At 42.1% G+C, this 127,215-nt stretch overlaps 3 protein-coding genes across 11 annotated transcripts; 2 read left to right on the top strand and 1 right to left on the bottom strand.

Moving 5' to 3' along the window:
* Positions 1-8,080: 8,080 nt before the first annotated feature.
* ZFAND6 (zinc finger AN1-type containing 6) lies at positions 8,081-47,200 on the top strand. Of its 8 annotated transcripts, none has more exons than XM_030013550.2 (8): positions 8,121-8,187; positions 10,009-10,051; positions 11,216-11,309; positions 34,566-34,735; positions 35,979-36,090; positions 38,263-38,363; positions 45,544-45,657; positions 46,241-47,200. In XM_030013550.2, exons 4-8 carry the CDS (start codon positions 34,585-34,587, stop codon positions 46,387-46,389), a joined length of 627 nt encoding a protein of 208 aa, XP_029869410.1. In that variant the 5' UTR covers positions 8,121-8,187; positions 10,009-10,051; positions 11,216-11,309; positions 34,566-34,584; the 3' UTR covers positions 46,390-47,200. The 8 variants fall into 8 exon arrangements, with proteins under 8 accessions (XP_029869411.1, XP_029869410.1, XP_029869415.1 ...); XM_041123305.1 differs by lacking the exon at positions 8,121-8,187 and adding an exon at positions 8,980-9,153; XM_030013551.2 differs by lacking the exon at positions 10,009-10,051 and having other exon boundaries at positions 8,081-8,187.
* A 3,106-nt stretch (positions 47,201-50,306) lies between these two features.
* Positions 50,307-67,595, top strand: FAH (fumarylacetoacetate hydrolase). The gene is made up of 14 exons (XM_030013548.2): positions 50,307-50,510; positions 52,992-53,102; positions 53,750-53,871; positions 55,003-55,052; positions 56,567-56,657; positions 57,193-57,290; positions 57,566-57,618; positions 59,022-59,121; positions 59,817-59,947; positions 60,714-60,789; positions 61,389-61,435; positions 62,424-62,525; positions 63,525-63,642; positions 67,373-67,595. The coding sequence occupies exons 1-14, from the start codon at positions 50,430-50,432 to the stop codon at positions 67,450-67,452; spliced, it is 1,260 nt and encodes a 419-aa protein (XP_029869408.1). The 5' UTR covers positions 50,307-50,429; the 3' UTR covers positions 67,453-67,595.
* Positions 67,596-77,383: 9,788 nt separating this feature from the next.
* On the bottom strand, positions 77,384-113,280 carry CTXND1 (cortexin domain containing 1). 2 transcript variants are annotated; one of them, XM_030015276.2, is made up of 3 exons: positions 113,157-113,280; positions 83,607-83,784; positions 77,384-78,832 (listed from the first exon to the last, which is right to left on the bottom strand). In XM_030015276.2, exon 3 carries the CDS (start codon positions 78,776-78,778, stop codon positions 78,599-78,601), a length of 180 nt encoding a protein of 59 aa, XP_029871136.1. In that variant the 5' UTR covers positions 78,779-78,832; positions 83,607-83,784; positions 113,157-113,280; the 3' UTR covers positions 77,384-78,598. The 2 variants fall into 2 exon arrangements, with proteins under 2 accessions (XP_029871136.1, XP_029871137.1); XM_030015277.2 differs by lacking the exon at positions 113,157-113,280 and having other exon boundaries at positions 83,607-83,953.
* Positions 113,281-127,215: the final 13,935 nt, after the last annotated feature.

The following is a 127,215-nucleotide window of genomic DNA, read 5'->3' as shown; positions in this document are numbered from 1 at the left end:
CTATGCTGGTAGCAGTGCCTGAGCTTCGTTTTAAGGTGGTTTGAGTATGTCTATATTACATAACTTAATGTTGACATATTCAACTATATAATTAGGTATGTCAGCAAATTGACAGCAGTATATTAAGCACAATTCTTTGCGAGAGCTAGTGAGCTTGGTGTGGGGTAAGGTGTTCAGTAAGGACAAGAAATTAGGTAAAATGAATATTCCCAAGCAGATTCTAGAGAATGCTACATAAAAGAGCAAAGCACAGTGTAAAGTAGATTTTATAAGGCAGTGTTTATGAAGAACTTGAATTACTTATACACCCCAACTTTCTCATGGCTGAAGTGCACAGGAATCCATCATATCTTCACACGTGGGACACTATATTCTAGGAGGTGTGACTTTCAGAAATACCAGGGTTTTGCTAAGCAAAAAAAAAAAAAAAGATCAACTGCAGTCTGGACCGCTGTACTGTTGTGTGCTGCTCTTTTTCTACAGAACTTGTTGTTTATTGTGGCAACTCTGATAATTAGCAATTTCCCAAAGGACGGAAAATTTTGCAAGCCTGTAAGATGTCAGAATATTGTTAAATGGCTTCTACTGTGGAAATAAAATATCATGCATTCATTTTGGAGATTGAAGGGGCATAAATTTATTATCGCAAATTCTAGAGATGTTTAAACAAAAGGATAAAATCACCACAGCCAAGAGGGCTGATTGGGAGGAGAGAGCTTGGGAGAAGATTCTTCTTTCTAATATCACAATTTTCCTCTTTCTTTTAGGAGAGGAGAAGTAGAAAAGGAAGAAAGAAGCAGAGAGAAGAAAGCTGGGAGGGAGATGTGATTTATTGCTTTGATGTCATAATCTCCCAGTTTATCAACTGTGTCATAATCCCACTACTCAGTAGTAAGCACTTCGTAGTACAGCAGAAGAGAGGAATGTGAAGAGCAGAGAGGGAGAAAGACGAAGAGGGGAAAGGATCATGGGGAAGAAAGGAGGAATCAGAAACCTCTGAAGTTCTAAGTCAACTGTTGTGCATTAAGAAACATTAGCTAAGCCATTTACAGCAGGATCACAAATGTGCCTGTGCGTGTGATGTTAAGACAAAACCTCTCTTCAGCCATAGACCTGTCAATGATCCAAATCCTCAGCCTTGTTCTGCATGTACTTTTGCTCAGGAAGTCCACCGGGCATTGTGTGTAACTCTGGTAAGTTACTAGTATGTGTTTTTAATATCTCCTGTGCAGTGCATGAGATGTTATAGGCAATCGAGCACCAGACTTTCTTCAGATTAAATGAAATTAAACAGTATGTGAGATGGACCAGGTCTGGCTTTATAAAATGTAGCAGGGATAGGGTGGGAGTGAGGATGGACAGGCCTCTGCTGTTCCCTGATTCTCTACATCATTGTGGTCCTCACATATGCATAGGAGCTGCTCCCATGTGATGGTGCCCAAGGGATTTCCATCTATTACAGGAGAACAGGAACATGATAGCTCTCTTTCTCTGGCCTTTCCTTCTCCCTGTGTAGAGAGTGCAGGGAGCATGGTCTGTAACCTATGTTCACTAGCAATACCCTGGGAAGCTGCCAGCACAGAGGTGAGAGATGGATAGACTCTGTCCCTCCTGATGCAATACAACAATGAGTAAAGTACACTTCAGAAAAGCAGTAAGGCTGTGTCATATTTCTGGCTAGGAAGACTTTGGGATTTCTGTGATTGCTCTAGGATCCTTGAATGAAAGGTACGACCCAAAAGCAAACACAGCTATCAATCTTCCAGTAGGCTTCTTTCCTAAGGTAGAATACCAGGACAGCAGTCATCCCGTTTCAGCTCGATGTCCCCTGCCAAAGTTTATGAGAGAAGTCAAAGCTGATCGTGACAAAATACTTCGATATTATGGGACAAAAATATGTGCTCTAGGTATATTAAAAGTCTCAGCTTCAAATTTCCTAAAGAAAGCATACAGAATCTCAAATGCATTATGAACATCTGTGAAGCTATAGAGATGTCCTGTTTTATTACTTTCTCCAGTAAAACATTTTATTGTTTTTTAAATCCACCAAAATCTGATGACATTTTGACAGAGAAGATTAATTGTCTCACTTAAGGAAACACTGATCAGATCTGCTTTGCTGTAAAACTTTTTATTGACTGCAAATTTCAAGTCATTCCAGTATCTAAGACTGCTTTAGAAAAAGACTTCAGGCATTATGATTTTACAAGAAGTGAATAACTGCTAGGAGATTTTTGCAAAACAAATGTCTTGCTTCTAAGCAATCAAAGCGACGTTTTAGCTTCTCTAATGAGGTAGTTCCCTCAAGGAGCTGGAGAATACTGACACCAGATATTCCCTCTGCTGTTGCAGCAGATTTCTGTGGCATTGACAAATAGCCTATCTGAAACAGCAAGGTCAGATGGACAGTAACAGAACAAACAAGAGCGTCAAACCCGTAGTACTCTGGTGCTCTCAGCATTCCTAAGCAGGCAGGTAGATGGATGAACAGACATTTTTGTCATTTGGAACATTTGTATCTAGATCCTTGACAGACGCTTGGAGCGCACTGTTTGCTTTCTAGACACAAGGATGTGCCCAGGCACCAAGATTATTTACACAGAACAGCCCTCTCAATCCAAGAATCCAGCGACACAGTATGAGCCAAGAGCTCTGCTACATGCAGTAGAGGCAACAGAAAGTTGCAAAAGCAAAAATTGGCCCAGAGCACCCTCAGGGATGCACTAAATTTTGCTGGCTTTTAAAGGCCTTGGAAGGAACGCTGCTATTAAGGGATCACCAAGCAGTGCTGCCCTGATGCTACCCTTAAATTGCAAGGACTAGAGCAGAGTCAGATAGGGTGAGATTTCTTGTGTGCGTGGTGACTTTCCAGTGGCCAAAGGGATATTGCTATCCTGTTAGAGCATCTCTGGTCCCTTTATACGCACAATTTAGCACCTGGTCGCCACAGCAGTTAGTAGCCTCTGGGCTTTCTGTACAGTGACCTGTTTGTGCAAGGGTTTATGCAAGCACAGTATATGTATACTTCAATGTTAGAGAATTTAGGACTCCAGACTTTAAATAGTAATTAATACTAAAACCCTGCTTCTACAGTAGGGTGAAAAGCAAGCGTATACAGAGGCTGACGTGTTAAGATGCTACTGTTACAGGTAGGACTGAGGGGCACGGGGGGGCTCTCAGTGAGACTGGAGTTGGCTGTGTTGATGACTAGCCGTGCATAGTGTGAGCCACTCCTTTCCTGAAAGACTTTACTATCTACGTAGACAAAGCAGATGCAGGAGAAGAAAAAGCACAGAGGTACAAAATAATGTCTTTGCCTGAAGTTACTCATTGGCCAACAATGGCACACTGTTCTCCTGAATACCAGGCCATGCTCAATGAACTATTCAACACGGATATTAAAAGCTTAAGTAGGGAGTTGTTAAGGCTTTAAAAGGCCCCAGCCCAGATTTCTAAACAAGGCTATCTAGAAGGAAGCTCGCAGATTTGTAACCGTGTGGCAAAACAGTCTGCCTCATTTTGAAGGATACTGAGCAGCCCAGTAGCTCCGACTAGAACCAGACTGGAGCTCTGCTCTGTGGAGGACCTCCATCCTGCGCTGCTCCCTGCTCCAGAAAGACACTGAGCAGCTAGTTTGCTCTCAGGTTCTTTTTGCTTCTCCGAAAGTATCCATGAGCTGCTGGCTCTGAAGCAGGTGCCATCACTCTGGGCAGGGTAGCACTGACCTGGCTCCACTGACTGCTTGGATGCTTTCAGGCAGCAGTGGGCTCTGCCTGGCATCCCGCTTACCTGTTTTTACAGTTTTGATCCATTCATTCTCAACCTTTTTCTGTGTTTTTATCTGTTGTCCTTGGTGATCAGTCAGCTTTCCCCAGATCTCCTTCTCTTCTCCCAGCCCTTGAAAGGCAGAAAAATGTTAATTATTTTTGGAGGTGGATTCATGTCTCTGCCTAGGAAACCAGTATCCAGAAAATAAAAGCAGAGTATTGAACTTTTTGTACATTATGAGGCTTTTTTTATTCTGACCATTTTCACAACAGACTTGGTGAGTAAGACTCCAGGATGCCATACATAAATGCCAAGAAATGGGATTTTCATTTGTGCATTTTTTTGATAAGAAATAGTCCCAGGGTTGTTTTGGAAAATGAATGCTGAAAGCTGGAAATCCTAATGGTGATTAGTGTTTTTTCATTTCCATATGTGCATCTTTCTTGCAAATTATGTAGCATCGGCACAGCAAATATCCTTTATGTAATTTAAAAGTGAAATGCGTCATGAAGCATGCTGTTAGTTCTTGATGGTAACATCATATAACCAGAAGCATGAGGGAATCTGGGGCCAATTTCTGCTCTTGGCTAAAATCCTACAACCCCCTTGAAGTCAGTGGCGTTCTGGGCTTGCAAATACAGGCAGAATTTGCAGATTCTACAGATCTCTGAATGTGAGCATTGCAATAGAGAGCTGGCATTGCTGCTCTTGAAAGGCCACTGCCAAATGACTGCTGGGCCCAATTTCCAGTAGGTCTGGGTAGCTGAAACTCCAGCCTGTCCTGTTAAGATAAGACATAGAACAGAGGTCAAAGTGGCTGTAGAAAAAAAATCCAGTGAGATTCAGAATCAAATCAAATAAAATTTAAGACTCAGTTCTTCAAGAAAGTCTTGTGCTTATTTCTTTTGGATTTTTATAGGCTATCTCTCAGGAAGTAGGGGCTGATTCTGCTCTCATTAAAGCCTATGGTGAATATCTCAGCAGTCCCAGAGGCTGCATGCTGTGCCCCAAACAACTAGATTAGAAGAACTGAAATGATGTTAGCACTAAACACCTGATCCAAAGCCCAGTGAAGTGAAGAAGAGACTGTCTATTTACCAGCTCTGAAGATAAACCTACCTCAAAATGAATACATTACTAAGATTTCTCAAGTGATTTCTAAAGCTTTAGCAAAAGAAAAAACAAGCTACTATAGCAGAAGCAAACATAAAAGGAACCAAAGAAAAAGGTCCTCTGTGTTAGCAGATATATTAAATGGATTTGGGAGAAGGGAGTAAAAATTAGAAGAAACTCCTTTCAGAAAATTTGTGCCAATGTTTTCTAAAGAGGTGTATGAACAGATGGCCCTTAAAAACACGGAAATAAATTGTGCTGAGATATCAAGGTGATGGGAGCTTTAAAATATGACAGGCAGATCTAAATAATGCAGGTCAAGGAGATTAAACACTGTTTCAGTTGTGACGTTATTTATAAATGAGGAAGTAATGTTCACTGGTTTTCCCATTTCGCCATACATCATCAAATCACTGGCATAGCTGGGAAACCTTTCACCTCCCTCCTGGGTGTTTCAGGTTGTACCAGGATCCCCTACTTAATCGTCTGGAGCTTCTTTTTGACTGGTCTGTTGAAGCAAAATCACGCCTGGTAGAATGAAGTTGCTCCGTGAAGATCAACATCCCATTACCTATCAAGCTCCACATGCTTCTGGCTGTCCTATGTCCTGCTGAACATTTGTGTACTCTTAAAAATCAAAACTATTCCTATCAACTTAAGGTGGATGAATAGCCTCTAACTCCTTTGCAGTGGTCTACAGAAAACAGTCTTCTGTTTTCATCTGCTGGCTCAGGGTCACTTTTGACTTCCCATGTTCTTTAGCTGACTTCTGACCCTTTCTCAGAGTCAAGGACGCCCTTCTCTGGGTGGTTAAGAGCTTAGTAATTTCTCTGATTATGCACTTCCCTCTTTCCTTACCCTACTTGGGTTCAGCAAGGTTTTTTAGCCCATCAGTCTTGAGGTCCTCAAATGAGAAAAATGAACGCTATTTCTTCAATATTATGTCTTCCATTCACAGTGGATCAAGATGTTAATTTAATTTTTAACTACATCCTTTATTCTACCCCAGGAATAAGCCTGGCCATCTTGTTCATGAATTTTCTCCCTCAGGGACAGTTTGACTACTAGCTCTTTTTCTGCAGATAACATAAACCTTTGTGTTCCTTATTTCCCAGTTGTTTGCCTCTTTTGACTTGAGTTCTGAATGCTGCAAGAAATCTACTTACTCCAGCATTACTGTAACTGAGTTTTCTCATTTCGGCACATCAGAAGACAGACAAGCTTCTTACACAACTCGAGGAAGATCACATCTGAACATCCTGCTGCCCCCCTTGACATTTGATGCCATAACTTAACATTTGTTCCACCATGTGTTGCTGGTCAGTAACTCCTGGCAGGAAGTGTCCATCTTGTTCACTGTTTGCATTTCCCTTTTTATTCCCAGTGCTGTACTGCCAGCTGTTGTGCTGGTTGCTCACAACTGCAAAAGTATCAGTTGGCCTTTTTCTAAACAGACACTGTGAATATTCCATGCTACCATTCTGCATCTGTATTTCTAATGATGAGATGAAAGCTGGCACAAAGAAAGCAATCTGAGATGAATCAAAGGGAATTTAAGGTTTAAAAAAAATGATAAAAAAAAAAAGATGGTCATGGAGAGGCTTGGAGGCATGTGATCATCACTCCCCACAGCTCCTTATGATTACTGCCAAGACCATGAAAGCGCTCCAAATAATGTTGTGGGGAATGCTGTGATACCCACATGCAATGCAGGTCATCTTCTGTTCATGCAACCTGGCATTTGGAAGACTTATTGCATCAGCAAAGACAGCCAAGAGTGAATAATCTTTACCAAAATAGCTGTAAAGCTATGTTAGCACTTCCATGCTGGTTGCACCAGCATTTTCTGTTTTTGATCCAAGCTCAGATATTTAAAAAAAAAAAATTAGGGGCCTTCTGCCCATTAAGTGCTTTCGCCAGGTTTACACATCTGCCTGCTCAGCTCACAATGGCGATAGTGAGCTCTTACCAATGGAAGATCTCTGCTAGGACTTTATCTTTGCTGAAATCTTTATGTGTCCTCTTGCAATGCCTTCCTTAGGATAGTCTCAAGTTCCTCTGCTCAAAAAAAGACCAAAATTTTAAAATCTGTTCAGTGTTCCCCTAGGAAATGGAACCATGTTTTACCCATCCTCAGCTTCTCTGGCTCCCCTTGAGCTTCACAACTGCTGACTTTTTTTTCCTCCTGCAAAACTCTCTACAAACTCAGCTCTCCTCCTGGCAGCTCCTCCAGGCTTGGCCTGCTCCTCTCCGCTATCCACAGATAAAATTCCTCTTTTATTTGGCTTGTTACATCTCTGTGGATTCCCATCCTCCCTTCCTATCTGCTTCGAGCTGCCAAGCCACTCATCATCCTTAAATCTCACCTTTAAAACCTTCCTTCGTGCTATAGTTTACAGCTGCTTGTGACATTAGGCAAGACTGTGTATAGCGGGTGTGACGTAAAAATGTTCTGTATAAAAATAAGCTGTGGGGTACTGTCTCAGAGCCCCACAACGAAAAAAAAAAAAAAAACCCAACCAAAACACCCCACGAAAAGAAAACAGAAACAAGTCAGGTGACGGACGTATTGCAGATAACGAGATTCAAACCCCACAGCTGACTTTTCACAGGGCACGTAGAGCAGGCGGCCGCCGAGGGGGCCGCGGGCGGTGCACACACCTCCACAGAGCCGCCCCGAGCCCACCCAGGCGAAACCCGCTCGCTGAAAGGAAACCTTCTCTTTCACCTCTTTGAAACACCCACCCTGGGCAGAGGGGGTGGCAGTAGGCAGCTACACAGGATTTTTACAGCAAAATGAATTTATTGGGGGGGGGGGAAGGAGTGTGGACGACGACGTGCCGAGATACCGCGCGGTGTGAAGGGGCGATCTCCTCACGGGCTGCCCCAAAACGGCCGCCGCAGGCCCCCAACCCCAGACTGAGGGGAGCAGCCCCCCACCGCCGGCCGGGCCCCCCTCCCGCCCAACTTGCCCGGTGCCGGCGGCCGCTGCCCCGGTCCCACCCCTACGTTCGCCTCAGGTCACTGGCGAGGAGGGGGGGGGAAACACGGGACAGGCCGCTGTCCCTTTAAATAGCATTCTGTGGTTCACGTCGCCGCCGTCTCGTTGTAATAATTAGTCGCGGGCCGTAGCACCGCCTCCTGCTGCTCGCGGCCTCCCTTCCTCGGCTCCGCCAATCAGCGCCCGCCCGCGTCACTCCGAGGGCTACGAAACACGGAGAAAGGGAAAAAAAAGTTTGGTGAAGAGCGAGCGGGGCCAGGCGGGGCCGGGCGGGCGGCGGCGGGACGCGGCGGGCCCGGAGGCAGGTGAGGGCAGCGCGGCTAGGGCCGGGGACCGGCGGGCGGGCTGGGGGCCGGCGGCCCCTCTCTGCGCCGGGGCAGGTGGGGCGGCGGCCGCCCGCTCGCCCCTGGGTAGCGGCGGGGGGGCTGAGGGGAGGGTGTCCGTACCCCCCCCCCCCCGCCGCCTCTTCCTCCGACACCCCCCCCCCTCCCCGACCCCCGCAGCCGGCGGGCCCGGGGCTGCGGAGCGGCGGCGGGCCCCGGCCGGGCCCAGGGCCCCGGGGCTCTTTTCCTCCCTTTTTTGGTCGTTCCTTCCTCCTCCCCTCACCCCCCCCCCCCCCCCCCTCCTGCCGGGCAGCTCCTCGCTGCGTGCGCAGGAGCCATCCCAGGGCAGAGGTGTTTGTACTCGTGTCCTTGGGTGGAAGGGGAGAGGCAGCCGCCCGGCCCGCCGCCAGCCCAGCGCCGGGCGGGCGCCCGGCCCCCGCTGCCCTCCCTCCCCGCCCCCGGAGTTATTTTAGTTGGGGTGGGAGAGGCCGGGGGGGAAGAGTCGGCGGTGCGGCGGGGTCGGCCTCCCCGGCCGGCGGGTCTCCCAGCTGCGGGGGGGGATCGGACTTGAAGTGGTAGTGGTGGTGGTAGTAGTGGTGGTGGCGGGGGGGGGGGGGGGGGCTTCTCCTTCGCCTCCGTGCCGGGGCCTGCCCCCGGGCCGGGGCTGTTGGTGACTGCCGCGGTCAGCGTGCGTACCTGCCCCTTGGATAAGTTCAGTGCAGCGGTTTTGAATGGTTTGGGGGACAGGAGTATTTAGGAAGCAACGTGCAGTTGGTGTTGCGGCACCCTTCCAGTTAAACCAAGGGTTTAAGTCTGCACGGTCTGTCATCCTTTTGCGTTTTGTTGTACAAAAAGTTCTTCTTGTTGCTCTCGTGTTCACCGAGGAGCCCTGTGAAGTTTAACCAGACTTACCTCATTCTAGGCTCTGCAGAAAGCCTGGAGTGATAGGTAAGGGGTGCGAACATCCACTCGTGTTTCCACAGGATGGTAGGATGGGGGAATCTTAAAAAATAAAAAGTGCTAATTATTGTACTGATAGTAACAACGGCAACAACAATGAAATACAGAAGCTTCCACCAAATGTGCTGATGTAATGTGGAGGCATTTGGCAAAACCAAAGGTAGTTACTTCTCCCCCTGCGTGGACTGACTTAAAGTGCACCGTTGTGTTCTGAAGTCCATTCCCTGGATGTTTGTCCAGGCTTGTCTTGTAATAGATGTCATTGCATAAGAGTTACAGGGAGTAAAGAGCGTGCTGAGTTTCTTTCAGTCTTCTAAGGATCTATACTTCCATCTTAACTGTGCCAAACTGTCTGTGTACACTGAAGAGAGAAGGGCACAGCTTCGTAAGCTGCCCTATGAACTTTAGGGGGGGGGGGAAGAAGAAACTATTCTCTTCCTCCTCCTGCTTCCAAGCAAATGACTTTGTTTGTCTGATGTCATCTTAAATAATTTCTTTCACAGAGTGCTAATCCTCTTCTGAACTGTGGATGATGGTAACTTAACAATTGAGGAAGCAAATATGCCAATTTCTTCCTTAGTCTCTTTCCTGTCTCTCATTTAACTTATATAGCTTTGATCTTTGAATTCTGCCTCATTTGTTTATCTAGTGCTGAGGTACCTATACCTGTTCTTTATATTATCACCTAACCTGGAGCAAGGGGACTGGCTTTTTTCTGATCTGTCATATATTTGTTCAGGCAAAAGAAAGTGTGTTTTAGGAGGATTTTTGTTCCTTATGATACTGAATATCAAAGTCTGTGACATATCAGTGGCATAATTCCTTGTGTTTACTACTTTCCAGATAGAGGAGAAGAAATTCTTCACTGCTGAAGAAGCTATCTCCTGTATGTATTTCATAGGATACCTCTTAAAATATTTTTTTGTCTTGCAAAACTATGAATCATGTTAAAATAATAACAGATTAAAATAAATTTACTTCTTGACTAATGATGAATTTATGGCAAAAATGCACAACATTGTATGTTACATAATATGCTTTTAAGAGTGTGATCTAAGAATGTTAAGTTTACATTTCAACTTCTTGTTACTTTATGGTCTCAGATGGCACATTCAAAACCTTATACAAATAGCTTGAAAGAGATAGTGGCAGGTTATTGGAAGCAGAGTAGCATTAACACAAACTACTGAAAAGTTGCTATGGTTACAGATAAAGGTAATCCCTGTTTCTGTGAAAGTGTGTCCTTTTGTAACAGCTATATTAATCAGTCTGATTTCTGAGAGAATTGTAAGTATACAAACTTCTGGCTCCATTTTCTTGGCAGCTAATAGCTATGCAGCTATTTTTATTTATTTTTTTTTTTAATACTGAATGGGCTATGACTTGCATTCAAGATACTTGATTTAAGCTACAAAGAGTATTATAGATTACATATAAATGTACTTGGAGCATGCTGAATTCAATGGAAACTGTAGTATACTCATTTCTTTTCACCCAAGAGATCTCTGATGTCAAGGAAAAGTCTTCTAAAATGTCTAGATCCTTTCTCAAGGACTCTGACTGAAGTGAGTGATGTGGCCATCTATCACTGGAGGCCTCGGTGGTGCAGCTGTACAAGATATAATTCTGTGTCCTGAATTAAAAAAACAAGCAAACCAATCCCCCCCCCCCCCCCAAAAAAAAAAAACCCAAACAACAAAACCAAAACCCCAACAACACCCCCTGCCACCTCCAAACCAAACCAACACAGCAACTGCTGAGAGTGGGTGAGACGTGTTACAGGTGTGCAGCTTTATAGAGATAACAGGGGAGGCAGGGAGTGATTCTCTTAACGGCTTATTCCCTACACAGAAGGAAGCAGTTGGAATTTAACATGTGGATGAACTTCAATAAGTTCTCAGGGTGGCTAAGCTTTGGGTGGTTTGAGATGGCTGCTAAAACTTAACAAGGGAATGTGTTTCTGTCTGGTACATCTGTACTGCTGTCCAGACAACTCACCAGTCCTGTGAAGACCCAGTATTTACCACATGCACCTCTTTGTTGTTTCCAGATTTGATTATTGCTGTGCAGTAGTACATCTTGGATTGAAAGCAGCAAGAGAAATCTCAAAAGTTCTTCAAGATTACTGAAATCTCATCAGTCTGGTATGTTGTTCTCTCTAGGCTCCTGGAATAGCAAGTTGAATTCTTTGTATGCGAGGGCCTCCATAGTTACTCCTAAGGATAATGAAGTTTCTAGGATCTTGGCTTTTCATCAGCAACTTCATTCTTGGGAAGTAATACGCTACTAAGAACTATGGAACTATGTATCGCTGGGGTTGTATAGAAGATTGTTTTTGGTAGTGGTGTTTGTAGCAGGACAATGAACCTGTGCTCCAGGACCTTCAGTCAACATACACTCTGAACTTGTTTTCATCTTGCTTATTCAGCCTGGAAATTCCAGGTACTTTTGCAGACTTTTAAAACTAAAGTCAGGTTGGAAAGGAGCTATTGCTAATTGACTTCCTAGAGACTGCACACTGATGTACTGAAGAATGTATAAGAATATGAAAAGGAATGTTTTTCATCACACAGAGAATTTTTTCCCCCCCTGTCCTTATGTAGACATGATCCTCATGAAGTTTTTGCTGTTTAGGTGTGATAAAAAATGATTACTAATGTCTCAAAATAATTTCTCAAATGCCAAAGTTCTGAACTTCCTATACTAATGTGCTTTTGAAATTAATATATTTCCAAAAATATCTTATACAGCAAGTTTTTGAGAATTATTGTGTATAAACAGGATTGCAGCGTCTGAAGGGAATGGGAAGCTAAATGCTATTTTTAAAGCTGTCTCTAATAATAAAAAAGCTAAAAGTCAGAGCTATAATTGCTTAAAAATAATAAATAAAAAATTCAGCACATGCTGTAGTGCTGACATAATTGACAAGCAGAGGGTAGGGTAAAGTCCTTTGCTACAATGCAAGTTCAGTATGCGTATGCAGCAGTTCAGTTGCTTTGCTACTTATTAACGTGTACAGAATCCAGGAGGTATAATGTATTCAAGACTGTGAAAAACAGGTGCAAAATTGTGAAGAAAGCTCTTGATTCGCACTGATCTGTTGGGAACTGGACAGCGAGTAACCATCTCTTCATCTAATCCCTGAACAGCCATCACATGTAGCTTTTGATCGCTACTATTCTGGTCTCTGTTTGAACTGGTGACTTAAAGATGAAAGGCTCTGTTCTTGATCTCTTGAGCTGTCAAGTCCTCCAAACTTGCTGTCTTCTATATGTGTAAGATTACAGAACAAATAGGCTTTTAGCTGTTCCATGATTACAATAGCCAAATGAGTCAGGTGCTCTCTCTTGTTACTGTCCTCAGTGCAAAGTTCAGTGGCAGCAAACTCAATCTTTTTTACACTGCTGTCAAAGCTTCCCTGCTTAATGTACTTGCAGCTGCAGTCTGCTATTTTTGTTTTTTCTGCATTGCCACAGATATTGTAAGAGTAGCAAAGGCATAACTTCAGCCTGGACCTTAAAATGGTGCCTCTGCATTTTCTCTAAAATGTATGTGTGTTTACAGGGAAAATAGGTGGCTTATGTGCAGAAACTGAGCTTGTAAGTTAGGTTTTTTAATGTCTGGTTTCACTAGGTCTCCTTCAGCATGGGATAATAACTTGAGTAGCAATTTTTTTATGTCTGGATTCCCAACATCTAGATACAGATGTGTTTACCCGTGATTTCTAGTCCAGTGATGTAGGGTCAACTGTGAACCATGACATTTGGATACCCCATTTCACAGATTTTTGGGGGGATCTTTCCTTCTGGGAGGATAGCAAGTTACTTTTGGGGCATTCTTGGTGTGATAGTTTTGTGTTGTGTGGGGTTTTTGGTTTTAAGTGAGGTGACGTAAGCAAATCTAGGAGGTCAGTGCTGAATGGAGGAGAATCTACTTTGCCATTCCTCTTATGCTCTGGGTAGGCCATGCTCTTGCTTATCAGAAGCTGACCAAGCTTCTGCCAGATCAGTGACTTGGAGGCGGATGGAAGGGTCTGATGAGCACCAGAGCTGGGCTGAGGGAGTCAGCCAGACTGCATGACTGGGAGGGGAAAGGTGGGGAGGGAAAGGGATGAAACTTCTCCCTTGTAGTGATAAGGAGCTGCTAGTTGCCTGTGTAACAGGAGCGTGAGCTGAAGCGTGGGATGTTTGACGATAAAAATTATTTTTCATCGCTGTTGCAGTTGTGAGGTGGCTAGACTTCTGTAGTAGCATATAGAGCCGGAGAGTTTTGGGGTAATGTGTTTGGTTTTTCTTTTTTCTCCCCTTTTGAAAGCACCCAAAACCTGACTTCAGGGTTGTAGTGTCCTCTTCTAGCACTAGGCAGTTTGGTTGATAAGATTTGTGACTTCTGCTCTTGTTTTTATGGGCCTAAAGTTAATATGCTCTAAACTGAAGCTTTCCAAGATTGGTTACTGAGATACTTGGAGGACAATTTACTGGTATGTTTTACTTGCATGAACTATGTTCTTGGTTTTGATTGCTTAGATAACGTTTGGTCAAAAAAAGTATCATGGAAGTATGGCCTCACAGTTATACTCAGGGGACCTGATTAACTTCTAGCAGTACTGACTTTTGTGGGGCACTGAATTCAGGTGCAAGGGTTAAGGTCTGGTTCTTTCAGCTTATATTTTAGGTTCTGTAGGGGAAGTTATGTAAATCTTGTTAATTCCGTTCTTGTAGTGTTTCATACTTACTAACTTACAACTGTATGAATTGCTGCTTTCCAGTCCTATTTGGATTTGTAGTGTGATAGATTGCTCTAACATAGAAGGTAACACAAAACGTGCTATTTGACCATTTTAGAGGAACTAAATGTCCTTCCTGAAGGTGTGTTTTATGGCCTTTTGATGTAAGTATCACAGCTCAAGGGAATACTTAGCTGTAAATATTTTCCTGATGTTGGGTGGTATTTGCAGTAAAGCAGTATGCTAAACTGTCTTGGACTTGATTAATCTGCATTAGGGAAGTTAAAACAGATACCCGTTTTGGGGTATAGGCGGTCAGTGAAGTTAGGGAAGGCAGGTTGCTCCAGTGCTGGCTAGAGGAAAAGGTGGCAAGAACCAGAAACAAGGAGGAGTTTTTCCTCTCTGCCCCTGCGCAGTACAAAACTGACCCAAATGTGCTTACGCTGACAGGTGCTTTATCTTCTTCTAGTTTAATATTTTTAGTTGTTATACACTAAACATGTGAAAACCTTTTGTGTAAGGCAACCTTGCTAACCAGGTAAGTCTTGCATTAACTATGACGATAACTTTGTGGGTGCAGGAGGGAACGCTGACCGTGTTCTGGCTCTTCCCTGTGTTGCTTGTTTGGAATGGGGCAAGGTTTTTCTCAAACAAGTTTCATATCTGCACTTGTGAAATATTTATTAAACCTTGTTTTGTTTCTCCTCCTCTTGCACATTCCAGGCTTTTCACTTGATAGATGGGTAGGGAACCGCATCAGTGTTTGCATTGAGGAAAAAGAAACACTTTTAATCCAAGCGACAGGTTTTTGTCTAGTGTTAAGAGGAGTTGGTGCTGTGAGAAACGCTGTTGATTGTCAGAACATGAACAGCATCTTGCAAATTCGCTCAGTCAAGTGAAGCCTGAATAAGCACAAAAAGTTTCTGGCAGAAGCCATGGTACCTTGTGAGATGGAGACGGGCACTTCCTGCGGAGCTCCTCTTCTGCTGAGTCATGCTTCAAATGGGGAGAAGGGTCTTTGGAACTGGCAACCCAACGTATTTTCAGCCGGGGTTACTCGTTTAGATAGTGTGCCCGGCTTCCCAGGCTAACTCCAGTCACTCTTTAGGCGCGGATGGGCTCAAAACCCCCATCATCTAGTTTTATCCGGCAAGCAGAGCAAGCGGCGGTTGTGTAATTGCAGCGGGAGAAGCGCTTCCAGCCCGCTCGGGTGCCCTCCTCTCTCCTCCAGCCTCAGCCCATCCGGCGGGAGAGCAGGGTGCTGGGCCGGGGTAGGTGCCCCGCCGGGACCGGTGCTGCCAGGAGGCTCGGCGGGAGGCGCAGAGGGGCCGCCGGGGGATGTGTGTGGGGGGGTCGGCCGCCCGCTGCCGCTCGCCGGGGCGCTCGCTGGAGCTCGCTCGGGGCGACGCGTCGCCAGAGGTTGTAGTTTGTCACAGCCGGGAGCGGGGCCCTGTCCCTTTAAGAAGCAGCTCGCCCAGGGTGCTCTAACCTGCCCAGCCTAACCTGCTAGCAAGGAAAAGTTCTTTAAATAATGGATACGCCGCTCCGCCAATCGCGGAGCGCAGCCTGTCTGGCGGGGCGGGGCTCCCTCGCCTCGACCACTAGGGGCGGAGGAGGCGGGGCTCCGCGTCCAGGCTAGGTTGCGCCGAAGTACAGCTTCAAGTGAAGTTAATCTGGGGTGAAGCAAACAGAAAATTGTGGAGATTTTGTTGGTAGGAATTTTCCGGTTCTAATCGCGTCGTGTGGCGTTATTTTGCCCTCTGGGGCAGTGAAGTTCATGTGCGTGGGGCTTTTTTTCATTGTTTCGTTTTCTAATGATGGCAGAATATTAACATTTATGCAGGGAAGCAGAACAAAAGGGCTCTTTAGACAGGAAATAAGGTGTTGAGAGGCTCAAACTTGACCGAGTTTCTTTTGTCATCTGTTGGCTTGCACCGGGTTTTTTTTCGTGGAAGGATCGAGTCGTTCCACCTTACCTTTTGGAGAAATGTTAATTCTAAAATAGTGAGGATAATGCTGCTGTTTTGGAGTTACACAATGTTACAGGAAGAGAGCTCGATTTTAACTCTTAACTTCTCTGATTCTGATGAGATTTGAGGTAACTAATTATGACAGCTGCTATGGGATTATTCAGTGATAGCATTTGCTCCAAGTCATTTGTCTTAAATTGTCTTTTGTTGTATCACTGAAGACTGCTGTGCTGTTGTCTGTGTATTTGTTCTTGATGAGATGAATGTCTCGCAGGTCTTTAGCATTTAGAACAAAGATATGTAAAAATTATGTAAAACATTGCAATTTTTCTCTTCTTTTTTTAATCAGTTTTGCAGGGTATCTGGGTCTGTCGGAGCTCTGATTACAAACACAGGCAGGAAAATTAAGTGTTATTGCCCTGTGTTGCAGCTACTACCCTTCCAGGAAAAAAAAAGGGGGGGGGGGGATTTTTTTTTTTCTTTGGGATTGGTCAGAATCTCTTTTCAATCCTGTATTGCCTGATGACAGCAGGTGTTTTCTTTTGAGGGATGATTATTTTCAGTTTCTGTACGAGGTTTATCATATATGGTATTTTTAGTGACAGTTTCTGCATCTGAAAGGTCTTCAGGAACAGGAAAAGTATGATTTGCCATGGGTGGCTTGGGATAGGGTGAGAGGGAGGAGAGCAGGAAGTGGTGAGTCAGGAAGCAGGGGGTTTCTAATGAGAACGAAGACTTTCTTTTAATTGTCATCCTTTCTGTATCTTTGACAAGTATGTTAGATACATACAGATCAATGCTTTCAGAATGGTGAATATTATTTGCTTACTTCCCTAAATATATCCTGTTTTTTATGAAAACACTTGTGTCTATATACAGCTGCTCCTGGGAATTGGAAAGAGACAGTCATGGCCCTAATACTTGTTGAATCGAAGGAGTTTGATGGGGTTTGTATGATTAGTCAAGAAGATAAAAAATGGATGTGAAAATTGAGCAACAATCTTCCACATGACAGTGGAAGGCAATTACTTAGACCTTTACTAAATGTAAATAAGTGTGATTATTAAAGTATACCTCATTCTTTCAGTTTTACGTTGAGCCATGTTTTCTCCCCAAATGCTGGGTATGGATTACTTTATATATGTCAGAGTGTCTTGACACTGGCATCTTGCCATGCTCCAGTGGCTTATAGGTCTGAATTACTAATTCACTCTTGCTATCTGTTTTTGTCTGTTTATAGTGTTTTTTAATGTTCTAGACTGTATTTAAACCCTGGAAATACTACTTTAGAATGAGCAGTGACTATATATGGTCTTTTAGCTGAGAGGTGGGCCAGGTCTCATTTATCAGGGGAGATATTTAAGACTGGGATATGTAAGTGTTTAAATACTTGGATTTTGATTCATTCCTGAACTTACACGTGATGCTAGGCCTTGACTGAGTGGCTAGGTCAGATGTCTGAGGTGAGGGCAGGAAGAATAGTATAGTTTGCTATAATTTCTGTAAACTTATATTGTGACTATGGGTATTAGACTTGCTTAAACAAAAGGAAGCAAACTTAAGTATTTGTGCACTATTAAATACTGTGTTTAGCCAAAGGCTGGTTTTGCTTAGAACAAGAAAAAAGCTGAATACATGAGGCAATGTGGTTTATATTGCTTGATGACTGAGTAGCCATTCTTGTTGGGTCCCCTCTGCCCCACAACTTAGTTAGTAAAGATGTATTATCTGGGACCAATTTTCCTGATTTATTCGACACAGAAGTGAAATGCTCAACTCTCTCACCACATGTATACAATTCTAATGCAGGCTGTTTGTAGAAAGCAAATCTGCCCTAAAGGATAAACATACCACTTTGCTGGCACAGCTGTACAACTTCTGTATTCAGGCTACAGCAAATGTTTCTTGCCTGCATTCAAAGCCGTCGCTGGCAGGACCCGTGTTGTCCCTGCATGACGATTGGTTGTTCCGGCACTAGTTGTTCATAAAACCTTCTCCTGCACATGCTCCATCTGCAGATCTTAAAACACTGTGAATGTGTTGTGTGCTGTGGGATTTATGTGTCTGCTTCTTGTGCCAGGATGGAATATACATCTCTGATGTGAATAAGAGATTCTTAAAAGTGATTGTAAACCTGTGTACAAAATGCAGGACCAAATTTTATCTCCACTGTTTGAGGCAAAGGGGATCTATGCCCTATGGTCCACCAACTGCTGGTGGCACTTCCCAGTGTCGTGAAGTGGGTAGCCCACCATGTGCTGGGATGGTAACCCCGCGCTCTGGTTCTGTTTAATACTACTTAGAGAAGGCTGCATGGCTGCCATGGGATGATCTCTGTAAAACATGCTGGGAGCCTTAGGGAGGGCAGACATCCATCCTGCAAACAGTGACATGGGCTTCAGATCCCTGCTTGTTGAGTGCCCTCTGCTACGCGCAGGGACCTCCTGCCACTCTTCCAGCAGAGTGGGTCGTGTGAGCAAAGTGGGGGCAAAGTCAACTAGGCTAGCTTAAATTGTTTTAAATTAGTGGCTCGAGCCAACCCAACTGGCTCTTTGCCCTCCTCTTCCTCCCCCTATTTCCCAAGTGGTTTAGTGATCATTTCTGCTAATTGCCGTGTGCCCAAGGCAGAAGGGAGTTGGGAAGAGGAATAACGTCATCTTGGAGAGTTTCAGCTCTATCCAAAAAGGGACATCTGCCCATAGTTTTAGGGTTAGGCCTGTTAACTGGTTTGCTTGCAGTTTCTTGGAAAGACATGGTGAAGGGGTGAGCTCAGGAGCTGTTGATCATTACAGCCATGGTGTTGCAGGGGAGATTGGTACTGGAGGGACAGCCCTCTCATGCAGGTGCAAGGACTCCTCACAGAGATAGTTGGCCTCCTGTGGTGTGGAGCTCAGTCTGGGTGGGGCAGATGATCTGGCCAGTGATGTTTACACTGTAATAAGGTTTTGTGAAAACAAGCAGTTAATTACACATGACCTACAAAGGAATAAAAATAGCTTGGATCTGTTCTTGCTTTAAAATCCATTTAACAGAGGCATGAAAGGTTTGGGATTTTTAAACTTGCTTATTTTTTTTTTTACCTTTAGAAATATCAGGAACATTAAGTCCTTCTTCCCTGTTCTTGTTGGATGTCTCAGATGTGTCATAAGCTTCTCAGCCCTTAATTGAAGGGGTGGGGTGATATATTTTTAACAGATCCCTTCTTCCAACTGTGTTTACAGGGCTTTTGAGCTAAATAGAGATTAACAAAAGCAAAGCTTTGATAGTGCAAAAATTTTCTCCTCAATCAAGTTGTCTTTTCTTGTTCATTCTCCAGTTGTTGACAGAAACTGAGGACTTTTCGTTTGAAAAGTAACTTTATTGGCTATTAAATTATGCATTAAGAGATAAACCGAGTGAAATCCTAACTTGATCCATCTTCTCTCCATTTAGATCAACTTAAGACAATCTTTTGAGTATTACTTAGACAAATGAACACTCGTGTTTGAGTATTTCCTAAAAATAGTTCCTTTTTAAGCAGCAGTTTTATTAAACACACAGCTCTTCCTTTAACTTAATGGTTCAGCAGTCTTGCAGAAGCTGAAACTGTCTCTGTGCTGAAGACCACCCCTGCTCAGCCATTCTGCACTGTCAGGATGTGTTTGTATCACAGGACTTTAACCTTCAGGATATGGTATTTGTCAGTCTGAAACATAATAATCCTGTATCTGGAGAACTAAACTATAAACAGTGTGGCTGACTTGGCAGGCCCTGGCAACCACCTGAACAGTTTAAGTAGCCCAGGGTTTAAGACAACACTGCAGTGGTGTGTCCTATGATTCATGATGCGAATGCATTTTTATCTATGTGAAGGATTAGGGAAACAAATATAAACTTAATAATCAAATTGGAGTGGGAGCTTAATACAGTATTTTTGAGAACAGAAGTGAGGTGCTTTCAGTTGTTTAAACGTTTTGCATTGGATGTGGTTTGTTTTTTTTTTTTAAAAACAAGGACTGAAGTTTTCACCATTAGCTTGAACAAGGCAGGAGGCTAGACAATTTTAGTGTGTGTGCTGTTGAATATAATTGGGTTGATGAAAGCAGACTATTGCATGGGAAGGCAGGTATTTTCCACTTAAGGTTTTAAATTATATTTGGAGGTGAGAGGCAAGAGAGAGAACCACTGATTCTGCAGGCAAAAATGTAGAATTTCTGTACCTAAATTGGACATATTCATGTCTTTTTATACAAAAGACTATCTTTGAGTTAGATTGTCAGAAGAAAACGTTTAACGAGTTGTTGATCATGCTGATTTTGAGGATGAGGTGGTAGGGGAGATACGAGACTGCAAAGAAGGATAAAATTGTTTCTCTACTACCCCCTGTATGAATTTAAGATGTTTTTTCTAAAATCACGTATAGAATCAAGGCCTTGATGCAATATAATGTTATCATGTAGCAGAATAGTTTTTGTGCAACAGAATGACCTTGCATTGGAATCTACAACATTATCAAGGTTGGGGCAAAAGAAGTGGCTGTGGTTTTGAGTGTTCAACTGAAACATTTGGAGGTTGTTCTTCCTGCCTAGTTCCTTCAGAATCAGGTAAGAAGCTTACAAGGTAGCTTTTGTTGCTGATACAGGAGAGTTTTCTAAGTGAACTTCACCAGACTTATGCTGGGATTATGCTATCCAGATATCATGCTAGTATGACGTACTGTTGGATATTGGTGTTAAGTCCTTGAATAAAGTGATTTTGTAGGTATTAATTAGAATTAGTTATCAAACAAATGTTATTGTCCTGGTGAAAAGTAACTAGAAAAGTAATTATTTCAGTGTTTTATGATATCAAAAACATTTTATTACTAACTTGCAAAAAAGAAAAAAAGTAATTGTGGCAATATGGAAGGACTTACCTGGAACATCTTTTAGGGAACAGATTTTAGAATTGCTCAATAGGATTGTTTTGAATATCAGTGTATTTTCATGGGGTTTGTTTAAAGTATCCTGGGAGAGGAGGAAGGCAGCATTAGTAACAATAGGTCAAGGTAAATGTATTATTAGTTGCATAACAAACAAATTGTTAGCTGAGTGTGACAAACCATGCAGGGGCTGAGACTAGTGCTGAGATCAAGGAGTATTTGATTTGTTGTGGACTGGCCTGGCTGCTGTGCATTAATTTTTTGCCTTCCTAATAAGTCTAGTCAAACTTGACTTAGTGCTTTGATTGCAATTTAAAACCCCTATGCATAGCAGTGGAGTAATTCACTGGCTTTAAAAATTTTTTTTGGAAAGCAATAACAAAAAAATCTAATTTCACACTCTGGTCACTTAGTTCATTGTGTTGTCTTCCTGCATTTGCTTTTCTCTAACTTGGTGTCTGTGAAGCTTTTGACTGTTACCTATGGTCTCACTAACTGCAAGAGTTAGCTTGTTATTCTGCAAAGTCATAATGTGGCTGTGACCCATGGTCTTAAGTTTATACCTAGTCATTCTGTATATAAATAAATCCCTGATTAGTTGCTACTTACTTATCCTTCTATCTTCTACCTCAGATCCCCCACTGCACAATCAGAATGCTTGAAATATCAGTCTGCTCTGTTAAGCAATACCTCTGTCCTTGCTTCAGCTCTGATACCTTAATTTCTCAGACTGTCAAGGTCTGAGATGAAGAATTTATTGAAATGTCTTTGTATGGCCTGATAGCTCTATCTGGTGAACTTGCACAGGGTGGCACATTACAGTGTAAAATGCATGTTGCAGTGTTACTGGTTTAACTTAAGCAGCATCAAGTTAGTTGTTAAAATGGGAAAGTCTTCTTTTGAAACCCAGGGTTATGGGTTAAAATTGGTGATTTTTACTGTAAGGGATACAAATATTCTTCAACGGTAGTGTGGTGGTTTTTGTCTTGAGAAAAGGAGTGTGAGACAGAAGACGTTTCTGGGAGACAGTGTCAGGGCATTGGGCTTTTGTTTTTCAAGCCATAGCAAGGATGTGATACTTGTGGAATTAGCCTAGTGTAATGCAGTGGCTGAAGCTGCAGTGCCTGTGAATGCATCTTTAGGCCAAGCTGAAGGGCACTGGTCTTGCTGATCTCCCTCTTGTTTCTGACCTTATACCATAATAAAAGGGAATATATTGTGCTCTTTTTCTAATGTTTCCTGGTAAAAGCCCTGTTGGCTGGTGTTTGTGAATGGAAGGGAACAAATATCGTTATAGAAAGCCGCACCTTGCTGCCAGTTGAGGCTCAGTATCTTGTGAGCAGAGTTTGTTCCCTCTTTCTCCATTCTAAAGTGTGACAGAGGCTTTAATATGCCAAGCAAAATAATTGGAGAGATCTGGCTTGCATTTTCTATGTTTGTGTACTTCTTTATATCATGAATTTTCCTTTCTCTAAAAAGTGCTGTTACTCTGTTGTGTCGATATGTTCTCTGGCAGAATACAATCATTATGGCAAGAGGATAAAAAGAGAAGTCAGATGTACTTAAAGAGTTATTGTACAAAATGCTTCTAAAAATGCAAACTTCTGTTCATGTGGCTTGAGGAAAAAGGGGGAATCCCATGGCACTACTTAACAACTTGGCCCTTTTGGATGCAAGTCCCTCCCTTAAAGCCATTTATGGCTGTATTTTTCTATGCAGAACTGTAGAAAGAACTCTGTACAAAGGTATCATCGTAATAAATAGGGAGACAGTGGCATCCAGCCATGCTATTTTTAGGCTATTGTGCTCTTAACTTGCTGATGTAAGTGTTTGGGACAGTAAGTGGGGGAGACATTGTACTAGAAATGCATGTTCACATAGCTGAATCTTGTCTGAAAACAGAATGAATAGCAAACTTGGTTATCAGAAAGGCAGTTTACAGAGTGGTACCTGGGGTATTAGTAGGTAAAAAGGATGCCCTGGTGATTAAAACACAATGTTGCAATACAGACTTTTACTCAAAAGCTGTTGGCTGGCTTTCTTGTCAGCTGAGAAACTGAAATATGTGCAGTCTGTTCTGTATGGGCTTAGGAAAGAAGTATAAAAGCCCCTATTTTCTGTTCTGTGATGGCAGTGGGAAGAAACACCATTGTTCTCAATCAAGTTCTTCCAATAGTTTTTAAGCTTTTCCTAAACAGTGTAATGACCTCTCCCTCAGAGCAAATGGTGTAATTTTGGAAACCTTCAGAGAGGAGAGTGTCTCACTCTGCAAATTTCTGATCATTCCTTAGCCCCTGTCATGGTTTAACCCCAGCCAGCTACTAAGCACCACGCAGCTGCTCACTCACTCCTCCCCCCACCCTGGGTGGGATGAGGAGGAGGAGAATCAAAAACAGGTAAAACTTGTGGGTTGAGATAAGAACAGTTTAATAATTGAAACAAACAAACAAAAATATAATTATAATGAAAAGGAAGAAAATGAGAGTGAAATATAACCCAAGACAAGTGATGCACAGTGCAATTGCTTACCACCTACTGACCGATGCCCAGCCAGGCCCTGAGCAGTGATCCACCCCTTTCCAACCAACTCCCCTAGGTTGTATACTGAGCATGACGTCCTATGGTATGGAATATTCCTTTGGCCAGTTTGGGTCAGCTGTCCTGGCTGTGTCCCCTCCCAACTTTTTGTGCCCCTCCAGCCACTAGGAAGAAAATTAACTCTATCCCAGCCAAAACCAGGACAGCCCCATATCTATTAATCTGACACTATCTTGGATAGTCAAGGCTGACACAAGGCAACTCTTACTTAATTTTCTCTCTGACCTCTTGGTGATGTGTGCATTTTTCCTTGGCTTTTACTATGAGTAAGGCTATGCCTTAGAGTTCAGTTCTGATACTAACTAGGTAGTTTCACCTTCCTCCTGATGCATTGTTAACCTTGACTCTTCAGGCACAGAGCTGTAGAGCTGCACCATAAACCAGATACAAGAACCAATCCAAGCTTTTGAAGAATTAAGTCTTCAAGGTAGATATGTTTCTGGCCCAGCAACACTGTGGCAGAAGTATCTAAAGCCCCAAATTACCTATATCGTGAAACCATTGCATTGGTTGCATATAAATATATATTGGATGCATGTATATTGGTTGCACTTAAACATTTATACATTACAGTGTTTCAGGCAGTGTAAGGTGAAGGTTGAGAGGAAACTTAAGGAAAGATGGAAAACTTCATAGTGTGACCAGTTGGTATATTTGTATCTTCAGTGAAACTTGACAGTATATTAAAGTGGTGGATAAATATCAGTTGTCCAGCATGGTGGCTGCTGATCAACTGTATAGTATTTTCCTATGCATTGTGCAGGGTGATAGGTTTTAGTATTTGGACTTCAGTAACTTGTTTGGGTTCATGTAACCTGGCTTCCCCAGTGATTGAAATAATTAAGCAAAAAACCAAAAAAAACCCCCCCAAAACCCCCCAAACAACCAAAAAACCCACCCCAACAACGAAAACCCCTAGAAAAGCATTAGGGTTAAAACAAAGTAGCACCTTTGAGTCCATTGGCTGAATTTAAGCGCATTGCAAAAGATGAGGAATGCAGCTTTGCCACAGGAAACGTCATACTTATACCTCTTCTGCCGAAAACTTGTCCTTAAATACCCTCTTTGTTTGGTCAGGCTTCAGCTTTAGGTTGAGTTCCCCGTCAAACCACAGTAAGGGTATTGTATAATTTTGAACACTTAAATTAGGCATAGTGCATAATTCTAAATAGAGCAACACATCATGCATGATAATCACAATGTTCTTGGAAGTTAAGTTGAATTCAAGATGCCCTAGCCAGAAATGATGATGATAGTTTTATTTATTAATAGCTAGGAACCCTGATATTAGAGCAGGACCTCCCTTAGCATTAGGCACATGTAGAACTGTAGCATTATAAGCTAATTAAAATTCTACATAGTGCTGTTTACAAAAACAAATTATAATGTGTTTTGTGCTTACTGTCAGTTCTAGGCAACAGGTGTTTTGTTAACAAGAAGCTGTCTATTTTGGGAACTCGTGTTAAAGCAGCTTTTATCTCTTCTGGGTTTGATATGCTTAAAATAAGTGAAACTTATGCTGTATTGAGAGAAGATTACTTATTCACTGAAGCTCAAAAGACAGGATTACTGAATCTATATCTATACTTTCAGTAATTATATGGGTAATCTTGTAAGCATTTGAATCCTTAAAGATTATTTTTCATCAGTTTGTAAACCCAAACCTGTTTTAAAATGCCGCATCAAAGATAGTTTATGGAGTTACCCTCCTTCTGCATCCCTTAAACTTTGGTCTGGTATCTTAAGGGAATATAGAGAATTTTAGAATCTCCTGATTCTAATTTTACACAACCTCTGATTTCTGAAATGGCCAACTTCAATATATGATGCCAAAGAAAAGCAGAATGTAGCCTCGTCTTGTCTGTTTCAGAGTAGGCATTTCTGTAGTATGACAGATTTCAAGTAAACTCTAAATTTATAGGGCTGTGTAGAAATATGGAGAGCAACTTGAGGAGTCCTGCAGTCTTTGGCTTAGGCACCTCAATGCCAAAGTACAGCTATGAGATAGTACAAACTCCAGAGGAAAGAAAAGGGCTCCTCAAGCTGTATCTGCGACTAGTGCAGCTCGACACTGGTTCAGCTACACATGATGGAAACTGTGGTTTGTGTGAGTTGATGTAGCAGACTGCTGACAAGCAATTACTGAGATGGTTTGATTTTTCTAATGAGTGTAACTCCTGAATTTTCTCTTGAGCAGAGACGCCAGAGCAAACACTACCTAAAAGTATGCTCTTTTATTAGTAGTTGCATGTTCTATCACAAGTGTAACTTCATCTAAGGTTTCTGTGGCAGTCTTGTCATAGAGACAGCAGTCTTCCAAAAATGGACCTGCTCAGCCTGTCTGCCTCTAGCCTTAAATCTTGGGTGATCTGCGTAGGCTAAACTGAGTAAGTACAACCTCATGTTTTGGGAGAAAAATGCTTTGGTCTCTCTTCTGGCTTGTGTATGGACGTACAGTGCTTTGGGTAGGACAACATGACCAGTGGGGTGGCTGGCCAGTGTCCTCTCTGCATGCCTCAGATATGCCTCTTGGACTTCTCTCACCATGACTGTCCCAGAGATACCAGTAGAAAAACAGCTCCCTGAAACATGTGACTTGCTCTTTTCTCATATTCACTTTTCTTGGTCTATAATTCACTCAGAAATTGTCTTTACTTTGTACAGAACAACTATAGTTACTATATTGCTCTTGGTGCTTTTAATGTTTAACTAGTTATCTTTATTGAAGGTCCCTGTTGTGTCTTGCTGTAAACAAATGTGTCCAGCTCCAAGGGTTATTTGCTGTTTTTTCTCTTGAACCCAAGAAGTGACTTTGGTGCGTGTGGGTTTTGTTTTGTTTTTTCACTTGCATTCAGGTTGACCTCTCCAAAAAGGCAGCTTTGTCAGCTTAGATTTTCTGATAGTCGTCACTGATGAGACAGAAACTTAGAACATGCTAGTGGTGCTCTTTCTGAAAGCATCTCTGTACTTGTCTGGGCTGGATTAACTGGGGTTGCCTACAAATGTATTGTGCTGCTGGGGGATAAGAAGTAAATAAGAGGCTATTAAGTTTTCTAAGTCAGAGGAAAAAATGATGTTTCTTTGAATTTCACAAAGTTTGGATACTGTCATATGCAAGGGTCTAATTCTAGTGGTGCTGCAGTGTTAGTCTTGTACGTCTGACTTCTTAGTTGTTCATGTTTAAATGTACTTAAAATGATAATCCTTGGCATCTTGATTTGTATTTTGCTGCTTTAGGCTCAGGTTGAAATACATGATAAATAGGAGGAAAATTCTTGAAGGCTTTATACAGAGTGCTGCAGCAGTTACCAGATGCTCCAGCATAAAGTAGTGGTCATTCCCACAAAAGCCCCACCGTCATGTAGTGAAAGCCAGTAGCTCTGTGTGGCAGCTTTCTGGAATTGCAACACTTTCATGAAAAACTCCTTTTGTCTGTACTCTGCCTCTTTGAAATCCCATGTAAACAAAATGTGATTCTTCCTACTAGTGAATAAAATGTCCTGTTGCCTTGCTTGTTATTTTTTTTAGGATTAATCTTCAGTAGAGTACTGAACTTCATGAAATTGCCCCTTTATTTGGTATGGTGACTATACTAAAAATTTTGGAAATTAAAAAAGGAAAACATGCTTATACTTCTGGTTTTAGTTTGTACGCTTGAAGCGGTCACTGCAGGTAATTTGATGTGTTTGCATGAGGTGAATGAGAGTTTCTGAGGGACCCTGTTTTACAGCAGTTAATCTTTGGTTCTAGTAATCCGTACTTTGCAAGGGTTGAGCGTGGCCACAAGTAGTAATTACAGTTTCAAAGTAACTTCTATTAATAGAGTATGCAGACAAGCGTAGAAAGCTGAATCCTTATTATCAGTGATCTTCTTGATACCAATATAGAATCTGTGTGTCTTTGTTCTTGCCTAGTAAGAGTGAAGAGGTTGTAGTGAAATGTTCTCTTGTTCCTCGTGTAACCTTGAGTACAAGAGCAGACAGCTGTAGTTGGCAGTATACATGCTTTAACACTAGAGGCTTTGTCTATACCAAGTGTTCCTGGGTTGTATAATGATGTAACATTGGTAGTATGATATTCTGGCTCAGATTAGTTGGGAAATTTGCTAATGTTCCTTCCCTTCCTAAGACCTGAACTCTCTGTTTTCTGTCCATCTGCCACTTCTGAGATTGCACTTTATTTCATATGTGTGGCTCTTTTTTCCACCAGTGTGATTCTTTCACAGTCTTTCTACCATCTTAAATCTGGGATTTACACTGTACAGGGAATGTAGCTTTCAGGGGTCCAAATTTTATTTATATATTTATTCTTGTACTGAGGGATTTAAACCTGCTGACTACTTAGAATTAGAAGTGAAGAAAAGACTTCTGTAACTCTTTCTTTTTGTAAAGTTTCTGCTAGGAGTGTCTAATATAAGTGCTTGATTTTTAGCCTAAAATAAGTCTATGTGTGAAACAAAAATAAGAAGCTGTTCAACAGGAAAAGACTGGAACATAACTAGATATTGGATGACTGGTCAAGTGAGCTGAGAGAGCATCTTATGTAAGTCTTTGGTCACTAGTTTGAATATTTTGTTTTCAATATTAAGTCATTATATAAATTCTACTTCAGTAGTTCAAATTGCAACTGAAAACTGTATTTAGCTGTGAGCAGGAAGAAAACTGGAGGCCTACTGGAATGAATTGAAAGCTTTAAAATGCATGGATTCTTTTGGTGCTGAGGAAGTTGGATAACTCCTGTGCTTTGAAAAATGCAGCAGCTGTGTGTTCTGCTGCTACAGGAACAAAGAGGTCACTGCCCTTACAGATCTGCTTGCATAGTTGGTCCTTAACCGTATTCACTTTTTTAACTCAAAGCATTCTGATGAAACTGGGTCAGAGTGTAACTACACATGTAGCTATGCTGGCAAATCTGAACCAGCTGTAGTGTTTTAGCCAGGGTGAGCTGTAGATGAAATGACATGTCTGACTGCAACAGCAAGCTGGGCCGAACTGTAATGACTGAGGCCCCTATTCAAATCTGCTAGTTCTTGGCTCCATAGCAAGTTGCTGGTACATGGTAATGCCTTAAAGCAGCTACAAATGACTGCTCACTGAATGTAAATTCGGGCCTTTTGAGAGAAAGCAATGGAGTAAAAAGAAAACAGGACCATTCTGTAACTTGCTATTAATTTGTGAGTCTAGTGCTTTATACCCTGAGTAGTGTCCTGCTTGCAGCAGGATACCTGAGCAGCTGTGGCTCTGCAAATTCCACTATGAAGCGGTATCCTTGAACGCAGCCAGTGCTTTGGTAGTGTCTGCAGCAAGATTCAAGAGAGCTCTGCTCGTAGGCCTTTATTTGCCATTTGTTTTGATAAGCCTGTAGAGGAATGCATTTCCTATTTAGTTTTTTGTACCAACATGCCTTTTCATACAGTGATACAGGTGGTATCGGATATCTGTACCAGTACATGCCTAAAATGAAACATATTTTTGTCTACACAACTTCATATCTTGCTTTTATTTGTGCCTGGGATGAAGCTTTGTATGTTTAAACAGCACAAACTACCGTTTTTGCAGTTTCTTCCTTGCTTCATTAGCACAAAGGGAAGACGACCATTAGCACTGGTGCTACTTAAATCAGTGCAGAGCTGCTTCATTATAAAGGTGATTATGATAGAGGAGGGAATATTTTAATCGCTTGTTAAAAATTGGATTCATCCTTTGAGGTGAGCAGCAGCTGAAATCTGTCAGTGCATTGATCTTTGACAGTGAAGAGAGTAGCTTACACTAAATGTTCTTTCTCTTTGAGAAGCATTTTCAAAGCGGGCATCAGTATGGTTCAAACTGTGTCTGGTTTGGTACTGCAGCTGAAGCAGAATGCTGTTTGGGTGGTCTCTTCTGCTTCAGTGTTAGCATTTAGGAGGGATCCTTCCCATACCAGTCATGAATTTTAGGAGAGTTTGCAGAACACAAGACTGTACTTCAGCTGGGGTAGTGGATGTGAGGATCTGCTTGCTTTCCCTACCACAGCTTGAAGTATGAGTACAACTAGAATTCAAGAGTCCTTTTTCTGTGGGGAAGACAGATGAAGAGAAGGCTGGCTTCTGTGTGGGATTTTTTTTTTTTTTCCTCGTTGAGAGGGGGGGGAAAAAGATTATTCCTAAACCTTGTGTGTTTAATCCTGCTAAATGCTGCTCTCTGATCTTACTGATTAACATTTGAAGCCTATAAAGCTAGCGTATCAGTTATTTGAAACTAGTAGCATATAAACATTTTAATTAAAAGGAAAAGAAGGCGGGGAGGGGGGGGGGGGAAGACCAGTATCACAGTGCCTGCTCTGTGGGGAAGAGATACACACAAGAATTTTGTTACTTGCTTTGCAGAATATTGTAAGAGGCAGCTCTTTTCCCAGAGAACCTGATGTCCAAAAGACTTAACCTGCTTCAGTGTTTCTACAGCTTCAGCTCTATACGTTTTATAATTGGGAATGTCCTTTATATGATTTATTGTGGTTTTTGCTTGGTACAGAAAATTATTTACTCTCTGAGGATGTGCATTGGTGAAGGGGGAAGGGTAGGACCTGTAGCAGCAGAAGTAAGCAGGCCATAGATGCATGAAGTTGTCCGTGTATGACATGAGTAACGGGAATGGGTGGATGTTAAGCACCAAATTTGTAGGAAAAGAAGGTCTTAGCCTGCAGAGCTGTGTGCTACTATGCTTCTAGTGCAATAAATTTTTTTGCGAAGGAAATTATCAGAGGTAATTTTGGCTTAAGCTTAGCAATTTTTAGCTAATACAAAATGAGGCCCTTTTTTCCATAATATTCAATGAAGTGGATGTTCTGGGGTTGCGTTGAGGGGGGTTGTTTAAGGCTCTTGCCCTTCCTTCTAGTATGCTTCCTTCTCATTAGGGCTCATACAACTGGTTATACAACTATACTGTAAAGCAAAGTGGGGAACATGCTTGAAATATTTATTGTAAAGAGTTTGGTTGCTTTTTTTCTTTAAGATGAATCAATTCTGTATTCACAGTAACAGGATGACCCTATGAATGTTGTGCAAGCACAGCTTGGGGGGATCAGACAGAGCCCACAGGTTATTTCCAGCAGTTTTACAAGCACCACGTTTGTTTTGTGGCACCTCAAACCGAGTGGGACATACATGTAGCCATGTTGATCTCAAGACCTTGCTGTCACTTTCGCTATGAAGTTGCTTCAAGTTTGTACTGAAGCCAAGCTAGGAGACCAGTTTTGAAATTATGGATACGGTATGCACTTGGGATATATTTTACAGGAGGCTTGATGCTCAGCAAGGGCTAGCTGCCCCTAAAAAGGGTTGTCCTATTTTTAGCCTTGTCACTTCCTTTGCACTGTCTGTCAGTTCTCTAGAGTTGATCTTCTGTCAGATCAGCAAGCTCTCCAGTCCACCAGAATAAATATTCCTGTTTTCCATCAGATGAATGAACTGATCTGGCTCAAGGAAGGGGCAGGGGTGCACAGCAGGGCCCAGGGCTGTGGGAGCAGGCTCAGCCCTTTCACAGCCCTTTGAGGCTGCAAGTTCAGTGACAGCCCACCATTACTGGCTTATGTGATTGTTGGACTTAGCAATACTATGGATCTTCCTGCATGAGGAATTATGGACAGTTTTGGAACAAAAATCATCTGAAGCTGAGCCGAGAACTGGAGTGAGGGGAGGTCTTCCCTCTCCCCAAAACATCTCTTCAATGATCCCTTGCTGTTCATGTTTGCTGAGATGGGGCCAGAGTCCGGCTGCTCTGCTTGCAGCTGTTTGACTTCTGCCTGAGCGGTGAGGAAGAAAAGTCCCTGAGGCACAGTGCTGTGTCATCTTGGCCTTTGCCCTCGTGCAGTAGCGGATGTGTACAGGAGAGGCATGTCTGAATTGCAGTGGCAGGAACCACCAGCACTTGGATCTCTGTTCCTTTATATTTTCAATGCCTGTTTTTGGCTAGTGGTTCTCCTAAATGCTTCAGGCTTGCTCTGCTGCTGAAACAAGTGGTTCCATACATCTTCAGCTTGACCCTCTCATGCCCAAACAGCACATGTGACAAACACAAGCTCAGAAACCAGTCTATGTTAAAACTAATTGGGAAAAGATGGAGTGGTTGGTTTTCTAAGTTTGATCACTTCCTTGATTCATTTCAGTGCATGTGAGCACTGAGAGGAGGGGAACAGCGTGGGAGAGGGAGTGAGAAGCTGGGGAGCAAGAGCTTATTATACTGGTTTGGCATTCTGTGGCTTTAGGGTTCAAATAGATCAGTTCAACCATCTAAGCAGCTTACAGGCGGCTAAAATGTGTGTTGTCCCTCCTGGTCACATGTCATCCCTCGCATCAGTTCCAGAGTTTTTCCCCTGTGTGTTCTGCTTTTTTCTTTTTGTTTTTTTGTGGGTTTTGTGTGTGTGTGTGAACTGATTGAGCTCACTGAACTGTCAGAAAGCTTTCTATGGTGGTGATGGCCCTTTTTTTTTCCTGGTGGTTTTTTTTTTGGTGGCTCAGGGGACTAATGGGGTGGATGAGGGTCCAGCTGAGCGCTGGTGTGGGCAATTGTATGTGCTTGTCCCCTTCTGAATGCAACGAGCTATTGTATTAGTTCAACTTCTTTCTCAGTTGACGTCATAACATTGCATCAGTTTGATCCTATCTCTTCTCCATTTTATTCCCCGAATATTAGCAACCAATGAAGGATCTTCTGCTTCCTGTGGCTTTTATTAAAACTCTTCAGAAGAATCCCTGGCACTTCCCCTTGGAGATTTAAGTGTTCTGGAGCCTCATGCCAGTGGCTTGTGCTTTGGCTGGTGTCAGGATCCACTGATTAATGAACTTGGGAACTGGCTTAGCTGGAACTCAGTCCAGCTTTTCTTGTTTTTCTTCTGGGCATCTTTGTGCACCTTTCACAATTTGTTTATTGAATTGGAGCAGACTCTTTTTTTTTTTTTTTTTTTTTTTTTATGTCCATGTTAGAAATTGTTATGCTGTGATTGCATTAGCACCTGGTCTCTTCAGCAACGGTTGTGTTGGGGAATAAGAAAATTAGCAGTAACTGGTGCTGTTACTGAGTTCCTCTGTGCTGCTTGAAGCTAACTGTTGAACAGAAAGGCAATCATGGTAGATTTTGAAAGTTAGTGTGGTAGGGTTCTTCTAATGTGCTGCTGTCTAAAATTGAAAGGATTGATATTTGTATTGTGACATTGAATCTCTATTAGCCCTTGAAATACTCTGTCCAAAGTGGTTTTTTTAATTGGTCTTTCAATCTTAAACATTCTGTACTGAGTGACTTGCGTAAGGATTCATCGTTAAATTGGTTTGAGTTACCAAAGCATGGAAAAATCGTGTTCACTTACACTCTCCTGAAATGGCTTCACTGATTGTTGGGCCCAGCGTAAGAATTCAATTCCCACATGCGCTACTTGCAGTTTCGTTCTAAAGGGCTGTCTGGAGAAAGGCAGGAATGAAAGTGCTCTTTCAGCTACAAGTACAGTACTTCAGCAAAATCAAATTTAGCTGTCGTTTGAGGTCAATGGGGGCTTTGTATGTCAAAAGCAAATGCTTCTATATTGGGGTGGGGGAGTGCAGTCAAACAGCTGAAATAAGCTTAATTGCAGGTTGAAGCTGAGTAAGATATTATCAGAGACTTTTTTTTTGTCTTCCTGCCTGTACATCATCTTTGTCTTATATCTTGAATACTTTCTCATCCTTAGAGTACCTTACTGCTGTGAACAGAAGACTTGACTGTCATTTCTGTGTTGCTGTTAGCTTTGCAACCTCGAGGTTTGCTTTTGAGGTATCAATTTCGTATGGTTTGGGGAAATAAAAACAAAATGCAATTGATGTGGGTGTGAGAGGAGATGAGGATATTTGTCTAAAAACAAAATAATGGGAAACTTGTTTGTATTTGGCTTCAAATATATCTTATGTAAAAGGAAATCTTTTTACCCTGGTGTACTTCTTACTGTCGTTTAATCTAGTTTTATAACTTGGCAATTGGTGAAGTATTAAATATCTTGAAACCCCTTCCCCTCTGGATTTTCTTTTCTTTGCTTTTGAAATATATGTTGATGTTACTTGGAAGATTGATCTCTTTTTTTTTTTTTTTTTTTTTTTTTTTACTAATATTGCTTATCATTGGTTTGACTTGCAAGAATTAAAATTATCCATGCTTCGACATAATTTTTAATCAAGAAGTATGAAATGGTAGACCTAAGTTGATCTTGAATGAAATAATTGATACCTTGAGATACTTAGTTTCTTATTGAGAAGGGTGGGTTTTCTTTCAAAACTGATACAAAAAAGGGTAAGAATATAAGGGGGGGGGGGGGGCAAAAAATGGAAAATTAATTTTATCTCACTGAGTGACAGACGTCAATAGCTGATTTACAAGTTAGACCATTTGAGAATAGTTAGGAGGCTCAGAACACTATTGAAAATGGTCACTTGTAATTTTCTGGTATTAAGAAGGTTTACAGATCTTTACAAGCCAGAGACAAAAAATACAAATTGTACAGTGTTTATGAAAACTTTAAGGATGTTATATGAGTTGACTTGATATTATCCCTTTACTTCTCATTTTTAGTATATTTTCACACAAAATTTATATATGGAAGGTATGTGTACCTAGTCTAGTATTTTTGACTGAAAGGGTGATTTTCTTTTTGCATGTGAAAAATCATAATATGGGTTTTGTGGTAAGTAGTTCTGTCATCCTTCACTAATGACGGAGTGACTAAACAGTAACTTGCCAATTCATGTGACTATTGTTAATTATAATTATTATGCAGTAAGTAAGCATGTGTTACCATGCTTGTCTTTCAGTTTATAGTTCTCATTCACAGTACTACTGGGTGTTCAAGTTTCAAGAAGAGTAGGTGTCCCCCTCACCTACCTCCCCTTAACTTACTTCTAGAAGCAGTAATACTTGCAATATTTTCTAAAATGACTTTCTTTGTGGGCTATATATTGACCATAAAATGGTGGGGCTGGAAGGGTCTGTATGTATGGGTCATGCAAAGCATACATATGACTGTATTTGTGTTATTGGGCAGACTTTTTAGACTTTTTAGGAATGGCTGTTGAGTTACCTGCAAGGCATCTTTTCTAGATCTTTTTGCTGTGTGTCACTGAGTTATAGGAAACTCCAGGTTTTCAGATGTCAACTGTTAAAGAAGGGTTTTCTCAGAACTCTAATTACTGGGTTATATGTATCAATTCCAGGTTTATAGAAGAAGGGAAAATGGCTCAAGAAACTAACCGTAGCCAAGTGCCTATGCTTTGTTCCACTGGTTGCGGATTTTATGGGAATCCTCGTACAAATGGCATGTGTTCAGTGTGCTACAAAGAACATCTTCAAAGGCAGAACAGTAATGGTAGAATTAGCCCTCCTGGTAAGTATGCTAACATATGTCTGTTTGAACAACTGAAAATGACACAGTAGACAGCAACTTGCTTCCTGATCATGTCCAAATACTAGAAATATAGGAGCATTAGTGTAAACTGTTTTATTCAAGTATCTTACCTTATGGAATGAGCTTGGATGAAATGCTTATAATTTAATCGTGCTGCAATTAATCTGCTCAGAAGTAGACTCTTGCTGATGCTTTTTGTATTAATCTGAGTGTTTCCAATTTGATGATATAAAAATGCAGGAAAAAAATACTATACCAACATATTTTTCCTGAAATTACTGACAGTAGAGATAACATTTAGCTTGGGGAATGTTTGTGAAAAGCATTTAAAATACAGGTATTTAATTTCTGCAGCCTGATGCTGAAGGATTAACCTGTAGACACTTTCTAAGAACAGTTTCTCCTAACTTCAGATAGAGATACTTTTTGTTCTTTTTGGCCCAGTGCCCTATGTGCTATGGTCTTTCCTACAAAGCAGATTTCCCATTGAAATAAGTGCTGTCTTCCTACATTCACTCCCTAGAAAAAGCTAGAGGGCTTTTCCCCCTTTAATGGTAGTGCCCTCAGAAAGAAGAACCCTTTTCCTGCTCTGTTCACCCCGATGTTTTCAACTTCAGCATGTTCTGCTGGGGGAAGGAGGTTTAGGGAATGCTTCCCTGGAGCTTCTAAAATGTCTCTTCTGGCTTGGCTGAATACTGACAGCAAGGAATCTCATGGTGCACTCTTGAAGACTTCTATCCTTGACTTTAATATTAAACTTGACTTTTAAAATTGAAGCAATAGCTTTCGTTGAAATCTGGGGACGTAGGTTCTACAACTTCAAAATGGATCCTAAGTTGGCATTAGGATGCTACGCTACTGTTTCTCACAGATCCATCTTGGTTTTTTTAAACAAAACCTAAGCTTACCGTGTCGGAATACTGCCGTTTATGCTGAGCAAGCTGTTTATAGATGCTTTAATTAGCAGAAAATAGTAACTATTTTAAAGCTTCAGCTTCAGAATTTTGTGTCATGCAACTTCTGGGGGCCTGGGGCTGGAATGTGATCAAAATATGGCCAAAACATAATTACTTTTCATAAATTTATGTTTCATTATGATATATGCTGAGATTCAGTTACTTTCCTGGCAGGTGTCATGGGGGTCAAAGAATAATTGCATTGTGTAACTTTTGTAATCCCAGGAAGTAGTGTAACGCATTTTACATTAGTGTCTTCCTTCCAGCAACTTCTGTCAGTAGTATAACTGAGTCCTTACCGGTTCAGTGCACAGAAGGCAGCGCCCAGGAAACTCAGTCAACTTTAGATTCTACATTGACTCCATCTATGCAGCCAAGGTAAGCTGTTTCTGTCTGTTCTGTGGTTTTATGTAAAAATCTGTATCAAGATGATTAAATGAAGTGTACTGATACTGCATAATTAAATGCTAGGACCTGGATTAGGAAAACGTGTAAGATTTAACTGCTAACTTTAAAGCATGGGATCTATCAGTAGATAGTAGCTGATCTGTTAGCTGCATCTTGCATTCAAATGCAAATTCATCTTTAGAATTTAGCCTCAATAGGAGCTTTGCCAGCTTCATGCTGTTCTGCAGAGACTTGTCTGGCTAGTCTTCTGACTCCACAACGTGCAGTTGGTTGTACATTTACCAAAGGAGAGCTCTTTCAGTCTTAGAAACTTGAGGATTTTGTAAAATGGCAGAAAGCTGTTTACTAGAGCTGTCATAAATAAATGTATGATAATGTGTGAACAAACTAGTTGTTCCACAAAAAGTGGAGCATACTACAACAGGGGAAGGATATATCTGAATCTTAGTACGAGTTGTGCTACTGAACTGATTTCTTATTAAACAAGTAATTTCCAACTGGATTATTCAAGGAGACATAATGTCCTCTTGTAAATCACTCAGACTTACTAAGTGCTCTCCATTTGTAAAAGCTAAATATTTGTTTATGTTTAGTGGCTGCATTTCAGTTTAGAATGACACAACCAAGAGTGACTTACATGCTTTGGAAATATTTTGAGTGAAAAATGTTACGTGTTACGCTGTGGAAGCTAACTTGCGGTAATGCTCATTCCAACTTTCCTTTAAAAATCAGAATGTAGTAAAACACAGGCTGAGGGTGATTTCATCAGTTATTGTTGGCTGATTCTGTTCAGACTGTGTTTTCTGCTCCTTAGCTTTTTATAGGAGGTGTTATCTCATGCTTGGATCCTGCATATGAACTGAGAGCTAGGTGTCATGCTTGATGCTATATTTGGTCTTTCCATTCTGGGATTTCTAATTGAGGTAGAAAATAGATGTCTTACCCTTATACAACTCTTCTGGTATGTGTTTAAAAAAAAAAAAAAAAAAAATCATCCAGGTCAGTGTACAGAGGTGAACCAATTACAGTGCCTTGGGTTTGTTTTCTCACACAACCTTTATAATACCATGAAAGAGAAAGAAGTATCTCTTTGATCACTAGTTTGATTACTGGTTACGGGAAAAATGAGTGGATGGTTGCTCTTAGACTTGCACTTCAAAAAAATCAGTGTCACTTGTTCTTTTTTCCAAAATAAAAGCAGGGATTCAACTTCAGTCTCTGGTAATACCTCAGAGTTATGATACTTTGAGGAAATGTCTAGTAAATTGACAATGCCCTCTTGTACGTGACCAAACCTGCAGTTCAAGACCCAAGTGCAATTCTTGGCAACTAAAATTGTGACTCCAATGCCCTGGTGGTGTCATGGACTCCTGGTAGGGCTTTGCTGGTTCATGGGCTACTGGATAATCCAATTTCTTGGACTGAGTGAATCCCTAAGTGGAAAGGGAGAAACAAATTGGGCGAATGGGGTAGTGCTATCTCTTGCTTGGGACTTCAGCTCTGTCTTGTTCCACAGTAGAGCTGCTGGATGAGCTGTTTGGCTGTGAGTGACTGTTAGTATTGAATCTCTCTCCCATAACTGTCCAAGGTATTAGTTTTCAGCCATGCTGTGATTTTAGCAGGAGGGCTGACAGGGTTGGGAAGTTTGGCGAGCACTACTTTACAGTGCCAAAATCTAAGGGGTTCTGTATACAGCTGCAGATGCCTTATTTCTGGAAACATTGACATGCTGCAATTTCCTTGTTCGTATCCCTAGAACACCAAAAGTAGCTCCTCTACAATTATCTTGCTGACTTCTGTTAAAAAAATCCCTGCATGTTGAATGTTGCATTGTTGCTTCTGTGTGGAAGGATGGTATGCCAAACTACTTCAAAATATTTTTTCCCTTTTTATAGTTGAACTGGTTTATTGCTTTCAATATGAATGTAAAAATGTTTAACTTTTTTCATCAATTCAGATTGTCTGGTATTCTTAGACACTGTGGCGTTTTTAAGTGGTTAAGAAACAACTTCAGAGTGAAAAGTTTTGGCATGCTCTTTCATCAAGATGTAGTCTAATGTATTTCTTTCAGGAATGCTCTATAGAACATGGACGTGCCTCATGAACATCATAACGTTTTTTTTTTTTAATTTTGCCCCACAGCCCTGTGTCAAGTCAGTCACTTTTAACAGAATCTGTAGCATCATCCCAACCGGATAGTACGGCTGTGGACAAAACAGTACCTGAGACAGAAGATTTGCAAGGTTGGTGCCTAGTTTTCAAAGGCAGAACTTATGAATAATGTTTTTAAAACTTGACTGTTCTTAATATACTACTGTTCAAGAGATGGCTTATTCTCAAACCCAAATATTCTGTGAAGTCAGAAGGCAAAATAAGGATAAACTTTCTTAGCTAAAAGGCAAGTCTTTAAACTGAAAACTTTTTGACTGGCAATTTCAGTATCTGCTGTAAATAGTGTGTTAATTGAAGTTGGAAGTGCACAAATCAGTCAGTCTACTGTTCTGTCTTTGTGCCACAGCTATTACATGTAAGTAGAGTTCTGAGTATCTGTTACTTCTCAGAGTAGTTATTTGCAGCAAATATCACAGTTTACAAGCATATTTGTGGTAAAGGTTGTTATGACATAGCTATTATAAGAACAGTGTTAGTATCATGTATAAACATGAAACACCTATAAAAGAACCTTTCACCTATGAACTGTAGTGGTGTAATATTTTTGACCCACTGAAATTCACTTTATCAAATACAAAAATACCAAACCACAAACTCTGGTTGCTTGAAGGAAAATGGCTGAGTGATTGGGCAATTTTAACTATATTGGCTTAAAATCCCTATTGCTGATACAGTGTAAAGTTTTTTTTCTCTTTGATTTTTTTTTTCTTTGTATGCGCAGGCTTGTAGAGCTTAAAAGAAAAGAGGCTTTTAAATAGTATTTTTTAGGAAAATGTAAAAATGCCAGATAGTATACAAAATTTGCTCAGACTTGTAATCCATAGACATTATAAGACGTATTCAAAGGTAAGTCAGTAAGTGTTCTGCCTTTTACTTCTGCTGACACAGCTAAGGTTTTAGTGGGTAGAGTTATGTTTCTGTAGACTAGTCTAAACATAGGAGTTTGGGTTTTCCACAGATACAACATGTAATTCCACTGAAAGATGCTAAATATAAGTTCTTTCATTGTATCTCTGGTATCAAAGTTCTGCTTTTCAAATACTTTTCTAAACCTGAACTCTTCCTTTTTGTAGGGTGGAGTAGAAAAGTCATTATTCAGCTACTGTGCTGAGTAAGGCCACCTCCTCGGTCACACAAACAGTAGCTGTAAAACTCAGAGAAAAGGTTTTAATGCTAGTGCCACTTTGTACTAGCCTTTGAGATGCCAATTATTAGAAACATGTTTACTCTTAAAAAGGTGTATTCTAGACATATGTTCTAATACCCGTGATTTAGGTTTTTTTTCTGGAGCAGAGAGCTCTTGTTGCCTCAGTTTTGACAATGCACATAAGGCATGCTCTTAATACCGATCAATGATGTCTGGCCTTACCTAGCTTGAGAGAAGAGCAAGTGCTGAAGAGGCTTATGCTTCTTAAGTTCTGTATATTTGCACAGCAGAGGTAGGTTTGCAAGCTAGATTTTTAGTTGATATACCTCTGAGTAATATAGATATGGCTCTACTTTCATCTGCTTTCTGCAGTATAGGGAACCTGGGATGTGCTGCGTGCCAGCTGTAACCCAGCTCCCATGCAGGTACATCCCTTTCTGGGAACCTCAGAAGCAGAACACCTCACTCAGGCACATGAATATTGCATTGTTGGTTTATGCTGATGTGGATGTGGCATATATTGGAGAATATAAAGGCGACTTCTGTAAGCTGATCTTCCTACTACCCTGTTGTGGTTTTTTTTTTTTTCCTTCTTCCTGTTAGTCTTGTAATTCTTCATCTCCATCCAGTGCCTGAATTAGTCTCTCTGTTTACATATGTATCTTACTTGCTTGGCTTAGCTGTAAATTGAAACTCTAGGTTTGCATCTGCAGTCTTTTTCTACTGTCTTTTCACTGGGAGGTGGGGGGAGTGCTTTATTTCAAAATAATCTTTGATGCTTGTACTGTGAGGTGACTTGGGCCTGTGAAAATACTTTTCCCAGCAAGTTTTCAGAGGAATGTCTCTCTTCTTACCCATTTGGAAAAATTTATGCTCCTTCTAATTCTCTACCTGTAAAGCAAATTTCCCCTGTGAGAAGATAAGATACGTTTCTCAACTAGAAGCTTTGATTTCAGGGGCATATTTGCATTTTACAGTATGTATTTCAAGGATCAACCTATATCAGGTATCTAGAGTACTTGTCTGTCTCCTTTTCTTTGTACCATAGTGATTTCTAAACTAAGAACACCACCACCATGTAATTGCAGTTCTAAATTACAATCCCTATTTATAACTCACTGTGGCAGGGTCAGCCTTGTTTCCTGAAGAGTTGCTTCTGTGCTATCCCTTAACTGAAAATCATAGGAAATGTAGTGTTTCCAGTTTTAAAGTATTTTGCTTTGAAAGTGTAAGTTTGGAAAGCAAGTAGCTTATATGGATACTAAGTGGATTTCATTGGATTGTTGTCACAACTGTGCATCCTAAAGTTTCTCCCCCCCCCCCCCCCCCCCCCCCCCCATCATTCAGAATTTTAATTTTAGGCTGCTGTCAAGAATGTAATAGAAATGTGTGAATCAAAGTTACTTAGTATTGTCTGGCTTTGTAGCATTTAAAAAAAAAAGTCACAGGAATGTGGTAGTTAGTCCCAGACTTAAGAGCTTATAATGCTATTTCTGTTGATGTAGGGGAGGAAAAAAGAAATTGTCTGCTTTGATCATTTGTTCAGTATTTATTCTGATAAAAATCTTGCTTCATTGGAATGTCTGTTCTGGAACAAATTGTTCTATGCTACTTGTATAAATTAGTCTATTGTATTTATTTGAGGTCCCCTTAACTTACCATGTAACAAAATTTACTAGGCTACAATAGCAATGAGTGAAAGATTGGGTGAATCGTTAAGCTTTCTTAGATTACTATTACTATTTTTTTAAAGCAGACAGATAAATGGGACTTGAGCTGTGTGCACACAGTCCTTGCTGTTTGCAGACAAGCTAAAACTACAGAGGGATAAGAATCCCAAAGAGCAGTTCAGATTTGTTTGTCTTCATTGGATTTATGCATTGCAAAAGAAATAGAGGAAAACTATAGAATATGTTAATAAATCTAGATTTTAAATTTAGTGATTGTGTGACAGGTGCTTGTAGGTGTGGAACACTGCAAAAAGCCCAGATGCTAGGTAGAGGCTAATAGAATTATTATTTTTTTTTTACTTTAATGTTCTTAAATATCATGAATATACCATTAAAGATGACCTAAAATGAAACTCATTAAGTTACAATTCAGCTTTTCTAGCAGCTTTCTTCTATTCTGAGCATCTCTCCAACTCATTTTAGATTGCCTCATGGGCTGTTGTACCTTTTGCTCAACATTACAGCACTGTTAGGATTAGCCAGTCAGGATTCCTTATTTGTTAGGCAGGGGATTAACAGGGCTGCCTCCCAGCAAGCCTGCAAGCAGGTAAAGAGGCGCTTTACTTCTCTAGGATTAATGAGTTTAAAACCATCCAGGTTAGGATTCATGCTTCATGTTTCAGGGAGGTTTTTAAAGGTAAATGAAACTTGTCATGGAATGCAGGAGCACTCCACCACATAGTTTGTGGAGCTCTTACAACTCAAAAACATAGGGCTAAAAGTATAATTTGTGTTAACAGGTGGGCTTTCAGCCTCCAAGAGGCTGAAAACTTCTGAAAGCCAAAACAGTCACTCTGATTTTCTAACTCACTGTGAATTGGAGAGGTCTATACATTAGCATTGCAAAATGCAACCAGTTGTGTAATATGGTGTGGTTACTATTTTGAAAAATCAAAATACAGAGATTTGAATAACTAGCTAAAAGGTATATGGCTGTTCTTCTGAATGAAGTCACCTGGTTTTATGCTCATCTAGGTTTTTAGTGAAGTAAGCCAGTTTAATAATTCAGTCATTGCTGACTAGGTTTAAAAAAACTTGATATTAAAACAGTTAAGTTGCTACAGAATTTTATGTGGTGATAACCTGGACCTAAGGTGAATGCTGTTGAACTAATGGTGTCAACTTCAGTCGAAATTATTAGGGCTAGCTCAGTAGATAGTACTGGAAAGTAATTGATGGATACCTGAGATTTTTGTGACAGTACCAGGTACTCAGAGGTGGAGTATGATTATGATACAAGTGTGGAAAATAATGTAGGATATCCTGATTTACTGGACGAATGCTCCAGGGAGAGAGGAAACATTCACGAGGGAGATTTAAAACTAAATTCTGTAGATAAGTGTGCTCTTATTTATTTAATTTGCCTCTTCCTAACATTGAAACAGTGTATTTTAGGCTGATTACTTCAGCTTAGTGTTAAAATGTTAGGAAGTAGGGATCTTCTGTTTAGGATTAACTTCACATTTTAACTTCACAATTCATTCCTCTAGAGGAGCAGGCATTCTTCCTAGGTCTGGTCAGATGCACTTAAGAGGTAAATGTAGCTGTTTATACTCTTCCTGAGGGAATGATGAATTTTTTTTTTTTTTTTTTTGAGAAGCTCTGCCTAGTAATGCAGGGGTGACAAAACATCCAGAGTAGGGAGAGAGGAGAGAACAGATGGGGTGTCAGGAATCTTGCAGCAAATACATGGAGTTGTGTGTTGTGCCTGCAAGGATGCAAGGACTGGAGTGTGCTTTATCTTGAGGGTGCCGTTTTCACAGTCAGTTGGAGTACGCTGAAGTTCAAGTAGGTTTGGCACAAGCTAAGCAGTAGCAAAAGCTTCTGCCTTTAGGAGGAAATCCAGGCTCTGCTTGTTTTGATCACCTAAGAACATGCTCTATAAAACAGGGAACTTCTAGTGGCCAGCCCAACTTGTCAGCTCCAGAAAAATGAGTGTGTGTTCATGCTTTATTCCTTTTTGGTTAGTTGGCTGCTTGTACTGGTGCTCCCAACGCTTCTGTTTTCCAGCTAAAGGCAGAGCTGGGACTGGGGGAAGGGAGAGAATAGGTTCCAGCAAAGCAGACAGCAGCATCCTGGAATCCAGACAAAGTACAGCAGCTGGGAGTGGCTGCAACATGTTTCCTGCAAGCTTCAAACTGGGTGGTATTGCATATTACCTGGCTTTTTTCTGTTGCATTCATCACAGCTAGCTTGTAGATGGAGCACTAAACACTGGCACTTTGTCATCTAAAGGTGGCTTAGTGGTTGGGATATTCATGATTATCATAGAGGATTTTGAGTCAAATGTCTGGCTTCTATGCAAAAAAAAATGGAGATCTAAAATTTATGGTCACTACAGTAGATACAAAGTGACTTGTGGCAACAGTAGAAGAATCTTCCCACTCAGTTCTACAGTGAGCAGCAGCCCTTAAATATTTTTAAACCTTTTGAATGCGAGAGCCATACCCGCAAAGAAAATGTAAGTATGTATGTATTAGAGAGCCTTGTTATGCAGGGAGCAGTGCCAGTTTTTCCTAAATTTGGCTAATAGTGACAGAAGCTTTTAGTAAAACTTATATTGAGGTAACTGGATTTTTGCTACAACAGGAAATGCAAACTTGAGCATGTTAGCTGCTAACGCTAAATCATGGCATGAAGCTTTTGTAATTAATTAATAAACACTGCAATGTCTGTTCTGTATAACACTGCAAGAGTTCATTTGAGTAAGTCTTACCACTTCTGATAATTATCTCACATCTTTTAATCCTTACTGCTTTTGATTCTTATCTTGCAAACCTTTGGATATTATCTGTGCACTCAGAAATGTGCCCTTTAACAGCCATTTAAAGCCATTGAACCTTTTCTTGCAAACTATCAATTCTTACAAATTTCAGGACAAAGAAAAGCTCTGCTTGTAACATAGTGAATTTTAAAGTATTTAATAAACCATGTATAACAGTCTATCTCTGCTAGATTAACCTTTGGAATATATTGTCTGCTTGGGCAAAGTCTTTGCTGGTGGTCAGGTATTTTTGTACCCATTGATATTGCTTGATACAGACTACAATGTTTTGATACATTGCAAAAGTGGAAAGAGCCCTTTCCTTTAAAAAAAAACAAACAAAAAAACCCCCCAAAAACCAAACAACCCCCCCCCCCCCCCCCCCCCCCAAAAAACAAAACCAAAAACCCCCATCAGAATAGCAGTACAGGAAAAAGCCCCACCAGAATTGTCATGCAGAATAGCAGTCGGCTGGTGTAGAACTAGCACAGAATTGCATCTGACAGTCTCCGCTTAACAAAAGTCCAGCTGCACAGAGATGCCTGCAGCTTTTTCCCTGACAAATGTCTGGGCTTGCTGTTGTATTCCCTTCTTTACAGCACTGGTTCTAGCTTTGCTTCCATTACCACTCTTCCCAGCTGGAGTTTGCTTTTGTTCTTTGCCTCTTTGCTGCAAATACTCCTAGCTTCTGTGTACCTTACTCATGGGATACTTGTCCTGCTGTGATCTAGCAATGGCTGGTAGGCAGAGATTGGCTCTTAGCCCTTCTCGAAATGAAGTTGGGTTTTTTTGGTTTCTATTTCTGTTTTATAATGTAAGGAATGTGCAAATACTTGGGGAAAACGAGCCAATTTCTATTTTTACCTGAGTCAGGCGAATACTACCATTACTTGTTTATATTCTCCCACACAACCTATAACCTGTCTCTTTCAGATGTGAGAGAATATTAAAGTAGGTTGAAAGTTTACCTGCTTCCTTCTTGGTTTCAGGATACTGTACTTCTTCCCTGTAAGTCTGTTTATCTTGAGCTAATGGTATCTCACCCCAGGTAGCGACTAGCCTCTGTGTAGACTTTTTCCAGGTGTGCAAGAGCAGCAGTGTCACAGTGGTAGAGATTGTTCTGAAACTCTGCATTTTGTGCGACCTCAGTATTGCAGCCTTCAGCAAAAATAATGTTGATTCAGTATTTGAAAGGGAGTGGTTTACTCAACTGATCGTAATAAATACAGTGCTTTGTACAAGCTGATTTAAAAGGAACTGGACTAGTAACACTGGTAGGGAAACACTTGGGTGTTGGATTCTCTTCCCAAATCTGACAGCACTGAATCTTACTTTTAAACCTAATTTTTAATTATTCTGTTTCTTTATGGTATTTTTGTATTGTGTACTTTGTATGAGCATTCAGTGAATTCTCCCCTTAACTTATTTTGAAGTGAATTCCAGTATCACTACTGAAAGTCCATTGCACTTCAGACATGGAAGCTGCAGCAAAATGACTAACCCCAGAACTTAAATTTACAACATGGGCTTTAGATTATAGTATGATTTTGAGGAAGGGGAGAGACACAGACATTTTTTTCCATTGTTCTTATTAACTTTTTTAATGTTAGCTTCAGTGTCAGAGAATGCAGAGCCTACACCTGAAGAGCAAGACAAGTCACTTGATAAACCAAAACAGAAGAAGAATCGTTGTTTCATGTGCAGGAAGAAGGTTGGACTTACTGGTAAGAAACACTGATTTCGCTTTTCTTAGGCTTTGGACCTTCGAAAGGGTCTCCTAAGGGGAAAATGGGTCATAGTCATTTCGATGCTGTTGATTTGAAATAAAACTTGGCCAAAGGTGCTTTCAGCTGTCTCTTACTAGATTTAGTCATTCATGTATCACTTTGTTTTTCAACTTCTTGTCTTTAAGTGAAGTTCCTAATTCCACATACTTCCCTTCGGAAGTCTGCTTAGCAGAGGAATTGGATGGTAGTTTGCTGCTGTTCACTAATGAACTTTGCAGTGGTTCAGTGAAAGGGCCCAAGAAAACTTGAGTTCTGTGGGGTGAAGATTCATAAACAAAGAAAAAGAGCTGTTTTGTGCTAGTGTTATCATGTGATAGGAAGGAATGGTCAAGTCAAATCTTACTGTAATTGCTTAAAAATATATTGTTTGTGATTCTTATGCTTTCTGCAGCAGAGGCTCTTTGGCTGATTGACACTGGTGACTGAGATTTATTGCTAGTGAGTGAACACATTCAGGATTTAAAACAAACCAGTATAATTAAGAATGTTGAAATGTCTAAGCTAATATTTCTGTCCACAGGGTTTGAATGTCGGTGTGGAAACGTTTACTGTGGTATGCACCGTTATTCAGACGTACACAGTTGCTCTTACAATTACAAAGCCGATGCTGCTGAGAAAATCAGAAAAGAGAATCCTGTAGTTGTTGGGGAAAAGATCCAGAAGATCTGAACTGCTGCTTCTGCTGGAATACAAAAATCCTCTGACCATCTGCAGATTAAATTGACTTGAGCTTTTTTCCTTAGTCATCAGGAACGTAGAGCAGTTGTATCTTGCCTAGACCTTTTAATCATGCATGTCATCAGATGAATAGATTTTTTTGTTTTTGTTTTTTGTTTTGAAAATGACTCTGAACATTTATTTTCATTGCAGTTTTCTGTGGCTGAAGACTTAAGTAAACTTTACAAGTATTATCCTTTAAGATCATTTTAATTTTAGTTGAGTGCAGAGGGCTTTTATAACAAACGTGGAGAAAATATTGGAGGGCTGTGCTTTTCCAGGATAAAACATGCATGCGTTAACTTTGCAGTTTATTTTCTTGTTGTATATAGCTTTTCTCTGCAGTACAATTTCTTTTTTTTTTTTTTGATAATGCCTTGTATGGCACAACTAGTTATCAGTAACTGAATGTATTTTAATCATTATGGCTGCTTCTGGTTTTTTTTCCCATTAACGAGAGGTTATACATGTTCGCATATTAGCTTGTTTGCACCCTCTACCTATTTATGTATGAATCATTTGTAATGAGAGTGTGTGCTGAGATTGTCTGTGTGTTTTTTTTGTTTGTTTGTTTTTTTAATTGGGTTTTGTTTTTGTGTGTGTGGGGGGAAGGCTGTATGCACTTCATTGACTGCAGGTTTCATTGGGATTACATCCATCAGTCTGTCTGTACACAAATATGAAGAATGATCTGAAGTACCTGTGCTGTATTTATGTTTATCCACGTCTTAACTTTGATTAAATAAAATTTAAAAAAATCGGAGCCCCTGTGGCTGTCACTGGCATATGTAATTTGGATTTCTCTTGCTTTATTTTCATGGGTACCGTCCATTGGTGGTTCCCTTACTTACAGTGTATTTATTCACAGAGACCCTGTATATCCTAATGCCAGCTAACTTCTGATTTTTTTTTTAACCCTTTCACCTATAACTATCAGAGAGACTACAGTTTCCAGAAGCTTTCTACCTTGTGCCATGATACATTCTGCCCAGGGAGTTCCTGTGCTTCCTGTGCAGGGTGTCACTTGTACAGGAGTTGGGGTCATTTGTGACAATGTTCTTAAGTTGGGGGCAGACCTACAAGTAAAACAGATGTGGCCAGTGACTAGGCTGTGGATCCATGCATGTGATTCTGGTTCTAGGAAATAGAGCCATGGGGTTTGTGATCCACTGTGTGATAGACAGAGAGGACTGCACAGACTTCCTTGAAGTTAGGTGAGAGAATGGTTCTTGAGAAAGTTTCTCTAGTGAGATGTCCTTACTTCTTGAGGTTTGAAAACCACAGACTTCAATGTTGAATGCTGCCACAACCACCCTCCTTAGCAGATCTACAGGTTTGTAAGTGATCCACATTTGGGGGTAGGAGGAATTGTTCTTTTATTGTCTTGTAAGGGTGCTTAGTAAGTTTCTTTTAATTAAGGCTGCCTGTCTTGTCAGATCAGATTCTGTGCCTCAACCATTCAACCATCCCGGTCATCTATGTAACTCAAAGGTTGAGTGGTTTATGTAGTACCATGGGAACTTCAGCCAGTGCTGCTTATCACCAAACTTAACAGTACACTAAAGCAGAGCTAATTCCTCTCCAGATGGTACTGATCTGCAGTTTAAATTTCGCTTGGTGACTTGCTGCTGCTTTGAAGCGTTTGTGAAATAAATGAGATTGCATGGCTTTATTTAAAACATTAAATTTTTAATCAAAGCTGGCTACATCCTTTAAAATTTGGAATGCTCTTTAAAAGCTATGGCTGGCAATTAGTAGATAAAGCACTACATTTAGCATATAAACACTATGCAGCAGAAGGAGCTTTCTCTGTCAGATAGCTATGGAAAGTAATCTGCAAGACCCAATAATAAATGAAGTATTTTGTGCTTGCAAAAATGGCTTAAGCACAATCTATGAAGCTTTTTTTTTTTATAGTAAAGAAGGGAGTAAACTCTTTCTAGCAGTTTCCATAATGGTCTGCCATTTTATGGGTCAAAGATCCTGTATTTCCTCAGAGCATTTGCTAAACTTCCTCTTGTACAGCACAGACCATGGAAGAGCAGCAGCATCTTCTCTTTCATGGGTGTTTCTCAGTTTGCTGCTACTTCCCTATTCTCTAATCCTTCTCTTAGTTTGAGTCCTCCCTCTCCCCTGTTTCTGGTTTCTCGCTTCCTTTTCCGAAAAGTGTCCTGTTCTCTCCCCTACGTGCCCTCCCCTCCAATCTGCCTTTCCTCTGACAGTGATACTTCTGGGCCAAGCAGAGAGCACACACTGTAGATTTCACAATGGGGGGAAAACTGGTTATGTTTGTATTTTCTGGTATCTGAGAGATTGAAAGGAAAAAAGGTACAAGAAAAGCGACTGCCTTTGGAATTCACATACTCCCTTTACTACCACCTGTTATGAAGCAACAACTTTTCTGGCCCTCGATTGTACAGTGGGAAATGTAACAGTGCTGAGAGCAAACTTGCCTTGCAATGCCATGGCAGTACTGACAGTGAGGCAGATCAGTATCAGGCAGGCACACGTATCATTCTCAAAGCAATCTAATACACCTCCTTTGGCCTGGCTTGTGCAGATTTCTCTAGAGTTAAGAATATTGAAAGAGTATATGGTCCTGATCTATAAGCTTGCATTTAGATTGGACATCCACCTTTCCCTCACGCTTAAGAATTGCATGTTATCTTTGTTTGCTTTGGCATTGGCTGTGTGTTATCATGGTGGTTGATCTGCTTCTCAATCTGGGTAACTAGTGAAGCTTTATATTTGGTGTCATCAGCTTGAGTTTAGCAGATGAACATTTTAATTAATACCAGCACATTCACAGCACTACAAAACACTTGAGTAAATCTGTCTTCCCAGGATGCACAGTGTGTATTTGAAACATGCTTTCAAGATGTCTTTGTTTTGGTTTTGGAATAAACAGGTTCTACCCAAGTCCTATAACCTTGGCATGAAACATCTTCACTGTGTTAAAAACATTTCCAACCATTAGTGGAATGGAGTTTTACCTTAGGTACAGGAATTTTACAGAAGTTTGTGCTGGGCATTGTATTATTTAAATAAGACCCCCTTTCAAACAGCACCATGTGAGCTTGCATCTCCACTAGTGAAGAGCCGTCACAGATGGGCTGTCATCAATGCTGTTTTGTCATCTTACACTGAATATCTGGCTGTACAGCTTGCTGCATTTCTTCTAATGAGTCTTCTCTGCCAAGAAAAAAAGAAGTCGAGCAGGAAACTCGTTCTTCGGTTTGGCAGTCACAAGCATCTAACCATTTTTACTGAAAAGGGGTGGTCTTTGTTATTTAGTTCTAATTTCAAGGCTATTCCCTTATCGGTTTCTACTTTTCCTGAATATGGGTGAATTTTTTCCTGCAGGTGGGAGAAAGCTGGGCCTACAAGCAGAAAGACAGCCTCCCTGCTCTTTACGGTTGGTTGCACATGTATCTCTGTTTTTAAGCTGCTGGAACCATCTGGAGAAAATGGAGGGACTCAGGTGCAGCATTACCAAACTGAAAAGCACACAAATTGCAGTTTCAGGTGTGAGTTGTGCAACTTCCTAAGTGTTGCTGGTGGAAGAACTGCTCAGCGTGAGCATAATCATTTCACCATCGCTCTGGCATATAAGGGACCCCTCAGAACGTAAATTAGCGGAGTTACCTCTGGTCTTAGAGCTGTCCCTGCAGCGATGTACCTGTTAAAAGAAGGTTTCAGTTTCATGTGAGGGTTTGTGGAGCAGGAAGACCCTGTTTCTGCACTGGTCCCTACCTTGCTGGGAACAGTTAACAGCTGCTGACTCATACAAACCTCTGGCACTAATTAACCGCAGGCAGAGGGGTGGGATGGAGACGGATCAGCGATTGGTTTGGGGCTGAGGACGGAGGGTGGGATTTGGTGCTTCTGTGCTCTGGGTTACAACATCTGGAGAGGATCTTCTTCTAGGAAGGCGCGTGGCAGCCTAGGGAGTGGGGGCTCTTGTCCGTAAGCAGGGACTGCTCGGTGTTAGCATGTCTTTCATCCAGGTAGACAAGGACTCGGATTTTCCTCTCCAGAATCTCCCCTATGGGGTTTTCTCCACTAAGGAGGAGGTGAGTAACAGCAAACTTTGTCCTTGGGGTGTTGTAATTGTTCCGAGGCTATGAATAAGAGCAGAAATTCCCAGCAACCTGGGGTAAAGGAAAACTTCCCAGCCTGAGACGCTTGCACGGGCTTCCTGACTCGACAGCAAAACTGTAGCTGCCGCGTTGTCTGTTTCTTAATGTGGTTATTTTGATGACAGCTTCTTTAAAATTGCACAAAAGAGATGAAAAGTGTTCATACTTATGAGAAATACTTTGGCTAATACATAGAGTAGTTTTTGTGTGGTTTTGACTGTTTTTGTGAAACCATTAAATCTGCGTTTGATCCTTTCACTCTCGAAAGAGGCACAGCACAGTTCGCGCTGACTTTTTTTTTAAACTCGATCCCTCATTTTTTTGTGACTTAGTATAGTCACACTGTCACCCTTAAGGAGCCCCATTAAATATTTATTTTAATCTACTGTTAATTCTGAAGTGTCCAGTCCCTTTTGCACGACATGAACTGACACAAGGGAAAAGTGAAGTCTGAATTGAAAACACCGTATTTGCAAGCGAGTGTTGTCTTCTGGTCTGTTAAGAGCCTGTTCTTGGTGAGTTTGTTTGGTGGCTGCAAAAACATTAAACCAGGGCACAAAATACATTTCATTTCTGTCTTTTCAGCTGACCTGTTGTGTTTTTGGCCATACATTTATGTAATGATGCATTAAAGATGTAAAAGTGTGTTACGTTTAAAGCTGTGCCCCGAGGCTACAGATTAAGCCATTTTCAGGCCTTATATTTTATAATCACATAAGAAACAACAGTTCAACCTTTCTCCCAAGGAAGTAGCTCCCAATTCCCATTTTCATGAGAACTGAGCTCAGCTAGGCTGAACCTCACACCTCCGAGTGCCTGACGGGACGGAGCCCCAGAGCCGTGTCCTCCTGGAGAAAGGGAAACAAGCCAAGAGCCACATCTCAGAAGGAAAAAGGAGAGGATTTATTTATCATTGTTCACGGAAACTTCATGATTATCTCCTGGTTGCTGCTGTCTCGGCTTATCCATGCAGGTTTAAAGAAAAAGAATTTAAACCTGAAGATTGTGTTTTCTGATGTGGTATTTTCCAAAGATAAAACCGAGATGGTTCATTTAATCTCTTCCTAGATGTGTGTGTTTTTATCTAGCAAGTTTGGATTATTTTTCTGCCTTCTCCAGTAACTGTTCTCTGACAAAAACGTCTTCACTCAAATCCTATGAAAGGACAGGCAAGGACTTGTGGAAATTATTTAGGAAAATAATGTTCTAAAAGTAGCCCAATGTTTTAATGATTTCAAGCTAAAGCAGTTGACGTCATTACTGACTATCCCAGTTACAAATTAACCTGACATGGCCTTTAGTTTTTTTCTGCAGGAATGTTTGCTGAATAAATAGTTGTTATTATCACATCTGGAATCTTGTTTAGAAATTAAAGGTTAAAAAAGAGGTTTAATAGCGTGGATTTTCATAGATGGTTATTCCCTTTGGGTAAGCTAGTTTTCGTAATGACTATAACCAGTTTGCCTTTATTTGCCTAAAGCCACCAATAATGGAAATTTGTCTTTGAACGCTGCAGCATTTTTATACCCCCCCGTACAGCTGCAGCAGAGATGCAGTGGGATCGTCCGCGCTGCTCCCCCGCCGTCGCCGCCGGCTCCGCACGCGCTTGGCGCCAGCCCTGCGAGAGCTGCGGTGGATGAACAGGGGCTTTGTGTCTTGGGTTGCATCTGTCCGGCGACTGCAGCCACAATCTACCGTACATGTGGGAAGCTGTTCCTGTAGCAAGGATCTAGACTAGGGTTTGCATGCAAGTCGTGGGCTCCTTGCGTGGCGTGAGGGTGGGTTCTGTAGGGCAGGCAGCCTCGTTCAACGTGGTACAGAACTGATGTGGCTGAGCAAGATGCACTGTGTTCCCGATATCGTCAGTGGAGTCCAGAGCACCCTTCGTCTTCTGGGGAGGAGCTGTGGTGCAGAAATGCCCGTTTCTCTCTCCAATTACATGGTCATAGGGATGAGATCAATCCTGCCCATAGCACGCCTATGCTTCAGTTCCCCACCTGTAGGAGGAATAGCATTTTCCTACTTCACAGCGTATTTCAGATGCATGGACTTACTCTGCAATGCTTGTCGTTTATGAGGGGTGGGCAAATACCTGGGGGAAATGGAGCAGGGAAAGAAACCTCTGCTTGTTGGCCTATCCTTCCTCCAAAAGATGGGGATGAGGAGAGGGCTCCCTCCCACCCCTCAAGGTCTGCAGGGAGTCTGCAATGATGCTCTGCCTCTAGGTCTTAACATTTTTCAGCAGCCAGTCTCATCGACTAGCTTTTAATGGTCAGTTGCTGTGATATCAGACCCTTGTCCCTGATGGATTAAACTCTCTGTGGTCACTGTCTTCCCCCATGACCCGTCTGGAGGATTTGTGAGTACAAGCATAAACTCTTCTTCTCTTCCCCTCCTCCTCTCGCTGCTTTGCAGCCTAGGCACAGGCTCGGGGTAGCGATTGGAGACCAGATTTTGGATCTCAGCGTCATTAAACATCTGTTCAAAGGACCAGCTCTTGCCAAACATCAGCATGTCTTTGACCAGGTATTTATCAGTCTGTTGTTCTAATTTCCATGCACATTTTAGAAATATTATTCCATAAGCGATTTTAACAACTTGTGGCGAGGTAATGCACATGAACTGGAAATGTGTCGTCAGGCGGGCTCTGCTTACAGGGGAAACTCATCACACCTGCAATAGCAAGGAGAGCAGAAGCATCGGGGGTCTGAAGAACGTTTTTGCTGAAAGTTTCATCAAACTTTGGCAACGCAGGGGTCTGACACAAAGCCTAAACTTTACTTCAATCCCTCTTGTGCTTTCAGCACTTCATGGCAAGGAATCAGATGGGTTTTTAATGACAGGCAGGTTGTGTTAGGGGTATAGTTAAGTACAAATGACCTCCGGTTACAGCTAGTTGCGATACCAAAGCCGCGAAGGTCTCAAGTAGCGCGTTAGGACGGGCATGATGCAAACACGCAGCAGGTCCTGCTTCAGAGGACTTGGGGTGGGAGGGTGGGAGTGCAGGCAGTTATGAACGGGGAGGATGGGCGATCTGGCAGCCACCGCTGCGTAACCCCGTCCCGCAGGCGTTTGACCATGGGATGAAAATGCAGGACATCTTCCGTGCGTGTGAAGGTTAAGCAAAACGCGGTCTTTCATCTGCCACCCCACCTCTCTGTGTCGCCTGTCAGCCTACCCTGAATGCCTTCATGGGGCTGGGCCGGGCGGCGTGGACGGAGGCGAGGGCTTTTCTCCAGAAGCTGCTGTCAGCCGGCGAGCCGGCCCTGAGGGACAACGCGGAGCTGCGGAGGAGGTGAGGGCGCGGAGGTGACCTTTCAGCTGTGCCCTCTGTCACCCGGATCGCTCCTTGGCACCAAAATCGAAGGTCTGGACATGGCCCCCTGCCACCTACGTGGGAATTAACGGGCATTTGAGCACGTTGAGATCTTCCCTCTCTTAATTAAGTCTCTGATTAATCCTTCAGCTGCCCGCAGATCCGGGGAGTCACCCTCCACCTGGGAACACCGAGATCTTCCCTGGGGTGTGCCCAGAGCTGCTGCCTCTCCGTGGAGGGCTGAGCTGGGCTGCCCGGGGGGCAGGCGTGGGGCCAGGCTGGCCCGCTGACCCCGTCCCCTCCGCCACGGCCTTCGGTGAAGACGCGGCTGCAAGGGTCTCCACTCCACCTCTCCCACCTCCCCCAGCACTGCCCTGCCTGTCCCGCCTGGAGCATCTTCTGGCATGGGGAGACCCGTCCAATTGCTCCTCAGAAACCGCCCGACTTCGCTAAAACCAAATCTGTTGTCGCAAATTGGCTTCAGATACGGGGCAGCGCACTGGTGTAGGAGCGGGAGGGGAGGACTGTGCTCCGCTCTGTGCCGCACCGATGGAAAATGTGTCCCCCCGTTAATCACACGCCTTCTTGTTTGTCCGGAGTGATGCTTTAAACGCTGCGAGCGCCTGCCCCGGCAGCAAGCAGGAGCTGTGCCTCCCTGTCTTGCCGGAGCGATTTAGGCACACGCGTGCGGGAGAGGGGTTGAACCGCTGCTTGACACAGGGACCTTCCCTGAGCAGGCCCAGCGGTTCAAATTGGGCACCCTGGGAGCTACATCCTGTAAAATCATCCTTTCCACGCAGCAGGGGCAGCGGTGACCTGCTCAGCTGTGTGCGTGGGCATGGGGTGTTTCTCTGTGCCTCTGGGGAAACCAGCTGGCTCACCTCAAGCATCCCTCCCTTCCCACTCACACGCTGATGGATGCTCCTTTCGGTCGTAACCATCCCAGCAACAGCAGCTTGGTTTCTGCGAGGTTTTTTTTGCTGCAAGGTTTTGCAAAATAAATTAAGGAAGGAGCTAGGAGAGAGAGTCAGCCTCTTACATGCGTATAAACCACTTACAGGCTGGAGCTGCAAGTTTTCTGAGAGCTGAAGTCGTCATTTTTCATTTCAGAGCATTTGTACCTCAAGCTTCTGCGGTGATGCACCTGCCGGCCAGCATCGGTGAGTCTGCCGCAGCTGAGGGCTGCTCAGCGCTGCCCTTTGCTCTTGCCTGGAGAAGCTGCTTTCTTCCAGCTTGCTCAGACAGACAGATCATAAGCTGTGACAGGGAATGGGTTTTGCAGAAGCCAGAAGTAGATTATTGTACGTAATGAAAGGTAGGTGCTGTCTGTGGCACAAGAATAAAAGCCTGCGGAAGCTCAATAGCAGCCAGAAAATTCCTGGATGCAACTTTCACTAAATCAGGGTTGTCTGGTGCTACCTAACTCTTGTGATCAGAGTGGTGTCACCAGAGGCCTTTGTGACTAGGGCCAGGGAAGAAACGCTTGTTCAGTTTCCAACATATTCCCCATATGCTATCAGAAAATAATTCAGATCTTCCAAAGTTTTGCAAGGCAAGTACTCCAGCATAGCCTCATAAACAAGCATGAGTGTCTGCTCCCGGACTATTACTCTGCATCCCAAATCTTACCTCCACTCCCATGAGGCCATGGACTGCTTTGGAATTAGTGTATCCAAATAGATATATAAATATTTTCCTGTTTTTAACAGAAATTTATATTAGGACCCAAACCAACTTGATCAAAAATCACTCGAGGGTTATGACCTTCACAGGAGCAGGGATGTGAACTCGCCCATTTCCCAGCCAAGCCCTGCTCCTGCTGGACTTTTGGCTCTCATGGGGCACAGCCCTGGTTTGGGACAGAGGCTAGCCTAGCCCAAAGGAACCGTAAGGAGTTTCCATAGATGTGATACCTTCCTGAAAATAGTTTCAGGTTGAATATGTCTAGTCAAAAAATTGCTGGCTCCTAGCAATTGTGAGTGCTGTGAATGAGAGCACTGCCCTGGTAGCATGACATTGGCTGTATCGCGCAGCTGCAAGTTATTTAGGTTTCCACTACACTTACGTTCAGCCCTCTCCTGTGCATGATTCGTGCTTGTCCTGAGAGCAAGCACTGGCTGTATCCTCTGCTGGGGCTGCAAGATAACTTGCTGAACTTGCAAAACAACTTAATGTAGTGTAAATGCCCCCTCCCAAGTTGAGTTTTTTCCCCTAAACCCTCTGATTTCTCTGTAATCTGAAAGGTGGGGAGCTGTTTGCCAGGGATGGCAGCAGAGGGCAGCAGATGTCCTGAGTATGAGCCGATTCTCTCCACCTGGGTACCACTGGCAAGACAAAAAGAGCAGGGGGATTTGGCTTGCCTCTGGAAAGCTGGCTGCCTGCTGCTTTACGTCCTTGCGCTTCCCCCCCCCCCCCCCTTCTCTACTGGAGGCTTCAAAAAAAAGGCCGGTTTTGTATGCAAAATTTATAGGTTAACTGCTAAACATCACCTTTATGCTATTAATTACATCCATGTGCTAATAGTATTAAATGTTGCTACATGCCTCTGCTTAGTGCTCTGACTGTCTCATTTTCTGCTCTTTTCATTGCCAGCAGCATACTCTGTGCTTTAGCCCCAGCAGATGAGGGACTTTCCTACCATTGATCACTATTTTATGGGCTTCTTTCCATGCAGGAGATTACACTGACTTCTATTCTTCACGCCAACATGCCACAAATGTTGGCATCATGTTCAGGGGGAAGGAGAACGCTTTGATGCCTAACTGGTGGGTAGTTCAGGTTTTTCTCTGGTGCAGCATTATTTTGCATGCTTATCTGTACGTATATAATTTTTTAAAGATCTGAGGAGCCTTTCAGCAAAATACTGATTTCAGTTCATAGCAGATGAGACTCTGTACTGTCAAGAGTTCAATAGCACAAGTGAAAACCACTTTTCCCAGCCTTAGCTGAATCTGCACTGCATTTCTTGCAGCAGCCGCACTGATTACAATGCATCCCTCTGGTTCAAAGACAGATGTAGCTAAGAAATTGTTTTTTGCTGAATAACAAGAGAGCAGGGTTTAAGCTCCAAGGAATTAAGTGGAGCAGTGGCACAGAAGTGCATTAACACAGCCACATGGCTTTGGATTATAGTTTGTTCATGTCTTTATCTCAGAGCAAGTAAGGTGCAAATGTCAGTGTCCATCTATGCGGAGCGCTTTCCTCGTACCTTGCACCCCCGTGGTGCTTCTACCCTGAAAAGCTGCTCTGGATGGTGATGGTTACATGGCTAACCCACACTCTGTGATGCTCTTTCACAAGGCTGCACTTACCTGTCGGTTATCATGGCCGGGCATCGTCCGTTGTGGTGTCGGGGACACCAATCCGGAGACCTGTGGGGCAAATGAGACCTGACAATGGTGAGTCCATGGTAGGCTTTTAATGTGGCGGTGGCTTTTTTTTTTTTTTTTTTTTTTTTTTTTAATTTTTCTTCCACATCACAGAATAGTGGAGACGAAGGGTGTGGGATGCCTTGTCTAAAGCCCAGCCTGGGGTCAGGGCAAGAGAAAGTCCTGAGTTAAGTCCATCTTGTATTTGCAAGCCAGGCAGCATCAGCTGCTCTGTTTCTTCTGGCTGTTACTTTTATTTCCCTACCTGCCTCCCTGTCGTAAAATACTCTTTCTTCTACCCACAGATAAACCTCCAGTGTTTGGTGCTTGTAAGCGTCTGGATATTGAGTTAGAAATGGTAAGATGGAGCTTTTTTTCCCTACCACTTGAAAAACATTAAAATAGAAACAGGTAGGTTTAGCTTCTCCTAAAATGGATGTCTCATAAGGTCCATTCCTGTGTTTCCCTCTGAGCAGTCTATGCAGCAGGCCATAAAGATTTCTAGGGGGGAAACCTTCCCTTCCAAGAAGTTGCAGGGCGCAGTAGCTCATTGAGTGGTTTGCTAATATAACTTTCAGGCTGGAAACAGCTCGTCTGGCCAAACCTGAGCACTAGTGCAGCTGTCTGGAAGCAGGCAGGCACAATTCTTTTTATCAGACACGACAGCCTGTTATCTGGTTAGCAGTTACCTCTGCACTGCAGCCAGGGTCTTTTAATGGATGCTGGGGATTTTGGAAGTACAGGCTGTCTGCGCCTTGAGTCTAGAGCAGAGGAAGTGTTCTTGGGAGTGCAATTCAAACTCCTTATTCTTCTGGCTGGAAAGTTGAAACCTGTGCTGTGGGTGTTGTAACAAAACATCCCTGTAAGCTGCACCTTCTTGTGGCTTAGTGTGGTCCAGAAGGGAGAGTTTTATAGGATTGTTCATTATGATTTATATGACTTATATAACTCTTATACAATTTATTCCCCACCTCTCCCCTTAAAAAAAAAAAGTGGAAGAAGTCTAATATTAAGGGAAATGGTACCAAAAATGGACCAAAAGCCTTTAATGCTGTATGCTTTGCAGATCAATGGTATGAAGTGGGAGGCAGTCCCATAAAGTGGGGTACACAAAGTGCTGTTATACCTCTGCTTTGCAGCCTGAGTTTTACCGCTGGCTGCTGTGAGAGCAGATTTAGACTGATGAAGGCTTTGGAAGAAAAACCTTCCATATTGTTGGCAGAAAGTGACAACTGAGATTCCCTGTAGAATTCTCTGCTACACGCTCAGGCTGTACATTTTCTAAGGGAGCAAGTGCAGGCACGCAGCTCATGACCCGTTTTACTTAGTGGGCACATTTTTCTACCTGCCTCCTCTTCCCCACTGTCATGACAGGCTCCAGCTGCATTCGGCATTCCCTTGGATGACTCTAAACTCTTTCCTGTTCACTGTCTGCAGCAGAGTCACTTCAGCGGGCAAACCTGTTCTGCATCCAGATTGTAATTAGGAGGGACCATTTTTGCTCCTGCGTTTTGACAACATCATGCCCTTGTTTAATGACTGTCTCTTAGCAACACTGTGCTCTTAAGTATTTCAAGCCTGCCAGCTTCATGGAGGGGAAGAAAGAGGGAGTAGGCCATAGGTTTTGTCTAATTGTGTACGGGAAATGATGCAAAATCCCATCCTGTCCAGCCTCTGTTGCTTGTGCGTGTAACCCTCTGTGCAGTAAAGATTTTTAGCTTCAAAAACTTCCTTAACCAACATATTGCTTTTCAATTTCAGGCGTTCTTTGTAGGTCCTGGAAACAGGCATGGGGAGCCAATTCCTATCAGCAGAGCCCAGGAGCACATCTTTGGGATGGTCCTTATGAATGACTGGAGCGGTAACCGGTGCTGCGGGAGTCTGCCTGGAGAGGGGGTTACAGTGTCACGGGAAACCTTAGCTAGGGAGAAATTATACATTTTAATAGTAGAATAGTGATCATTGAAACCACTGGGTACAGTTGAAAGGCATGAAAATGAAATGCTGTCTGCATTTCTCAGGCTCTATCTCAATCCATCTTAAATCAATCGGTAGAACCAGAAATTGCTGCCTAATGAAGATTTATTTACTTATGAAAGAGCTAATATCAGTCTAGTTTCTTCTGGGCAGAGATGGAGCAGCCCTAAGGATGGTGATTCCAACAGAGGGTTGATTTCAATGGCAGGAGTAGGAAAAGAATTTGGCAATCACAAATCCCTCAGTCTCTGCATAGATTTAACTAGTTGAAACTGGCCCTATGACTGGCATGAACCATTAGCTGGGTGTAAAAGCATTAACTAAACTGGGGATAAAAATACTGGTTATATGGGGATGGCCTGACTTGTTTTAATTATTGCTGACTTCTTCCTAATCCAGCTGGTCTAAGAAAATTGGTCTGAGAGTCTGAAAAGGATGGATTTAAATCAGGATTTAGGCACAATGGCTAGAAAAGGGTGGTGATAACGTTTCCAGTCCGTGTTGCTCTTTCACAGGTGTGATGGCTGCGCAACTCCTAGGATATGTTTAACAGCATTGCTTTGAATTTTCTCTTCCTAGCCCGCGACATCCAGAAATGGGAATACGTTCCTCTGGGTCCATTCCTGAGCAAGAGCTTTGGCACAACCATCTCTCCTTGGGTTGTTACCATGGAAGCTCTCATGCCATTTGTGTTGCCAAACCCTGTCCAGGTTAGCAAGAGAAAGGGCTGAAATAAAGGAAAAGCAGTGCTAGAAAAATCTCAGCAGAACTGGTAGGTCCCATCAGTAGAAATCACTGAGCTGTACCAAAGCCAAGCACTTTCTTCATAGAGTTTACAAGCGTGATCCTGCTTCCAAACATGTGAAGGCACCCTGGGCCCTCTGAGATTAAATGCTCATTGATTGTCACTGGTGCTGGCACATGGTGCCCTGAGCTGTCATCCTGCTTGCTTGAGCAGGGCAGAAAAATCATCTCCTTTAAAACACCTGGAAAATAAACTGATCAGAGAGCTTCTTGTTAGCATTGGGTAGCACTTAGCATCCAGCAAGCAGTGGAGAGAGAGTGGACTCAAGCCAAAACACTTTGTTCAAGTATTTCCAGTTGTCTGCATTATGTAGAGGTTTAGTTAAAATTGAAAAAGATAATAAAGAGTCTTGCAGAGAACTCACCTTCTTCTCTGTGCAGGCACAGAGCAAAGGTATGCTAGCACTGTATTTGTTTTGGATTAACGTCCGTGCCGTAATGGTGGTGCCCACATGCAGCAAACTGAATTGGATTATATGGGTATCACATCTGTTCAGAAAGATCTTTGAAAGTGCGTGCATGAGAGCAAGCAAAGCAATAATCTGAGCAGTAACAACAGTGAAGTAAATGGGGTGTGCAGCACAGGCTGGTTAAACAAAAAGTCACTGGGATGGCTTGTAGAATTTTTCCTTTCTGTTTGTTTAGATTGTGATGCCTTTTATATGCTTTTAGGATCCCAAGCCACTGCCCTACCTTCAGGATAAAGAACCCTACACTTTCGACATCAAGCTCTTTGTTGCTATTAAAGGTACAGCAATGCTGAGTGGGTTATAAAGCTGAAATTGCCAATTAAGGAATGCAGAACCACCACGTATTTCAGACAATTTGCTCTTGGCTCTGCAGTCCTCCTTTTCCATCTTTGCCCAGATTGCCTCTGTCAGAGAAAGAGGCAAAGCTCTTCATGCTCCCCGTTGGACGTGCAGCAACGTGTCAAGGAGGGAATGACTCCCAGATGATGAGCTTACAGTGAGGAGGGTCCCTGTGGGCTCTGCCTGCATGGGCAGGGGTAAGCAGGGCATGGAAAGAGCAGACGTATGTAGGATTCAGATGGTAACCCAGCTCAGACCCCCAGCTCATGGCCCTGCTGACCGGTAGGTCCAGGTGTTGCCCCTCTAGTAGAGCAGAAAGTAGGAAATGGGCAGCTTGATGCTACCCTGGTGCCATCCACACGCTTGTTTTCTATGAAATGCTGGCCTTCGTATCAATGGAAAATGTTATTTCTTGTTTCTTGCTAGGCATTACAATGATAAAAGAAGTCTCTATCCATCTGTAAATCAAAAGACTCCAACATCTTTCATCCAACACAAACAAATTTATTCCCTGTTTCTTATTATTTATTTTCTGCAGGAGAAGGAATGAACATGCCAACTACTATATGCAGATCCAATTTCAAGGTAAGACTGCAGTATCTTTTACTTGTTTGAAATCCTGCTGATGCCATCAGCTCCAGCCTTGGGCAATTTCAAACACCGGTTTTTGCATTAGCTGAAGATCAAACCTGGTGCGTGTGTGCGTAGGGGACAGAGGGAAGAGAGTGGAGGGTGGTGATGGTTTACCCTTGCTGAGAGGGAAACACCTGAATGCTCGAGCACTGAAGAAGGGGGCAGCTCTTTCTGCTGCTCCGTTTAGGGTGCTCAGCGCGCCGTAAGTTGTGCGCTCATTTAGCAGGGAGCGGTGAGAGCGCAGGAATCCCAGGCAAAGGGAATTGCCTCTTGCCCTGCTGAGGTGCAATACAGCTTCGCAGTCACGGCTGGTAATTTAGTTGCAGACTTGCTGCTGCACCACTGCTCTGAGCCTGGGTCTGCCCCGGCCCCTCTGCGGGCAGCGTGGTGGCTCTGCCTCTACAGGCTGATTGAAACCAGGAGGTATATGTCCCAGCTGCAGGATTTCTCAATCAATTTTATATTCACTGTCGGTTCTTTGCATAGTAATTACCTCAATCAGTAAATCAGTAGTCAGCAAATCAGTAATAAGGAGATTTTTCTATAAAGCCATTAAAATACTGGACTTAATCATGGATCCTGGGTCAGCAGTGCTGGCCTTAAAGAGGAAGAAGAGGAGAAATGACATCCAGCTGAAAGAAGAGAAATTTTAGGGGACTAAATTGCATGTTAAAGTACGTGTTTTATATGCACATAGCAGCTCCTAGTCGTCATTTAGAAAGCAATCAGCCAGGCCACAGTAACTACTGAGAATGCAGCACTAAGTAACTGTGGAGGTTGCTTTTAGGCTGCTGAAGGTTCCTGATTAAATAAGGAAACTTTTCTTTAGGGACAGTCTTACCAGCATCATCCCAAGAATGCAATACGTTCTGCATAGCCTAATGCACGCCAGAGAGGTTTGTCCTTCATTGCTTTAACATCCTCTTCCTCCTTCCTCCAGCACATGTACTGGACCATGAAACAGCAGCTGGCTCATCATTCGATCAATGGGTGCAACCTCAGACCTGGAGACCTCCTGGCCTCCGGCACAATCAGTGGACCCGTAAGTGTTTAAATAATGACAGTCACTGGGAACTGGTCAGCAATCAAAAACCAGCTGAGCAGGGCTTTGGGTCTAAGCCCTGTTTGATTTGACCAGCCATGAAAATATCTGCAGTTCTTTCCTAGGCACTTTGGGCTGATGCTTTGGTAGCCCCCAAATCACATTGAGAAGTGGTGGGGTTTTTGTTTTTATTGGCTTTTGGTTTTTAATCTCTCCTGTACTCCTTTCCCTAAGAACTATTTTACTACAGATGCAAATTAATTTCCATGCACAAGCATCCACATGGCCCATTTACGCTCTATGAAATGCAGCATTTCAACTTCTGAAAAGAATGTAAAAGGTGCATGGGTATAAATTTTAGTTTCTCTAATACTGCATATTTGGAGCTAGTTTCACAAGCTATTATTCCCCTTGAACTGCCATATGGACAGCTGTTGCAATATATGGGTAACTTGCACTTTCTGAAACATCACCTGTAAATCCTGTTCATGCTCTCTGAAAGACAGCCTCAGGTAAGATGTTTCCAAGTTGGGATACCTATACTTCCATTCTGAGCATTTCTGAAGTGCCTTTTGCTTCCTTCAAACTATTGTACTGCAGATTGACATTAAAGACTTATAAACATTTGCCAGTTTTGCTCTTCTGAAGAATAAAATGTAAATAAAAATCTGAAACATGACTACGTAAAAGCACTGGATTTGTAGAAGTGCCCTCGTTTTGTTTCCATTCTTGCTGTAGCAGAACAAAACTACTTTTACAGGGTTTAGCATTATGTTAAACACACCAGATGATAACAGCTGTAAGCATGACTGCTTATAGCCAGCAAGCAATTAAAATGCAAAGGCAGGAAAACAAACCAATGCATCAACGAATTAAATCAACAGCAAATCTCTGTTCTACAGAGCTAACGTACTTGTGTGTCTACTTCCAGCAGCAAGTAGCTGAACAGCAGGACAGATACTAAAAAGTTGTTTATTTGTTTATGAACTCTTGCTGCAGGAGCCGGAGAGCTTCGGCTCCATGCTGGAGCTGTCCTGGAACGGAACAAAAGAAATCCCTCTTGGCAGTGGACAGTCTCGTAAATTCCTGCAGGATGGAGATGAAATCATTTTGACAGGTAATGGCCGAACAACTGCTCTTACACTGCACCGAGGACATGTTTCCATAGATTGATCCCAGTAGTGTAAGAGCCTGGCGGGGAGATGGGCTATTCTGCTCACACCTGGCATGCAAGCACATCATTTCCATCCTGCCCGTCAGGAGGCAAAAGCAGGTGGATAGAAATTTCCCTGCAATAAATGCTTTCTGGATTAGATTATTTGCTTTGCTAAGTACTTAATGATCTTGCTATGCCTGTGTGCGAGTGCTAAGGGGATGATGGAGGTAGGTTTGCCTTTATTGGCAAAAATATCCTGGGACTAGAAGCAGTTGATGTATTGTTGCCACCACGGTCCAAGTTTGCACGTAGAGCAGAGCTTGGCAAATGCTGAAAAAAGTTATTTTGCAAATAATATTTCATTTGTAACATACGCATATTCAGTGAAGTGTGTTGCAAATCAAATATGTGGGAAACAGCATGAAGCCTGCTAGAACAGCTGACCAGCTCCCCTCTGAAAAGGGCTGTGCTTGAGAGCTGTTTCATGCTGGGCCATGGTTTTAATTTTCATCTTGATAAACTAAGGATTTTATGACTTAAAACCTACCGTGGTGTTTTGTGATCTAAATCCCACTCCTACTTCTTTTAATCCAAAGACTAGTGCAAAACAAATCTATTTTTTCCTTTCCTCTCATCTTGTCAACTCCTTTATGGCTTTGACGTGGCAAATATTTGGCAAGAACAGCCATGAGAAACTTTTGATTCAAGCCTGTATATGTCTTTGCTATGTTGCCTACTGAATTTTTAGAGAATATCTCGTGGCATGTTGTGCATCATCATGTGAGACCCAGCCAGTGCCACACCTGGCTCTGAGCAACTCCATCATGCTGATGTGATCAGAGATAGTCTACACAGAGAAAAAAACAGCTCAAGCGATAAGAAAATACTTGCAATTGTGACTTAGGGCAGAGAAAATGTGAGTGACTAATGCCTATGCAGCAACCTGAAGGACATTACGGTGTGATGCTAGTATGCGTTCACATACCTGTGCCTGCTTAATCCAACCAGGGCTTTTAGGATTTTTGCCAAAACAGTCTTAAATTTCTCATTTTTTCAGAAAGCTTTTTAACAAAACCCAAGAACTTTTATGTGATGAAAAAAAAAAAACCATATGCATGTATTCCAGTCTCCCAGTGATGGCTCTATAAGTGGTTTTGGTAGTGCTGCAGCCAGAGCCCCAGTGCCTCCTGTCTGGCAGACTACACAATAGCTTTGAAAATCATGTTTCTGTGAGGTGCTGTCAGTTTTGCAGAGGAAGATGCTGAGACAGTTGGAGATTGAATTGTACTGGAGAGAGCTGTAGGGGATGAAACTGAGGAGTGCCCAATACCTCTGACATCCTTCAGCCTCCCAACAACCCAGTGACTACTCATGCTGCAATGTGTAGGCATCTGACACTGCTCTCCATAGGCTCCCTAGACATTCAGTGCAGAGAGACACTCCTCGAGCTGTTCAGAGTACCACATTGCCCTCCAGAGTTGCTGATCTCACTCCAGTAACTATGCCAGGAGCCCTAAATTAGGGTACAGTTAGATATTGTGAATGTCCCTTTGTAGTTACCTGTTGACATCCTTATTGGCAATGAGCACCTAGCAGTTTGGGAGCTGCTGGCACAAGGTGGCCAGTTGAGGATCAAACGGGACTAGACCGTGACCCATGTTGTTCTTCATGCCCAGAACAAGCTGTTACTTAAATAAATACTTTAAATCCTGAATGTTTTAATCTTTAAAGATGGCACGATGGCATTGTTGTTAACCTGGACGAAGGCATCATTGCCCCAGTGGGACAGTCTTGTGTTAATCGGTCTGCCGTGCTATTTTACACCAGCGACAGTTTGTGACTGTAGTGATCAGGGCATCGTGCCATTGGTGAGAGCCAGGTGCTGCTGGGCCTGTCTGCCGGGGCAGTTTGGGATCTGCTCCTATTTAGTGATGTATGGCAGGCCCAGTGCCTTAGGGCACCCTGGAGGCAGGGCTAGTGCTATTGCCTCCTCTCCCCAGGCAGTGCCATTAGCTCTTGCCAAGTGCCTAACCCATAATTTCTAGTCTCCTATTTCAACTTTGTGTTCTCCCTCTCCTTGTGGGAGCTATTTCAGAGCCCTAACAAATAAAATGAGAGAAATATATCTTTCCCAAGAAGCGCGTCTCGGGGAGGGAGTATTGCAAGGGAAGGGCTTGCTGACGGTGCGCTGCAGCCGGCTGCAAAAATCTCTCTGTAGCTCCTTGGCACTCTGCTCAGGCCGATGCTGCTGGCAGCACAGAGCTTGCTTTGTTAAATGTGCTGCTCCTTGGTACTGCTCTAAATCATAGTTGACACCGGGGGTAACTAAACTAGACTGAAATAATAAGCCGGCGCTTAAAGGAAAGCTGGCAATGAAGCCTAATGAGACAAATGGAACCTGAGCTGAGCCTTAAAGCAAGTGTCTTACTCAGGTATTGCTTACAAATGAGGATTACCCAGACGATACTGGGATGGTGTCTGTGGGCAGGCTGCTACACAAGCACTTACAGACACTGCTGTCCTTGGAAAAACTTTATTTCAGCCTGGCTGCAGTGTGGGTTAGAGCTGGCAGGGTCTGTCCTCATTGCTGCAATAACTTTGGCTGCCCTGCAGCCTGAGCCCACCCATCCTCCCCTTCCTCGGAAAGGGTTTCCACTGATCCGTGCTAAGGGTGGGAATTAGGGTTAAGGTCTGTTCCGTTCAGCTCCCTTTTGGCTTCTCGAAGGCAGCTGGTTTTTATCACATGCGGGGAAGATGATGTATTCCATTATTTTAGGAAAATCCATCTCTAACTATGAAATCAGTCCTTAAAACACAGCGTATGCCACTTGTGTCCTTCCTTTGATCAGCTGTTGTAGCAGAGAGCTACAGTAGGTCTCCTCAGCTGTTTCTTCCCAGAATAGTCTTCCCAGATGGGCCAGAAGCCCCTGGCTGTGTCCCCTCCCCTCCTTCATCTGCAGCTTTGCTAACGGATGCTGTTTCTGGAGCAGCTCCGCTGGCCCGTGGCAACAAGAGGCTCTGCGGCATCTCCGTCCTAATGTCATCTCTCCCGTCATGCAGGAGTAGGGAGAGATTGAATCGTCTTGTAGTTAGAGATGTTGTCACAGGCCGGTAACTTCAGCAGCAGTCAGCAGACCTTCAGTGCCTGTTTATGTAATAGAGGATAAATGAGTATTTTGAGTCAGATGCTGAGTTTCTCATGGAACTAAACTAGATTTTAGCAAGCAAACCAGATTCTGCAAGGGTAGGTCCTGCTGTTTGAGGGAGTTTAATGATCATCTTTCTGGCTATAAGCATCCCAATGTCCCAAGAGCAGTCCTAATGCTGCAGAAAAAGAATCCAGATTTACTTTATTAATTGCAAGGCTGGGCAAGGCAGCGAATCAGCTTGTCAGTTAGATTGATGATGCTGCAGGTTAGGTTTGAAAACAGAAATATTGCACATCTTGTTTGCTCTTTGATCAATTCACTGAACTTGCTTATTGCCGTGTTTAACATTTTGTGCTGCTTTTTTTTTTTTTATATTCCTGGGCTACTTGAACTCTTCCAGGTGTTCTTTTTTTTTACCCCTCATTGCATTTCTGAAATGTTTCCACTCGTTTTTTAGTCTCTTTATGCCTTTATTCACTTTTATTCCTGGTAAAATCCTGCTGTCCTTACAAAACAAGCTGTCTGTTGTTTTCTGGCCCTAGGTTACTGCCAGGGCAACGGCTTCCGTGTGGGATTCGGCCAGTGCTCGGGAAAAATCCTTCCAGCCCTGTCGGATCCATGATGACTGGAGTAAGGTGACATATGAGGAGGAGGGTCTCTCCCCCCACCTCTAACAGTCAGGCTGCTTTATTCAGATTTATTATTTTTATATGAGTGATTGGAATCTTATTCTTTTTAATTATCAATAAATATCTTAAAGATGAATGTGTCTGGTGCAATAATAAAAGGATTTCAGTGCTAGCTTAAAATTCTCAGAATAAGATGACTGAAATGGAAAGTGAGATTCTTAAGTCTCATATTAATATTTTTTTCATAATTATAAAAAGAAGCTTTCAAGTAAAAAATATTCAGAGTACTAGTTGATGGTAACAGCTGAGATTGCATGCTGACTTCTTTTTTTCACAGTGTTAATATGCTGGAGGTAGAATCCTGAAGGTGAGTTGCATATGGATGCTGAAAACTTGTAGACCATCCTCAATAAAAGAGAGTTACATGAATATGCCCTAAACTAATTTGTAACAAAGCAATTTGCAAATGTGATAATCAATACAACTGAAAGCAACAGCAAAGCAAACCAAAAAAGTACTAGACAAACTAACAACCTTTTAAAATAGCGAAAACAGAAATTGTACTGTACAAAAAAACCCCAACCCACCACCAAACAGCTAATGATGACCAAGAAGGCTCAGCGCTGAACTCCTGCATCTTAGAAAGAAAACCTGTGCAGGCTTTGGATTTCAACCCTTACGCTGCAGCACCTGGAAATAAACCCCAGCGGGTTGCAGCCTACAGCTGCCGCCCTGCCCTTGCCCCGGGAGCAGGCGGGTTGTCCCTACTCCTCCTGCCCTTACACCAGCAGAGGCAACTCTCCACGCCCCAGAACAAAAATTGATGCCAGCCCGGAGCCGGGAGCCTGTGTTGGGGCACCCCTCCAAAGAGAGCATGGAGATACCTCGTGCCCTGGTTTTACAGAAGGGAATTCCCCATTTCTCTCGCCCTGTGCACCATCTTCCCTGGGGTCAAGGAGGGAGGGTGATCTTCGCGGCTGCAGTGGTCCCCAGGCACGCGCTGGTGGCAGTCACACCTTGTCACCTAACAGGGGCTGCAGTAAGAGGACACCGAGGAGGCAGACCCCCTTCCTGCACTCCTAAAAGGCATCGCTTGCCATGGCATCCCCTTGCAGCAGGCAGTAAACAAAGCCACATGCCACTTTTCTCAAGTGTAAAGGGCATCTGCCGTCTCCCGCTGGCCTACAAATCAATTTAACTCTATGGCCAAGTGCCAAATCACATCAATTAGAGGATATTACTGACTGAAGGAGCTCAGGAGACCAGATAATGAACTCTGGTACAGTGCAAGGGGAACTTGTTAAATATTTGCTTGGTCCTCAAAGTGAAGAGCCTGATGAGGCTGCCGGCTTCGTGCAGCGACAGCAGGATGAGCGTAGGCTGCTGCTTTCCTGTGGCTGCCCCGTTGCTCCTCCTGAAGTCTGCCGGGTAGTTTTGCTAGTGTGGGCCATGTGGGTATTTGATGTCATCCTGGGGAGCATCCAGTGCTGATCAGGAATGTGAACCTCTTGGCCACGCAGGGGAGAAAAATGAATTTGAAATGAAGATTAATGACAAAATGTGGCAGTGCAGATAAATCACCGCTAACGGGGCATGTTCACTGAAATGGGCTCTCTTCCAGTGCGCAATAATAATAGTCCCTTTAAAGAATTATACTTGAAGGATCATCCCCAAATCAATTTAAATTTTTAGCCTAAGACAGTCCACTATCACCAGGAGGGATGACCTGGCCAGGAAAACGGTGGCTCGTTGTTGTTTATCAAGGAAAACCTATTTCCCCTTCAGGCTCTTGTGGAAACTCGGAGCTGGACTGATAGGCAGATATTTATTTAATGTACTCTGACTCGGTTGTCAATTTATAGGATGCTTCGTGCTCTCTTTTGACCTCAAAGGACAACCACAAGTTGACACCTTCCCTCTTGGATTTAGAAATAACTTGTGCGGTTCCTCCGCCTGGCTTTACTCCTGGCAGCAGCAGGAGGACACAGAAAGCATTTATCCAGTGGAGAAATTTCTCCACAGAAGAAACATCCATGTTGCACCTTGCCGTATCTGATGTGTTGGAAATGCAATGTCTGGGGAGAGGGGTGCAGCCACAGAGAGACAAGAGCTGATGTCGGGGCAATGTGTCATTAGTCATGGGTTTTGACCTTGGTGCAAGATGTTTTGCAGCCAGGAAGGACAGTGGTGTCAATGCTTTCTGGGTGCAGGAATACTTATTGTGGTTTAACTCCAGCCAGTAACTGAGCACCACGCAGCCGCTCACTCCCTCCCCGACCCACCCAGTGGGATGGGGGAGAGAATCAGGGGGAAAAAAAAGTAAAAATCATGGGTTGAGATAAGAACAGTTTAGTAGAACAGAAAGGAAGAAACTAATAATGATAACAACAACAATATTAAAATGACAGTAATAATAAAAGGATTGGAATATACAAAAGAAGTGATGCACAATGTAATTGCTCACCACCTGCCAACTGGTGCCCAGTTAGTTCCATTACTTGGCAACAACTGCAAACATCAGTGTGTTATCAACATTCTTCTCATACTGAACCCACAACATAACACCATACCAGCTACTAGAAAGAAAATTAACTCTATCCCAGCTGAAACCAGAACACTTGTAGAAACTGTTAAATCCGTAGTGCTCTTCCCTAGCTTTATGCAAGGTAAAGGCGAGTCCTGTACATGGGCAACACGTTCCTCTCCCAAAGAGCCAACCTGATGCTGCAATTGCTGCCAGCAAGTGGAAACTGGGCTCCTTGCTGGACAGGTAGGAAGGTCAGTGGTGCCGAGTCCTGCTGCAAAGCAAACCCTGGCAGGATGGAGGCACCCAGCCACAAATCCCCCCAAGCTGGCTCCCAACCCAGAGGCAGGCTGCCCTCCGCAGCCCCAGCCCTGAGGGAGGAGGGTGGCTTTGCATCTGCTGTGTCCGCGCTTTCCATTCTGGGTTCACAACCCCCAGTGTCTGGCCAAGCACCCCTGCACCATGCTGGGGATGGGTGGGACGTGGTAAGGTCCCCCCTGTGATCCCAAGGTGACAGAGCTGAGCTTTTCTAGCCTGGGGACATCTGGAGAAGTCCCAGGTTCCCAGAAGGTGGAGATTTTCTGGGAAGGAGCTCAAATACAGCTCTGAGAGCAGGTTTCAGAGGTGAGCTGGAGAAAGTCCAAAACCTTGCTCAGGACAGAGCTCAGAGACGTCTGCTGCCTGCTGCATGGATGGGGGCCAAAAAGCCAAGAGATGCTAAAAAAGGAGAGAAACTTTTTTTTATGCCCAAGGCCACTTTCTTTTCACCCCCAGGAGAAGGTAGTGGGCTTCATTTGGGTGGGCACTGCGGAGAACGGGGACCCATAGCTGTGCTGCCCTCACCCAACACAGCGAGCCAGGAGCCACCAGCACTGCTGATTTTCATCCCTGCCAGGGTACCCTGAGTCAAGGGGCAAACGAAGGGTGTATTTATACTGCAATGTGCAGTGCTGTCCTTAAAATAGCATTGCTTTTGCCTAGGACTAGCAGCACTACAGCCACAGCAGCACCCATTGCCTGGGGAGGCAGCAGCCTCCAACGGCAATTTTGGGAAACACCCAGGTGTTCTGGGCACCTCCCACTTGCTCCAGTTCCACTGAAGCAGCTGTGACCACTTGCACCCTTGGCCTTTAAACTGAAGGTCATGAAGCTTTCTTCTGGTTTGGGGGGAAGGTGAATAGGAGTGAAAATACGAGGTTCTTTGAGCAGGAGGGTACTTTGGTTTGGGTGCGCTCAGTTCAGTATGCAGACCTGGTGCTTAGAAAAGTTTACTTTTTGAAGTGCCATTTCAATTGGGCTAACCCTCTCTACAAAGAATTTTCCCTCCGCTTCTGGAAGTTTTTGCTGCAATTGGGTTCGAGCATGACTCCCTCTGCTTCTGGAGGTCATTAATTTTAATTTGATTTAAATCTGTTTTCCTTAGTTTGCTTATAACCTGGCTTCCAACAAAAACAAAAAGAAAAAAAAATCAAACCCAGACCTCCTTTTCCTCTGCCCTGTCATAGCACCAGGTTTGTGACCTGGGTGTAGGAGAAATTCCTCCTTGGATCTTCAGAAGCCTGGAGGAAAAATAAAACCTTTCTGCTGTGTCAGCCACCTGGGAGGCCTCATTCAGAGTCATGCAATGTTGTGTGGGAAGAGAGACCCTGCTTTCCTGACCAGAGGAAATGGAAATGTGCGCCTAAACGGAAACCACAGCTCTTATGCTTGCCTGGAGCATCCTTCTTGCTGGTCGGGTGTTTCACGCTTAGCGGAGGTCAGCGGTTCCCAGTAGCGACCCATGCTGGAGCGCAGCGATCCTGGGTGTAAGTAAGGCTGAGATGTTGGATGAAAGGTCTTGGAGGGATGCAGGAGGTGCTTCTGTGTTGTCCTGCCTTACCATGGGGTGGTCGTAGACGCAATGAATCATACTGCCTGATAATATTTCATCTGTTTTTGTTGTTTTGCTGATAAGAAAACTAAGGGCAGCCTCTGTTTGATACTGTTTGAGATGCATTTTCTTATAAATCAAAGCATCATCTGGTTGGTGTGTAATAAAAAGCTGGGTATAATTTATAATAGCGCTGTTGGTGTAATTAAGTGTCAAAAGAAAAGCACGGAATAAAACCCTAAAGCATATTTCAGAATTTAAAGGAAACAATGGATTTTCTGTGTGAAATGCTGGCATTCTTCACCAAAAATAGTTTTCTGCAGAGATTCTAATTAGAAATGGATACGATCTCATGGAAAAAAAAATTGGTTTTGATGAAAATGTTTGGGTCAGCAATATTCATAATTCCTCATTAAGCAGGCAGTAGTAACTCAAAGTAAAACACTCTTTCAGTAGCTATTCAGGGTCAAGGTAGTGACTTTGTTAAGAGGGACAGAGCTGGTAGGTGATATTCACATCAGTTCTGACTTTAAGCAGTAAGGCAGGAGGCCATTTCTCAGGCTTGATTGCTGCTTCTGTTCAGGATGTCCACAGAGTTGCTGCTTAGTGAGAAAGAAAGAGATCATTTCTGGAATTTTAAAATTGATTGAAGGCTTTGGAAGTACGTGAGGGACATGCTGAAATACTGGCACCATGCTGCCCCATACAAATCTGCTGTGAGCTGTTCCTCCTTCTCGTGTCCCCTCATTCCCAAGAACATCTTCACCTCAACGCTTTCTGTTGCACGTGTGTTTCGTTTTCCATGAAATTTTAATCACAGACCTGCGCTTTCTAATTTTCTCTCTGTTTGCTCCATATTATCTAACTGGCAGCTGTAACAGAGCTGGGGTAGACACAGTTGATGTGTAAGGGAAATGCTGCAGGGGCAGAAGTCCCTGGTGGCAGCTGAGCACCCGTTGGGTCAGCCTGTAGGATTGACACCGTTTTCAATGAATATTAAGGGACTGGTTGGGAGCTGCAAGCGCAGGGAGGGTTTCTCATCCCCCTCCTCGCTGTGCACTGGATCCAGGGCAGATGTGCTTCAGGGCTGAGGACCTGCGGTGGGCAGCTCCACGGCCCCGCAGAGCGATGGATGCCCTGGTCCCAGCACCCTGCTCCAGGGGTGGCTCTGGGCTTTGCCTCGGGGGCTGGCGGGGTGCCCAGCTCTGCTGCCTGCTTGCCCCTACCAGGCACTTTGGTTTTTCTGCAGAGGCAATACGGCTGCTCCTTGACAAATCCAATTAGTCTTAAATATAAAATATTTCCTTACGGCTTCAGCACACTTAATGCAATTTTAATATATTTTTGATTGATTTCTGATTTCCCTCCAGGAGCTGCCTGGCCAAGTCCCAGTACAAAATACGGAGCTTTGTAACTAAGAAGTGTATCATTCAATGTTTCCTAATGCCATTGTGGGTTGAATTGAACCCTGAGAATAAATGCAACCAGGAATCTTAACCTGTGTATTGCTTTAAAAACGTATGTGTGAGCAGTGCTTTCCTCCTGGTTAGCAAGAAGTAGTGGCCAAAGGGCATCGACTATTTTTAACAAAAACAGTTTTTAAAAAGATTAAAAAGTGCAAATGCAAAAGAATGTTGACTGAAATCAAGAATTCCCATTGCAGCATTAAGACATGATTAAAATTGGGGATTTTATATCCTTTATTTAAATCAAATCACCTGAGGTGTAAAACCACGACACAGCTAAGACAACTGGTTTAAAGCCTGGCAAGTCTGGGTTGACAAGGTCAGAGACAGAGAGGGTAAGGAAGGGAAGAAGATGAATTTAAAATTTTCAGCCTGTGTTTCTCAGGATTTTCACACCATGGGCAGCTCAGCTGAAGCCATTGCAATGGTGCTGCTGTGCCAACGGCTGGTGCAGATGCAGCACCACCACGGACCAGGACTGAGCTGGGTGCGAAGCAGGGGAGCTGGTGCACGGGTGTGACTCCGTGCATTGCCATGTTGACCTCAAAGATGCAAAACTGCAAGGTGGCTGCTCCTTTGGGATGACTCCTTGCCCCAACAGTAATGCTCTGTCCACATGCAGGTCATGGTGTCACTGCTGTCCCTGGGTCTCTTGGGGTGGAGAAGCTCAAGGCTTTGTAGGCTCAGTTATCACTGAGCATTAGTGGGGGACTGCATGCAAGCTGCTGGTAGCACAGGGGACCAGCATCAGTCTTGCTCCATGGAAGTTTGATTGGGGGCTGTCTTGAAAAGTCACTGCCTTCATCTCTCATACACGCACTCTGTTTTCTGGAACACTGGTTTCTAAAGTGAACCAGTTAAATACCTGAGGTCTGCTGTCCTCACCACCCTCCCTATGTGTGCCATGGAGATTGCTGGAATCTGAGCACAGCGTTTTCCCCATCTAAGTCTTGTGCCGACTTGACTTCTGAGCTCTAGCAATGTGGGTTGAAGTTACCTGCCAAGACCTGTAATGACCCAGCAAGCTGGGAACATCTTTGGACAGCACAGGCTGCAGCAGCATTGCTCGTGTGGTTCCCTGGCTAGCATCAGTCCCTGTTCCTTTCAGAAAAACCTTTATGCCCGCATTTCTCCAGGGTGCCTGCCCAAATTCAGCTGCTGCTGGCTTCGGTTCAGGTCTACTTTTATATTAGCCATAGTAGCTGCTCTGAAAACAGCGTGAAGACTCCAGCCTCTGCTTCTGACTAGGACAGAGTTAATGATTTACCAGTGGGGTCTTTGTGGCAAACTGGGTTTCAGGCACAAAGGTCCTTCTGCCAGAGGACTCACTGCAGGGACAAGCAGATACATAAAGCACCCATCTTTCAGGGACCAGAGTCCTTTTACAAGATGAAAGAATTAGCAATTTGTCTCTTCATCTTTTTCAAGAGGAGGAGTTCCCTGGGTGCTTTTTACTCAGCATATCCCATACTCTGTGGCTTCTTCAAAGAGACCCCACAGATGCTCCACACTCTTCATTTTCAGTTGCTGGCAGGAGGGATGCCAGTCTCAGTGGCCCTATTTCTTTTGGTATGCAATTTGTTACTGATAATGATTTGCTGAAATACAGCATGCTGCAGTCCCCTGCTGAACTGAAGCTCAGCTCAGTGCTGTTCCTGACGAGGGAGTAACCTGAAATAGCCACTTTGGAGAGGCTGACCTTCCAGCAGAGCCACAGGAACGCTTGGAGCTCCATCAGCTCTGTCCTGAGCTCCTAAGGGGCTGTAGTGGTGTTGCTACACAGGGAGCAGTTCTCTGCTCTCCCTCCCCACAAGGAGGGCTGACAGGAATGTATATCTTTCTTGAAGATCGTGTTGTTATGTTGTAGGTGTTTTTTAAGAGGTCCTGGCAACTAGAAGTGAACCACAACAGAGACAACAAGAAGGTTTTCCATGTTGAAGCTGTTTATTGTGTAAGATAAATACATTTGCAACAAGTTTGAATTATTTCCTCTGAGTGCAATTGCTGGTAGTATGGCATAATGATTAAAAAAGAACGAAAACTAGCAGAGGCACTTGTTGCATGCAGCTGAAATTACTACCAAGCCCAGTGATGCAGCCCCTGCTAAAACACTTTCCACTGGCCATGAGCACAGCTTTGCCGACACGGCTTGCAGGTGGGAGCTGCAATGACGCACCTCGGGTGGGCAAGCCCCAACTCCAAATGCAAGGAGGATAAAGTTTCTGCTTTTGGCATGATGTTTAGTATTGCTTTTGGTTAAAGAGTCATGAGGTTGTGTGATTGCAACCAGTGGGGGAAGGCAGGAATTAGAATGCATTTACATTATCTATATAAAAACAATCACTTTGACTTTTACACTGTCATGTGAAGAGATTGGACATGAATATGTAGATGTTTATGGAGACCTTTTTTCTCAGCAGAAGGATGGACTTGACAGGCTATGCCAGGAAGACAAGTGCCTTTTTATTAGAAAACAGAGCTACCCATAGGGGTCTTTCCATTAGGATTTTCAGAAAAATCCATAAAATGGTTTGTACGGCTGGACAAACAGAAAAAAGAAGTGGCAAACATTCTTGCAAAGCAAACTTATTAATTTGCTTCCCCAGCATTTGTAACCCTTTGCTCTCACACAGGCTTTGCTCCTGCAAGGACTGTGTGTTGCTGTCCCTGCCCTGCCAAGGACAGAGCACGTGGCTGACCCTGGTCTCTGTGTAGCCAGGCAGCCTGCTCAGAGGCTTAAACTTAAGCACGTGCGTAAGCCCTTGGCTGAACAGGGGCTTATCAGTGACACATGACAAAGCCAAGGAGTTCTGCATGCAGCTAAACATTGGGCGGAGTATTGGCATTGGGAGGTGTGATGACAAGCTCTGTTCTTGCTCTGCATCAGCTGTGAATGCAGCCAGGTGACCTGCAAACTGAAAGCGTCTCTAGCCTGGAAATAGATTTACTTTGTTATTTTGTTTATTCTGTAAGTAGCCCCACTAGTATCAAGGTGGGATACGAGACTTAATGACAAAAAATGGATTCTAAACTTTAGGCCAGGGAACAGAAGCAATCTTCTTTGAGCTAGGGCATCCATTCCTATGGTACGGGTAGACACATTCATGAATAAGAGAGACCAATGTGTTTGCTCAAAGTATGGTGAACATTAACATTCATGTCTGAAAAAGTCCTCAGTTACTGCTGATTAACTGGCTAGCAGAAACGGGGGCTAAATAACAGCCTGATGAGCAAGCTGCAGTGGGTAATTGAAGCAGTAGAGGTCTCCTGCTAGAGAATAGCAGGATTAAAGCCAATCCTCAAATCTCCTGCCTCCCAAATGGGATCTCCTACAACAGAGATTAGCAAAAATTGTGCAGTGCAAAAAATCCATGCAAAAATCTCCATGTGCCTCATAGCCTGCTATTTTGGGATCTCTGTAATCACAGTGCTAAGCGCCATCCAGACCGTCCTCAGAAATCAGTGGAATATTTAACAAAGCCAGGTGCCATTTGGCATGACTCAAAATACTGCCATCTTAATAAGAGAGTAAATGAAGGTCTGGACAAGTCCTCTGCCTGGGGAGAACTTCCCTTGCTGTATACTAAGATTCAGACCTTCCCTATTAGTTTTGCAAGAAAGAGTTGTAAATCAGTACCTTATTTCTGTGTCCCTATCTAAGGCTCTCCAAGTGCTTTCTGGTGTTATGAGACAGACAAAACAGTGTGAGACAAGTTAATATCATTGTACCCATTTCACTGATGAGTAGACTGAGGCACATAAAGAAGTAACTTATGTGGTCATCAAACAAATCTGTCAGAGCTGAGAATAGTAACCTACAAAGCCTATGTCCTGATTCCTCACTACAACCTTTGGTTCCACCTTTCTCACCCACTGTGCATTGCCTTATGGCAAGAACCTAGAGGTCAGATAGGATGGTAAGGAAGAGGAGAAATAGTGAAACGCCCCTCTTGCAGATTTGTGCTTTCAAGTCTTGTCCGCTCATGATGCCTGTTGTGGTTGCAGTACCTTCTCCTTATTGCTTCAGCAGCTCCTTACAATCCCATAAGCCAAACATGTAGTCACTAAAAAAGGCAGCTGTGAGCAAACCTTAGAATTTAGGGAGTAGAGGACATGGGAATCCCTCAGTCCCCACTCTTCAAAAGGTAAATAATAAATTTCCAAAGCTCCCATGTTCACTTATGCCTTCTTGCATAACGGCTGTCTTAATGAATCGAGAGAAGGAAACATACAGCTATTTACCTTACAAATTTGTGGGAAAATTCTTCTTTTAAAGGTGCTGAATTTCTCCGAGGTAGAACGCATATTATTGTATGTTACTGTAACTGCTATGCTGTGGAGTCTGTCTGAGTGACAAAGCTAGGAGCGATGTCTCTTTGCTTATTGTCTTTATCATTGTATTCATGTCTCATCCCACTGAAGTGCACCTGAAACAAAAGATGGATGAAGTTGCATGTGGAATCACTCTTTGAAAATCACCACAAGTTCTATGTAGTTGAAACCAGCAGTGTCCAAGCTCTGCTCCATGGACTTCTGGGTGCTACCAAGCTCATAGTAAGTGGTCTGACACATCTGGCTAATCCATGGACCCGTAGCAGATGATATGCCTAGTTTGAGTAGGATAGAGTGAGGTGGTGCTGCAGGGTCAAGAGTAGTCCATGACCCCCTTGGGAACTGTAGTCTGAGAGCTTCTGTATCCTGATCACTGGAAATATGGCTGCAGTGGGGTAGGGAGTGTATGTGCAGAACCAAGTGAGTCGAGAATAAATCTGCTTGTATAACACTACTTAACCAGGGGTGCTTTAGTGCTTCTACTTAATGATGCTCTGGGATACACAATTATAAAATCTGGGCCTTTTTTGAAACACAAATATAGTGACTGAGGAAGATATTTGAAGCAATCTATTTCCAGGAAAGACAAAATTGTTGCTTTTCCAGATTCTGATGGTTACCCTGGATTTGCAGGAGATATTGAGGGGAGGACAAACTGTGCTAGACCAAGAGTTACATTAGGAAAAGTCCAAAGAGTCTTGTGCTACTTGAGTTACAATGATAACTGTTTTCATTAAAATAAGGGTTGCTGCATAGTATTAAACTGTGCTGCCAGAATGGCTTGCTGATATCCTGATCTGTTGAGCAAGAGTCATTTACACTATGTGCTCTTAGAGATATTGCCGTTGCCCTGCATATCTGAAAATGGCTGTTTGTGTGTTAGCCTTCCAGGTGGGAAAAGGCCTCCTGGATCGCAGCATTTTATGGCTCTGTCTAGTGAAGTCCTTTCAGTCATCTAGATGCTGCTCCTCCCATGTAGACGTAGGGATGGCACTGTAAGGGTCCATGATAACTTTTGCACAGCGAATAATCATCACAATCAAGAAGAGGCAGAGGAAGACAAAACATGCTAATGTCAGTCCCTTGTCCACGTCAACATACACAGGCTCTGGGGTTGGTCCTTCCATTGCTTATGCTGCTCTTCATCTGGGTTTATATTTATTCCTAACATCATCAACCACCTGCAAAACAAACACGGTGTCAGACACAAGTGATTGCTGCTCTTGAGTATGGGGAAACTCGGGGGTAGAACTGGAAACAGAAAATCTCTGTGATATATTCTTGCAGGAAAATAAACTTGCTGGAAGTGTCATAGCTCAGGTAACTGAGAGCTGTGAACAGAAGAAACCTCATCTCCACCTTAATTTAGCCCATGAATGGTTCTTGCTAAAATATTAGACAATAAAAGGAGATGTTAACAAAGAAAAGAGAAGCTGTGGTGAATGAACACTATCCACTTGAAATATCATCTCTTAAAAGAGGTACAGACACTGTTCTCGTCTCAGCATTTCCCAATCATAAAAATATTTCCCCTCCTCTGCTACTGTGAAAGAGCAGACAAATGGCAGAGCAGACTGTTTTTATCCCAATTTTCCGCTCTGTCCAAATATTCCGTCTCTCACTGGCACAAAGCAAAGTGAAAATTATGCGTACTTATTTTCCATAACATTTAATCTCTGGTACTCATAGGTTCTCCAGGCAATTGAAGATTTTTAGGAGCAATATCATTTTTAAGTGGATGTTTTATCAGCCAAAGAGGTACATGTGGTGACACGATTAGTACAAGGATTATCATTTTTGATGCAGGTGTCTACATAGCTGAAGGTCTCTTCTGACTTCATCATCTGAATCCATAACCAAAATGGCTTCAGCAGAGGTTGACTCCCTTCTGCCTCTGCAAGTTTGCCTCTGGATAGTTCATTAGCTGCTAATGCAAATGGCTTTGTATGATGATGCCGAAGGAGAGGAACTGACCTGACTCATGGAATTGAGTCACTGCCCAGTGATGGGGGAAACTTTGCCTGACATCCACCTTTGGCCAAGGTGGGGGGTAGAAGTGTTGAGGGTTACTACTGTAAAAGAGCAGGAATATGGAATGCCTCTTTAAAGCAAACAACAACAAAGAAGTTGTTCACATCAAATGCAATAATCAATCTAAGAACCGATCCCTGCTTCGTTTGGAGAACAGAGATGGGAAAGGGAAGATATTGAACCACAGGGAGAATTGGGTGAAACTTGGGTATCAAATGGTCCAGTTGCTCTCTATAACTACATTAATGCAGTGAGGAAATCCCAAATACAGGTTTTATCTACATAGTCAAGTCTGCCTCGTTACATTTCCAGTGAGCTGATGCTGCTGGCAGGGCTATTGCAGTAGCGGTTCACATCTGGCTGGAGCACTGTGTTCTTGCATCATCGTGCTGTGCCAGCTGTGAGTGGGTGTCCCAGTGACTCCTGAACTCTTGTGCCCTGTGAATTTTTCTCAGAGTGAACTGAGGACCTTTTATTTTAAAATTCACAGTTCCTTCTCTGTCTCATAATTTACTCCTTTCAAGTTGTTTTCCCATCTCACCACCTCCTAGATCCTACAAGGCAAGTATAAATCAGCTGGGCCCTCTAGTCTATTTTAAGCACAAGGACGGCAGATTTTTTTAATTTCCTGAAAGCACAGAAATTACTGTGACAGCCGGTCCTGCAGCAGGGAGATGAAAGAGAAGCTGATGGCACAAAGTGAATGAAACCAAGCAGACATCGCATGTATTTAACAGTCACATCCTTAGGATGGACCGGCTAGTTTGGGCTCATGAAGACATCATTGAAGAGTGGGGTCAGGCATGTAATGCTCACCTGGCCTGATCAGAGGTCTATTATTCCCAGAAGACTCTATTAACACTCGACTTCACCAGCCAAGAGATCTTACGTTACAGTTTATGGCTTCATTTGGTGAAAAAGAGTCAAGACTTCGTCAGCAAGGCTGAGTATTAAGTGTGGATACATTTTTGTGGAGCAAAAGAAAAAAAATGTTATCAAAACTACTAATGTAGCCCAGTCCTTGAAGGTCCAACAAGGATGGATTTGATTTTTCCCTCCTGACATTCTGGCTATTGTACCGTGTGTTGTTATTTCACACTGTTACCTCCTGCAGAATATCAGAACTACCTGGTAATTTCCATCAGTACTGATCTTTGATGAAAACCTGCATTTTCAATCAAATGTACTTTCTTCTAAAAGATGAATCGTTTACTCGGAAAATCATCTGAGGTTTCAAGTAGACATCCATCCCTTGGAGATTTTTCTGTTCAAAATGGCATCACACCACCTCATGGGAGTTGTGGTTCAAGTGCTGCATCCTTCTGCTTGCCTCTGCCCCCAGGACTGTGGCTGGATGATGTTTCCTATGAAACGCCTGAGCTGTCATGCAGCCCCCTCTCCTATGGGAAGGGAAAAGCATGTTATGGAGAGGATACGCCAGGCAGAAAGCTTTACCCAGAGAGCAGAGTAAAAGCATATGGCATCTGAGCTGTAGTTCGCACAGGAAATTACAGCGATAGCTTGAATCTAATGCTTTCAGGTTTAGGTTGATCTGTTTTGCCAAAAAGTCAGCATTTCAGTGGGAATATAAATATTTTTTCCAAAAAGCTCTATTCTTGAGGTTGTATACATTACGTGTCTTCCATCCTTCTGCTCTCCCCGTAAAGTTGATAACGTTTCTGTGCTGTGACTACTACTCTACATTAAGTCATTACTGATGGAGAATGTATTTCTTGGGGCTGGCCAGAAGGGCCTGGCTTTCCAAGTTGCTCTCCTCACTCACGGCTTGACTGCTCACCTGAATCTGTCTGTGCACCAGCATTGTCAGAGGGGGAAGCTTCCTCTGCAGGTCCAGCTTGTCAGAGCCGCACCAACATAATGTTCGTGCTCATCCGAGTCACGTGGTGGATTAGGTGTCAGAAGGCATTTGCTGGTGTTCTATGCTGTTAGTTATTGCAATTGCATTTCAGCGGGCTTGGCAGTGTAGAGACAGTTATTAGTGCTGCATGGTGCTAAGTGCTGGAACGGGCTTGAGTCTAAGGCAGTTCTCTCCAGATTAATTTATTATTGCTGGAACATACTACTGTTCTAGATCACGCATCTGAGGACCAGCAAGAGATGGTCCTCAGATGTGAAAGGAGTTATTTGCATGTGTTCACCAGGGCTGGTTCCTCCTGAGAAAGTCCAGCTCCCTGGTTTTACCATGGGCATGCTGTTTGATTATTATTTCCTAAAAACCCTTTAGTACCACTGCAGGTAGGGATCTGCCTGTGGATACAGTAGCATATAGGGAGGCAACAAGCTTGTTCCCATGTGAATATCCAACATGCCTTGTGTCTCCCAGCACAGACAGCTGAGGCTGCTGCATGGCAATGATGTGCTTACATACGTGAGGGAGGGAGGGTACAGCAGCTACGTGCTGCTCCCCGCTGTCTGCCAGGTACTTGTGGTCTTCCATCTCTATAATAGCTGAACAACTTGTTCTGCTTATTTCCCATTTGCTTGGCCAATGCCTTAACCTCCCCTTTCATTTCCTTGGTGCCCAGCAGTATAGCCAGGCTTGGAGGTGGAAGTGTCTTACAGGTTGAAGCAGAGTTGGTCCATGCTGGAGGAGGCTCTGCCTGCACATCCTACCATCTGTCTCAGCCATGGAGGGAATGTGCTGTGTACGTTAGCAGAATGGTTTTGCAGATCCCCGTGTGGCTTGTGAAATCAGTCAGTGCTATTGAAACTAACTCTTGCTCTGACTACAGACTGGTTGGCTGGATGATTTGCTCTTATTTACCAGCACAGGCGATGTTGACAGCATATGTGTGTGTGGGGGGAAAGATTAGCAGAAACAATTATAAAATTTCATACTTGAATGATCAAGTTTTCTCTGAATAGCTGAATTGTAGAAAATGACTTTTTTTTTCCAGCTTGTCAGCACTGAGCTGTAGAGTTATATTTTTTTAATTTCTTCAGATTTGTTGAAAATATAATTTGGTTTAAACAAAGCCAACAGATGAAGAAGGGCAATTCCTGGTTCAAACTATTAGGCAGTTTAGCAGTCCTGAGCGTCTGCTCTTCTGTAAATCCCCAGGTGTTTCAATACAATCTCTCCCCCTCTAACTCCTTTGAGAATAGATGGGTGCTGCAGGCAGACTCATCATCCCACGGATGGAGCTGTGCTGGCTTGTGGTGGGCAGTGTAATTCAGTGCCAAAAGTGGGGGCCAGGGCCAGGACTAGGCAGCAGCTGTGTCTCTTCAGAGGGGTCGGCATCATCTCGTTTTGATGCCCTGGTCTCCCCAGCTTGTTGTTGTCTGACCGTTCGTGCGGTCAGGAGACCCTGCAGCCTGGCAGTCATGTGCAAGAATGGTCAGGGACCATGGCCTGGGGGTAAAGAGCTTTGGTACCTCAATGAAGAATCCGTCCTGAGCATTTTGTCTGTGCTCTGCTGTTTGTTTTGTGTTTCCCAGTGCTCTTTTCATGAGGGATTGCCACAGAAGAAAGGATATATTCATTTTTTATGACCTTATGTACACAAGCAGAAAGAGATATGTTGGCATCCTCTTTAGTACACCAGCTCTGTTACAGACTCTATGTAACATTTGTGCTCATCCGTGTGGCTGAATTTTGCAATCATTCTTACCTATGCATGATACTTTAAAAGACATGTTTTTTTTCCCAGACCTGACAATCTTAGCACTGTCACTTTAAATAAAAGGTAATAATGTACCCACATATATTGCAGAGAGCTGGTCTAAACCATACCAGTTCCTATGCTGGTTAATCATCTTTCTGCTCATCTCAACCCATAGGATATATTTCAAAACATTTTCTTTTTTTTCTTCTGTACTCCTTTCCCAAAACAACAGATGTGCAGGGAGGGGAAGGGAGGGAAGGGAAACTATGTGATTTCATATATGCAAGCAGATCCCTACCTTCCAGACCTGGGTAGGAAGCTTGTCACATCCCAGCATGGCAGCATTGTGGAGTTAAAATCCTTACTGTAGTCATATTTTAAAAGTTTTGTTAGTCAGTGTGGCTTTAACGGCGTTCAGGCTCCACTCAGGTTCACGTCCACCCAGACCTGGAAGCAGTTCTCCTCACCGGTGTGTTCTGGAAAAAAAAAAATAATTCACAATTGCTCATCACGCAGGATGTGGGCGTTACGGATTCGTTAAGCGGTTGGGAATTGCTCCAGTGACAGCCTGAGGCAATCAGATACAGTCATACACAAGATGGATTTATTTGTCAGACACTCCGTGGTAGAACATTTATGACACAAAGAGTGACGTTCAAGGCCAAAGTCGTCATATCTTTATTTCTTCTTAAACAAGCAAAAATCCCATTTTTAATTCATAGTGAAAGATCAACCAGGTCTGAATTGATACTGCTCAGGAGTCTGCATCTTTAGTTAGTTTTTGGATTTTTTTAACCTTTTTTTAAAAAAATGGCCAGAATCAAAGTGAAACATTTCAGTTGCTTAAATAAAACTATTTGATTGATCTGAACTGATATACCAGGAATTAAAAACTATTAATGATTTGGATTTTTTTTCAGTCTGATGTGGGTTGATACTCTTTTTTATATGCACACAAAATAATTTCAACCAGACAAACTCTTAAAACTTGCTGGATGACAAACCCATTTTCCCACTCAACTTTGTTAACTCTCTAAAATTTCTTATGGCCCAAAGTCCAGAGCTCCTGCTCAGCAGCACCAGTTATCAACTCACAGAAAGATTGCTCAAAACCTTACTCTTCCTCATCGCTGTATATGGGCATCAGGACTTTGCCATGAACCGTACCTACCATGCTAAGGTCTCTGTGAGCATGGACCAAAACGACAGCAGCCGTTCCAGGGAACTTACAGTCTAAGGGTGGAGAAAAGAGAATATTTGGCTTGGAGAGCAGATGGTGAGACAGGTAATGGCTGGGGACCCAAGGCTGATGACTCAACACCTTGAGTACCAGCAGGACAGCGAGGTTTTACTTACTTTGCAGACAGCCTCTGCAGGGCTCCTCTCCCATCTTTGAAGGGGATTTGGGTGCTGACCGAGTGACAGATGCTGGAACAAGGGCCAAAGGGAAGCACGGACTGGCCTTTTGTAATGGGGATAGATGGTGGGAAGAGCTGGGGAGAGGCTGTTGTGCCCTTGGAAGGGGAGGTGGCTCACGGGTGTCCGGGCGAAGCTCTGGGGGAAGGAGCAGGAGCTGACCTCTGCAGTGAGCTGACCTCTGCAGTGCTATTTGGAGCAGTGGTAGGGAGAGACGTTTGTCAAAGCCGTAGGAGAGGAGGTTGTAGTAATTAAAGCTGTGAGGTGGTAAGAGCCTGCCTGGTTATTTTCAGGATGCCTGCGGAGATGGTTACTCTGAGAAGTTGGTATGGAAAGGAATTTTAAGGTGTGGGATGTGAAGGCTGGAGAGAAGAACAAGCCAAAGATGACCCCAAATCCCAGGGGAGGGGACTCAACAGGACAGGGTGTTGCTCAGGCAAGGGAGTAGAGGTGAATGGCAGGGAAGGAAGGTGAAGTGCTACTTCAGGTGTGTATTGTGTGTGTGCGTGTGAAATGAACTCACCTTCAATTTGAAGTTCAAATCTATAAAAGAGTAGTTGGGACACTTAATCATACTCTAATATTCTTAACAATCTAGGTTTGATTAAAATCTCACTGCCCCTGAGCACAGAGTCAAATGCTGTAGATAGATATAGACAGATGAGCTTCTTTCTATATCCAGAGAGCAATAATATGACCGTTACTTTCATTTAAAAATTAATTGTCCTTTTATACTTACAGTTCTTTCAGCAGAAAATCAATACTTTATTTCAGTAACTCTGGCTTCCTGTGAGCATGATTTCTCCTATGTATCTGTAGCAAACAGGTAGGTTTAATCTTTGTTTTTAACCCACTGTTTGGCTTTTTGGTTTGTTTTTGACTTTTTTTGCTTGCTTTACATATTGACTTCAAATCTTCATGCTCAGCTTAGTTTATGCAAACTCATTTATTCAATCTAGCTCACTCAGTTATGGTCAAGAGACAAATAGTTTTCCCTCAACACACTTGCTTTTAGCCAGTCATAAATTACTGGATGTCAGTATTCCCTCAGAAGACTAAAGACATCATTTATGGGTGCCCAAAAAGTTGAAACCAAATAAACGCATAAATCAATCTGCGGAAGGTGTTAAAATTTGCTGTTGCACAAATATTTCCTTCTTACATAGCCCCATGGCAAGAATAACATTAATCTTCATTGAGAAAAAGATGGAACATACACTTAAAATAACTGTGGGCTGCTTATAATTTGGGAGCATCCTAAATCAAATAATCATTTCTCACTCACTTGAGGAGCATGTGGTATTACTTGTTAAGAAGAGATAAAAAAATAGATGGTTGTGCTTGGGAGCAAGTTGCTGTTTAAAGCTATTGAGCAAACTGATGGACAGTTGGGTTCTGGAGAGAAAAACACCTCCAGTCTCCCAAAGTTCAACTTGTGCGGATAATCCTTGACTAAACTTTGCCGAAGTGAGAGCCTGAGAACATCTAGGAACCTTTTTCAGAGACTGGAAATAGTAGTTCAGAGGTAAAAAAGTGGGGTAGAATCAGCGATGGACCTTATGAGTTGCTGGCTACTGGGCACAACAGTGGGAAGTGCTAGGGCTTAAGCAACGCGCCAGTTAACAAGGGCAGGTAAGCCAGGCCTGAGGCTGTAACGTTGCCTTTGTAGCGGCTGCTTTACAATCCATAAGGGAGCAAGAGAAGAAAGGACATCCACTGCTCCCTCAGACCCCAGTCGAGGGGTTTTTGCTACACCTCCCTAGTACCGTCCTCGGCTGGCCAGGCTCTGAGCAATGTGCGAGCCGATAGCCCAGCTCAGCCCTGGGAAAAAGAGATCCGTGTCTCCTGTGCATGCTGCGGGGACACTTCTTTAGTTCCCTGTTTGCGTTTCTGCTGTGGGTGTGAGAGCTGCAGTGATTTGTAACGTGGTTCAACCCGTCCTCCTTGCGGTACTCGCTTCTACCCAGGGGGGCTGTTGGGAACATTGATTCATCAGGGACTGAAATCCTTTAGTAGATGATGCCAGGAAAACGCAAAGCAATACCTATGATATGTAAAGTTTAGATGGGCTTGAAAAGGAATGTCTGTCTTGCAGCAGGACCATCCTTCATTCAATACGTATTTTGATAAGGGGTCCGAAGCTGCTTTTCTTATCAGTCAGTGCTATGATGCACAGTGTGTGCATCCCTTTTCATCATGGTGACTAGCAAACATAAAGGAGTTTTAGAAAAACAAATGGATTTGGCTTTTAAGCCAAAGCTTGTAAGGTCTGAATAGATATGATATGAACTCATTTTAATGGAGTATCTGCTGTTTAAACTCTCTGCTGTTTAAATCCTATGGAAGGAGAAGAACATGCCTGTTGGTCCTGTCAGTTATTTTATAAATTAAAGTGTGGCTGTTAGCCAGGAGAACTACAAGCAAAGCTATGTGGAAATTTTTCACTGCAGCAAAGCTGACAGGGAGGAAAAAAGAAAAACATAATTTTTCCACTCCTGCTCTGAAGATTTTTTTTATTTTTTTTTTTTTTACAAAAACAAAAGGTGCACTTCAAGGAAGAACAGCAACTCCTTTTTACATGAATATCTACTTTGTGGTGGTGATGTCCAATATTCTCTAACTTGCAGGATACTTCTCAGAGACACATCTTTTGCCCTTTCATATTGAAAGGCTACATGCGGCTGGGTCAGATTGAGGCTGTATCAATGTTTTGATGTTTGAGGAAAAGTATTGTGGATGAATGCTTATCAAAATAGCGGGGTTACACCCGAAGAACTGCCACAAACATTGGCATGAAGAAATCACATAGCCCTGCTTCATTTCTGAATTGCTTACTTAAAATGAAAAGCTAAATTCTCACTAATGAAGGAAACTCCTAGTCAAGAAGGTATTGATTTAATAAGTTAGAGGCAAAACAGAAAAAAAAAAAAAAGTTAGAGGTAGCTTTGCTGTAGTAAAAGATGTAGGTTTGTGTAAGCAAGTGCTCATCAATCCATATTGATAACTAATTCATAAAGTTTTTTAATACAGACTTTTCTGATACTTCAGAAATTTGTGGGTAGAGGGATTTCATCAAATAAACATAGGCAAAAATAAAACTCAAAGTCCAGAGTGTGTTTTGGTTCCAAATAAAATGACACAAGTTTTGCACAGGGCTCCCATCAAAGACACTGCTCGTGTTTGTTCCTTTTCAGAACCGGTTTAGTCCGAGGGGAACAGGAAGGGTGAAGTTTGTCGCTTGTGCTCACGCACGTAATTTACTGTGCTATTTCTCTGTTTCTTTGTGGTCCTGTAATCAGAGGCATGATGCCAGCTGAACTACTTTGTATCTTAAACTGAAAAAATTTTGCAAAGGAGTATTGAAGACTGAATGAGTAAGCCATGGGATGTAGAGGTGCTCCTGTGTAGGAACACGGATTTGACTGCAAAGCAGGACATGATGTTATATGCTGTTCAGCATCTGTTCCCAGGTCACTGGGCAAAAATGGACCTACAGAAAGAACAGCCCCAAAGCCCAGAAGTGTTTTTGATCCTTACCCAACAACGCTTAGAAAATGTTGGCAAAAACAACCGTACTTAAACAGATTTATCTCTCTTCACTGGTATGAGGAATTGGAGAAAAAAATAATTGAAGATCTGAAATGAAAAGTTAGGGGCCCCAGGTGATCTGAAATGAGTTTGGGTTAGGGTTGTTTCAGGGAGCAGTGCTTTGTGCTACGTGAGACATCCAGAGAAGCTCGTTGCTCCTCACCCTCTCCAGCTGGAAAGCCAGAATTGTTGCAGCATGTTAGCTAATTTTGGTTATAATTTGCCAACAGGAGAAGTAGAAATATCATTACTAGTTTTTCCCTGTTTTCTTTTCTCAAGAGAACAGTTTTTCTCTTACTGCTATAAGAACAGGGAGAAGGAAAATTGGCCCGTTTTCAGAGATGCTGAGTGCCTGGAGCACCATCTGGAATCAGTGCGACCAGCCAAACAATTCAACATCACAAAATCTTCCTGTTTTCAGACACACACACCCCCTTTCCGTACAGTTCTGCACGTGAATACTGCACAAAAGCTTCTTTCTGATGAGGATCCAGTTGGCATCCAGATAAACTATATTTTCAACTGTCTCCCCGTGGGGATGGATTGCATTTTCCTTCAGAGAGAGGCCAGATGATTTTTATTACAAATGAACCAAAACCTTGAGGCAGGACATGCATTACATTTCCATGACAGCTCTGGCAGGAGTGAAGGATCCTGATAAAAATTTAAGGGTAATTGAGCTCTAGCCTCCAGCTCTGTGTAGGTAGATAACAAATATAGCAGCCTCCAAATTCTGTGTGTCACCGAGCAAGGATGGGTGAAAGGATAAATGGCCCATTGCTCAGAAGAGCAAGGATCAGTCAGGTTCCTGAGTCTAAGTTCCAGCTGTTCATGGTCTCTGTCTCTTGCCCTTCACGGGACATGTGCGCTATATCTGTGCTAGTAAATCAAATGTGTCCAAGACTATTTTTTGGCATCGAGGCTGGCTGGCAAAGAGCAGCCCATGCAAATACTGTTAAACTTGCTTGACCTCTCTGACAGGTCATTCTGCTATAACGTGGTTATATAGAGGGATGACAAAATAAACTCATAAACTTCGAGTATCTTTTAGCTGCAGAATATATTTATGAGAAGTGCCAGATGGATGGGTGTAAAATACAGTTTGTGTTTAATCAAAGACAGAGAACATTCAAAAATGTTCTCTGAGAATGGTAAAGCAATTGGCCCCTTTCTGAATGGGCTTTAGTGGCATGAGGTGGACAGAATACCGATTTAGTGACCACCAGCACAGCCTGACATTGAAGGTTGTCCAAGTGGTGAAAAGCCATGCAATGGCTCTTACCCTGGTCGCCATTCCCGTTTCTGGGGTATGCTCCCTGGATCACCTCCAAGTCTGCAGTCCTCAGGCACCCAAGCCCTGGGGGGCTGCTGCAAGTTAGGCTGTAATGCAGCATCCCTGGAGCAGCTCTGATCTGTGCTAGTGATGGCTTTGGCCATAGCTTGCTTTGTGCTTGGGGTTTTGGGGGTGATTAATGCCTTTTCATTCCCTCCTTCCCTCTCGTCCCAATCTGTATTGATGGTATTACCAAATACAGCTCGTGGCCTGAGTTTTACTTATGTTTCTATGTGGGGTTTTTTTCTGATCATGCTCTAAGTACACGTCCAGCCATTTCATCACCTCAAGAAAGGTCCTTTCCTCAGCTGGAAGCTCATTGACTATTCTATAAAACTCATAGTCAGAGCCACTCTCTAATTAAGACTGTCCTGAAAGGAGCTTTGATTCCAGCCGTGTATTACAGCCTGATGTTGTTTTCTTTGTCAGTGCAGCAGATTATTGGAAGTGTAGTCCTTGATTAAAAAGATTGTGTGCAATTACATTCCATCTCCACATCTTCAGCTAGATCAGTAGCTTGTCAGTGGGTCATTGGGAATCAGACTGCCAGAACCTTTGTACATGTTCAATTTATAAAAGACTGTGTTTCTGGCACAGCACCTGACAGTCCTATACAGCCAATACCTTATTAATGCGCCATTAGCCACAAAGAACATTTTTAAGTGAACCTAATGTACAGGGAGCGATAAGGGCTTGCCTGAACTGACTCGGCAGTTTGGAAGGTCTTTTCTCCCTGGCAGGGATCACGCTAACTTCTGAGTGTGCTCGAATGTCCCAAGCCTAAATACTGGTTTTCCCCTTCTAGCCACCTGTATTATTTTGGTTTCTGGTGGACTAGGATCACTGTAATTTGAAAGCAGGTCCGTGTGCTGAGGAATAGATACCTTCTATTAGGGAGCTCTCTTAAGAACAACTAAAATGGTCATAGGGATGATTAGTGGCTTTACATGTGCCTGAAGAAGATGGGACTCTTCAGTTTGGGAAAAAAGGTGGCTGAGGAATAATACCTTTGAGCTATACAAAGAGATCAGTTGGGTGGGAAAATGGTTTCCTCCTAATTAAAAAAATTCACCAGTTTCCAAAATAGGGAAACTTGGGGGCATTCAATGGAACTAGTAGGAAATCAGCTTGAAACAGAAAAAAGTACTTCTTTATTCAGCAGGTAGTAACTTTCCAAAACTTGCCACCACAGGAGACTGGAGACAGTACCAGCAGTCTCAAAGGGGTTGGATGAATTATGGGCAACAGGTCCATAAATAGACACTGAAAGCACTAAGCAGAGGTCTTCCCTATAACTTCCCCAATACAACAGTTGTGGATGTTGGAGGATGGAGTGCCAAATGTGGCCAGGCTTACATGATATCCCTAATGAGCATCTCCCCTTGACACTACCAGGGACAGAGTACTGGGCTGCATGGACTACTGGTCTGACCCAGCAACAGGTTTTCATGTTCTTATTTCTTTGATTGCTAAAATGCTTTCAGGCTGACTCCTGGAAACTCCCTATTAAAAAAGAGAAAATATTAAAGATCTGATCCAATTTCAGCTTCAATCTCTATATCTTTAAGTAATATAGCTCTAATACTTTTAAAACCAGGCACTGGTCTTTGCTTCTAGTTTAACTCTGTCTCTTTATATTTACATATTCAGTACAATAATGAGATTCCTCAAAAGCTTTTCATGCATGAAAGGAAACTAAGCTCAAACAGCTCAGTCCTATGAATAATAAGGTGAGATGTGTCCCAGTGGGTCTCTGCCCGCCCCCTGACTGTTTATTTGTTTATTTATTGTCACAGGCTCATTTTGTGTCTGTGCTCTTGGAGGTTTAGTTAATTGCAAATGCAGGCAATGGGAGCTAGTTGTCTTGCAAAACACTTGACTTTGGGCCAGAAACAAGTACACATCTAACAGACAGAAATTACATCCCCAAATCCGTGTGTTCTGAAAAAGATAGAATTAGCGTTGAACACCATCTCTCCAGACATGTAACTCGGTACAAAGCATCCAGCCACTGATCTTTAAAACTATCAGGGAGCAAGATATGATGATACCATTAGGATTAACTAAATTTTCCTGCCTTGTTTAGAGTACTTCTATGTTAAGATTTATGTTAGGATAGGAACTAACTGCACTGCAGTCATGCCTCATTACAGAGCTAGCCTTTTCCAAGGCAAATTTTTACGTATGTCCAAATGCAGATCTAAAACTGGGGTTTTTTGGACTAAGCATTCTTTCCTTCTCCTTGGATTGTTTTCCCTGCAAGGTCTCCTAGACGGTCCTAAGTGCTGTGCATTATGGTAAGGAATGACTCTAGATCTCCCACAGGTTCAATGTGTCACAGCTGAGTCTGGGAGCATCTGGAAGGACAGGACATACAGCTCAAAACCAGCACTTGCTTTTCTGTTGCTCAGCTGCAGTTCTGCCTGGTGCTATTCCATCAGTGCTGGGTTCAGAAGCTACTCCTGCTCTTGTGCCAGCAACAGTCAGGTTTCTTAAAACAGGGTTTTGATTGAGGAGGGGGAGAGTGAAGTGGCAGAAAGAGCCTTTGTAACTCCATCGTGGGTCAGAATAGGTCTTCTCTTGGAAGGTGAACAAGGCCAACTGGTTTTCATCAGTTTTGCAGTGTTTCTGACATTAGCTGATTCACAAAATTAGCAAAGCCTGTGATCTTCTCCGCTGTCATTGCAGATTAACACGAAGGATTATCTGGTTGCAGTGGCTGGGGGAAAATTGTTTCCCCTCTGCTAAAAAAACCCTGTCATTTTCTTTTGGTTTTTTTTGTTCTGTATTGACACAAAAATGAGACCTCTGTGTGTGTACAGCCTGGGATGTAAAGGTGTGTGAGATGCTCAGGTTTTGTGCAGTAGGACCTAATGCAGGCCACAGGGATTCTCTATGGCAGGACCCGGCAAGGAGCCGTGTTTTGCTTCCAGCTGGCTATTTAGAGCAGGATTGTTCGAGTCACCTGTAATGGGAAAGCACAGACCTCAATTTTAGCAGAGTTCAGGAGTTAACGTTTCTAAAGGAAGGCAAATAAAATCATATGACTTCTGAATAAGATGAAAGTAATTATTAACTAAGAGTAATGTATTAAGCAAAGACACAAGGAATCTCCTTTAATAACAAAAACCTCCAACATTGCCCCACAGTAAGTCAGGTCCGTGCCTGACAGGGCTGTGCTTTCTGTTTAAGGCTGCTCTGCAAATTGAACTTTGCAAATTGAGATTTAGTCAAGCATCTCTCTACATTTACATGAATACCCCAACTGCACCCGCAGCTATGAGGCAGGGGGGCAGCGATGGAAAGTAGCCTGGGACTGCCGTAAAATTTAGTTCTTATAAATACACCAAGCCTCAAAGTAAGAAAGACATGTATTGGCCGGTCGCTAAAGAAGATAGAGTGAGGGAAGGCGGTTGGAGAGCCGGCTCACAAGCAGCCTGATGCATGTAACGTTACCAAGATCAGCAACCCTGCAGTGATATCCTGAGTAAATAATGGGGCTCCTATGGTAGAGCTGCCTAGGGCATCTTTCCTGGGTTGAATGAACATTGCAACTGCAAACCATTCAGAAGCAAAGAGATATATAGCACTAAGCTAGAAAATAGCACTTTATGGGCGTGTTAAAATATGGTCTGCACATTGCTAGGTACCTTCTTTGAATGACTTTTCCCTAGCAGAGAATAATGTTTGGCTTGCACTTACCTGACTGCGAGCACCCTTGAACTAAATTAGTTTTGTAAACGTTGGACTGGCAGTGGGTGGGTTGATTTCTAGAGAAATTATTTAATAATAAAATGCCTCACAAAAACTGCATTGACTTCAACCAGGCAGACTGCTGGCAGCTAGAAACTTCTGATGGCTTCACTTTAACCCAGTATTTTTGGGTTAACCAAAGCACAAATGCCTGACAAATGTCATAATCTTTCTGGCGAATGTCCCCCATGAGCAGGAAAATAAAGGGCAGTATTATTCACAGAGACATCTGGTCCGTCAGGACTGAGCAGGGACACCCAATGTGATTTTTGGACTGAGTAAACTTTGTGCTTCTGGGACACCTGTATGAAATCAGTGGGCCAGAGAGGCTGACAGTCTACACTTGGCATTTCCCATACCATGCAGCGATATGACTAGCACAAACTCCAGCCCTCCTCCCCCTCAACTTTTTTTTTGCAAGTGCCACACACTGAGTCACCACTGACTATGCAGTGAGAAAGATAGTGGGGTTTGTGCATTGCTGGGTGGGTCCATATGTCTGAAGGCACCATCTCGACATCTTCTGAGGCCTCTATCAAACCAGGTCTGAGGGCTAAGCAGCCTCAGGAAACCCTGCTGAACTTTGTCTCTGAGGAAAACCTTACTGCCAGAAAGGATGCTCTAACTGGAACATCGCGTTCCCAAGCAGAATTCCCCTTGGTATCACCTGCCCTTCTCTGCCAACTAATAAGACCCTCATTTTCTCAAAGGGAAGACCAAGCAGAGTTTTGACTTTGAAAAATAAGTCCCAGCAATTATCTGACATTCGATATGGCCAGTTCTACTGATATGCAATTTTTAGTAGGAAGTGTTTACATTACAGTAGCAGCATAAAAACCTAAGCTTGACCATGAAGAATGGTGTTCAAATTATTCTTTTGGTATCTACTGAAGGTATAGTTTAAAGTAAAAAGTCTTCACAGAAGTCTTAAGTCCTGATAGGCTGTTTTGTCCCAACTTAAAACTTCTCTAAGCTTATGAAGTAGTTTCCTGAATGCTACGCTGGGGTTTGTTTTTTTTCCCTTGGTGACCTACTGCAGTGGATACCAATTAAAGCATTTGCCAGGTTTCTTATAAATATAACCTTGAAACTGTATTAGCAATCTAAAGGTGAAATGTAGCTAGCCTATGCATATCTGTCCATCAAATGACAATGTAAGTACAGTGGTTAGGAATGAATGCAGTCCTGCTTTTAAGAAATTGGGGACATCCTTACTACGCACCGCTCTGGTACATGTATCTGCTGGTTTGTGCTGCAGGGACTCCCCTACATTCCTTTCTATTCAAGGTCTTCTGACAAAGCTAATTATGGTAGCAAGCAACTTGTATCGATGTCATTTAGGGAATACGAGCATTTGTGTTTTCAGGAGTTCTTGTGCGTTGCCCTGAATTTCAGATGTGGTTTGTCGGTTGTTGAAACTATGTATGAAGATATTTCAGTCACTGAAGTGAGATGCATTTCAAAGCATAGTAACTTGTTCCTCCTGAAAATTTTGCTTCTTCCAGTGAAAGTGTGATGGTTTGCTATTTATATATGTTTAGGAAAATTCCTTCACTATACATTCACCCTTCTTACTCTACCCTCAATCTGTTGGATAACGAATAGTCTCAGAGCTCTGCTCTGTTATAGAAAGTGACTCTAAAAACCATATTCCTCCCCCCCCCCCCCCCCTCTTTTTTTTTTTAAGCTTGAGAAGCAAGATTACTTTTCTAACCCTGAAAACTTAGCCTGGGAACTGGATCTAGGTTCTTTGCTATCTCATGAATCACCATCCTGGGAATGATTCTGCACTGGAACTTGGAACAGCTTGATAATTCAGGAGCCATCCCAGCTCCCCCACACACCCTGGCCTTACATATGGCATTGCTGCATTGCTACTGGATATAAAAAGCCTACAGGATCTGTTTCAGTCAGGAAGCAGCTGGGACTTTGAATGCAGATGAGAAGTAGGCTTAATTCACTGGAGTAAAAAGAGGTCAATAGAAAACGAACATTATTTTCCTGTCCATAATTGCATTTTAAGTACATAATAAGTAGATGATGGTAACCATGTGCTAAAGGGTCCAACTGTTCTTAATTGATTAAAATAGCTTCTGAAGACTGTTTCTATTAAGGATTTAACACAACATAGTGTTATACCACTGCACCAGGATGGGTTTGCAGTTAACTATGGCTCTCTTCTCTGGGTCAGGCAGCTTTGAATTAACGTGGTTTTCCACAATCCAGATACTATCACTCGGTACTGACAGTCACCTGCCTCTTTCCCACTGACTTCAACAGTGCGGCAACAGCAATATATCCGTGGCCTTTAGCACCAAACCCCCCACTGTTTCCCATGTGAGCTGAAGGAGTCTTTTCCAGTGGTTATATAAAGTTCAGCTGCTAGAAACAGATAGAGGTTAGTGGTCAGACATGCTGAGTTGAGGGTTGTGCTGGTTTTGGCTGGGGTAGAGTTAATTTTCTTCATAGTAGCTGGTATGGGACTCTCTTTTGGATTTGTGCTGGAAACAGTGTTGATAACACAGGGCTGTTTTCGTTGCTGCTGAGCAGTGCTCACACAGAGCCAAGGCCTTTTCTGCTTCTCACCCCACCCCACCAGCGAGGAGGCTGGGGGGCACAAGAAGTTGGGAGGGGACACAGCCGGGACAGCTGACCCCAACTGACCATATGACGTCATGCTCCGTATATAAAGCTGGGGGAAGAAGGAGGAAGGGGCGACATTCGGAGCGATGGCGTTTGTCTTCCCAAGTAACCGTTACGGGTGATGGAGCCCTGCTTTCCTGGAGATAGCCGAACACCTGCCTGCCGATGGGAAGTGGTGAATGAATTCCTTCTTTTGCTTTGCTTGTGTGCGTGGCTTTTGCTTTACCTATTGAACTGTCTTTATCGCAGCCCATGAGTCTTCTCACTTTTACCCTTCTGATTCTCTCCCCCATCCCACTGTGAGGGAGGTGAGTGAGCGGCTGCGTCGTGCTTGGTTGCCGGCCAGGGTTAAACCACGGCAAGGGTATTGTGCCCAGCTGTTCTTTCCTTTCTTTCCTTCCCTTCTACGCTAATGCCAAATCTCTGATATAAAAATCTGTGTTGTTTCACCTCTGTCAAAAGTGTTAAGAAACTTCCCCCTTAATAACCCAGAGGAGGTCTGGGTAAGCCCACAAGGGCAGTTGTGCTGGCAAACTGCAAGGGCTCCTCCAGGAAGGGGAGGGTGATGGATAGTTTTGGATAGACAGGTGGAAATAATCATTTATCCCAGATCAGTAGGGTGAGAGTGGCCATGTCTGGCTCTAACCTGGTAAATAGTGCACTGAGTTATAGAAGCATGGAGATAGGGTTTGAGTTTGTCCTCGGTGGGATCTTCAGACCTGGGACTCCATCTGTTCTGGGCTTATATTTCATTTCTCAGAGATAGGAAAAAACAAAAGGTTAATATCTCCCCTGTAAGATGAGACAGTAAAATCAAGACACTCTTTTCTCTGCCTGGGCATGGAGGATTCTAGGAAAAGTAGTTTTCTGTAGGGTCCTAGAATGAAAATATTATTTAGCCTACCCTTGTCTAGAATGAAGGCTTTTGTTCTCCAGCCAGAGAATGAGAAGTGCACTTCTGAAGTGTCTTGAAGTTGGCTGCAGTACAGGTTGCTCAACATTAATTAAAAAAAAAATAATAACAGCATAATCATCATGGCAATACCAGCCCAGTGTTTTATCCCACCTTCTTTAAACAGAGTAAATAAATCATTGACTTAAACAATTTTCCATGAAGTAGCATGACAACTGCTCCAGTTTACTGGCATGCACGCAGGCAACAGAATCCTGGCAGAACTTTAACACACACATTTGAAAAGTAGCATCTCTGGGCTTTGTCTTTTAATTGCAGAGCATTAAATCACACAACCCACCTAGCTCTAGGCTCTCTGTCTCAGCCGTGTCTTATGCTAACCTGTTGTCAAAATAAATTTGATTTGCAAGCATACAAGAGTCAGACTGATATTTTAATTTTAGATCACTTATCTGAATGCAATTTTCACATAAGGGTTTTAGCACATGCCTAACTTTAAATATGCACTTGGGGCAGCCCTGAGAAGTAAAGCAGTAAGGCCAAGATACCTAATTGCATTTAGGTTCCTAAATTCCCATAGACTTTAATGAGAACAGGGGTTCCTAGGCAGCATTTAGGAGCCAATCTATTCCTATGCCTTTGACTTTTACCCAAAGTCCAACTCACACTGTCAGACATAAATGCATGCTCTAAGTATTTGCCTGGTTTGCTGGATGGCACCTAGAATACCCTGTACATTGCAGTCTTTGTACTGGATATGGTACTTCTCTTTTCAATCTCTACCTCTACTATTGAATGTTAAGGCAAAAAATTGAAGCATTGCTATTCACAAGTAGGAAGGAACTTTCCAACTTTAAAAATTAATGCATTTATCTGAAATCCTCCCTGGAATTCAGATTATTTCCTCATATCTCAAGAAACAGTAACCATCTCCTTCCTGTAGGTCAATGTGCATGCATTAATTTAAATCCATGTGACAAATGATATCAGACTGAGCTGAAAAAACAAATCATAAATCTGTGCTGACCAGGCATATTTTCAAAAAAATGGCTTGAAATAACTTGCTTAGTAAATTAATACAAAGCCTTTGACATCATAAGTGCCTCAGACTAACATCCACACAGCTGTTAAAATGGAAGTTTGTCATCCTGAGTATTAAATGGAAGGAAGGTCAGAGAAATTAATTAAGCAAATATATAGCAAGCCCGACCTAGCAGTCATTAGAAACTCAAATCAATGGGTATTTGTCTTGCAGGACAAAAGCATTACTGCTTACAGAAACATTAAATAACTGTGGCCTTGGACCAAGTAGATAGAAATCTACTTTGGCAAGCTTTTCTTCCTAACACAGGACATTTAATTTACAAATATTGGACTTTTCCATTTTGTAACTGAATAGTAAATCTTATCCCACACTTACGGAGACCACAGCCTCATATAACCACTACAGTGGCATTTGTCCCAAACAACAGCTAGTTTTTCAATGCCTGACCTTATTACTATGAAAGCAAGAGTTAACATACCAAAAAGAGAACTCTTTGCAATAAGCCTTTGGCCAGAGTTATAACAAGTAGATTCATGTTCTGTTTTAAGTTTTGAACTGCAGTGATGCTAAGAAATGACAAAATCAGCCTTAGCTTCTAGGACGTGCTGAAATTCACGAATGGCATTTCTGTCACTGTCAGGACTCAGAAGACAGCACAGGCAGACCTCTGGGAAACATTCTCTAAAGACCTGGTGTTCCATATTCTTATTTGGGAGACACGCAGTAAATAACACCAATACTAATGGACTAGCATATTCATTTTCAGCTTTATTTTGCATCTTGGTGATATGCTATTGCCAGCTTCAATCACGTAGGATTATGTCTATAGTGTCTCTGAACTCTTTTCAAGAATGGTAGCAGTCATCTCCATGCTGCTTAAAGAGTAGGGTATCCTGCTTTTATTGTTCATTGTATTGCAGCCTGCTTTTAGATCAATGAATGACTGCTCTCCTTGTATTTAACAGGCCACAACATTGGTAACGGCTGCTAGATGTTTCAAGTGCTAATCTTTTAAGATGAAAAACTGTTTAGCTTTCAGATTCATTTGCTTATACCCTAAACTTTGCAGGACTTTTTGTCTAGTTTGCCAAATGCTGCACTTGGTGGCAATAATACAATCTGGGAGTGTTTCACTGGAAGCACTGAGTGTTAACTGGGAATAAAACTTGGTTCTTCTCCATGGCTGATACGGTTCAGTTGTAGATAAATTCATCTCCTATAGCACTATGTGCTTTGGTACGTTCCCTATGCATTCCGCTTCAGTAGTTCACCTCCCATTATTTTGATTTTATGCTGGCATAAACCTATGGTAAGACAGCGCTGTGCAAACTTTATAACCTCAAGGAATTATTTGGGACACTGTGAACTAGGCATAATTCTGTCCTCATTTATCCCCATAAACAACGAAGTCCATAAATCATCTTCTATCTACCTTGGCATGCAGTGGCACTCAGGAAAATGCTATGCAGAGCTCTCCATCTTGCAAATGTAGGCTGGAACGCTGTGGCCAGTTAAGTCAGTAACGTGAAGACTTGCTTCCAAACAGCAAGCAGAGAAAACCACAAGAGTAAATCATCTTGATTCCTCCTTCCTTCCTTATTTTTTTATGTGTATATAAAAAAACCCAACAAAACCAGCAAACCACACAAAACAATGCATGCAGATGCTAGAGCACCTATCTATGGATGTGCCTTTACCTTAGAAACATCCTTTTCCTCACTTCACACCCTTTGAGCTTGGTGAATTTTTATTAATCTTATTTTAAAATAGGGGAGAACTGAGCTGTGCATAAGGCTGTTTTTTTGTTTGTTTTTTTGGGGGTTGGGTTGGGTTTTTGGAGTGGTTTTGGAGGTGTTTTTTTTTTTTTTAAGAGAAAATCTTCCTTTTAAGGGTTTGACTCTGGATACCTAAGTGATTCTCCATTCTGTCTGGAAGTGTTCACTGGTATATAAAGGGTCTTAAAAAAAAAAAAAAATAGTATTCTGACTTGGTAAGGATTTGTGGTTATTTTACACAAATGTAGGTTACTAGCTGGAGAATCATCTGGAAAACAGGAGTCTTGATGGGCTCAAGCTCTGTATACAAACCCATTGGCTGAAATTTTCAGGAGTAGCCTAAATTTCTTGCCTTACACTCACGAGGTCAGCGTGCAGTGTCGTCACAGAGAACGCGGGTATTTTGATGCTTGGTCCCATACTTCAGCAAGATGAGGTCCCACTGTCCCACCAATGCCACCTCTCCCATCATACCTTATCTGTAACACGCAGTGACGAAAATTACCCCCTGCTTCCAGCACTCAGAAAGTTTAAACTGCAAACTATAATATTTAGCTGTTACTACAGCAAATTAGGCAAGAAGGGCATTGTATTGCTGTGATTTGAACACTGTTTGGAAATGCTGAGGCATATTAAAATACTTTGATGTCATTTAATGAATAATAAATGTATTTATTATTGCTATGCCACTCAAGCAGGGAAAACAACATCAGCTTGCATGGAAATATGTCGGTAAGAGCTATACAGCAAACAGAAGTTGATTATATACAAATCTTTCCCGTGGCTAGGCTAGAAGTATTTTCCTGAGCGCCTTCTGCTCATCATTCCTTCATCTTTGCAAAGGAGAATGGTGTTTTATCCCCTCTGCATGCACTTGCACTTCCTTGCCTTTTTTAGTTCCAGCAACTGGAAACTATTTCTTCATCCTCCTTTTTTGTAATCTGGTGAAAAAGTGCTTTTATTCCTTCACAAATTCCTTTTCTAAACAGTAACCAGCAAGGACTTTACAGAGCAGTGATTTTTGCAGCACCCTTTCAGAGTCCCTGTAGTTGTTCTGCTGCGCAAGCAAGTGCAGCATATTTTTGAAAAGGATTGAAAGTAAATGACCCCACATTTCATGTTCTGTGCTTACACTAGTGTCATGTTTTTAAACAGTAGCTTCTCAGAAAGTTACTGAGATCTAAAAATCTAAAAAAGAGATTTGTAGAATTATCTTTACTATTTTCAAGACATGGCTATTAATCATTCAAATGCATTCTCACTTGCTAAAGGTGTTTTTACAAGAACTTTACTAGTTTTTAAATACCCTGAATGCCAATTTGTTTATGGGCTCATTGAGTGACATGTTAATCAAATACAAATTTATATTAGCCAGAACTGTGTGGAAATAAAGAAAGTGCTAATACAACCAGAAGAAACTATAAGTATATAAATTGGAAAATTTTGCCCAGAAAATCAGTTTAGAAATAGAATTTGTTCTTTGTATTCAGTTCTTCAAACCATGGGGGGAAAACTCATTAGGATAATCTTACAAAGAGATCAAGTGGAAAAAAGAAGCAACAGTTAGCTTATATATTATATGAGAAAAGCCAAGAAATTGTAGAAACTTGACTGTCTCCCTCCTTTTCCCTCTGACATAAGGTTGTAGTTAGAGCATTTACTGATTTTTATTTCCCGATAATACAAATGTAGGAAAGATTAAGAAAGCCTAGTTCTGACTTCACTTATCCTAGTAAGTACTGGATCAGATCTAGCTTTCCTCACCCCTACATGTTTGGTCTTCTAATTTTATTCCTTGTTTTAAAATTCTCTTTGATTTGGCTTTCAAGGTGAGGAATATGCTTAATAGCAGCAGTGACATGGCACTGCACTCGGGAGAACTGGCACAGCCATCTGAAGCCTTGTTTGCAGCTGCTCCTGCTTTCTGATCTCTCTTATAGAAGCATTTTGCAAAAATCCATTATGTTAGAAATGCATCAATAAAGGAGGAAAAACAAAAGTTTAGAATAGAGAGATGTTGTTTGGTAAGGTGGGAGCTTAAATAATAGATCATGTACAGGAAAGGTTGAAAATTAGTCTAATCACTCAAAAAATTTTGAAGGAACAGCTATTCTTATTTTCCCCTGATGGTTACTACTCTGTTTTATCGTTTAAACTGCTCTAAAAAATGCTGACTTTCTCTGTGCAGTAGAACTTCCAGATAGTTCAGAAAAGTGCTATTGGGCAGTTGCGTAATATAATTAATGTCTGCTTGCAGTCATATACCCTGCTGCTGTTCAAAGATCCTCTTCTCTCAGGAAACCCAGTGAATTTAATAGAGCTGGTGGAGAAACTTTTCTTTTCCTCATCAAACTTATTAAATTTTCCAGACATTCAATGGGTGAGACACTTTGTTGGATCATATGATGAAGAGGGGAAAGAGATAGTGAGGAAAATGTGATAGCGGAGGAGCTGCAGCCGTAGTTGGGTGCTTTAGAAGAATTCCTTCCAACACAGCCCCTTCCTCTCTTAAGAACAGGGCACCTTGGTGGTACCGCTTTAGCCCCAGCGTGAGGCAATCCTGGTTTTGCTCTGCTAGAATGAGACTCGCCGTATCGATGGGACAAAAACTTTTCAACTATATTGAAAGACTGAATTCAAATTGCTCATTTTTCAGCTTATACAAGCCCTACGCAGAGACAGACTTAAACAAAAAAACTCTAGTGATTGGCATCTACTAAAAAAAAGAGATTTTGTGCACAGAAAAAAGCAAAATACTAAATGTTTTTAACCTTTTTAGAAAAACACAGAGTTAGGGGTTTTTTTCCCCAAAGATTATCTGTTTAGATGCAAAGTCAGGTTCTTGCAGAAAACGGATTTGAAATGCCATACTAACTGTATTGGTTAATGCCCATGATCTTTCCCAGGAGAAACAGTGATGGCAAAGTCCTTTGAGAGGTTCCCAGGGCGTCTCTGCCTCTAGGATCATAACTTTGACTGAGACAGGAATTTGGGGTGGTGATTATCTCTTTTTTTAGTAGATGCCAATAAGAGATTATTTCCTTGGGATTCTATTTTGGTGTGGTGGTAATGCAATAGGAGAATGATTTTTACTGAACATCACTTGTAAGAAGAGAGCGAACAATTATGCAACACTTCTTTGAGATGATCAGGCACTCGTGTTGCTTGGTAGTCTTTGGGAAATGACTCCATAGTCGGCTTCCCTGGAGTGAAAATACCCCATCCAATACAGTGGACTCTATGGACTGCATTGCCCCAGTTGTCATGAGAAATCATTGATTGAAATTCTGTTTTCTCTGTAGCTGAAACTAGTTTCCCGTGGTTGCTCCTTCCTCTACTAGCTGTCCAGCTGCCGATGCCCAGGGGTGAGCTCGTGGCAGGAACTACCCAACTTCCTGAGTGTCCGAGAGTGCCCAGGACATCCTGGGCCGTGGTTCAGACAAGTCACTGCTGTTAGCTGCAGTTATTTCTGTCCGACTCTGAGCAGCAATCTGCTAGTGTCGTGAATCGGGTCCCCATTCCTGAGAAGGAGTTACCTAGCATTACCTGTTGTGTGATTTTTCACTTAAGGTTTTGTAACGCCATCCACCTTGCACTTGAAAAGATGCTTTCAGCTGATGCTGAGCCACTTTAAGGAATCCTACACACCCCAAAACAAGGTCACTTGGCCCATCTCAAATCCTTGCCTTGCTACTTCACTACCCTGGACCTGCACAGGCTCTCAACGTCCTCCAGTCATGCAGTTCACGTGCTTGTCACTGTTCAACATCAAGGATCTCCTTAGAACAAACCCAACTGTGGTGTAAACTATTTTACATATCACGAACTCAGTATGAGCAGGTGTAACTTGCAAGTGGAGGAAGAAAGAAGGCATTGCAAGAATCGGGCTTTTTTAAAAAGAAATAAAAAGTAGTAGGTGAGGTAGTACAGATTCCCGTTGTTTATTGTTTTTCTTTCTTTGTGGGGTGACTTGCTCCATTGCCTCCTGTTATGTTTGCTAATGTCTAGCTTAAACTGTCAGTTAAGCGACCTCTCAATTTAGCCAAAGGTTTTAATGTAGGAGCATAAGGAGATTACAGGAACAAATTGTCAGGAGAAAAGAAAGCTAACACAACGGTCCTGATCCCTACATAAATAACAAAACAAGACTTTGTTTATACAGAGTATCCCATTCTTACCAAATCCAACAGATAAAATTCTGCTAAAAGTGCCAGTGTTATTTCCTTCTCTGCTATTAATTTTAAAAAACTGCTGTAGGCATTAGTGTTTTGCAGATACTTGCTTAAGCTACAAATAGATGTCCATATGTAAATAAGAAAATGCAATATTTTTCTTGCTGTGAGATGGAAAATCACTTGGAAGATTCTCCTGCACTGTGTCAAAAATATCAGCAAAGCATTTGTGCACTTTGGTGTCCCAAGGCAATGTTCTGAGTAGGATGCCAACCATCATTGATTTCCATTTCCAAATGATTCCTTTAAAAAAAAGTGTTTCAGCTTGAACAACCTAAAGCAGGCATAATTATTCCCTTTCTCAACACTCCCATGCTAATTGTCTGACAACTGTTCACATAAACTGTCCACATCTTTGGTGGGTCAGTAGTAGGGAATGCAGAAAATCACAGGTTAGTGCAAAAGTGGTGGGGGTTTTTGCATGTGTGTGTTTTTTGACAGTCTCTAACACTCACGTACCCACACAGAGACTGTGGTCTAAACCACATGGCATCCCTTAAGTCATACACCTGGGAAGGGTGGGCTTCAAGACCACTGCAAGTTCAGCTGGCTCAGAGTTAGATCTGGGATTACCCCTTTGTGACATAAAATGTCAATAATATATGCACCAACCTTGCCAAATCTCACTCTGTCCTCTGCTTAGAAAGCGTTGACTCCACAAAACCTCCTTTTAGATGCCAAATTCATTTCTTACAATTCCTGTGCTAGAGTCAGCATCCAAATGGACTCTACAGCAGTTTCCTATAGCGTTTGCTTCCAGTTGGCCAAGGCTTTGAAGTGCACTAGAAAGGCTCGTGTTTCCTGGAGATGAAAAGTTTCTCTTTACTTCATTCACCTGAAAAAGTGGCTTTCAAAGCTGTGTTAGAGCTATTTCTAGCAAAGTTCATGTTGATGTCTTTCAGTTATTACTATCACATAACACATAGCATGGCAATAACTGCAGATAGGGTAGCGAACTTTTTATTAGAATACTACTTCCAATATGGTAGGGTTATGTTTTCAAGACAGCAAGCAACCAAGGTAATGTATCCTTAGAAGTTACCGCTTGTCAGCTGAGACAGGGTAATGGACTGCCTATGAGCTCGTAGTCCATCTTGGAAAACCAAATAAGTTTAAACCACTAAACCGCAGACTTCATAAAAAAGCTCAGCCTAGGTTGATTGCACCTGCGGTTCCCTAATACAGCCAGTCTTTCAAATTTAGTTTTAAACTGTAACTTCTGTGAATTTTAACTAAGAAGAATTCAATGAGGTCATCTGTTACCAAACTGCCCAGTGAAGTCACTGGCACATACATGAATTGTTTTGAGGGCAGCGTGTTTACATACACACTTTAATTTTGAATCTCTGGGACCAGATTGCTATGATAGCAATGGTAACTCTATCGCATATAGGTGGCAAAACTGATCCTTCATGTTTGGAAGTGATGTGTAGGCTGATAGGTTTCAGCTACTACATGTATAGCAAGTCCAGACATTTCAAACGCGGGAAAATATCACAGAAGAGTTTGTTCCATGCTCAGTACATTTAAATTTTAGCACTAGCCAAAAGAAAAAAGCCTAGCAGTCAGTTCAGGTGTTTTCTTATGAACGAGTGACTGATTAAATGTCACCTGAAAAATAACATCCCTTTTCGAGCAAGATCCTAGCTGCAGGGGAACAAAAAGCAAGCTGTTCTGTTGACTCAGATTGCACATTTTAGCTCAATCTCTGTTGTAATCTGTGCTTCCCTTACCCGCAGGCAAAGGTAGGGAGCAGCACTCATAAGGTACTATTTCCTCAGGTCTACAAGCTCAAGAAAGGAAGCTCAGAGGTGCCACGTCTGTAGGTGAGTATGAAAAAAAAAAAAATAAGGAGGAATAGAAAAGCTTTGAGCGTTCTTTGTTTCATAAGAAACTTAGTATATTCCTTTCACACTGTGGATAAATGCTACAAAAATGTCGTGGTGTTTGTGCGCTCCAGTGGCTCTCAAGTCCTTCTTAGCAGCCCTTTTAATAGCAGCTGGTGGAATCCCCAAAGATGAAGCCTAAGGTTTGCATCTGTGTGTGTGTGTGTACACATACACAATTATATATGAAATGCCCTCTCTGTATTTTGCTGTTATTCAACCTCTTGCTCTTATGGACAATGATGATTTCTGCATGGATTGTGCTTCCTAACAGCTAGATAGTATCCTTTTAAATCAGTCATGGTGTCACAAGATAGTTTTGGAAACAAATCCTAATGTCAGCCGTTCCTGTGGCTGCTTGCTTTACAAGTCTTGTCCGGTAAGCTTGAAATGAAGTGGCATATAAACATACCCCTTCCCTTAGCTGCTTGCTGAAATGGTCAGCTGCTTTTGTCAAGACAGACAGGTGTATCCAGCTGGACCCATTCAGGTGACACATTGCTTTTTCTCTTAGATTAAAGACAATAAATGCTTTTAGTATTAACTACTGTTTAAGGAAACTTTCCTGTGGAATATATGCTGCTTTCATTTCCTTTCCAAATCTTGATTTATTGAGATATGGTTTTTTTCTTTTTTCTTTCAGAGATACTACTTCATTTGTATGCACTTCTTATTTCTTACCAAAATCTTGGTTTTATGAGGATTATATGAAGTAAATGCTTAAAAAAAAAAAGACACATCCCCTTGCTGATTTTCTCCAGTGGGCTACATTTTGAGATCTAAGGATGTCTAAAGGATGGTTTAAATCAAATCCCAGGCTATGGAGTACTACACAAAACATTCTCCCTAGGCACAGTATTTCTTCATAAGAAAAGTTATTCCATCTACCTAAATTCCATCTGTAACCAAATTTTATTTGTGCTTGTAACATTCTTTCATTCCTCTCTTAAAATATTATTTCCTTTGTTCCACACATAACTTAAATCAAACCACTATTAGAAAACAACAGGATGGCACATAACTTCATTGTCTATAACAGTCCCGTTATAAATCTTTAATGTATGTGCAAGGACTTTGGCAAATAAAGCCACTGATGAAAGGCTGGCTGTTTACACAGGAGAGAGTTGCTCACAAAGGCGAGTGTTTGCAAGGTCAGGATCTCTTGCACTTTTTTTTTTTTCTGCATCACAAGCAGAGTAACTTTTGCAAATGCAAGTAGCTGTAGATTACCAAAATTATTCTCAATACACTTTTCAGAGAAGTCTCTTAGGTTCTGATCCAAAGTCAGTGGGAGTCTCCTCATTGCCTTCCACAAATTTGGGATCAAGACCCAACACAGAAGGCGGCTGGGGAAAAACTCCTTTACAGATGCAATTATGGGTTTGAATTTTTTTTTACGTGCTATTACCAACCTGTTCCCATTCTCCAGGCAACTCTTAAAAGAGCTCATTACCAAGATCTGGCAGAAGGAAAATGATAGGAAGTGACAGCAGGTGTTTTCTGAACAGGAGAATCTGCTTCTTTCCAGAAAATACCCATAGTGAACATGAAGATGAGAACTGTAAATGCTGTAATGGTGTGACAGAGTCTGAATGGGAGAGAATATAATGCTAGTCATCTTCACTGTGCTGACCAAATACAGCACATGAAAAGAGAAAGGAGAGATCTTTCTGAATACTTTTGCAACTGAACAAGGATTGGATCAGCTTTACTTGAGTATTTCCTTTCTGGCTGCCTTTTGCCTGCAACTTGCAAAACTGCAGTGATGGTATAGTGAACTCAGTAGAAGAATACAATCCAGAAAACAGTATTTTCTGGCAGTTTGCAGGTGCAGACAGTAGAAAATCCTTCCATTTCTCTTCCCAGGAAACTGGCCGTAAGACACAAAGAAAGACAGGCATGTAAAATTGTAACAAAAAAAGAAAGCAATGCTTTGTAAAATTGTGCTTCTAAATATAGGGGTTATCTGACTTATAAACTTGTATGATTTTCACATGCAGTGATGCTTTGAAGCTCTGGTGAGGTTATTGTGCAAAGATCTCAAATTCTTTTTTCTAAAATGTTCTTATAACCTTGTAGCTGAAAGTTTTGAAGCATGAATCCTAAAGAATCCCCCAAAATGGAAGACAAAAAGAACACAATGTTTATTTTTTCAGAGTTCAGTCTTTTTGGTTTGGTTTATCCAAGTTTCATGACTTTGTGTAGTTATGTTTTGTCATTATTTGGACTTCTAATAATGGGAGACACTTTCCTGGCAAGATCTTGCTGACAAAATTTGGCTCCTGTGTTGAGGGCTAAGGCTTCCTCTTCTCTTGGCTAAGGCTTCCTCTTCTCTTCAGTTCTGCCTGTTTTCATAGTCTCAGATGGGGCTTCTGGCTCATGGCTCCCACCAGGCTTTTAAAAAATCATTGTTGAAAGCAAGCAAGCACTGCTCAGCCACTCTGATGTACTGATACGACATGTTCTTTCCCCTGATTTCCCCCATAAAGAAAGCCCAAGGATCACAAAATGACTTGGGTAGCCCCACTGGCCAGATGCTCCGTTTTTATAGTGGAGGTAAAGGAATCAATATGCCAAGACTCAATGTGACAAACAGTTAATGCCTCCAAGTGAGGTAGAAAAAATGATCTATTACTATATCTCCTCCTAGCTGAATTATGCTCAGACTGAGGGCTGAATTTTAAACTCAGCTGGTGAAAATCCAGAACAATTCTGCAACATATGGTGTGATACGGTTATTTGGTAAGAAGTCATAGATATATTGGTGATGCTGACAGAGGGAGTACGAGCTTGAATTTTGAATATGGAAACAAAAATTGGATGGGTGACATCAGCTACTTTGGACCAGTTTATAATACAAACAAAATGTGTGATGTAGCAAATTCTCCAATAATCGTGAAATCAATCAGACAGGGCAGGGAGAGAAAGGGGAGGTTTGTCCACCAGATAATTTAGATTTGCTTGAGCATGTGGTTCTTTACAGGCATCAGCACTGATTGAAGCTCTAAAGCAAAGCAATAACAGAAAAGCTGTGATTTATGATAAAAAGGAATAAATCCTTCTTCTGTTTCTAGCAGAAGAAATGTGAGCATCTGTGTTTTCAGCAACCTTCTGTCTTGTTTCCTCATCTTTCCCTCTGAACAAAGTACTGACTGACACGAGGGATATGATGTTCTTCCTGTCTAGGAATCTCTCTGGCTAACTACTATGAATTCAGAGGATCTGTGGATAGGACCCCCAGAGGCTTAGTCTGGCCAGGGCTAGATGAAACAGATTTGAAACTTAAATGCTAAAATAATGCTGAGAAAAGGTATGTGCCTCTGCGGCCATTGTTCAAGCAAACCCTTGTTCAGTTCACATGCTGTTTGCTTTGTATTTATGTTCAAAAGGGATGAAAAGATCATTAAAGATCCCATGAACTAAGTCATGAAGATTCAAAACTGAGCACATAGCATGTGGAGTTTTCTCCAGATGTTTCAGTGAAAATCAGATGTCTGATTTGCAGTCTGTCACTGATCATCAAGTTCATTAGGATACATACTTTCACAGCCTTATTTTAAAGTTCAATGTATTGAATTATCATCCAAAAAGGCAGATGCCAGAATTCTTGCCTAAAGCTTTAGGGAACAGATACAGGAGGTGGAAGAATTGTGGACCGGTTCTTCTGCATCTTCTGAAGGTCAGTCTGCCTTACAGGTGCACTTTGAAGGTCCTTTGCAAAATGTAGAGCATGATCTTTCTAATTCCGGATGGGTTTGGGGTGCATAGCTATACCTTTGAACATTGGAAAAGGCAAGTACATTATTTTTGCTCCTGTTTAAAACAACAGCTCAGGCAGCAGTATTTAGGAAGTACCAATCTTAGTCCTTTAATCCTCCTTGAATACTACTGCACTGCTGCTTTACACACAGTAGGTTCTGGGGCTTGTGTGGGTGTGGAAAGCGAAGAGAGTCACTGTGGCAAAGAAAATATTCTGAATTGTAGCTATTACAGAGTATTACGCAATTGCCCTTGGTAAGAAGTGATAGTAGCAAATAATGGTATATTCATTTTGTTGTTGAAAATGGATTGTCTAAGCGTATATCTGAAAATCCCAATTAAATTCCATCTTGATGCTCACAGCAGGTAAGTATAATGAAGATTCTAAGAGATCTGCTTTCATACATATGAATAAAATAATTATTATGCAGCATATCTAAGTAGTTGACACCATCAGAAAGTCTACCCTTGAATAACAGGAAAGGAAGAAAATGTCCTTTCTTTTGTAGTCAGAAGGAAAGTATTGACTACGTATGGGGCACATTTTGGACACCACTAGCTGTAAGTTATTTTTCTTTATAAACATGACAACTCTACTAAGCATGGTACAAAAATTCTCTACTCTTGTATGAATACAGCTAAGCTTATCTCTTTGAGAATGTGCTGAATGTCGTATCTTTTAATGTAACGTCTGCACCATTGGTTCCTGGTGTAACTATGACATACATTTTCACTGTGCTTTGAAATTATGAGGCGTGTTTATCCACCCACTGTATATTCTTTCCTACAGTTTTGTACTGGAAGTTTTGTCTCTGGTACTTAAATGACAAGATGGTGCAGTCTTATTTCATATTGTAAGGAAATGTTGTCAGTGCTTCTACAAGTGAAAAAGCAGTAGAGATATAGTGATGTGAATTAAAGTAGTTTAGGTGACTACAAATATTGAGCAACTACCGTTAGTTAATTAATTAAATTGACTTGCAACTCATTACCGGCAATGAAGGATAAAATTAGTAAACTTTCCTATGCTTGTATCTCTCTAAGATTGCAATGCAATAAAGTGAACTTGACTTATGAGGCAAGGCTCCTGCCAGGATTACTTAAAAGACAGCATGAAGAAGTGAAAACATTTGTTTACTAATATACTTATTCTAGACTGTTGAGAAATTAGATTTTATACCTAATGTTCTCCATTTTAAATTTGACATCAACAATAATTCTAAGGTTCCAGTTCAGGAAACATATTTTGATTAGAGACTCAGAATTGTATGAAGGCATAAACCCAGCTATAATCTTTCTTTTCATCTTGTGATTCTCATTACGAATCCAGTATCTTTCCAACATCAGCTCTTATTTACATTTCTTTTCCTTCCCCCCATTTTGGTCCTCAGAAAAAATAATTTGAAAACAGTAGCTTGTTAAATTACCAGAATTAGTTTACCTGAAAATGTCTGATGATAATGCCATCAAAACTGCATGTTCTGAGTACGTTCTAGTTACAGGTAAAATCCCTGCTATTTCCTCACAATAGATAAATTAATACTAGGTTTATAACGCTCATTCAGAGATATCTTATAATAAACCCTCTTATGTTCCAAATCCATTATTGACTTTGCTGGATATCTAGGTGGAGAAAACGGGGACCGATGATATACTCACTGATCGTGAACCTGTCACTGGAAAAATTGCACTGATCTTAGGTTCAGGTCCTTAAATGAGAGCAACTGTTAACACCTACCAAATGCTTATAAACAGAAAGGGAGAAGTCGGGATAGGAGAGAAAGGGAAGTAGGGAGCAGATCAGATTCAGATGCGATTCACGCTCCTCATAGATTTGTCCATCTTCAGAGTTGTGCAGCTAATGAAGAATAATTTTTTCTTATTAATTGCTCATTATCTTAACAATTGCAACTCAATAGCACCATATGTCACAAGGGTTCTCTTAGGCAAAAAGGAGAAAATTCTCTTGACTGCAGTGTCAGAAATAGCTCTTATCAGCACCTGAGTATCAATCTCAAGGAGAAAAGTCTCTAAGACATGCATGTTGCATATGAGTGGAAAGGTGCGATAACTGCCAGGGTATTTCTTGGTGTCATTAGCTGTTCCTAGGACTAAACATTACACACATGTTTAGCAGCATCTCTGCAAAAACTCCTTCAGCAGAAACTGAACTTCATTTGTCTAATTTCTGAGAATTATCCCTTCTAATAGAGTGACACTAGAAATTTTGCTTGAAACTAAAATGACAGATAAATTAAAAAGGAATTTTTTTCTTCATTATGTGAAGACTTCCTATATGTTTCCCAAGAGTTTACAATAACCAAATAAACCCCAACTTCTAAACAAAAATTGAGTTGGAAAATTAAAGACTTCTTTCATTGGTGCTCCTTTACAAGAGATTGATGCTTATTTAATATTGATATTTGACTGAACAGCAAGAAAAGAATCCCTAACTTTTGGCATTTGTATGTACTGCTCTCTAAAAAATTTAGCATGCGTTTCCTTAAAGAGTTAAACATGCCTGAAGCCCAAAATGGCAGTTATTCTCAAGGCAGGCGGTTATTCTAAAGCCAGAGCCTCATAAGTCACTGAGAAAGCTGTATCAAGAAACCAGAGGAATGCAGCTTAATATTAGTCCCTAAATTAACAGAATGAAAACTGCATAGTCAAATTTGCTTTAAATGCTGCAGAGTTTCTTCCAAAGGCCTGCAATTATTGCCCAAACTCTAATTTTGCAAACACTTTCAAACTATGTAAAAATCCCTCCTCTTATAAACCAAACTTTAAATCATGCTTTCCCTCTCCTACCCAGTACAGCATTCTACAAATAGAAAGCTGTTACTGCAGAGTACAGAAACAGAACATTTGAATCACAAGAAGAATCACAGCTATGCTATGATAAAGTACTGCTTATAAACATTTGTCTACAAAAAAGCATCTGTAATTTCAGACCACATTGAAGAATTTACCTCAAACTAGAAATCAGCCATATCTGCTGAAGTCAAATAAAAGTATTATTCATCATCAAGGCACTCATTCACATAGTTGCAATCTACAATTTATCTTTTTCCAAAGGCACGGTCCCTCTAAATCCAGCATTAGAGTAACAGTACAGAGAATAGTTTGCACCCAAGCATAGGAAGCGTGCTGTATAATTAACAGAGAGCACACAAATGTAAGCTGACATTAAGTTATTAAGCACCATCTCTGCTTAAACACTGTCAAACGTGACTATAGGAAAAAGCTACAAACCTAACAGTACTAGTTCAGCACCGGACCATACAGCAAGCGCTTCCCTGCAATACACACACCCCCACACAATGCAAAATGATACAGTTAGTGTCACTGCATATCGGCTCGATTCCTTCACTTGATTTAGAAACAACGACAACAAAAAATCATGCAGCTCTGACACTGCTCCCGGACTGGAGGTTGTCTCTCTCCCAGCAAAAGCTGCTGATTAACCCAGGGAACTGGTGCCTGCTGCAATATCCAAGTCACTTACTGCATTGCTTTTCAGCGGAGTGAAAGTGGCTGCTCTTCCCGGGCACACATGGCTCTCTCAGCTGGAGGGGTTCTCTATTCAGCACAATTCAGCTCCAAAGTCTCTGCATGTGGAGGGTAATTGCCTGTGCTCTGTACTGGGGTTTTCTGGCTGCAGTGACTGCTCACCCTACCCATTGCCTCTGGTGTATGCTAAGTAAGCAATCCCCTGGGTCTTCATAATGAAAGGATGAAGAGTCACAGCTTTCGAGAGCAGATAAGGTGTTCTGCCGAAAGCCTCTGTGCTTCCATGGCATTTTAAAGGCAAAGGGGGCTGGGGTTGTCTTCATCTTGCCCTATAGTTCTTTATAGTGCAAGTTGTCGTATTCTGTAACTTGCAGTCGAATTCACAGCCGAACGCTATTTTTTATGTTTCAGAGAGATCTTAAGTTTACATTACAAATTCAAGCCAATGCGTTTTTAAATCTGAAGAACAAACTCTTTCAATTGAACTTAATCTTCTGTATTTCAGAAGTACAAGTGAAGGGGATGGGTTTCCTAGCTCTGAAACAGACTGTACCAGCCCCGCTTACATAAAGGATACAGTCAAAAAGTAGCAGCGTAAAGCTTCACGGATTAACATCCCACATTTAACACTCTCCAAGCACTGCTCTAGTCTTGAAGGAGGGACTGTCACCCTTGTCCGTTGTCTGTAGAGTGTCTGTCACTGTATGGTGGGGGAACTGGTCCTACAGCATGCTGACAGGGTAGAAATAACAAGCAGTAGTAATAGAGGCAGTACGAGCAAGAGCCACCGTAAATAATTTCTCATTAGGGACCCTAATTTTTTCACTACTGTGACAAGTTTGACTCTGTGCCTTTGGGAAGCCATGGTGGAATTGCACTTGCTTTCCCTGTAACCAGCTCGAGCGAGGTGTACTGAGGAGCAGATTTGCGAAGCCAGACTGCCACCCACTCCAACCCTGACCTTCAAAGGGACTCTTAGGAGAAAAGACCCGTTCTGGTGCTATGCTTACTTGTTACCCAGGCCTCCTGTGACCTGCTAGTGCTAATTGTGCCTAACCATGTGTGGTAAATCTGTGAAAACAAATACATTGCAGTCCTGCTGGTAAAACCGTGATTCTTTCTCCATGTAGCTGCCTCAATAGGTAACACAGCAATCATTAATTAAGATTTCTTAAGACTAGGTGTTGTGCAAGGTGTTGATTCACTCATCCCCCTAAGGCTTTTGGGCAGGGGAGATTTTCTTTGCCACTGACGGGAGCTTTAAGTCCTCATGAGAACAGCAGCAGCCTCATGTTGGTGAGAGGAGGCTTTAACCCCCTTAGTGATGGCTTTGAGCATCCCCAGAGGCTGATTATCCTTTCAGATAGTGTGGGGAAATCCCAGCCACCAAAACAGTGTGGCTAATAAATTCTGCAGGAATATGAATTGGATCCTTTAGAAAAAGGGCAGTCAAGGACAGGCATCTAGAAAGAGCATGTCACATTTTTCCTTTGGAAAGTGTTTTATTAGCTGGACTTCAGCTTTTTTCTGGAATTTCTGTATCAATGCAGCTTTCTACAATACCCCTCAGCATCATTGGTACTGTACCTATTGTTTTCAGTGCTGTAATTTCTGCCTGTGAATATGCCAAAGATACCGAGTCTTCCTGGCTGTCAGATGTTGCTGGAAAGGTTGCTGGTTTGCACTTTCACAAAAATAACATCTCGGAGGAGAGGGGACACCAGCACACGATATAGCGGTGTCAGCATCAGTGGGTTTCTATGAAATGAGAAGACACTCCTGTAGTAGAAAAACTAACCTTTTTGCTCCCTGTTGTACTCAGAGCTGTGTTTAGAACCACAAGGTAACAAATTTGTTGAGTCATAGAAAGTAAGAACCAACGAAGGCGCCTTGAATTTTAAGTTCAATGTGTATAGTAATTATGTATTAGGTGCTCGTGTCTTAACTCTTAAAATGCAGAAGAGACACAGTCCCTGTCCCAAGGGCTATCTGGTAAAAATCAGACAAAATGATGCAGATGTGTAATGACCAGGATTGCCAGGTGATAGCCTTGTGGCAAGAAGAGCAGGAAAATCTGGCCGGATTTGGGAGCTGCAGCATTGGTAGCAGAAACAACTCATGCTGAAGGATCTCTGCTTTTATAGGACCCTATAGAAAGGCACTCAAATTCTCCTCTTTATTCCTCTCTCACCCTTTTGGAGCATATTGATCCTTCCAATAAGTCCATTTACTTTCCTTGGTTGGGGGATAAGCTATAATGGATTTCTTTGAAGTTTGAGTTGGACAAAAATAATTGAGTCAGCACAGTAATTAGGTGTGGACCTTTTTAACATTCCAGTAGACACCAGCCCTGGCCATGGGCAGATAAGTACTTATTCTAACAAGCATAATAATGTTATGTTCTGGAGCTACGGTGAGGGCAGAGGGAAGGATTATAGATTTCAATGGATCATTTTCCTCTAGTTTTCTGGGCTCCTTGCCTCAGCTCAATAACACAGCAAACTCTGCTATGCTACCACATCACTTCACTTTCTGCTAGTAACAGTATTTCAAACCCTAAAACTAAAAAGAACTGAGCAAATGATTTACTGGGGAGAGGCACAAAGGACGACAGCGTTGACTCAGAGCCTTTAGGAGACATTTTAAATTTAAAAGCACAATTGCTCCCCCACTCAAAAAAAACCCCTAACAACCCAACCCAAAACTGTCTATGCGGTCATTTCAATGAAAAATAAATATGTTGTAAAATAACTATCACATTTAAGGAACAGACCAATAAATACCATGGAAGTGTGGGGTTGTCAGTTTGTTGTTGTGTAGGGAGGTACCAGCGTCTAAGAAGCAGTGTTGCACAAGATGATTTAACTGAAGAGCTTTTCCAAGCCAGCTGGAGAGTATATTATATTTGCAAACTGCAATAAAAGAGAATTGAATTTTAACCTTCCTGCTATGGAAACATAAAGGGCTTATAATTGACTCTGGACGTGTAATATTGAAAAGAGCCATATAGTGCAGAGTGCTCGTCCATGAGAAAAGTAAACTAGTTCACATATGAATTTATGTTTATTGTAAATTTATTTATTTGTTTGTCATAAATATAGAAAGACATATACAGTAGCAATATAGTTGTGTCAAGAAGAGACTCCATAAGCTTAAAAGAATTTGGGAGCAGCCTGGATCTGCCTTTATCAAATTACTCAGTGTTATAATACAGGACAGGTTTATTGTGGCTGCAATAGCCTGGGATAACTGGTGGTAGCTATTGTAGAGCAAGGTGAAGAGCATGGCCTGCACCGCAGGCAGCTGAACTGCAGGCCAATGTGTGCAGGCACATCACCTTGTCACTTCTATTCCGGACAGGGAATAGAAAAATGGGGAGGAAGAGACTGAGCAAAGCCTGCTTGAGTCACTTGGAGTCTTCAGAGAATTCAGAGAGCACAACTTCAGGTGACAAAAAGCCAAGGATGTTCTGTGCGTCTTTTCAAAGAGTTAGGCAAAAGATCATCCTTTTTCCTTAGTTATTTTAATAAACTATGATGTAATTCAAATTTGAAATATTCTCTTGCTTCATCATCTTTTAGCTGGCTTTGTGGTAAGCTGCTCACTGCAACCCATAAAAATCAAGCACTGGAAAAAGGACTTCCTTACTACACATCATCTTATGACAGTAATTAGAGGAAAATCTGCCTGATGTTGTGTCCTAGAAGAAAAGTGATTATAAAAATTAGATATTTGCACATTGAGAGTTAGGACAATAATACTTTGTTTGATGCCCGAATTCAGATTTGCATACATAATGAAACTTATCATGGTTAAACTGTGTTTAGTGTGTGAGATGGACACCCATTCATAACTATAGCTCTGATAATCTGTGTGGTTTTATTCTAGAATAATTTAACCTAAGTTGAATGACAAACACCTTAATTTTCAACATAAGCATGTAACTACAAACTAAACAGGAATGCAGTTTTTAGGAATCTGCTTTAAATACACATCTTTACTTATTTCGGGTGAATTTTCGTGAATATGCCTACATAGGCAGACCCTGTAAAAGTGAATGCACAGGAGTCATGCCTGTCCCCTCTAGAAGGACATTTCCAAATCTTTCTTAAACTGATCCATTTGAGATACTACAGCTTGTGGAGGTGAGAAGCAAAAGGAACTGAGTATTTAGTCAGCAAAGCATCTCATTTGAATTAGAGACACAGTTTCTAATTGCATGGGGCAATTAACTATGGGGATCAATGTCTTAATTAGCTTATATTTTTCCTCTTAAATTAGCAGATTGCATACTCTTCTATACTCTGTTTCAGCTTTTCTTCTTTTGTTACTCTCAGTGTTGTTAGTCTTATTGACTTGCTACCAATAAAATGCATTATTTAATCCTCAACTTTTCATCCATAATGTTTTCCAGTTAAAGCTGTGAGTTCAACTTTACTTTCCTTATCCTTCCTATATGATTGTTCTCTCTCAGGTCAAGAATAAGAGGAAATCCTCCTGTCACACAGGAAAATCCAGGTTTGCCCCCAGTAAAACTGAAAGTGGGATCATGGAATTTGAATGTGGTCTAACAGAATATTCAAGATCTTTTTACAAAAGTTGTAGTGCCTGTGCCCAAAAATGCATTAGGCCCTTCATGGGTGGTGAAAAGGCAGGCCCAGCCATAAAAATCCTCCAGTTTGGCAAAAAGACATCTGCTCTGAAAGGATGTACTATGGAGCTGTGGGAAGCTATGGTTTTGTATTTCAGCATGAGGGAAAGAAGAGCAGAGTGTTACTGAGGAAAGCAGATGATGCGAACTGAAAGGTATGCAGACATCCCTGATGATTGTCCATGAGATCAGAGAATGTCTTCTCTCCAAACACATTTTGCATTTGGATCTTGCCACTGGATTTTCTGGGGAGCTGACTGACACTAAACTCTGAAGGCTTATATGTTCATTTTGGAGCTGGTTTTGACTTGACCAGAGGTAATCATAGGCTGAAGGATAGTTTAAGTAAGTGGTGTGGTTTTGATTTTGCCAACATGGGGATGAGAACTTGGTTGTGGCAAGACACAGGACTTTCAGACAGGAGCTACTGAGAGTCCTGAACAGCAACTGAGGAGGGTGCTGTGACATTTCAGAAGAGAGAGGTTTAGCTGCCTCTTGGCTATGCTGAAGAAAAAAGGAAAGTGAGACCTGGAGGCTGTGGACAAACCACAGCCCCAGCTATCACTTACTGTGCCAGGACAGAGGCTGGAAATTCACAACTCTGATACAGGTCATGGGATGAAGCTAGGACAAGCGACCAGTCTCTTACTGCTCTTCTGTGACAGTTATTTATTGCACAGCGCTGAGAGATAATGAATTTCCTTTCCCATTTGAACAGGGTTAATTCTACCTATCAAACTTCCTTTGGTATTGAAAATTCAGAGGAATAAACCAAATTATTTTTATGTAGCTAGTTCCCAAAAGCCTCCAAGAGAACAAAAATTGAATGAGCTCTTCTGAGAAATATTTTCTTCTCTTTCTCCTGTGTCTTTGGGAAAATGGATGATCTGATGAACTCCTTATCTGTGCATCTTTATTCTTACTCTCTTCAGAGCTGAAGTCAAACACTCAAAAGGCTGGGTCAAAAGAAGTGCAATAGCAGAGAAAGCAATCTGGCTGCAAATGAAGGATTTAGTAAAATGGGCCTTTTATGCAGCCAGCTTCTATGCAGAGAAAGGCAAGTGCAGTGCCCATGCTGTCCCATTAATGTTCTTCTGACTTAATCTGGAGGAGCTGGGATGAGAGAGGAATTCAGGTCTGATGGTCCGTAACTCTCTCTGAGGCTGTCTGACATGGGTAATGGTGCAAGCATTGTGCAAGCAATGCTTTAAAGAATCTACTGTCAAATGTTAAAAAGTAACGCCTGTGAGTTATCTTCCTAGCCCCGTGTTTCTCCAGGAGAGAACTGGATTGCTTTCTGTCTTTACAGGTTTTGTACAATGAGGCTGGGAGCGCTGAGCAGAGAGCTAATGAGCCCTCATGAAAGCAGATAGATCTTGTTGCTTTGCAGACACTGATGTGCTCAGTCTCCCGGTGGAACCAATTCAAAATGACTGTGGTTCCCACTCTGGCAGGTTGGTGACCTGGGACTTGAAGTAACAGTGATGGGAAAGACTCTTCTGTTCATTTCAGATGGCCTCTGAGGGCAGACCCGGACTATTAGAATCAGTTTCAACACATGAATTTTAGCTTATTAGCTAATGTCTGGATACAGCAAGTGGTTAATAGTTGGGTGTGAATCTACTTTTAATGCTTTGTATTAAGCAACAACTAAAAGCTTATAAAATTAAGATGTCTAGGAAACAAAACTAAATCCAGAAATAATTATAGCAAGTTAGACCTTCTTAAGAGATGGAAACAATCTCAAACCAAAAATAGGTTATTACATGATGGATCATAAGACCTGTGGGTAATAGGGTCATACATTACGCCAGGCTCCCCTCAAATATTTACCACTCGGCGTGGCATGTATCCCTTGGAACAGTATGCAGGTAAAAAATGCATCGTATGTGGAATGTGTAAGTCATAGATGAGGAATAACAGTTATGAACGATCACATTCATCTGTGCATAATTTTAAGATTATGTTGCTGTTACTCAGTATCACAAGACATTTATGACTGGGAGAACCAAAATGAAAATATGGACTTGGAACAAAAAAAGGTTCATCATGCCAAATGGAAGGGTTTTTTTCTTCTAGAGAGCAAATCATGCCTTCCTGCCATGGATGCTTTGGGGTTTTTGTGCAAGAAGCAGGCATCTTGCTGTAGTTCAGGGAACTGCAGGAAAAATATCTTAAACGAATATGAACCTTCCAGCATGTCCCATTGCCAAAGAGAATATATATAGGCATGTTGGGTTGAAAAATGGTCTGAAGGCATTTCCAAAAAAACCCTAAAAGTCCGACTGTTGTTCTCTTTAGCTTAGCATGAAGCAAGGGAGAAAAAAATTATTTGCTAGGACATGGGTTAAGAAGAGGTTGGAAATGTCTGAGAGAAGTTATGCTTCTCTTTTGTACAAAGACAACCTCATATTGCTTAAGCAGTGGTGAAAATATGAAATTAGTCATATATATTGATATCTGCTAGAAAATGTTCTTCTTCTTCTGCCCCCATTCAAATTTACCTTCAAAAAGAATTGTGTTCAGTGGAAAAATGTCATGGCTTTTACACACCTGGTCTTTAGCACAAGGGAGAAGAAAGTCCCACCTGCACTCAGTTCCCTCCTGAGGTTTTTGATTTGTGCTTAGAAGCAAACCACTCTATAGATGATAACCAGCCCTCAAGTCCCCAGATTTCCTTTGCTGTTGTAAAAAGTATACCTAGGATCCAAATGGAGAAATTATAGACCCCAAACTCACTGTTTTTTTGCAATCCACTTCAGTGGAGCTGACGCTCCTCTGGAAGTGCAATTAAGCTAGAAACTGGCCTTTAGTTAGTGAGCCAATAGGTGATGAGCTTTGGGTGGGACATGTCTCTCTTTTGCTGTCACAGTCCTTTTCCTTGGGTAGAGCATTTTTTGGTTGTATGAAAGGCAGCGCTTACATGCTCCCAATTTTTTTCATTAGATAAAATAATTTTCCAGGCTTATCCTCTGTGATTTCCAAGCAGTGCTGTAAAACAGCATGCCAAGCCCAATTTAGACTAGAACTGTTATCTTTGAGGTTTTTTAGCTGATGTGCTTGGTAAGATGGTATGTAAATTGCACCTGTGGGCTTATTATCTAGCCACATCTCAAATCTCACTATGGTCCTGAGATGAAGCTGCATGAATAGGATTTTTATTTTGCTCTTGTACCTACTATGTATTAGTCTGTTCTATAAGTCAGTGCTTGATTTGGCACAAATGATCATCTCTGATCAGAGCTGTAGATGTAGAGGGAAGAGCAAAGATACCCCTATATCTTGATTTACCTACTACATGTATCTCCTTATAAAACATTATAGCCTTAAAAATTAACAGTCAATGGAAGGAAAGCCTGCATTCAGGTAATGACAAGTTTCTGAGTGATACAGCTGGTGCGTTAGGAATTCATTCATTGCACTGCCACAGCAAAAGACACAAGAAAAGTTTTAGTTACTAGTTCCAATAAAATCAGCTCAGCTTGGTGACAAAATAAATCAACCTCAGGCCTCTAGATATATGACGAACAACAATTCCAGTGGAGACATACATTTCTTTATGATGAAACTGTCAAACATTATTAAAAAATCATGAACACAATTTTTTCTGTAAACAAAGAACATTTCATTACAATATCTGCCGTCTGATCTTCTATGCCCAGTATATATTAGCAATGAATATGAAATGCCTTTCCTTGAAAAAGGAAATGCAAAATAAAAGTAATAGAATGTCATTTTTTTACACACATAGAAGGACCTGGTTATAGCACATGCACATTTATTCTGCTGCAAGCATCTTTTTTTAATCAGAATAAATCTCCATTTTTCAGCTGTTTAAGAAAAAAGCTCTACTCCAGTGAAGTTGAGCTCAATTATAACAGTTCATTACAGCAAACAAAAAGCTCAGTTCCCTAGAGAAGAATAACATTAAGAATGACGAGTTGTTTGCTGTTTTATGACCAAATGTCTGTGAATGGTCCAGTGGTGAACTAATTTCTTTTAATTTTTGCTCATATTAGGATTATCTGTCCTTTACTAAAATAGTTTTTAAATCTCTGTCACAAAGTGAAAGACCAGAAAAAAATTCCTTCTAGACCTCAGCCTTGTTATTGTAATAGAATGTTTTTTAGGGTTTTGAGCTTTTAATTTTTTTAGTGACCTGCAACTCTTTTCACATTTGGGGAAAAAAAAAAAAAAAAAAAAAAAGTAAGGTTTGCTATTTATTCAGTGCTGCTAGATATTTTAGTACAATGAAAATGCAGAAAAAATCCAAGTCCTATCTCAGCTGAGTGTGAGCCTGTTTGTGCCAGAGAAACCATCCCAGTGTGACTGATGGAAATCTTCATGGGAATCCCTTTGCAGGCTTTCTCATTCACTATTCAGCTAAGAAGGGAATCAGAGCTTGTTCTATCCTTTTCTGAGAAGCCTTATACATCGATAACAACAACTGTTACTTCTTCCTACTACTCAGACCACATTGATGTATTTTTTTCATCATGTGCCAGGGAAAAGAGAATGAATTCTTCTCAATGAGTCCCATTGTCTAGGAGAATCTGAAGATGTGGGACAGACTTTTCCTCAAGGGCATCCCAAAATCTTCTTCCACATCCTACCCCAAAAGTGGCTCAACAGAAAGCCTTCAAAGGCTGGAAGAGGACTTTCCCCTGCCATAGCATCAGTGCACAAGTACGCTCCTGAAGCTGTTCCTTATGGGCTACAGTTCTCCTCTATCTCTTTTGTGTCAAGATAGCGCAGTTCATCAAATGCACAAGGCTTCCAACTGTACCGGTGCCAGGGGTTCAAGGGTCCAGCCGCTGGACTTCCCCAGGGGCAGGAGGTGAGCAAGCCGTGGCAGCTGGCTGGGTGGAGAGTCACCCTTCATTCCTTCTACCGCAGCTCCTGCCAGCCACACTGCACCGCTGTGCTCACACGTTCGCACCATCTCTCGCACTCACCCACTCACTCTTTAGTGGATTAACATTGACATTCTTCTTGGAAAGAATGTGTTCTTCAGTAAGCTCATGACTGTGACGTGTGCTATTTATAAATACCAGCATGTTGAACGGTTTTCCTGCATTGCAAAGGAACATTTCCTAATTCTATGACGAGATACTACATTTTATATAGCAGTTGGATGTTTTGTCTGGATGGATTTTGCAGTGGCTCCAGCAGTTTCTTACAAAGTACCACAAAACGCCTGCTATTGCAATTCCACCTCGATGCTGAATTAGGAGAAAACTATTCAGCCTTGCACTGAGTGTGAAGAGAGCAGCGGGTGTTAGGAGAAGTGAACTCCAGATGGATCCAGGCTACTTTAGGAAGGCTTTCCCTCACTGCTGCTGTTGTAGTGTGCCACCTTGTTAGCAGTGACTGGAGACACAGGCATATTCAAGGTTTCAAAAGACACAAAAGATTTGAATACAGTGTTATGTGGACCTGAGCAGGATAGAGTTAATGACAGCAGTTGTTGCAGCCCTATCTCCTCTTTTGTTCCCACTGCAGCTTCTTGCAGCATCATGTCAGAGGTGTTCACCATATAACTTGGCTGTTTGTACATGTCAGCTGTTAAATCTGACATTCATGCTGATTTAAGCTACATTTTCCCAGAAAACTGGAAATGTATTTGCAAGTTATTTTTCCTCTTTTGGGTATTTATGCTCGTTTCCTTAGGTTTTAAGTGTATCTCATTTTAATTGTAAGTAGCAGAAGCGGGGAATTAGGCAAAGTAGTAGGATGCAGTGTTTTCTGTTTTCAGTGCATTGCTCTACCCACAAATAGTATATTTTAAGAAGTTTTGCAAAATATTTTCCATTTTATGCTAGAAGTGTTCTCTTGTATTCAGTTCCCCCCACTTTTAAAAAGAAATCCAAAAAAGTAAGAAACCTCAGGCTATATCAGAAAAATATTCTTGGAATAAAATGGTTTATAAAAATAAGCGTTATGAAAATATTGTAAGTTGGAGGGGGGCAGAAAAGAAAGATAAGGAAACAGAAGTGTTGGAAAACTAGAAAATGTTAAACAAAGGGAAAATTTTAGCAAGTCAATTTACAAAGCATGAAAGCTCTGGTTGCTAGGATTTTTTTGAAGGAAGATACCTACTTATACAATACCTCAGGTGATGACTCGCCTACCTCCTCACCCCTCTACTCGTGTGAATAGCAGAGAGCTGAGAAGACCTACAAAGGAAAGCAAATTCAAGAGTCAGAGACCCTGCAGCACAGAAGTCTTTTCCTCCAATGATCTAACCTATAAATCTGGGAATTGTTAGTATAATGTTCTAGATAGCTGATCTTAACTACTGTGGTTTGGAGAACCAGGGCAATTAAGTATACTGCTTTCAGGAAGAGTTTATATGCTTCAGCCCGTGCATGTGAAGATTATTTATAGTTAAGTCCAAGAAAGCTGTTTAGTCTGGGAGAACACAGAAACCAATGGGCAACAAAACAGCGATCGAGACATGATACCTGGGGTAAACAACTTCAAGCGAGCTAAAATAACAATAACTCAATAATCAGTTGGGAAAATGCTATTTTCCAGGCCCCGGGCTTTTACACAGCTGGCTTGCCAAGTCTGAGAGCCCAGAGATCAAAAAGAATATGAATCTTAAAAGGACTTCATTGGAACAAGAAAGGAAGGAGTGGGTTGTGAGCAGCTGCCTGGGGATGAGAGGAAGAGTCTGAAAAAGGAAGGGAATGCAGTTGAACCCAAAGATGGAGATAACTGAACAGATTGGGAAAACGTGGGCTGAAACTCACTCCTGCACAGTGCTTATTTCAGCAGCAGGTGGAAGTAAATCCTAGTGCACCTGGGCATATGGTAACTAGAAATATCTGATTACCATAAGGATCTGCACTGATCACCAAGCTTTTGATGGGGTTTGGTTTTCAGTGGACAAGGAAGAGGGCAAACTCTGAAACTGGATTGTGAAGCTGAAATTCCCTCGTAGTTTGGAATTCAGCTTTTTTTGTACTAATATTTCCCTGAATTAGCCAGACTGTTCTTTCTACACAGTGGAGAATTCTCCTGTCAGCTTTACTTATAAGGATCTGTAAAGTGCTAATACCTTTGTTCATCAATTAATGTTCATCAAGCTACTGCATGTTAGCTGAGCTGTAGCAATTGCTGGTGTTGCAAAGTTTGCTTAAACTCTAAGTAAAAGAATATCTTGCATTGAAATTGTCTGGAAAGTAAGTCCCTTGAGGCCGAACTCTTCTGGAAAACATACTGTGTTTGAACATGATTGTGACATAGTTCCTTTTCCCTTCCCTTTTTCCTCTTTTTCCTTCTTTCCTTCCTTTAAATCTGATCCCAAGCCATACAGGCTAAGACAAGCCATACTCAGCCCTTCGGTAAATTAATTGTGATCTTCCACATGCAGCACTTCTCTGCAGTCAACATCACATCTGCTAACTCAACTCCTCGCAACTATATTCAAAAGCAATAAGGTTTTCTACTGAAAACAAAAGCTCGTTGAGACAACAGCATGTAAGTACAAGCATTGTCTGTGTGGGTTGAGAGTTTATGTTTGGAATGACTCTTTTATCTTTGAAGCCTTGAAAACCTTAATAAATATTTTGGAAGCTGATTCTCTGACTGGGATTTTTTGGAATCCCATCGTGCCTGCCTCCCACCCCATCCCACAGATTTGTCTTGTCTGTCTACTGTGGCTCATCAGTTGAGCTGCAGGCTCCATGGAGGAAGGATTGTCATTATCTTCCTGTCTCAATGAGTTGGCCGCTAGATGCTACAAAAATATTTGCTACAAAATAATAACAACAGCTCGTCCAAGTGGGATTCACTTAAGTATTGAATTATTGCTTTTGAATTTGGAATTTCTTTTTCAAATCTTCAGGAAAATACTAAGTTTTCTGAGAGGAAATCCCTCTGCAGTACAAAAGCCATAGCCCACAGCAGAACAAAGATCATTCGATAGTGACTTCCATGTTGGAGTATGTGCAGTTGCAACACAAAGCCCTAAATATGCTTCAAAGCTGTGGCAAATGATCACCATTTTGGATTGAATCTTTGGTGGATATTGGAATAAATATTGCATTTTTATGGGTGCTTAAAATTCTCCCAGTGGACCTTAACAATGATTAGGTTTGCTGAGCGGTTGCTAACAGACCCTTATGGTATAGCTGAGTCCATTCCCTCTCCCCTCAATAAAATGAATGTGTGCCAGCTGTGTTATAGGCACACATCTGCCTCAGTTTGTGTCAATGTGGGCTCAGATGTCCAGGTCCACCCACGGATTAATGTTAGCACGGTGTATTGAGCAATGCTACAGCTCATTTTTTTTTTCCATCTCTGTAGAGAACTAGCTTAATGTTTCCATTGAAGATAAAACTATGCTAGCTCATACAGCAGAGGATTATAAAGTCTATCAGAAATACTGTGCCACAGAGTTTTCAGAGTGACGTATTATCCTTGTTCATCTGCCTCTTCCAAATTAACATCCACCTAAGCAAGTCTCTGCATCTTGGCTAAGGGCCAACCATGTTCTCAGCCCAAGGCAGGGAAAAGGAAGGCTCAGGACTGCTCCCAAGAAACTGCCATCACAAAGGAGGCATTGACAGCCTCGTGAAACCCATGGGAAGGCCAGGTCTTAAGTCGTCACAGATTTACAGCTCCGATTCGTTACTCAACAGCATCCTCGCTGGAAGAAACATGTGGACTTGGAAAAAGTGAGTCTTGAAGGGTGATTGAAAAAAAAGATGACATTAATGGTTCTGGCTCTGCACAGTACTCACAGAGAGCCTACTCAGACACCCTGCCAGGTATGTTCAGTGAGTGGGTAGGACTGGGGAGTCAGTTGTGAGCATGGTATTTTAATACTCAAATGCTCTGAACCAGCCATAACCTTCATTGACTTTTCCACATGAAGACTTCTGGGCCTGGCGAGAAAAAAAAAAAAAAAAGTGCTGCATTCAGAGATATTTGTGTAGGGGCTACAAACATGGGAACGACATCTTCTGCAGCACCAGTGGATGTCAGTTCAGGGGTGTGAGAACTGGGAGCAGCACGTCTGGTTTCAGGAAGTTCATTGTGTTCCATCAATAGTGATTTTCAGGATTTCTGATGCATTTTTGCTTTGGGTCCCTCTACAGCTCTTGACCCTTTCCCATGAATTCTCTTGCTTTTTTTCTATTCTTATTCAGCGTAACAGGACCAAGCATTGTGTTTGGTTTTAAAATGTAATGAATTGTTTGAACTCACCACCAACAAAACCTTTTTCCTTGGGAAAAAATTATTACAAATAAATAATGAAACATTTTTAATGTTCAAAACACTCAGCATCTCTGACTGATGTCATTTGGAGTCTTCCCATTGACACTGATGTCATTTATAGCTGGATAAAGGACAGGAAGATATGCATAGGGGTTAAATATGCATTTTTTAAAAT

Source organism: Aquila chrysaetos, chromosome 5, assembly GCF_900496995.4.
Source record: "Aquila chrysaetos chrysaetos chromosome 5, bAquChr1.4, whole genome shotgun sequence".
Taxonomy (NCBI): Eukaryota; Metazoa; Chordata; class Aves; order Accipitriformes; family Accipitridae; genus Aquila; species Aquila chrysaetos.
This window is presented reverse-complemented; position numbering and strand designations above follow the sequence as displayed.

Bases quoted from the DNA above. Each gene is read 5' to 3' on its own strand.
- ZFAND6 (XM_030013549.2), top strand. The intron at 34,736-35,978 runs GTAAGTATGCTA...TCTTCCTTCCAG, and splicing joins TGGTAGAATTAGCCCTCCTG to CAACTTCTGTCAGTAGTATA. The intron at 36,091-38,262 runs GTAAGCTGTTTC...TTTGCCCCACAG, and splicing joins ACTCCATCTATGCAGCCAAG to CCCTGTGTCAAGTCAGTCAC.
- FAH (XM_030013548.2), top strand. From the start codon at position 50,430: ATGTCTTTCATCCAGGTAGACAAGGACTCGGATTTTCCTCTCCAGAAT. The intron at 59,948-60,713 runs GTTAGCAAGAGA...ATATGCTTTTAG, and splicing joins TGTTGCCAAACCCTGTCCAG to GATCCCAAGCCACTGCCCTA. The intron at 61,436-62,423 runs GTAAGACTGCAG...TCCTTCCTCCAG, and splicing joins TATGCAGATCCAATTTCAAG to CACATGTACTGGACCATGAA.
- CTXND1 (XM_030015276.2), bottom strand. From the start codon at position 78,778: ATGGAAGGACCAACCCCAGAGCCTGTGTATGTTGACGTGGACAAGGGA.